Below are 144179 nucleotides of genomic sequence, written 5' to 3'. Positions count from 1 at the left end.
ATTATTTCCTAGATGTCCTCAAGTGACATAGAGAGCATGACAGTTCCATGAAGAAAGCATGTTCTTCAGGGAGAGAGTCTCTTGAAAATAAAACAAAGAAGACACATACGCAAAGGAAAATCCTGTAAATTCTGTGAGCACCACCGAGTTAGGACTGTGGAGCAATATACAGTGTACAGCTCTGTGAAGCATCAACCCTGAGGCTCACCTCTTATGTTGAGGGCAACCATCAGGAATGTCAGGTAGGGTTTTTGTTCTGCCTGATGGGACAAAGAGAATTAAAGAAACATTGAGAATTTGGCCCAATTTATGTTAAAATTTTAACAGAGCAGAATAATGTGCAGATATATACATTAATGCATTATTCTTAAAAAATTATCTCAAAATAATGGTTCCTTAGACTTAATCCAGACTGTAATACAGCACCTGCTGTCATTAATCAGTTCTGCTATTTAAAGAGCTGACACTGGGAATGACCTTGAATAGGTCACAGTTCCCCAGACTGGTATTTTATGGCACAGGCCTAATGATTCACTTTAATATTTTTAAATTAATTCTCACTTCCCCCCCCCTCTGATTCAGTTTTCCACTTTCTGGTAACTGTCTTAGACTTTTATCTCAATCAATAATGTTGTGTGTAGTCAGAGTACCTGGCAGATGACAACATCTCTGTTATTTAAGGAGGTCTCTTATAACATGGGACCATCTACTTAGGGTAGTTAAAAAAAAAAAAAAAAAAAAAAAAAAAGCTTTTACTTTATAATATACTGCAGATGCAGATGAAAAGTGAAACAAAGAAATAAATAACCAGCTATAGGAATATTTTTTTCTCTTCCTGTCACAGAGCAATCTAAACTTCAGAATTTATTCTAGAAATATCCTAGCCTCTTAGAGGAAAATTATGCATGAAATAATGCAATTAAAACTGAAATAAAAGATTTAAATGCAGCCTCTAGAGGCACTGAATGGCACCACACTGTCTCACTCTTTACTGCCTTTTAAAGTGAATGCTCAATTTATAGGAAAACGTTTCCAGTCCTGTCTCTTAGAATCCTCTGGTTTTGATGGTACTAATCATAATTCAGTTTCCCTATGTCATGGGGACATATCAACATTTCCTTCATGGTCCAAAATGAACAAACAGCTCCATGACCAAGCACAATTTGATTATTTAGTGCAAGGAGGAGTGTCCTAAGTCTTGATCTCTTTTTCAGAAGATATTCTCATATACTTCCTGAAACTCTCAGTTAATACTTTGGCCATTGGCAGCCTTGGGAATGACATCTGAAAGATCATTGATGTTATTACTATGAAGTGAGTGATCTTTGGGACACTGTCTTGATTACTACTATAAATTACGTGTCCCTAATACTAACAATAAGAATGATGAAAAAGACATGACACACACATTTGCAGTGATGTAACAACTTGCAAAGAGCCTAAACTTGGGTCTAGGCTTTGGTTTTGTTTGGGTTTTTTTGGTTTTGTTTTTTTCTCTTCCTTCAGTAATTTACTGGAGTTTTGATGACAGACATATAAGAAATATCAGCAATATAAATGAACATATTTTTTCTGGATTCTCTGCCCCAAACCAATGACTTCACAACTGGCCTAATTCAGGAAGGAAAATTCCTGGTGAAAGAGGAAGGGGTTAGGCCAATTTTTAGTTCACAGAACTTAATGAATATGTTATATATATCTACTGGCATACGAGGATTGTAAATAACTTCGCTAAAGTCTCTCTGACTGTAGTAAACTATATTGAATAATCACAGAAATTGATTTTCTCAGCAAGAACAGAGATCCATCTATGGAAACCTCTCTCTAACTGTGAGCAATGAAAGCATATTGTGACATCAGAATAACTTTAGACTAAATGTAGAAAAATGCATCTGCATTTCAGAAAACACTACTTAAGAGGATCATGGATATGTCTGATTGCTAACTTGAGTAGCTGAAGTACCACAGACAAACACTGAGATTTGTTGCCTGAGATCAATACTGTGGTGCAGAGCTTGTAAGAAGCAATCCCATTAAATCTATTTTTTGAAAACAAGCAAGCCATAAAGACCCACTAGCTTGTTACATGGAAGCTCTAATATAAGTGCCATGAACACAGTCGACATTTGAAGTAGATGCAAAGTTACATTTTTGCCAGTTTTCAGGAGATATGAGTGATATATTATTACCTGAAGACTTGACACCAAGGATACACTGATCAGGGCACCCTGCAAACATGGTCACACCTAGCAAGTCCTCACTGGCCACATCCAGCAGTTTCTATTTGCGTGACCTCTCAGTGATCCAGAAACCTTTTTGGTTATGTTCCCATTCGGTGGGGTAGTAGATCACTGTTGGCAGCAACAGTTCACTGGAATTTTGATCAGGTTACAGTACTGTAATACTTGAATACCATCATTTGACTGTTTTAAGTTGTATAACCTTCCAAAATGTTAATTTATGCAAACAAATTATAGAAGCAATATCTCACATTGCAAGAAAACTAAACTGGCTTCCCCTTCATCATACAAACAGGAACATGTTTGTCAAGTGTTGTTTTGACTAACCCTCAAGAAAAAGAACAGATTTTTAAATTATTAATTTTTTAATTATTTTTTAAACTCTGTCTAGAAGGGGGCAAATTATTTAATGTTGCAAATGTTCCAAATGTTTACTTTGTTTAATTATTAAACATCATTGTTTACACTGCTGCTAAATTAGTATTTTAGGATAGAAATTTTTATACAATCCTTGAAGTAAGACTGTCAATGCCATGATTATAGTCTTTTAGGCCTAAAAGTGCAGCCAATCATATTAGCATATCATCCAACATGCTAGTTAATATGTTCTTAGTAACATATTTGAAAATATTATAGAGGCCATACACACAGCAGTTAACATCCAAGAAGTCTAGTCTTTAACTCCTGCATGTATCATAACCCTTATTTGCTTGACATTTTCCAGACCTGTTAGTAGCATAATACCTAATAACATTTTTCTCACTGTGAAAAAAGCCCCATAAAACAGCAGGTCTCCAACGGTGAGAGAACAGAAGATGTGAAAGGACAGCATTAGATACAGGTTGCTTCACAACCTGTACAGAATTTACTCCTAACCCAAAGCTAATGGAAAAACATCAGTAGTGCTAAAACATAACTAGATCCTGTAGAATAGAGAGTACAAAGCAGACCAGACATGATGATCCCTTTTACAGAGTTGACATGACAAAAGGTATTAACCAGAATATAAACTTAATCTGAATGCCAGATGTAACAAAACAGACAGGAGCAATGTGCCCTGCTTGTAGACATGGTTGTAGACAGAAACTCAGAAGGTATTAACAAAAACCATTGTGACTGGAAACATTTGTAGGAAAAAACCCAATAGAAATGTCTGTGACTACAGACTTCAGAACAACCCATTAGAAACCTGTGTACTAGATAACCATTACTGGCATGTGACTTTCACCCCTTACTGGCCCATAAGGGCTGACGTGCTAGTATTAGCCAATATGCTAATAAGATTCTGAATCATTACAGAAATGTGCAGATTTGTTGTAGAAGCGAGTGCTACTGACAGAACATAATTATGAAAAAACTGATTTGTAGGGGATGGACTGCTCTATATAGGTAAGTAAGTAGTGCCAGCAATAAGATGTTTTGTAGATCACAGAATCATAGAATCATAGAATTGGCTGGGTTGGAAGGGACCTCAGAGATCATCAAGTCCAACCCTTGATACACTACTGTTGCAGTTACTAGACCATGGCACTGAGTGCCACATCCAGTCTCTTTTTAAATATCTCCAGGTATGGAGAATTCACTACTTTCTGGGGCAGCACATTCCAATGCTTGATCACCCTCTCGGTAAAGAAATTCTTTCTAATGTCCAACCTAAACCTCCCCTGGCACAACTTAAGACCGTGTCCTCTTGTCTTGCTGAGAGTTGCTTGGGAAAAGAGGCCAACCCCCACCTGGCTACAACCTCCTTTCAGGGAGTTGTAGAGAGTGATGAGGTCTCCCCTGAGCCTCCTCTTCTTCAGGCTGAACAGCCCCAGCTCCCTCAGCCTCTCCTCATAGGATCTGTGCTTGAGTCCTTTCACCAGCCTAGTTGCCCTCCTTTGGATGCTTTGTCAAAAAGCGTATATATAAATACCAAAACCCGCCACAGTCTTTGATGGTAGATTTTGAGGGTGTCTAAAGAAATGGGATGTTTTACAGTGACTCATGTAATAAAAATTAATCAGAGTATGCCAGATGCAGAACTGGTGCAGTACATATTTCTGTATGGTGGTAGAACTACTGCTTGCCTTTGATCTACACTGAAAATAAAGATCTAACCTGCCAGACAGGAATAATGGAGAAGGCAGGAGAATCCTACAGGGTTACACCACTAGTTTAATGAAGAGGCTTCTTCTCCTTAGCCTTAGGCTTTTGTCCTAAGTGACAAAAAATCAAGGTCCATAAATGTGTGGGAATTTTATGTGCCACAAGGAAGAAAAAGTCTATGGTATATATAGTATGGTATATATAGTACTGGTACTATTTGCTACTAACTATAGTCTTTTTAATTCCTGGCTTTGGGATTTACATCTGAAACTTAAGCACTGTACCATTTTCTTTCTCTTATTATAATTCCTATAATTGTTACTATTACTACTACTACTGCAACCTTCCACAACAACCTCACATAGCCGAACTCTTTTTGCAAAAGCAGGTGCTTGGCAGCTATCAGCATACTGCAGTTCTTCCTGACATGCAAAATCCCAGGCAGCATTTAGGGAACTTTGAGAGAGGCTACAGAGATGAAAAGCACTCTGCCACCCTAATCTTTAAATTTTCCATGTTTTAAATTAGAATTTCTAGTACTTAATATGTCTCAGGTGTTTTGCAGTAGCTGAGCAACAGCTGCTTAGAAGCACTCAATATTTTCCATTGTTTTGGCTGGACAGAGCTGTGAAATCACCCTGCTGTTTCATATTCTCTCAGAGCATGCATTATGAAAATCCAGGAGACTATCTAGCTTGGATTTTTCATTTTGGTCTGCTGGGATCTCTTTTGTGTGGAGTTACCCTGGGATTTAGAATAAGGGGAGTTTAAAATTTATAATTATTTGTGTCTCATGTTTTCTTTTCCAAAAATGAATTTTCACTCTCCTTTTAATAGCTTAAAAGTATGAATCATTTTCCCGCTCATTATCAAACTCTTCTTCCACATAAATTTCTAACTGCAAGTGCAACTGTGACATAATTTATGTAATATTAAAAAAAAAGCCTTTATATTTCCTGCTCTCATCTCACTATTTAATATGAATGTGGGATTAGTTTCTTTATAAGACATGCAAGTCTGCCCTTTCAAAGCAATTATTTTATGAGGTATTTCAAAGTTTGCTTTGTTTTTATGTAATACTGACAAGTATCAGGCTCTGTGTGTCTGAGCAGAAGTTCTCAAACTTTATCAGCCACACAGTAGGTGTGTTTGCATGTCTTTAATAACAGCTTCCATATTGATACTACCATGACGTTAGTAGCTGATCAAGTTGTATCCTGTTTTGAGTTTGCAGAGAATGGAGAGGAAAAAAGCAGAGAAATAAAATAAGAGAAAGGAGTGAATTACACTAGATGAAAGGATTCACGAAGGCATCAAAGTCTGCTGGGAATCAGTCAGGATCATACTCTCTCTTGACAAAATTAGAGTTGGAAGGTGAATTAACAGGCAGGAATTAGAATCTGAGTGTAAAAAGATTATATGAAAAACATTAATACAGAAATTACACTCATACTGGTACCAAGAAGCTTGGATGAATGCACACCTGATGTATCCAGATCGTACTTTAGGAACTCAGTCTCTGTGAGATATGCTATCAGTTTTCTTTTTATATTTAAACTAAAAGAAATAAAAAAATAAAAATAATAATTGTTCTTTGAGCCAGTGTATAATATAAATATTTTGAAATTGTGTATACATGTGATTTCAAAATCTTACCTTGCATTTCTGTTGAATTCAGATCTATCTATTGAGTCAGCAGCTACTACTTGTTTCCTTCATTTATCTGTCATGTTCCCTTGGTCCATCCAAAAACTATGTAACAATTAAACCATAGACTTTTAAATCCATTTACTTGAACAGTACTGATTTTTTTCCTTTCTTAGACTCAAAAGAAAACTCAAATATTAAAGGAAAATAATTACAAAGTCTGATAAAAAATGTCAGGTGAATTTCAAAGATGGTGTGCAACTTGCAAGACATATATGATCATACAAAAGTCCATCTTTTTTCAGTAGCTTGTCTACAGCAATGCCTGGGAGTTGCTGTATAAAGAGGAATACTAGAAATAAGGCAAATGCAAAGGTTTGAGTTTCTTCTTTCATGATTTAACTCCCTGGCTTCCTGCTATAGTATAGGGACTTTCTGAGCTACAGATTGATGTGGGATAATCAAGCTATATGATATATTTACCCTCTTCTAATTTATCTTATGTCTTTTTTTTTTAGCTTATGCAACATCCTGTGGCAATGCATTTCACAATATCACTGTGCATCATGTGGAAAGTACCTCATTTTTTGGCCTTTGATTTTGTATATTTTGTTATGTGCCTTGTAGTGCTTGTGTAATAAGAAATAATTATGCACCATTAATAATCACCTTTTTCCCTTAAAAACACCTTTTCCACAAATTGGATATTTAAAGCGTCTTTATCGTATGTAGCCTATAGCTGTATATTCATACCTCTGCATTATTTTTAACTCTGTCATGAAATGTGTATATCTCAGTGTCTGAACAGTATACAGACCAGAGGTGACCCTAGCACCGTGATACATAGCTCTCTCTGAAATTTTTTCCTAGTAATTCCTATAATTTAATTTGTCTTCTAGGCTACAGCTGAATACAGAATTGATATTCTCAAAGGACAGTCACCATTTCTTTCTTGTTAGAAATAATTTGCAAATAACGGCATATTTTCTCATCTCATTATTCTTCTTTGAGGAAAATAGTGTCCCATTAAGAGCAAATTCTCCTGTGAAAAACAAATTAAATTACTTATATTTAAATCTTTGTGCATGGAAATATTTTCATTCATTTTGGTATTCCTATACTTTGAAGAACTGGAATACCTATGCAGTAAGATATCCGTAGTTGGTATTGTGATTTACTTCATAGTCAAAGGACTTGGAATGTTCCAAGTGGGCAAATTCTTGCACATACAAATAGTTATCAACCACTTCCAGACAGCAGTGAGATCCAGTTTTTGCCACTTGCATAAACAGTTGACAAGAAAATTGAAAGAATAATTCAGAATATGATAGATACAATACTGTGAAAAATAGACATTCCCATTTAATCTGAGTTCCCACATAGCACAGCTCATTATATTTCATCCTGTGAGTCTCTATGGATTTATTTTAGAAAGAAAAATATCTACAGGTAACTTCACCACTTTCCTAGTGGTTACACCTGCTAAAAAACTGCATGTGATTTTTCGTTGTGTTCATCTTCTGGAGTTATAATAATTCTGATCTATCTCTGACAGATTCATGAGTTGCCTTTTAGCAAATATCTACCAAAGTATCTCAAACACTGCACAGCATAGAAAATAAGTGCTATTCGGATAATTACAACCAGACATTATTTGTTTTCCCTTGGAAGGATTACTTGTCCGGTTACTACTTTCAAACATGTTGCATTAGATATTATGGGATCATGTGGAGCTAGCAACTATATATTACAAAAGCCTTTAGAAATCAGCACAGATTTCAGAGTACAGCTTCACAGGAAATAGCTGTAAGTATGTCTAGAGGAAGAAAAGGGACCAAAACCTATTCCAAATATAGGTAGCTTTTTTCCTAGCAGAATTTACAAAAGCACCTTTATTTCACTGACCCTGACTCATTTATGAAAATCTGTAAACATCCCTAGGCTTTCTTCTGCATTACACCTGCAAATACTTTGTCCAACAACAGTGACTCTGAAATTATTTCTTTTTAAGAAGTTTTCATCAGTATCATATTTTTTTTATGCTCTCACAGACAGACCAGGTAGAGGACAGCAAGTGGAATACAAAATGACTTGTGGGTGGCTGAAAGGAAGTGACAGACAAACATCCTCAGGCACTCTTCTCAGAGGTGTTTTTCATTTAGCACATGTTGAAATAACCTAGATTGGAAAATTCCAAATGTAAACTCAAAATTCTTTTCTTTCAGAAAAATAATAAATCTATAAAATAATCAAGGAATTGGTAGCAGGAAAATAAATGTGTTCTGTGCAAACTGGAGAACTGCTTACAAATGAACACAACTATTAGACTCTTCAGGGCTTAGGGGTGGGGCATTATTACAACTTTCACTGTTGCTTGGGATAGAAAATGTGAAGAAGAGGTGACTTGGTGGTATGAAAATAAGGTGTATGAACACTTTTATGAAGACTGTCTTATCTGATCCTCAGATGACCTGATAAGTAAGAAGGGAAAATAAAACACACGTTCTGGGTGCAATATCCAACAGATACTAATTGCCAGAGACACAAATTTACACTACATCAGTACTGGCTGTACCAGTGGCAGTAAAAGAGCTATCACAGCACTGGGACATTCTTTTCCCAAAGCTCCGAGTTCCATTGTAGCTGTCCCAAATGTGAAAAAATTTTATGGGCACATACCAAATTCAAGAGGAGTTTCTGGTTCAAAGACAGATTTTGCAGTCAGCACTAAGCTCTGTGAGGAAAAGCTTTCTTTCCTAGAGTGAAATATAATCATTACAAGATAGCTGCCAGATTGGAAAATCCAACATGTATAATTCCAAAATAAATCATTAGATATGGGCATGGTTCAAGGAGTCTTAATGAACAGCTCAACATGGTGTATCTGGTCATTCACTGTTGGGGCACTGAGCCTCTGCACCTTAGAGATGCTCCCAGTTTTCCATTTTCCTAAAGCCTTGACAGAGACACAGTGAGCCCTGAGCATCCTTGAAACTTCTTTGCCACAGAGCAGCACTCCAGAAGCAGAGAAGCTTAACACTGCTGGGGGATGGCTGTGTGCCCAGTAGACAGAGATATTGAAATACAGATTCCTCAGCAGCTTATTAGCAGAGCATTTACAGTTTATCTGTTTGTTTCTAATATTAATTTGCAAAAGATAATACATCCCCATGAAACCTCCTTAAATTTTATTGAATTGCCACTCTCCAATAAAATTGCTTTTTGTAGCAAACATTCCTGTGCAGCCTTATTTCTGGGGCAATAAAAAAAATCAGAAATTAAAAATCAGCACCTAGTTGGCAGCAGCTCCCCATGCTCATGCCCAGAAGTGATAAAACACGTAGAAGTCCAATTCCACTGAAACCTAACAAGCAGAAGAAATTATTTTTTAAATTGATTTTAGGGTTTTTAGACATCAAAAGCTTTTGAAAACTTCACTCTTGGTCTTTGGCCAGACTGCAGAAATTTTCTTGCTGAGGAAGTAGTCAGAGGCTGAGAGTCACAGTCTAATGTTGAGCATGATGCTCAGGTACTCTGCAGAGCTCACCATGTGGGTGAAAAGAAACCTTTTAATTTACAAGTTAAGCTGAAATTAAGTCTCAGAAGTTATTTCCTTCTGCTTTTGAAGGACTTCTATTATAATGTTCTGCTGCTTCTCCATATATTTTTCAAAATAAAATTTTGTTTCCCTCTTTACCTTTTATCTCTGTAACCAAAGAAGTTGTTTTGCAATGACTTCTAAGCAAGACAACATACTGCCACTAATATGTCCTTACACACAGAAAATTGCCAGACACCTAAGCTAGCTCCCAGGGTGGCAGGGCCTATGCACTGTGTGTGGCAGACTCGGACATTTTTACTCTTTTTCTGAGGAAATGGTTTCTTTCAGTCATTATGATAAAGAAAGTAGGAAAACAGAAGACCACAACTTTGTTGCTTTTTCTGTTATTTTCCCTTACTTTTCGCTAAATTCAGTATCTCAGGCACAGAGTGATTAATGAGAACTGGTGACCTTATTGTCATTTTGAAGATTATTTAAGTACATGGTTTAGCAAAGGGCACTCATTTGCTGTTATATGCCATAAAAGGTCTGTTTCTGTTGCATGACACTGGCTGACACCTTTTCTTTTTAAAGGTGGATACAGCTCTGACCCAAATGCCTAGGTCCCACTAGAAGTCCTTGAAGTTCCCATGCTTCTCAGTACAGAGGAGTTTTTTGTTAAACCTAATTATGTTGTTTCATTGCACTGTTCTAACATCCAGGAATCTCAGCCACAAAAGAAATGCAGTGCATCAGCCATACAGGTGCCCAGAATCCAGAATTTGCCACCTTGGGCTTCTTCTCTGTCCCTTCCACCAGTCTAATGCTGCCTCCATTGTTGCATTAATACTCATGTTTGTTGTCTGGATGTGCTGGCTTTCTGTGGAACAGTGTGTAGCACTCCGTGCCAGAAGAAATTTCATTGCTCAGTGTCTCAGTTGTCTCTAAATTAGAAGGCAACAACACTTCCCTTAGAAGTAGTCTGAGTGAATCTTAATGTAGTCGATACATTCATAGCTGTGAGTCAGCTAACAACTGTGGAAATGTAAGGAAAAGCAATATCTAATAATGAATAAGATGTTCAATCAAAACATTACCACAATGAAGGCATCCTAGAGGGCATTTCTATTTAAAAGAGATGAGAGACATACAGGATATGTTGGACATGTTCCCTCACCTATTTGTACAAAGCATTTAAAGTAACATCATCACTGTGTTTGGTAATATAGGAATTGGATTGCCACCAAGCTATCTAGAGTACCTGCCTAAACCAGCATCCTCAGACATATGCTGAAGTAGAGCTATAGCTCCACACAAGCATATGTTCAAAATGAACAGGTGTATCTACTCTTACACCTTGGATAACAGCTCCAAGCAGCTGAAGATTATTTTTCATTTTAGACACTGTTTTTAGCAGTGTAGTTTTCTTCTCAGTTTTAGTACATACAATTTCATCTATGTACTTATAGATTAGGAAATAAGGATAAATCAGAGGAAACATAGGGACAGAGAGCACTTGGGAGTGGCTATCTTGTGTATCACAATTTTTCAGTTACCTCATGAGACAACAGCATATTTTGGCAAGTCAGGTTCACTCAAAGCACCTCATGTGTACTCCTGACCTCAGAGCTAGGCTTTCTATAGGGGAAGCCTTTTTCTTCGCAGTTTAATAAATACATATGTATAGTCATGTAACAGTTTTTGACAGGTTAATATACACCAAGCTTATTTCCTTTATTTTTTTTTTTTAACGATTATTGCTAGTGTTCTTTCCTGGGAAAATAAAATAAAACTCTTGTGAAATAAGCATTCTCTTAAAGTGTAAGCCATTTAGAAACTAAATGTCCAGGTTATATTCTATATTATGAACCTTAAAAGGTATCCTCTTGCAGCCCTAATCTAGATGTCATCTTATTGAGATGATAGTCTTTATTATATTGAAAGAACATGGAAAAAGAATCATATCATATTCTAAGAGAATCAGATCTCCCAAGTGCAATGCTGAAAAAAGATTAAGTAACACTACAGGGTTTTTTAACGGGGTTTGTTTTTTTTTTTCCTTCTCTATTCAAGAAGATGAATTAATCATTTGTGCCTGATGAACACTATCGAAGATTTATATAGCCAAAATCCAAACCTCAACATTCATAGATCTTTAAACACCACTGTACTTAGATGTTTACACATTAAATGGATTTTGGCCATAGATCTGTGGCCAAATGCCCTATTTGATAATGCTACCCAATGCCTCAACACAACTGATCATGATAATTATGTGTTTACATAATTCATTGCAGTAATACATATGGAGGCAAATGAGCAAAATCTACACTAATAGGAAGAGGAAATAGTATCAAAACTAATTGTGCGGTTAGGCAAACATGGAAGAGAGCTACTACTGTTGCATATGCCATAAATTCCATTTAAATAAAACTTAACAATGCTCATTTTCCTGCCTGCATTTTGATTGCCATTACTTGTGGGGTTAACATATGTTACAATCATGCAAACGTTCAAAGTTAAAAATAAGTTTTAACACATCATTCCTTAGAGAAGCCAGAAAAACAGTATTTTAATAATTTTAATAATTTACTTAATATTTTATTATTTTAATCAGGCAATGGGAACAACCAGTTTGCTGAGTTGCTTTTTAAGGTCCGTTTCTGAGACAGGATTTCTTTCTTCTGAGAGAAGGAAAAAAGTTAATTTTATAAGTCCAACAAGGTCTGTCTGGAAAAGCTAGCATTGCAACACAGAAAATATGAATATGACCATGACAGCTGGATCTTAGTAGTCAAACCAGAATGACCATTCTCTGGTACAACATGTAGAGGCATCTTTACTCAGTATAAAGGCACTTAAAATTCAGAAAACATGAAGGAGATGGTACTTTTTTGAGATATGAGCATCTGCAGGCAAATAATACAGATCTCTGAAGGTAAGTGTATTACATCTATTCTTTTAAAATAACTGAGCACATTTCATTATCTTTTTTAACAGCTGGCAAATATGGTACTGCATTTTATGAAAGAGCACTATATTTTTTCTGTCCCTCCTGGATTTTTCTACTGGCAGCTGGTATCAGACAGGGCTTTCCCCAGTGAAGGGATGAACAAACATGTCCTCTGTGTTGTGCGCAAGCCAGCTTTCCTCGGGGAGCATTTTGCACTTTTGGTATTGTTGAGAAACAGCCCTTTCCTCTCTGCCCATGCAACCAATGACAACACCCAGAAAATTCTTGCTTTTATTGTGCTATTTATTTTTATAAGCTAATAAATCATTGTGTGACATAAAATATGCATTCTCTTTTTTTGGTAGATATTACATGTGTTGTTGTTTGCCACTGTCCTCATCTCCTGTGTGTTGGTGTGCTGTGTGTTTTTCCACAAGTTATGAGTTGAGAACTGCTGCCCCAAGAATTGTAATGGAAAAGGGCTTCCTGCAACAGACAGTAAATCACTACTTTGATACAGGGCTGTATTTTGTTCAGAAAGAGGTTTCTGACTTCACAGACACAAATTCTTAGTGGCATTCCTTGCTGTGTATAACAAACTGGATGCAAGATTGTAGCAAAAGCATGATTTTTTTGAGGCTGATTTCTTTCTGGACTGTTGTATGCATGTACATAAGGCAAGCTCTAGCTTGAAGTTCAGTTTGCACACACAAATTTCAGAGGACTGTGGAGGAAAGAGTATAGTGCACTCATCAAATAGCCTTGATGAGAATCCAAATCTGACTATGCTGAGGTGAGCTAATAGTTTGGTAAAGTCTTTGAAAGCTCGGGCTGTTAGATCTTGCTATTGTAATGCTTGCGTTAGATCTCAATTGTATTGCTTCCTAAGTGCAGCAAGGAATCTTGAACATTTTGTTTATTTTTCTATCAGCTTACATCTTTCACACAGGAGAAGAATAACTTGAACAAAAATGTGTATTTGATGATGTCTCTAGTAACAGTGCAAACCCAGCTGGTAAGAGGGTCAGGTATTCTGATGCTGGGCCAGGACCTGTGCCCCAGTGGTGTGGTCACTTTGCCTGTGAAACTTGAGTGTAATTAAAAAGAAACAGATGCAATACTGTCTAGAGTGAACACAAGGAAAGTTAAGGAGATGGGACTTTAGTCCATAGATCTTTGTAAGGAAAGGTAAAATGGACATGGCATTATCTTCTCTTGTAGGTGTTCCCCATAGAATAACAGAATATTTTGGGTTTGAAGGGTCCTTAAAAGGTCACCTAGTCCAGCATCTCTGCAATGACAAGGGACATCTTCAACTAGATCAGGTTTGTCATAGCTCTGTACAACCTGACTTTGAGTGCTTCCAGGGATGGGGCACCTGTCACTCTGGGCAAACTGTTACAGTGTTTCACCCCCCTCATTGTAGTATTTTTTTTTCTTTTATCTAGTCTGAATCTACCCTCTTTTATTTTAAAACTTTTATCCCTTGCACTGTCACTACAGACCCTACTAGAGAGTTTGTTCCCATTTTTTATAAGCTTCCTTTAAGTATTGAAAGCCTGCAATAACATGTCCCAGGAGCCTTTGCTTCTTCAGGATGAACAATCCCATTTCTATCAGCCTGTCTTCATAGGACAGGTGTTCCATCCCTCTGATGTTTTTTGTAAAAATGACAGGTTCTACTGCCAAGACTACATTGAAAAAAATATCTTTTATACTAACAAACTGTGAGCATAGAAGCAAGCATTTTCTTGAGCAAAAAATGCATGGTTTTTCCCAAGTGAGCCTTTGGAGCCGCTGGAGGTGAATTAAAAAATAATTCATCTCAAACCTTCAGGAGGTGAAAGCAAAAGCAACTGGGCTACTAAGTGAAGGTGAAAGCCCCTGCAGCTCAGGTGTGACTGAAGATAGATATCAGTTCAGAAGTGAGTATGCAAAATGGCCAAATTTCCAGGCTTACTCTCTGCTATGTCCTGCAGGATGCAAAACCTGTCCACTAAGAAACAGCTTGGAAAAGCAGATCTTGACCAGGCTTTCTCATACCAGCAGTCTGATTCAGTATTTACACTGAAGAAACAATCCTGTAAATTGCTTCCTCTGTTAAGTAGCCTTTAGGTGGTTGGCCCAGCATCCTGACCCAAAGAAATGAAAAAAAAAAAAAGTAAAGATTTGTAGATAAGTTCAAATCAGCAGAGAAAGAAAAAACAATTTTTACTACTACAGGGCTCAGTGAAGCAAAAATCCCAACGAACAGCCCCTTCAAAATAGCTAACTACTATAGCATGATTTTCATCAAGTGATCACATCATGTTGATTAATCACTGCAGGAAATGAGTATCTCAATTCAAGTTTCATACAGACCAGCAAAAGGGTGCAAGGAAGTCTGTGCTGCATATTGCTACTATACCTTTCAAGTTCTTACAGCCCTCAAGAGAAATGAGGCATTCATAATGTGAGGGGGAAATAAAAATCATAGAGAGTGTCATAAATCTAAAGGACTAAGTTGTGGAAATCACATCTTTAAACTGACACAGGTGTGATTAACTGGCAATGGCTTTTACAGTTAGAAAAGTTTTTGGATATAGCTATTTGCCCAGAGAAAGCTTCTGGTGGGGAAAAAAAAAAAACCCAACCCAAACCAAAACAACAAAAAAAAACCAAAATCCAAGCACAAGTATTTAATTAGATCCTTGTCTGGGGGCTTGTGGGATGGAGTGTGTTAAAAGACAACTTTTCACCTCAAGAAGCATGGTTTTGAATCTGCTCTGATCAGAGAGACCTAACTTTCCAGTAGACATTGGCTCACATTGTTTTTATAATACTTCTCATGGGATTCAGCAGTCTCTTTTCAGCAGAGCACTGGAATAAATCATTGCTCATGTCTGTGCTCTACTTGCTCTGTTGCCTTTGTAATTTAGACAACCTCTGTGTATCTAAAAGAATGGTCCCCACCTCCCCATATTCAAATACTACCTTGCCAGTCAGAGTTAAAAGGATATATGCATAATTATGTGTGCATGTAAAATTAAAGAAAACAAAGGTAATTATTGTTGATACTGATGTGGCATGAATCATAATTAACTTAAATGCTGTGGAATTACTGCTACTTACTCAGGATGTAGGAATAATGCTACAAATCAAAATAATAGCATCCTTCATCCATTTTGCATTTGCTTTCCCCACAGGAGACTGTACAAAGTGAAAAGTAATCATGGTACTGTCTCAAGAAATGTAACCTTCCACCAAGGAATACGTTTATTGCTGCAAAGCAAAGATCTAGGTCTAAACAAACAAACCTCCAGAGTCAGACCAGGATGGCTGTGCCTGCACAACCAAATGGCACAGGCTGGGGAACACTACTGGGCATGAAACACAGCTGTACAGCTTATAAAACTGCTAGAGCAATCCCTTGCAAAATTTTACCCTACATAAAATACTACACATTTCCAGTCAACATGCCCCATGAATTATGTCTTTACTGTAGTTTTGTTTCTTTCTTTGCATTCATGCATGCTAGAGTTCACAAGAATACATGTGAATAAGCAACCACAGAGCAGCCAATGCAAAGGAAGTTTACACAATGTAATGCCATTTACAGATAATAGAATTGGCCAGATAATTCCAGATGATATAATACTGTTCTATTACAGAGAATAAGAGTCCAGAACTTTTGGTTTTATCCAATGGGATCCATCCATAACCAGTTTTCATTTAGAACAATTAATAAACCGTTGCACTACAGTGAAGCATCTGCTGCCCAGTCCACAGAAACTCCACTTAAAAAGAAACAATAAAAAAATCATAACAAATTTCATACAAACATGCCAACAAATCTTTGAGTATAAGGAAAAGTTTGGATTGATTTGGGTTTTACAAATGTGAAAAATCTCTGTGGTAAGGAAAAAAAAAGCATATAGCAGCTTATTGATAACAAAGACCATTTAAAACCTACTTGTATAAATTGTTCAAGCATCTTAATCTGGGACATCAATAATATTCCTTAAAGTAACAATGATCTCAGTAAGCTTTCCTAATAATAACAACGCAAGAAAATATCAGTCTGGGAAGGCAGCATGAATGATCCAGCTTGAACCCTATTTAAAGACATAGCCAGAACTACAAGTAGGGATTATTTTAAATTTACGCTGCCATTTCATCTGCTGCAATTTTCATCTTTTGATCAGATGAAAGAAAATTACAAGACGAAATCATATATATATATTAAACCCCTTAGATTTTAAAAGCATCCTTCTCATAATCCTTCAGCCACACATTCTTGTTCTCTTGTATAAATTATTTATTTGTACACATGCTTTTCATATTGCAGAACTATAATTTCAATGCTTCTTTGGTATTCATGACTGTATAGTTTTGCATTTTAACTGAAATATCCTCAGAAATGTATTTTGGTGCTAATATCTGATGCTTTTTCTGAAGGATAGCTGTGTAAGCAAAGAGTGAGTGGCAGGGAAAAGAACTGCAATGGATCAGAAATTCAGGTCACATTAGCATAGCTATATAGAATATGAACTCATTGAACAACACAACAGCAAAATGGTCATCACCCCACCAAGCTCTCTCTTTTTTTTTGGAACTTCTTGGTAGTGCAAGAGATTATGAGAGACTTCAAATTAAAAAAAAAACAAAAAAACAAAACAAAACAAAACAAACAAAAAAAAAAAAAACAAAAAAACAAAAAAACAAAAAAACAACACAAAACAAAACCAAAAAACAACACACCAAAAAATCCAGACTGTCAGTGTTAGAGAAGTGCCACAGCTCAGGTTTACCAAGCTGTTCATCAGGCTCTCAAATACCTCCGTAACCAGACCATAAAATGGATCAAATGCTAGTGGTACTGTCAAGAGATGTAGCTGGAAAAAAGATAAAAAGGACCAAAGTGCACAGAAGCTGAAGGAATCTTAAGAAAAATTGATACTAAAAGATAAGGTAGTGAGGGAGATCTTGCTGTTTCCTTCACATACAGTACCCTAAAATCAAGAGATCTTTTAAGCAGGAAAAAAATCCAAACCAAAACTGAAAAAAAACCATGAAGAGCATCTCATCAGCCACAGAACAGACTTGAGGTTTCTGATAATGGTCCTACTGATCATCATGGCAAGCATGAAATCTAAGTTTGCAGAAGATAATTAACAGCCACATAGTGGCATAAACCAATGTCACACAGATAGAATTTTGCATGAAGAGCAACATGCCAGCTATAGTAACACGTACAGAGAAAGTATAACTGGTCTCTTGATATTGCCCATGGGCAAGAACTCAAAAGCCTGTAGCAAAACATGTAATTGCCAAACATCAGTCAGATGTTTGTCAGTCAAGATGTCAAGTCAGATTTACCAAAAGCTACCCCATTAGGGTGAAATTACAGTGAAAAACTGTATTTGTAAAACATTTGATTTATCAAGAGTGCTGTAAATGGTGGTATTCTGATCCTTAGCTTTTAAACAACAGAACTGTTTCAATTTACATTCCTATATGAAGATGTAAATATATTTACACTTAAATATATGTTTACATATATATATATATATTATATTTGGCATCATCTCATCCACAAGCTTCTTCAAAATGAATTAACTTTAGTAGATGGTTGTAAGCAGAAATACCACCAGACCTCAAGGTATTTGTCTACAAGGGATGGAGGGATCAACATTTTACTCTTAAACACTGCAAAATTGTTTGTTTAACAGCTCACAGGGGAAGAATTTGATCAGAGTTGAAAACCAGCAAGGAAAGTATGAGCCACCTATTCCCTTTCCAGACTGTTTTACCTATACAGAATCTGTCAGAATATGTAAATAAAATGAGACAGGCTCCAAGGAACTGTCAGCTGGCTGAGCCATTCTTCGTTCTGCCCAAGTTCTGCTGCTGTCCCTACATGTAAGCCTGCTACATGTAAGTACAGTGGGACACTGCCCCAAGCACGCTACTAGATTGAGCTACAGAGATACAGCACATCATGCTGAAAAAAACAGCTTTTTCCTCTTTTTTCTCCCAAACAATGAAAAGCTTTATCTTTAAAAGTTGAAAATTAGAACCGGTTTGCTGATGATAAGCTCTGGCTTTTGTTGAGCAAACCTTAAGCCACAAGTTCCTGTATTTTTTTCCAGACATGACCTCTGGAGAGTTGTGCTGTTCTTGCTTCTGCAGCAATCACTGTTCCTGCTGCTAGTGTTATTCCCACTGCTTCAGCATTTTGCAAAATGCCATTTTTCTGGACCTGGCTGAAATCCAATAGCTGATGTCTCACACAGAGACTTGCTACATTCGGTGCTGCTACTAAAAGGGTCTTATGCCCTATTTAGAGGCTTCAGTTTCCATGTGTTGAATTACACTTCTCTCACTCAAATGTGAATGGAAAATATCTGCTACAATTAAGAAAATCATCCTTGGGGAGCTATTACATGGGATACCAAAAAAAAATTCCAATTTAATTTTTTTTTTACATGCTGTTCCTCTTTTTCACCTGTTTTGGCACTAGGTTTTTGCAAGCCATTGATTGAGACCTAAAGACTTTATCTTTCTTTAACATTTCTTCATTTCTTCTCTTTTAGTAACTAAGGAGCTTGCACTGTGCTCAGAGTTAGGCCACAGTAAAGCCTCATTTAATGCTGGTCTTTTTAAGCAGCCTCCTGGTATTTCTGGTGGACAAAGCTGCCTTGGAAAAGGCATAGCTGTGTGACCTGTGCAGAATTATTCACTGTTCACTGCAATGTGCACTGCATAGTAATTCTCATAAAATAAGTTGGTCAAGTGTGCACACAGTTAATGAACACAGTACATTTTTCCAGTGACTGTATTTTCTTGGAAGATTTTCTCCAGTCAAAAAGGCGGTGTGTGCATTTCAGGGCATCTCTGGTATACTGCAGTAGTTTTGTATTGCTGTGAATTAATGGATGGATTATTAATCTCTTGGGTCCCACAATGAACCACTCTACAACAGAATACAATATGACATAAATCTCATTGAGAAACTGAATATTGATGAATTTGAGAGTACGTGTGATGCACTGACTTGATAATGGAAAGAATATAAATTCTTTCTCTCCTGCTGTGTGTGGGTATTCGTTTTAGTGAAGTCCAAGGTTCTACCACTTATTCAACTTCCCTAAATATGGTGTATCTCTTCCAGTACAGAATTCAAGCTCCAGTCCAGTTGATGGCAAATTATCAGTCATTTAGGGTAGCAGCAATGCATTTTCCCCTCTTCTATAGTTCTATTTCTGTAAAACACCTAACAGTATTCAAAATATAATAGTACAACTTTTCACTTTTCCAATCCAAAACCTACAATAACAAGGCAATAAATTTAACAAAGCTAAAGCTTTCAAAAGATACAAGTTAATATCCACTCATATCATTAAAATGAGCCCATGGGCAGTGAAAAAAAAAAAAATAGTACACTCACTGAATTAATAACCAGCCCCACAAAGGACTGCATATTTTATGAGCTGCAGATGTGCATTTATACTTTAAACATACTCACATTAAAGTCCAAAATGGTTTGTCATATATTTGCTGTGTTTTCATGACAAAAACAGCTCTACAGAAAAGCAGAACAACTTCTTTAAAAGCAATTATAAATTTCATCTTCATATACATTTTATATGATTCTGTACATGCAAAATACTGCTTTAATTCCAATATCTGTATCTTTAACCAGATGTGTAATCCATTCAGATAAGCACAGAATGGAAAGCTTAATCTTAAGTGTTTTTAAAAAGATCACTGCAGAAAAATTCTACTCTGATAATATATATAAAAGCTGGGCATAACTTTTAGATGGTGTTGAGACTAGCAGAAGTATAGAAAACGTTTCAGATGCAGTTTAGTTCTTAGATGATTGTCTTAACTTTGAACAGAGTTCTCAAAATAGTGTCCAAATCCACAGTATTGTTGAACAAATTTTGATTTATTGAAAGTAAACATTTACATTGGCTACAATGTTATAACTGTTACAAAGCTGGATAAAAGAGGCTTAAATAGCAATAGAAAGCAAGTGCAGTAAAAAGTGAATAGAGAAAATATTTGGCCTTAGTGATATTCTGGCAGTATTTACATTATATACATTTTGTTAAATATTTGTAGTAACTCTAAGGCACCATAGGCTAAAGAGCAGGCTGCAGTACTATTTTGTGCACAGAATTTATAAATTTATTCAGACAAAAAAAGGCTGTAGAGTTAAAAGAAGCATAGGCATATTTTATGTTTACATAAAGGAGTGGCTGCTTCTTAAAATTCAAAGATACAATACATACGGGGTAAACTAACAACAAAAAATAATTATTTGTAGAACATGAAATTATACTGAATGTGTATAAGGACTATTTTTACCGACTTGCTGGTAAATGCTTAATGTAATTATTCTTCAACAGATCTTTCACACGCTAAATACGCTAATCTAAAAACTACTTGAACTCTTTTTTTTAAATTTTTTTTTCCTTACAAAAGTCTTATATCTAGTATGTATACAAAATCCCAATGCAAAGTGTAATGGGTAATTATTTACATCATAGTAATTCTGCGGTGGACTGAAACTTAGCAGGAGCACGCAATCAAAATACTACTAAACAGCAGCTCAAGGTGTTTTATCCCCCCAGCTCTTGTTGGTGGCAGATGCTCCAGCTGGCACACAGTGGTATGAAACTGCCACCCCAGGAAGGACAGAGGAGGTCAGCGCTTTCAGACCTGGCATTTCCAAACCAACTCCAGAAATTCAAAATACTGGTGAAATCCTTGGGCATTTTATATGACAACATGCACACAGAACACCGCTCTGCTTTGGGTAGATCTTCTTGGTTTTGTTTATCCCCTTTTGAAGCACAGATGTCCCTTCTCTCCTGAGCACTTTGAGGAATAAATTTGAATAAAATCACAGCCCTGGGTGTCTAGATTCAAGATCCCCTCTGAGTAACTTTCAGTGCTACACATAGCTTAACTGCTCTCCAAACAGCAGACCTTGCTCAGTTCAGTGAACAGGCTCGTCTTTCACCTTGAGGTAGTGTTTGTAATGAAGAAATTGCGTGGGACACCTTGGTTTGGCAAATAAAGCACTGCAGGCCCCTGCGCTCCCAGAGAGGAGCAGCCAGCAGAACGCTGCGGCCCTGGCAGAGGGCAGAGGGGCCGGCTCTGGCAAAGCCAGGCCCTGTCTGCCAGGGCCCTTCCAGCATTTTATCCCCCTGGCCACCACAGCTCCTGTCCCACCACCACACAGCCATGGAGAAGCTGAGGCTAGGCCAGGCCACTCATGGGTGTCTGTACACAGACCCCATCGCGGGGGCCTTCGCTTCAGTGGCTTCTGAAAAGCCCTTACCATGAGGGCGGGTGACCAAGTACAAAGCTCGCCCACGTTTGTCCCAGCGACTGACCCTCAGCACCTCACCACAATGCAGGGCCAGGCCCCAAGTCGATCTGTTGTGAAAATGCTAAGATCACAGAGTGTTTTGCTGTCATAGCATCCCCTCCCTGTCAGTCATGGTTTGTACTCTTTGTACGACATAGATTTCCGATAGCCAAGAAGGAATCTATCTAAATTAATATAATGATTAAGTTACTGGAGACATGTTTTCTATTTGGGTTTTTTTGTTGTTTTTGTTTATTTTTGTTTGGTTTTTTGTTTGTTTTGTTTTTGTTTGTTTTTTAGTTCTCCTTCTTTTATGGTGATGAATGACAAATCTCTTAATTCATTTGTCCCTTTCTGGTTTGGATGTTTTTGGGGTTTTTTTTTGCACTTCATACTCATCTACACCAGAAATATGCTAATGGCTTCCACAGCAGTGGTTTATAAGCAAAGTATAATTGATCTAAGCACAAACTCTTCATTTGGAGTGATTTTATATTTGTATTAACAAAAGTATAATCTTAGCATTATTCATCAGATGCATTTTTAGTATCAACAGCTATAATATTGAAATGACACAGCATTGAACAGTTTTTCATGGGCTTCAGAGAAAAAATACAAGCATAAACAATTCTGGTGTTGACTACTCCCTGCAAAATATTAAGCAGAATATTACACAAACTGGCCATTTAATGATAAATAACATAGAGCCAAAGACTCAGATTATCAAAATTGTAGCATTGCTGAAGAAAACAGAGCTATCTTGATTCATACTATAGAAGATAAGTTAAATTGTTTAACCCCTTGAATGCTAAATATCTCCTGAATTGCAAGAAATAGCATCTTTTTGGATTCATTTTTCAATGCTTGAAGTATACATATGGCAATTTATAATTGGGGTGCAAAAATAAGGTATTAACATAATTTCTCTTTCAAACTTTTTGAGGGTTTGTAATTTGTTCTTGGATGTAGGAAGAAATTCGAAAGTTCTTTCCCAAGAATTTCCTTGGTTGCTCTATACTGGATATGGTCACAGCTAAGTAGCCATGGCTTCTCGAAGATTTCTACCAAGAGTAGAAGAGTAGTACCAAGAGAGATAGTAGAGCCTGGGATTCTGTTTTCTTTGATTAAAAGCTATCTGTGAAAAACTTACATCTTTACAGCATGAGTTATAAAGATTGCTCTATCACAAATATAGATGCATGATGTAAGTAAGGGAAATGCAAAGGCTTTGAGGATAACACAGGGTTCTTGTTTTTTAATTTTTCATTCCCTGGAATCTATGTGAATATAAGTATTTGGAAGAATTTGGCAATTTACAGCTTCTGCCCTTTGATAAAAACACAAGGGAAAACTCCTTCAAAGAAAATCTCATCCTCAGACTTTTTCATTCCAGTTTTGGTGATAAAGTCTTAATTTTAACTTTTACATTTTCTACAGAAAAAATATTTATTTTTGAGTAACCTCCACCTTTCCCCTCAATTTTAAAAATTATGAGAACCGATACTTTGTTAAATGATCTGAAGATTCATGTTCACCTGCAAGTAACACCTTATAAGAAGTTTATCATTACTATATTGGCTAAAGAAAAATGTGACTGAGTTAATGCTTAGCAAGTGATTTTTATTTTTTTTAAATTTAATTGTTGTTTGTGTGTGACACTGGGCTTGTGTCCTTGCACTGTTCCCTAGAGCTGACACCTTCTCAGGTGGCCCAACTGCCCTGGGCATGGTGCTGCCCTAGGCTGTGTTTCGCTGCACTTCAGCTTTGTTCTCTTGGTCCTTTTTCCTATCGTGCACACAGCTGCCAGTGCCACCTGTTAATAATTCAGTGGCTCCTCATTCCTTTTCCTTTTCCTACCAGCAAAGTGCTCGTTCCTTCAGAACTACCTCTCCCTGAAAGGTTTTGCACTCTTACACTGTTTAGTAATGCCTGTGGTCATCATACTCTGCCTTTTACTATTGGCCACCCTCCTTCTCTCCCATGTGTAGGCCACCTGTCCTGAAGTGAGCACCTTACGGCACACTCCCATATATCTCAAAGCCCTGCTTTCCTCCTTTCTGTCTCTTCCTTCTGCAAACCCTACAACCCCCTGAGCAGTCTTAAATTTTGACAGAGAGGTATTTTCCCTCCACTTTCCAGTGGAGGATAGTACTCAAGATGTTACCACATATGGCCAGTATGATGACCCCACTGTGCAAACCAAGGCTGACTTGCTGCCATATATACGTTCCACATTTCTCCCTTCAAGGGATTCATCTGTGACCCTGCTGCAGCTTGAGGTGACAGAGAAGATGACTTATTACTTGGCTTCTCCAGTCATCTTCTTTTTCTCTTAGTTTTTTGAGGATGCCTCCCAGAGCTGGTGGACTATCATCCCAGAAAGTCAATATAAGATATTGTGATTCTGCCTCCTAATTTATTTTTGTTAATCAAAACATAATGATTCAGACACATATGGCAGTACAAATTACAGCAAAAAGGTCATTCTAGGGTTTCAGCTTCACTTCTGAATTATGCTGACTTTGTGCAGTTACACAATATAGAGGCAGTCCTTACATAGACTGACAAATTTCAGGGATCTCCTTCGCTTCAAGAAGTTAAGCTCTGTGTAAGCACAGAAGATAACAATTAATAATTCTTAAGCTAAAGGGTCCACCAAGTGGGGCTGAAAATCAACAGAAATTCAACAGCAAAACAGGGACTGGCAAACAGCATTTGCTTTACATGTCTAGATGTGAACCCAGCAAAACTGAAGACTGCAGCAAATAAGTCTGAAAAGTTAAAATATGTTTCCAAATATGTGCACCTAGGCCCAATAACACTATTTTTCTTGTAGGGCACGTCAGCTGCAGTAAGTAGGAGGGCAGTGAGTGCTAGCTGGAACTAGAAAGAAGGAATCAATCCTTACAGTGTATGTAATGCAGTTAATAGAAACAAATGTGACTGTGTTATGTTGTGCCATTATTTGGTAGTTCAGTATCTTTTATTATTTTATTATGAAAATAACATAAGAGGACTGTCTATTTTTGCTTTCTGAGGTGGCTTGCAATAGTTGCACAGATGGGTGAGTTGTACTGCTTTCTATATTCAAGGGTGTGATCAATGCTTCAGGACAGCTACTGTATGGGACACATCAGGATATGGATACGGGCCCTACCTGTGCTGCCATCATGCTCACTAGGAGAAAACCAGTTTTTAATGTAAAGGACTGAGATTTGAATTGTTTTGCTTTCCCTTGGGAATAAACCAATAAAAATATTTCACCCAGAGGAAATCAGTAAAATTTTGCATTTGTTTGCATTTTTAGTAAATGTGAAAGTCTTAATTCAGCATGTACTTTTAGCCACAGTGTACTTTTAGCACTATGTTTAGCCGCAGAGCAGTTTCACTGAAGCTAAGATGAAAACACTAAAGAACTTTGTCGATCTAAAATCTGATATATAAAAAACAAATCTGTGCAAAGGAGGTAAACAGCTTCAGGATTTCCAGATGTTTGCTGGATTTATATAATTAGAAAATGGAAAAGAGCTGCCGAATGGGTAAGAGAGTTTTTCAGTGAAAATGAAAAAACTAAACAGACACCTTCACATTTCTTACTTTTTGCTTTGTTTCACTCAATAAATAAAAAAATATTGTTGTTTTAAGCTTTGAATCTAAATTCTAGCTGCATTTATATAAAACAAGTTGAATCAAAGATAGCTGCAGGTAACCAATCTCTTTAATTTGACATGTTCCAGACAACCTTTTATTGTGTTTAAATATGAGAATATGTTACTTATTGCAAAGTATCCTGCAAAATACAGGTGCTTTGCTATAAACTCTTCTCTCTTGCTCTCTCTCAGTAATTCTAAATTTAAAATACCAGTATATAGTACTAAAACATCCAACTGAAGTTTAATATAAAAATATCAGCACAAACCTCCTTTTTAAAGTCTGTTTAGTGTGAGCAACCCAAATGCCTGTTGAATTATTATTATTTGTAGTATATTAATAGACTGTGCACCCCTAGTGTTGCTAATTCATACCATCTCAGGTATTTTGATGAGATAAGAAATACTAAGTAAGAAAACAGTCAGTATTCAAAGGGTTAATTTGCTTAGAATCATAATAATAATAAATTAAATTTTTGCATCTTCTTCAGTTCAAAATCCAGCTTTGAAACTGAGGAAGGCTGCCAAATTACATCAATTAAATAAGAGTGGTCCTTCTAACCAGTAGCAGTTTGATTGCCAATGACTCGAAGAATCTCTTTATGAATACTTGGTTCCTGTGTATTTATACTTGTATCACCCACTTGACCATCTTCATAACTGAAAAAAAAAAAAAAAAGTACAGAAAATAAAATCAAAGTATTGTTTTATTAATCTATCAAAAAGCCATCCCAAACTTTGCTTCATTCAATAATCAAGGGTGCTTATCCAGCATGTTAACATGTATCTATTAAAATGCTTTGCTGCACATGCCCATTATATCCAGATCCTAATCTCTACAGAGTGAAAGGTGTTAAGGCTGCCATTGTCACTGAAACCCTGAGGCTGAATAAGCCACTAGGACCCAAAAAGGACAAGACATAGGTGAGAAAGGAAATGCTCACATTAGAGACCAGAGGCCTTAAATGAATTCCTCAGATTTAAAACTTACAGCCAAATAGAAATGGTATTTTATGATAAATGGATAGACTATGTGTGACATGATCTTACGCTATAGACTGGGAAAACTCAGTAACTATTCATAAACATATTCTATAACAAAACATCTACTAAACCTTTGTTGCTAGCTTATCCATACATTTCCTAACAAAAGTACGTGCAGATAAAGATAAAAAAGTTATTCTGAAAAGAATTCACAATAAATGTCTTTTACTATTTCCATTAGAGCTAACAGAGGTAGAATGGGCAAAGAGGTCTAGGATGACCACAGGTTGAATGTTTAAAAAAGTTCTCTACTCACACAAAGAAAAATCTTGTACACACGTGATCTGTATTTGGAACTACCCATATCTCTCCATGTTTGTGCAGATCAGATGAGGTTATCACTATCAGGGAAAGAATAAATTTCATAGTGATGAAAACATGCCTGAAATATGTAGTGCTTTAATGATTTTTATTTTTTATATACTCTAAATAGTATTCTGGGAATGTTTAGTTTTCCACTGCATATCTGTGATGTGGTGTAGACTCTGCATTGGCTGCTACTATTAGCAGGGAGATGAACTTGATTTTTGTTTCCAAAATGTGTTATATTTTCCAGAAAACACAGATGCTTGGTGTATGGGAGCCAATTGTTCACTGGAATGAAAAATGAAAAAGTATATTTATCAAAAACAGATTTTAAATGGCCATAGGGATGTTAAGGAGGATCTGAGTCAAATGATCAGCCTAAGGAACAGAGAGAAATGGCTGAGGCAAAATATGACATTTAAGGCAAAGCCTGAAATTGAGATTTGACAACTATAGTATTTGCAATACTACCAAATATTTTAAAGAATTAAGCATAGCAATTATGACTCAAGGGCTTCATAAGGCTTGCCAAAACCTGCTCAGTGTTTAAAAAACAGAAATGTTTTTGATTTCAGGTCATTTATCAGAAGAATGAGGACAACACAGGAAATATACCTTTTTACTCTACTGCTTGGTAGAAACTATACCATCAATCTGTATTTGAAAGGATTTTTATTAATGAACTTAAACAGCATCCTCCTGGACAAGCTGTCCAACTGTAGTACGAGCAGGTTCATGGTGTGCTGAGTGAAGAACTGAGTAAGGACACAGCTCAAATAGTTGTAGTGAATAAGGATATATCTAACTTGTGACTGTCACCAAGGGTCTTCCTTAGGGAACAATACTGCATCAGTTCCTGTTCAATGTATTCATAAGGACTATCTGGATGAAGTCGAACACATGATTTGAAAGTCTATTGATGATACCAAACTGGGAGGTGCTGTTGACCCTCTTTAAGGGAAAGGAGGCCTTGTACAGGGATCTAGATAAGTTGGAGCATTGGGCTATGATTAATGGGATAAAATTTCAAAAGTCAAGATGTCAGATTCTGCACCTTGGATATATTAATGCTGAGTACAAGTATAAAGTGAGAGAGGAATAGCTTGAGATCAGCCCTGCAGAAAGGGATGGGAGTGCTTGTTGGCAGCAATAGGCTCAAAAGGAGCCAGCAGCATGCTCTGGCAGCCATGACGGCAAAACCCATCAAACAGCATGAGCAGCCAGTCAAAAGAGGTGATTACCTCACAGTACTCAGCAAAAGTGTGGCCTCACCTTGAACACTGTGTGCAGTTCTGAGCCTTCCAATTTAAGAAAGATGTGAAGATCTTTGAATGTGTCCAGAGGAGGGTAACACAGCCAGTGTAAGGGAAGGAGGAATGTGCAGTGACCAGCTGAGGATTCTGGGCTTGTCTAGTTTGGAGGGAAAGAAGCTGGAGGGGCAACCTCATGTCTCTTTATAGCCTCCTGAGGAAGGGAGGTGGAGGGGGAGGTGCTGATCTCTTCTCCCTGATATCCAGTGATAGGACATGTGGAAATGGTTCAAAGTTGTGATGGGGGAACTCTGAACTCAACAACAGGAAATTTTTCTTTATCCAGAGGGTGGTTAAACAGTGGAAAAGGCTTCCTAGAGAGGTGGCGGATGCCCCACACTTCTTAGTGTCTAAGAAGCATTTGGACAATGCCCATAACAATATGCTTTAACTTTTCATCAGCTCTGAACTGCTCAGACTGTTGGACTAGATGATCACTGTAGTTCCCTTCCAACTGAAATAGTCTATCCCATTCCATCCTTATGCTACCATGAACAAACGCATATTAAATTTTTATACAGTTACTTCCATGAATAGTACTTTTTAACAAACATTTATCTCTTGCAATTAATTATTGAAATAATGTATTTTTCATTGTATTAACTTTTAATTATAGAAATACATAAATGCTCCAAATGATGGGCAAACTGAGAATAAACATAATTTCTTTTTGTTTGGTCAATGAAACTAATGACTAATTCCTGGTATAATTCTTATTCAAATTTCTTAATTTTCTGTTCTCAAAACCTGCTGAGGATTCATTAGGTATTGAGAGAATAGCCAAATCTTTCAAGATTGACTATGTTAATTGGCACTGGATTTTAACTTCACAAAATTTCTGAAGCAGGCAGAAAATGGACTCGTTCCCAAATGACCAGGCAGTATATTTGCCTGAACAGTGAAAAATTATTTGGAAATTAAATAAAAAAGCTGGTTTTCTGGACTTCAATGTGTGTAACACAGTTGTCAAGAGCATGCAAGAAATTGATGTTTCAAATAAAGGCTATAACTTGGGTTATCCTGATTGCTTAGGAATACAATCACATTCAAAAGACAGATCAGATGATCAGTTGCTGTGCACATATGATTACTTCATGAAAATTCAGATTGTATTGGAGGTTTTGTTCAAAGAGAGAAACATTCTGAACTGAAGTATAAAGGTCAGTTGTTAATTAGTACTCATATACCTGACAGAAGTCTCTTACCTAAAAAAAATGCAATATTGAAACTAAAGATTTCATTGATTTGCATTCAGTAACACCATGTCCATGCCTCACCATTTCAAGGACTTTCAGCTTACCTTCACATAAGGCTATGCATTTTAAGTTACGGCTTTGCAAAAACTGTGACTGTTGTCCTTTCTTCTGTGACTGAGATATAAAAACATGAGGAAACTTAATTAGTTCAGCAAGACAAAGTGACTGAAAAAAGTAACAAAGGAGTGGGCTGCTATTTTCAGTGGTTTATTAATGAACAAAGATAAAGGCAGTCTTTCTAAAACATCTCTATTGTATTTCTAAATGTAATAAAAATTCAAATAGGGCATTTTTATTATTTTTTAGATTATTGTAGGTGGGATTTGAACTCCTTTATCCAGAGAGAAAAGTTCTTAATTATTACAGAATAAATAATATTACAAGAAATATCTGAGTGCCAGTGGCCAAGAAATTACATTTCTGAGGGTTTCTGTTACATACCAATCTCTCTCCACAGCCAGGCTATTCTGTAGTTTCTGTGTGTTAACTATGAAGACAGATGTATGATTTCTTTCTCAAAATTCTGGCCTACGTGAATGGTATGAGTTTGCTTTGAATAAAGCAGAACTGAAATAGTTTAATATATAAACCCATGAAAAAATTTACTTGCTATAAATTAAATGCTACTAATTTTTTAGCAATAACCACTCTCACTTACTTTTGTATCACTCCTTTGCAAGTCCACAACACAGAAACCAAGAGCTTGCTAAGGATCATAATGCAATCTTTATCTCATTTTTACTGTCTTCCTAATTGCTTCTGCTTAGAAGGCCATAAGACTGGCACTATTCTCTGGAAATTGTGACTAAAAGAAAGTTGGGCTGTATGTGATGTTTGTAGTCTCCTAAGTTGTGGCTTCATTCAATAAAATAAAACAAAACTGCTAGCTTTCACAAAGGGAATATTACCTTCTTTTCATTACTGAGTTCTCAAGCATTAAACCTCAAATCACCCAGAGATGGCTGAGGTACTGTACCTGTGATGTATTACTGCCCTTACTGCCTGAAGCTGGTTCATCTTTAGCTGACACCTTCTGCTGCTTCTTGTTCATCCCTAGGAATAATAAATAAAGTAAAATAACCTGACATATAAATACTGAAAACAAGCAGTTAAATATTGAGAATAAATCAGTTATCACAGGGGCGGGAATCACAGTTCTTTGCACAGTTCTCAATTTAATCCTGCAAATTACCAGTACATTTGCATATATTGCAAAGGCAATCAAGTTAGCATTAAGTAGATCCAAAAGTATATAAAAATGATCTTAAATGCCACTGATTTCAGCTCAGGAACGCTCTTAGTTGATTGTTAAACAAACCTGCATGTCAGCATGTCTTGAGTCTAAGTGACTCAACTAACTGACCATTCAGGCTGGAGTAACACCATCTTATTTACTGTGGATAAGACAGCAAAATCACAAAATAACTTTAGATGTTAATCTTTAACACTTTATTAAGACTTATTAAAAGTCCAATTAATTTTAGGAGTAGTTAATTTATTTAAAGTTGTCAAGTCTACCCTGGTTTAATTAACTTATCTACATATAAAAGCATTGATTTGTCAGCCACATTGCATCAACTTTCCATTTAAAGACATACATTTGTGTGTTAGATCTCCTTTATGTTCCTCATGTTGATTTATATGAAATTCCTGTACTGTATGCTACTAGAGACTTTCTTGCATTTCCAGCATACCACACTTCTTGGCAAACACAGACTGAGTTATGGGGAAGTTTAACTCTGAAGGAACAGGGAGTTTAGGACTCCTCTGTGTATTGTATTGGCATCAAGTATTACACAGTTCATGGGCACACAGGCCTCCTTGCTGGATCAAAGGGATCAGAAAAAATAGAGAGATGAGAATAAATGCATTGAAGCTGACAAAGTGTTGTCCAAAAAGAAGATGATATTTTTAGATAATGATACGGCGAGCTACACTTTTGGTGAGTCCCAAAAAGCTTTCATACTTATGTAGTCTCTGAAAAGCTAAAAGTGCACCTAAAAATTATTGATACTGAAATTTAGTAAATAGTAGTAAAAATTAAACCACAGGTCTAACAGTTGTAAAAATAAACCACATTTTTAAAATCCACTGTAACATTACCTAAAAATACTGAAAATCAGACTAAAACTCTCAGAATTATCTACAGACCCACAAACAGTCAACTATAACAGCACTTTCAGATATGAGGAAATGGTAAATACAACATACCTAAAGGTAAAGTCACCATGTTTTAAATTCTCTAAAATTTCTTATTATACACATTGCTATATCTTGCTTCTATGATGCTGCCATTTATGACTTAATTCTTGCATAGAAATCTGCATGACTCACTTTTGGATTTACTAGTGGGACAAAATATGTTCCTTTCCCTTGTCATGATAAAATAAACACACTGTCACGTACTTTCTATGTAATTCTGACATGGTGATACTTGGAAACACTGTGAAATATACACAGTTGAACTTGTCTATTGATTAATATTTGTTTTGTCAGATCAGATCATAAAAGTCCATGAATCCACAGACATTATTACAAAGACTCAGGCAGATATTGTCAAAAAAATCACAATGACAAAGCTGGATTTCTACTGCATAATCAAGACCTGCTCCACTATACACATCATTCAGTATTAGCTACTATTTCCTTCAAGCACAGTTTCAAGATACTCAGCACCTTCAAAAATGAGGACAGGTATTTAATAAGGGAATTTAGATTTTATCTTATTTTTAATAAATTAAATCTTGCTCAAAAAGATAAAACTTAACACTGTTGTAAACAGTGAAGCTGGAAAGAATAGCAGCAAATGAAGATACCTCTATATTTTACCAATGTTAGAGTAACTTATAAATATCACCTGAGTAACCAAATGATATGCTTGACAATGGACTAAGGTAGATTCCACTTCCAAACATTGCACCATGGAGCTGAAAAAGAGCAGAGTGATTGTTTAACATTAGTTTGGTTATCTGGACAAAACATTACATTGTCTCTGAAATGTGCGAGAGCTCTCACAGAAATTTTTAGACATGCTTTTGCTCCTCCAGATCCAACAATGCTGTATAGCATCCTTGGTGAATAGATATTTTTTTTCCTGGTTGGTTGGCACTGGAGAAAATAGAATGAACCTGGGCTCTGGATATGCCTGAGGTGTATGAGAGATCTAAAAATGATGACTTGTGTAAAATAGGACTTTATTGCTTCTTCATATTCCCAGTATCTCAATCCTCAACAAAAAAATAATTTTGATGGTCATATCATGCCTTCTTAAAAGTCATCCAAAGATACTAATAAAACCACCCAAACGACTAGAGAAGCAAGATCTGTATTTCCTTTTATTCAGTGTCCTCTGTACTTTGATCCCTGGTCATTACCTTGGGATGCTCTTCCAAAGTATTTTGGACTCAGCTCTGAGGAAGACCTGTGAAAACCATGATGCTATAATACTCTGACCCAGAGCTCTCTAGTCCCTCTGGTAACACCTTGGTTGCTGTGCAGTAGTGGTCTCCTGATGATTTAATTTGAGAAAATGAACTGCTGTTTGCAGTAGCTCCCTCCTGTCCAGTACACTCATATTTCCATTTCCAAGGAAATCAGAGCAGAAGAGAAGATGCTGCAAACTCAGATGCTCTAAATTTATTATGGTCTTGGATCCTACAACATGGAGATAGTTTAGGTAGCTCTACACTTTAATTCCAAGACTGCTTTTAAGCAACACTGAGATAAACCTCTTGGAGGTGCTGCTCTGCAAAGTAAAACTGAAACACTGATTTCAGCAATGGGATTTTCTAGCTATTTTAGCAGACATATTATTTAATTTTAATTATAGCAGAAAAGTACCTTTTCCAGGAAACAAGAGGGTATCTGAAATCCTTTTCCACCCGTATGACTGCCAAAACTACACCCCACTGATAACTTGCCTAAGCTAGTATGTAATCAAGCATGCACAGGTTATCTAAAGTCTATTTAGTCTGCTATTTACCTGCAGCCTCGTATTTGAAGCAACAACTAAGCCGTTTCTCAGGATGGAATGCCAATTTTCAATGTGTGAACCACTGAAAAAATGAAAGTGTTTTAAAAACCACAGCGTAAAATGCAAAATGAAATCAGTAGTCTTTTAAAACAACAAATTCACATCTGTAAACCTCAAACATAAAGCACAAAGAAAGAGCATGATAGTTTTATTACCTTCTGAATAATATGGATGTATGTACTTACTGAAAAGCAAAGGTACTTCCATAGAGATTTTTAGCAGCTCGGAAATTGGATTCTTTGGCTGGTGGACTGCTGAGAAGCAGGAACTGGTGGGGAGTGTGCATAAACTTCAGTTGCTGTAAAATATAACAGTGCACAAATGAAAAGAAGTGATTAATACAAAAGGATTGTATCTCCATAATGATGATTGTTCAGATACCATGCTGTTTCACACAATACATGACTGCACCTAAATAACTACATGAACTAAGTTGAAGTTGGTATCATTACCATAGTTTTTACCTGAAATCAACCAGTAAAAATGTTTTTCAGTTTCTGAAACATATGAAAGTTTCTAAGCCAGATTTCAGACTAAATATGGCTCTAGAAAAATAATTAATTTAAATAGTTTCCTAATGCTATTCTGATCAGAGATGGCTTTGAATTAAGGTTCAGATTTGAAAGGCTGCAGATTACTGTGACCTTAATCAGAGGATCAGAGGCACACATACTCAGAAATTAATCTCAGCACCATCTCTCTAAAAAGAGCTATACTTTTTAAGGTGTACTCATATGCAGGTCTCTGTACATAATAATGTTGGTGTGCACTGCTTTCTGTACAAATCAATACCATTTTACATGGTAACAAAACAAATAATGAAGTTATTCTCACCCAATCTCAAATGACTACAAGGTAGACACTTGCACTTGAACTACCCTACTCAAATTGTCTTTTTCTGAGCATTATACCTTGCATCTGTGCTAGATATTCACAACATGATTCTAAGAGTCATGACCTGAAACCCTCTATTTTTCTCCTTTGCCTATTAATAGAATCCATGTGGTTAGTTTGAATATAGACACCTACATTTGGACAGGAAACTCCATCTAGAATACTAATATGAGCAACAAGAAATGAGAAAATAACAAAGAACCCACACTTACCCTATTCACTGGTAGCTTCACAATATGTGATCTATTACTAGAAATAACCCTAAAATTAGAAACAGTTAGACGTATTAGACATAGAAACCAAACAAGAGTCTTCTTTTAAAAAATGTGTTATGAATGACCACCACAAAGCACACAGCTGCAGGCCTTTGAACCTGTTAGATGGAAGCAGAACAAACCTTGAATAGAAATTGCGATCAGAGGCTATACAAATAATCTGGAGTCTTTCAAGTGGTTTCAGTTGGCCCAGATGAGGTCCAGAAACACTCCAGAAACACCTGCATTTGTAAATGTCAACCTTGATGTTACTTCTTACAGTAAGCTTATACCAAATTATACTGGTGATTATTCATTAAACCTGGTGCTTCAATAATTATAATCTTATGTGAGTCAATTTTATACCATTGTAGAAGAGGATGTGCAAGAGGGTCTTGTTTATCCATCTGCTTCTTTATTTCCAAGTAAGGTGCCTAGAAAAGAGTAATTATGTTCTTTATTTGTAGCTGAAATCATAAGGTTAATTTTATATGTTACATTGCCCATGACTTCATCTATTAAAACAAATGCATGGGACGTATTATTAGGCTTAAATCACAGTTTTACTGATGCATAGTATTGCAGAGTTGTAAATGTGTTTTGACAACAACAAGAATTAAGATAGTAATTATTTTCTGTGGAGTAAAATAATAAGCATATAATTAGCATAAAAATGACTATATTCTATCTAACATAAGTTATCTGAGGGATAACAGCAATAGATGTCTATTTTTTGATTAAGAAAGTAGACTAGAACTTCAAAGAATTAAGCATCTCAAAGAACCCCAAAAGAATGCCCTTCATTTAAAAGAAATATTTTGTAGTATAAACTAGTAAAGTAAAATGCTGTATATGCATACAATCCCTTTGAAAACCTTTCTTGATTTCAATCACAGTGCAAAGCATCCCTTTAAAACTCTCCAATCCAATTATTATTTTAACATTTAAAAAATCAAAATGGTATTATTTACTTTGTAAGAGATGTTATATTAGGTAACATAAACAACCGATTTTTAAAAATTTTTACAAGACATTACATTAAGTAAAAAAAATATGTGAATACTTATTTTTAGTTTATACTCCTCATTCTTCGTTCCAGAATCATGAATTACCTAACAAATACATATAGATTTCTAAACTGCTATGAGGTTACATATATATAGCAGTTGGAAAGCAAGGTTCATGGGAAATATTTCAATAATCAATTATAATCAGTGGGGCAGTCTGGGAAAGGAGGTGTAACAATAAACATGACTATCAGATTCTGTACCACGGTGAATATGAAGAAATTATATGGTAATAATTTCAAAAGACCCAACCTTCCAAGTTGCCAAGCATAAATAGCTGATGAAGTGTTTTGCTATAACAGAAATAAATCTATCATTCAGAACACTGCCACAAAATCAACTTCTTTTGCTTTGAAAATAGAAGATGTAGTTTGCCATTGATATTTCCAGAAATGTAGTAGTTGGTAATTATCTCATTACAATATCCTATTCTGCTCTTATTATCTCCTATTTAAAATTCAAAAGATCTGAGTTCTACTTCACCAGTTTTATTTGACTACCATTATGGACAGTATTTATTTTTTTTCATATATATTTTAATATTATTAGAGTTCTGTAGGAGAGACCTGATACTTCTTCAGTCATCACTGGCAAGCCATATAAACATCTTCCTAGTCCTAAAAATAGTGATCAAGTTAGGTAAAGATTTTTAAGCTCACCTGTGTCATCTCTCTAATAGAAGTGATACTGTCCAGTGCTTTCATGACTCGGTCATAATTCTTCTTCTGTTGTATCATAAAATAAGTAAATAAATTGAAAGAGTATTAGTCTTTGGCTCTACAAAAACAGAATTTTTTGAGTGTGTATAAAACCAAGGCTAGAACAAATGTTCAGCAAGAAATCCTTTCAAACATTTCTAATCAATAGCTTCCTTCCACCTCACATATAGACTGTCTCCAGTGTCCCCAAAAATTCCTTGCTAAAATACTAACATAGGTTTTCTTTGAATTTCACTGGAATCTCCAACACACTGAAGAAATATAGCTCACTTTTAAAAGAAATATTCATAAGTAAACACAGGTTATGCAGTTGTTTGTGTATATATGGAAAACTTGTCTTAAGCTGAATAATATAGTGACTAAATATATTTTAAACTAATAGCATTTATTTATAATTTATAAACAGATGTGTTTACTTTGCTAACCATTCTATAAAACAACAAAGGTCCTTCAGCTATCCCTCTGCTTCACTATGCTAGGTAACTGTTCATTACCAGATGGCTCCACGTTTTCTGAGTGGATAAGCTAACAGTACATGCTTTGCCAGCTCTACATGTCATGTCACTTTTAGGAGCTTCACTGTTCACATCTTTGGGTTTTGTCAAATTCTACCCAAGGGCTTTCAGCTTGCCCATGGTGGGAAGAAGTTAGGAGGAAATGGTGTGGGCCCTGGTGTGACATTCTTTCATATTGCCTCATCTGCTTTCAAATCCTGCCTTGCCTTGCCACCAGACTAGCTGTCTCCTCAGCACCCTCTTCCAAGACCTCCTGGCAAATCTGTCTTCCCATATGCTCCAGAACACTGTTAAATGGCCATTGTTCAGAAAAAGTGAAATGCATCCCAATGCAGGACATTCACAGTTCTTGTTTATGGCCTTGGGGATGGGGCTCAGGTGAGATGAATTAATTCAGGACTTCTGGAGGACTTCCCTGAAAGGCAGTACATGCAGCCTGAAGGGTGAGCCACACAAATACAGTTCTTAACTTAAAGACTGATGCTTGTACAGAACTCAGCTATTATGTCAACATTAAATAAAATTCATTTAAGTATGTAACTGTTTGCAAAGAGAATATAAGATGGCAGCATTAATAATTTTAAGAATAAAAAGATGGACTAGTAATCCCCTAGTTTACCTCACAATCCTACATCTCCCAAAGATCATTTTTCTCTGCGTCCAATGTCTACACTGAGAAAATTACACTAGAATATAGAATTTTGCACTTAGAATTTTTACCCTAAAATAATTTCTTGGGTTCAACATAACTTTGAGTGCAACTTATGGTTTATACCCAAACAACTTCTCAAAGACAATTTAAAAAGCTACAGAGTTCTGAAAATAGTCACAGGCTTGTGCTATATTCTGGAGCTGTATCTCTCATAGTAAAAGAGACTCTTTCAGAGGAGACCTTTGAAATCTCATGCATGACTAAAACCAAGATATGACACAATGCAAGATAACTACTCACCCTGGGGTTAAAGGCCAGCATCTGAGGATCATTAGGATCAACTACAGAAGGATATGGCTCAAAAATGACAACTTTCCTAGGTGACTCTAATGCAGAACGACACATGGATACTAACAGGTCAACCACCTAGGGATAAAGAGAAATATGAATTCAGTTTATGTACTTCCTTATTGGATCTTCCAGTCTGTTGTTTGGTGTTTCTCTTTTGTTTTGGATTTTTTGGGGGTTTGTTTGTTTGTTTGTGTGGGGGTTTTTTCTTGGGTTTTTTTTTGGAGAGGTGTTGTTTGGCTGGGGATTTTTTTACACCTTATACTAATGCCGTATTTCATTTTTACCTTTATTATCCAAACCATGTTACTCATAATGAAATGAAGTCGTGCTGGATTTGTGTATCTCTGTAAAGTAGATGCGAGTGAAAAGTTGCTCAAAACCAAGGAAGGGTTTGTTAATCAGAACTACTGCCTGCTGTTCGCCTGAAGACTACAATCATAAAAATACTTATAAATATTGCTTCTTGTATTGCTCACAAAGGGAGATCCTCCTTCTTCCATCCTGTCATACAAAATTACAATACATCTTTGAATACCTATGATTTCCAAGACTTCACTGTAAGATCATGGGTGTAATATGTACGTACACAAACATGTATTCTCTTATGTGCAGAAGGGCACAAGTGCAGCTTAGCAACAAAGTTATACATAATTATTTCAAAGCTCATAATTAAGAGGTTAAAAATAGAATACAGAGAACATGCAGCTTTCTGGCAGCTGTGAAACCTAAATCCAGCTCATAATGAAATTCAAAATTTGCCATATAAAAATGTAGCTGCAAATTAGCTAATTTCCCTTTGGTTTTTTTTTTTCTGTGCCTTCTTAAAACACTACTTTATGAACACAGACTTTTCTATTAAAGGAAGGAAATTATGAGATGAGTTGTACTTAGTAGATATCCCTGCTTCCTCCCACAACCCCACATCTCACAGCTCAAGAAGTCTATAAGTTTTTATAAGTCTGTCACTGCATCTGATCATGTAGAGCAAAAGGAAAAAAATTCTACTGAGAAGCAGAAGGAAAATAAGAATCATGATTAAATGGAAAATGAATTGTATTGTGGTGAGTCATACTGTTGCCATTATCCTTGTCTGCTCCTGTAGCATGAATGTACAATTTTATCCATCAGTTTAAAAATAGTCTGTTAGTTCCAGTTATTAAATATCTCACATATACATATATAAATGAAGTTATTTAAATAATGATTCCTTCCTCCATGGTACTCATTACTTTCCAGTTCATAGTACCTGTTAGTGTAATACATGTTTCAAAATAGAGCATCTGCATTAGTATTTGCAAAGGACATCAGGTGTCTTCCTCTGCAGCCAGCTCAGGCATCAGGCCTGCAGCTGTGTAAATATCTTACTATGGAATGAAGCTGATTATCTTAGTTTCCAGTTGCAAAAGACTAGTAGGGAAGAGTCGTTTGAGTCCTAAGATCTCTTAATTCAGCGACTCAAAGTTGCAATTCTTTACAATTTATACAATAGCATTTTGTCTTAAAATTGGCACAGTTCTTAGAGTCCTATCCTTAATCCTTTCTTTAAAGCAGCTGTTGACTCCTATATGGTGTCTAATGCTCTGACATGGGGGAAAATGTGCATACACAACCTCCCCCAGTTTTTTCTGAGATCATTGTTTTGCAGAACTATTCAACACTGTTAGGCAAGTCTATTACAAACATTATAATATAAACTTCCATATGTGTTCCTTGGTAACAGGAAGCATTGGAATCTGGCAAATGTCTTTACAGCTTGGTCTGAACTCTTCCTCCTTAACAGTAGGTCCTCAAGTACATAAGCAAGGATTAAAATATTTTCAAGAAGTACGAGATTACACTTGCTGGTGACAACTTCCTTTAAGCACATCAGTTTTTCAGACAATGATCTCTCTCTCCAGGGGAGAGAGACTCTCCAGGGAGTCAGGCATTTAGCTTTCAGACATTTTGACAACATGACTAAAATAAGACAAGGTGAGTTTAGGCTTGAGAGTTTTTGAAAGTACAATCATAGTTACTAAGGAGGAACTGGGAGTGACAAAGTAGGGGTGTTAGGTAACTAGGTGGAAGCACAGGAGAGAAAAAACCCAGAATGTGATTTCTAATAATAGGAACCTGTATTTAAGTTCCTTCACTACTTTTTTTTTTTTTTTTTTTTTTTTTGAAGAAATTCATCTGGCCAAATGTAGATTCACAATGAGAACACCCATCTCTTACTAGTCATCCTACATTCTCTTTATAATCAATGGAGAAAATAACAACTGTGTTGATGGTTTGTGCTGTGATTCACACTATCCTAAACCAATGTTAAAAATAGCTCAGATGAATCAAACCCATGAAGTGCTGAGTTCTTCCTGCAAATAGGAATGGGAACTCAACTAGATAAGATGTAGTAAAGTGGGTACAATGCTAACATTAGAGGGAAACTGAGAAAAATATAATTCTAAAAATAACAGTAAGAACTTCAACAGGTATGTCAATGAGAAAAGGAAGGTAAAAGTGTACTCTCACTAATGAATAAGGCTGTCAAACTAGTACAATAGATGAGGAGAAGGCTGAGACACTCAACAACATTTTTGCCTCAGTCTTCACTGTCAATCTCTCTTCCCACTCCTCTTAAGTGGATGGACTACAAGACAGGGACTGGGAAGCAAAATCTCTCCCACTGTAAGAGAAAATTAGGTGCAATGACACAAGGAAACTGAACATCAAGAACATCATGGGACCTTAGGAGATGCATCCCAGAGTCTTAAAGGATTTGGCTGATGTAGCTGTTTAACAACTCTCCATGGCATTTTAAAAATTGTGGCACTCAGGTGAAATCCCCTGTGAGAGGAAAAATGGGAACACTGCACCCATTTTTAAAAAGGGTAGAAAGGACCCTAGGAACTACCAACCTATCAGCCTCACCTCTGTGCCTAGACAGATCATGGAACAGAACCTACTAGAAGCTATGCTAAGGGACATGGAGGACAGGGGGCATGGAGATGATTCAAGACAGCCAGCATGGCTGCACCAAGGGCAAATCCTGCCTGACCAAACTAGTGGCTTTCAATGGTGAACTGACTACATCAGTGGGTAAGGGAAGACCTATGGATGCCATCTATTTGGATTTCTGTGAGGCCTCTGATATGATCCCCCACATAAGTCTTACCTCTGAATTGGAGAGATAAGGATTCAATGGGTGGACTGTACAGTGGATGAGAAATTGGTTGGATGGTCACATGGCTCAATGTTCAGATGAAGATGGGGGGTACGTAATGTGGATACATTGAAAATAGAACAATTGCCTCTTGAACCAGCAAAAGCCTGGCTCCCCCCCCAGTTTCTGTTTACACTATTTAAAATGTATCAAGGCAAACCTCATCAACAGACCCACCTCCTTTGTCAGGACTAAAAAGATAAAATGCTCATGACTCCTGATAAGCTGCCAGACTAGTAATGCAAATTGGTAGCAGATACAAGAATTCCAGGAAAACCTGAATATAAAAGGAAGACCTGCATTTACCAATCTGCAACCTCTGGCAGAAATTGATGAGAAGAAGAAACTTTTTACTATAAAAATTCAGAGGGAAAATGGTGAAAATCAGAAGCGAACAGAAGCCAATGACAGGAAGCAGCATCAAGTTGCCGCAGAGAGCACCTGCACTGGTGACTTCAAAGTGACAGTGATCCCGGTGGTGAGGAGCTGATTTTCTTTGAAGGGTGAAAAGAACGCTAATTTGTCCTCTTTCTTTCCTTAATAGCCCTTTCCCTGGGGTCATTAATTTGTTTGAAAACCTGTTTTCTCTGCATTTCTCTTCCACTATTAACTCCTTCCTAAGACTCCTTTCAATGTGGTGTCATTTTCCCCGAAATAAATGGTTGTAATTTTTTCAAGCCGTAAAGCTGGTTACCTTTGCAATTTGTAGGACAGATATGTGCAGTGCTTAATATTTCCTCACAAACAAAATATAAAATATTAATTGTTATGGACCGTGAAACTGGTGGTAAGTGGTAGATCTCAGACATCCATACTGGGACCAATATGGCTTAGCATCTTCACCAATGACATACATAGTGGAATTGACTACACCCTCAGCAAGTCTGTAAATGACACGAGGCTGAGGGATGCAGCTGGAATGCATGAGGGACAAGATGCCATCCAGAGTGACCTGGAGAAGCTTGAGAAATGGACCTATGTGAACCTTATGAACTTCAACAAGGTCAAGTGCAAGGTCCAGGGCAACCCCTGATATCAATACAGCCTGGGGGATGGAGGGGTTGAAAGCAGCCCTCTTGAGAAGGATTTGGGGGTAGATGAAAAGCTGTCCACATGCACTCACAGACCTAAAACCCAAATGTATTCTTGGCTGTATTAAGGCCAACCAAGCTTGAGGGAGGTGATTCTTCCCCTCTGCTCCACTCTGATGAGACCCCACCTGGAGTACTGTGCTCAGCTGTGGAGCCCTTGGCACAGGAAAGATTTACATCTGTTGGAGTGGGTCTGGAGTAGGGCCCAGAAGGATAAAAATAATCAGGGGGATAGAACACCTCTCCTATGAAGACAGGCTAAGAGAGCTGGGGTTTTTCAGCCTGGAGAAGATAAAACTGTGGGGAGATATTATAATGGCTATTCAATACTCAAAGGGGGCTTATAAAAAGATAAGGACAAGCATTTTAGTAGGGTCTGTAATGATAGGACACAGAGGAGGATAGGAGTAACATTTTTAATCTAAAAGAGGGTAAACTCAGACTAAAAAAAATTTATAGAAAAAAAATTTAAAATAAGCAGGGTGAAACACTGGAACAGGCTGCCTAGAGGGGTAGTAGTACCATTCCCAGAACATTCAAGGTCAGGCTACACAGGGCTCTATGAATTGAAGATGTCCTTTGTCATTGCAGAGTGGTTGGACTAGATGACCTTTGAAGGACTTTTACTACCCAAAATATTCTGTGATTCTAAATGTACATATAATGTAGCATGTAAGTGCCTGAAATAGAAAATTAAAACTCTAGCTCCCCAGAAACACATAGCTGAGACCTTCAGCTGACTTCAGGCTGAGGAACATGTGGGGTTTTACCAGCACATCTTTCTATTTCTTACAAGCAATCTTGTAAGGGCTACTTAAAGTATAGCCATTATATTATATTATAGAATATTATAATTATAGCCACTTATAGCCATCTAACAGTCTTCAGATATCAAAAGAGATGATGTTCAGATCCCGCATATCCTCAAGTGAAGAAGATGGTGTACACTGCTGCAAGTGTGTTCCTTTGAGTATATGACCATAAGTGGTATTCAGGCACTCAGATGAATGGTTTATTTCCAGTGGCTAGACTTACCAGTGCTAGTTAAAGTCAGCAAGATGGAATGTTACCTCTTACAAAAGAACCATGTTACTACACAAATGCACAAACCATGACATATGCTTAGGAAATCTGAGAAGAATGCACTTCCTTTTTAAGATGGGCAGACTTTTAACTCATGAACTTAAAAGGATTTTTTAACTTTTGAATTTACTGTAATCTAAGGTTAAATGGTGATTTGGAAATGTCGTTTAAAATATTTTGGTTTAATGCACATGCAAAATTATGAAATGAAACAATGATGTGCATGTAACTACAATAATAAAAACTGAATTTAAGAAAGCAAGAATATATTAAATTCCTGATCCTTGAGAGGGAAAAAAAATACCACAATGTAGAAACATCAGTAATGACTTTGGCACTCTTATTTCATGATCAAAACAACAGATGCTCAGCAGATCGCTGCATCTCAACACCATGAACAGGAAGTAGTTTATTAATTGCATGAGAGTAGCATTGGCTCACTAGGTGAAAATAAATGGGAATTATCTACAAATGACAATGGTTGCCTTTATTAACAACCCAGGTGACCTAACTGAGTACAATTGAACATGAAAACAGGGTTACTCTAATTAAATGAAAACAAAACAATAGAAGCACCTCATTAGTACCACTTGAAAATTACATGCAGAAAACAGTGTTTTTACAGCTATAAGAACGGTCAAATGGATAATACTTACCAAACAGAACTCACACAGGGAATACAAGTCAAAATAAATACTAGAAGAGACCAAGAAGACTGAGCATACTAAAAATCAGAGATGTAATAAGCATTAGATAACTCTACCTGAGCCCCAGTTGCAATTTCATCAGCAGCTTCATTCATCACTCCTAGTGTTTGGAACGCGAATACACAGAGCTCCCGTTCACAAACAGTGGGCTACACAGAGAAAAAAAAGTCAATTATAATTTTGTTCTGGTTTTAGGTTTTTGGTTCATCACATAGTACCTACAACAAAAGCCAAACACATTTTATGTTAAATTTCTTTCAGATAGTAGCTGCAAGATTATTTTCTAATTATGAATACTTTTAAATTACTGAGGAAGGTACATTAGAGAAGCATTTTAGTAATCTGAAGAAAAATTATGAAGAGCTCCAAAACACGTAAGGGTTTTTAAAAGAAATCCAAAGATATTTCAAAATAAAATTAATAGGTATAGTGCCCAATTGTCCTTAACACTAGTCTATCAGACTCTGAAAACTCTGTACATGGTTAAAATTAATAGAGAAAAAGCCTAGAGACTAATAGAGGTAGACTGCCTACATAAATGCATGTTTTTTCTTCACAGCTTGCTATTGTGCTGTGGAGAACACATATTAGCTACCTCCAATTTAATCTTAGGCTAATTAAATTTTTTTTCAAACTTTAAGAAAAGGAATTATATTATTATAGAATAATAAGAAAAGGTAACATTTTATTTTAATAAATAGCAGTGCTTCTACACTTTTCAGATATAAAAAACCCAAAAACCAAAAAACCCCCAACAACAATACCAACAAAATAATAACAACAAAAAATAGTAAAAACCCGTGATGTCAAACCAGGTTTTTCTATATTTTTCAAAAATTCACAATGCCATCTCAATGATCAAATAAAAAACTTATTTCAACTGTGAACTGAGAGAGAATTGAGCATTCTGCCTTCATAAAACAAAGCAGAAACAAAAAGAATAAAGCTTTAAGAAAAAAGAAGAGGCATGACTTCCCAGGCTTCCTAATTGGTTAGAACACTACAGCAACTCCATGCTTATTTCCTGGAAGGTAATTAGAAGATCCTTTTTAAAGGATCAGGTAATGAATCACAGCATGAATTGTAATAGGGATTCAAAACAAATGAACTGTTAAATGAAATACATAGAAACAGAAAATAAACCTTCCTTAAAATAGGCCACAAAAAATGTAACTTTTATTACAATGTTGAAAACAATCAGAAGTACTTTTTGAATGCTATTCCTTTGAATCCATATTATTAAATCCTAGCTCACTGAAAGTTAAAATTATATTTGGTAGGCACTATTGAACTTTTTTAACCTAAAGTTCAGAGTCTAGATACCATGATAATCACTAAAGCATTTGTAGCAGTACATTCTGAAGTTCAATCCAAAGTCTCCAGAAGTACTTGCAGAAATGAAAAAAAATAAATGAGCAAACAAAGAAAACATAAAATTTAGTTCAGTTCTGTTTCAGGGATAATAATAAGCATACTGCTCTAGTTGCAGGGACTTGATTCATAGCCCTTAAAATATGCATTTGCTGAGTTTCAAAGATTCAAGATTTCAGTAAACATCTGAAATCTACTGCACTGGCATACTTTCACATCAGTTTACAAGAGTTATCACCTTTCAAGTCTGATAGTGTTACCCACTGGATTTATTTTATCTATGTATCTATGTTACATTGTATTAGGCAGTAGGCAAAGCCTAACATGACCCAATTTGCTGTGTCGTGGCATGCTAGGCAAAAAGTATTTATTAATGTCATGATTTTTAGGTTTTCCACATTTAGAAGGCGGTTACATAATTTTCTTAGATGGTGAAGAATAGTGACATTACCACCTCGACTATCATAGCTAACAGTATACATAGACTTGCTTTTACTTCAAAGCAAGGAATTGCTCTGGAATAGCAGAGCAATCTCAATTTAGCCATGCTTGCCATGAAAAAAAGCATTAAGAAAATACTTATTTCTGCAATTTTTTTTACAACCTTAACAAAATTATCCTGAGACTTAGAGGACAAAGAGAACACTGGATTTCTCATCTTTGCTCTTCCCTCTCATCCTGGCCCTGTGTTATGATGTCAGAAATGTCTGAGCACCTCAAAGAGGGTAGTTGGGAAAACGGTCATTTAATTTATATTTAACATTTGAAAATACTTTCTTCTCTCAGATGGACACTGGATGTAATATATTAAATCCAGAGAACTGTAGACATGAGGAGAGGCAAGCTGGCAATATTTCAGCTCTGAAGAGGCACTGACATTAATGTTAGGGTCTACGGAAGTCTTCAAATTTTATGTATTTAATGAACATTTATGCCTACTGAATATTTTGGTTGTGCAGTCTAATGGTGAAAATAACCCAAATCCTATAGGTATAAGTACACTTCAATAGCCTGCCCTCATTTATCCACCTTGGATGCCTTCTAACCCAAATTACAGCCATTTTAAGAGTACTTTGGATCCTGTTTCTGAAATTTGTCCCAATTTAAACAGATGCTTTTACCTGAAATTTCCCATTGGAAATTTCATTGGTGGTTGGTATGGCCATTAGCTGGGTTCAACCATTTGAACTCCTTTTAGTCCCTCCAAAATGAAGACTGTCTTGTGACGAAGCAAAAATTTGGAAGGTTTTTGCTTGTCAAACAATGGTGATTTATCTATTCAGTGCCACATTTCTATCTTTTGGGTTTGTGCACAATTATACACAATGGAAACAATGAAAATATAGGAACACTAAGTTAATAAATCAGCTCTAGAAGACAGAGCTTAAAGATCACACGTTTTATGGGAAAACTGGGATTCAAGACTGCTTTTACACTGTGACTAATATTTTGTATACTGCCAGTGTGTTTCCCTTTATGGTGTCAACTTGCCTCTTCTCTTGCAAGAGGACTTTGTATCACAAAGATGAGAAATGTCCCTAGCCAGAGTAAAAATTAACATCTTTATAAAAACTCTATTGTTCCAATGCAATTTTGGGCCGCTGTTATTTTGGTTAAAATACATGTAATGATCCACAAGCTGAACTTTTTAAGATTTTTTTGTGTACATATATGAAAATAGAGAAATGTTCTTTCCGATGCAGATACATATCCAGAAAGGTACAAAATATCTATCTTCTATCAGATTACTAAGTTCTACTGTTTTTAAACGAAAACCACAAAACACAATATATGACAAGGCTTATATATGTAACTGTACATTTTTTTAATGTAAATCTGATCTTAGGTGCACATAGAACTTAACAGATTACAACCATCATCTTGAAGGAACACAGAGCTGACTAGCTGGGCAACTTTGCTTTTCACTACCTGAATATGGCAGTTCTAACCCCTGTTCAACAACAGTAGCTGCTAGAAATCTCACATGTACTGTATTTTTCACTATAAAGGAGAAAAATTAACAAAAAGACATTGACTTGCACAAAACTATTACCTTAGTGAAGATCGTGGTTGCTAAAGACTATTTAGAAGGATAATTATTCCAGTGAGGAAAAAAAGGAAGAAAATAAGAGCTGTGCAGTTAATCTGAGATTGCAAATGCTTGGAAGCAGAAGGCACTGACAGAAGCAGAAATAATTCTTTTATCTTTTGAGGTTTCAAAACCTCTTTTGAGGTTCTGACTTTTCCTTCAGCCACTCACAAACTTTGCATGCTCACTAGCACTCAACTGCTACTGTGATGAAAAAGGGCTCAATCAGAGTTTTCTCATGTTATAAATGCGAGTTTTACTTCTTACAGCAGTGACTTGCCAAGGGAGGTTTAAGTTGAGTATTAGGAAGCACTTCCTCACAGAAAGGGTGATCAGACATTCGAACGGACTGCCCATGGAAGTGGTGGAATCACCGTCGCTGGAGGTGTTTAAGGAAAAGCTGGACGTGGCACTTAGTGCCATGGTCTAGCTGATGTGGTGGTGTTAGGTCACAGGATGGTCTTGATGATCTCAGAGGTACTTTCCAGCTTCAGTAATTCTGTGATTCTTGACTGTGTGCACAGCCAAAAGGCAAACCATTAAAATGGTATGACATATTCTGGTTCCTGGACTTCCCAACTATTTAATCTAGACATTCCTTCAATTTGAAAAATCTGAAACTTCCATAGTTCAGAAGAGCAATGTGTCACCCTTTCTGACATCATGAGGACTGTCACAAAGACACTAATGAGGCTGCAACATGACTGATACATCTAAAAAGTCTTGATCTAAGAAAAGAAATTTAGGGAGAGCTCATAGTCTGACTTACAGCAACTGAAAAATGGCAAAGGTGAAGCCATTAGTGACCATCTCACTTCTAATAAAAACACCATTCTGTTTCCCTTTTTGAACTATGGTAACTGTTAGGTTTCCCACAGGAAGAACTTGTATCTTTCTCTTCATTACCCTCACCAGAAGAATAAGGATATAATACAGCAGCAAGAATACTGAAAATGTGAAATTCACTAAGGCCAAGATTTCATCCATAATAAATAACTCATAAGAGAGTTCTTTGAGATGAACAATGTTTAAATACATAATCTGACTACTATAAGAACAGATATATCAGAATTATCAAAGTATTCCAATTTTAAAAGCTATATACAAACAACAGTTATTTCAAATAATTTTTACAATATTTTACCTTTCACATATATTATGGGCAAAATTTTAAACGGTACAGATGTCAGTATTAGAGTACAAATTTCAAAGAAACTAGCCTCAATTATTATTTTTTGCTGAGCTTTTTAGTATTTCCTGCTTTGTTCCAGCTTTCAGCACAAGATGGCACTCTAAAGAGACTTCTTGACTGAAAATATTGATACAGAGCAGGTTTATCACCTTGTTGAATATATTCCAAGATTTTTTTTCCTGCTTTGGCCTGTTTCATAGGTCTTTAAAATCCATCCATTTATGCTGTTTTACCAATGGCTTTAGTATTTGTAAATAAGGAATTTGGGAAGGCATAGACAGTATGACAGGCATTAGTCACATAAAGTATACTATGTAAAAGCTGAATGTGATCACAGAACTACCTAAGTCCCCTGAAGGGACTTCTGGAGGTTGTTTGGTCAAACACTTCCACTAAGGCAGGCTCTTCCAGAGCCAGTTACCTAGGGCCATGTCCAGATGTTTTTTCTATGTCTCCAGAGCCTCTCTGGGCAAACTGATCTGATGCTCAGTCATACCCAGAAAGGTGCAAAAGCTAGAAAAGTGTTTCCTGATGTTACAATGAAACCTTCTGTGTTTCAGTTTGTGCCCATTGCACCTTGCCACTGGGTGCTTTTGAAAAGAGCCTGGCTCCATCCTCTTTGCATGTTCCCTTTTTACAGATTTATAGATACTAATAAGAATACATCTAAGACTTCTCTTTTCAGTACTGAACAGTCTAAACATTCTCAGCCTTTACTCTTGCATGCAATGCTTCACTTAAGATGCTAAATCATCTTAGTGGCCTTTTGCTAGACTCTCTCCAGTAGCTCCATCTCTCTCATTCATGGGGGAACCCAGAACTGGACACAGTAGTCCACGTGTGGGCCTCACCAGTGCTGGGTAGAGGGGAAGGATCACCTCCCTCCATCTGACAACAATTCTGTTATTTAATGCAGTCTAGGGTATTATTAACCTTCCTTATTGCAAGAGCACATTGCTGGCTCATGTTCAGACTGGTGTTCACTAGGACTCCCAGGTACTTTTCTACCCAGCTGTTTTACAGCTGGGTAACTCTCAACATATATAGGTCCCTAAGGTTTTTCCTCCCTACATACAGGACTTTACACTTCTCCTTGTTGATTTGCATGAGACCCCTGTCAAGCCCTTTCTCCAGCCTGTCAAGGTCCCACTGGCAATCCACCACTCTGGAGTATCATTCACTTTTTCCAGTCTTGTATTTTCTGCAGACTCACTGAGGGCACCCTCTGCTCCATCACCCAGATAATTAATGAAGATATTAAACCAGACCAGACCCCTGGAGTATACCACTGGTTACTGGACGGACCCCAACTAGACTTTGTATCATTGATCACCATTCTCTGGGTCTGTCCATTCAGCAAGTTTTTAGTCTACCAATCTTCTCATTCAGCCAATGCATCAACAACTTGTCTATGAAGTTCTTACAAGAGACAGTGTCAAAGGCCAGATAGATAATAACTGCTTTCTCCTCATCCACCAGACAAGCAATTTCATCACAGATGTTCATCAAGTTGGTCAAGTATGATCTGTGATTGGTGAAGGCACAAGGAGTACTCCTGATGATTTCCTTGTCCTTAATGCACCTAGAAGTGCTTAGCTGCTCCACTACCTTACCAGGGATTGAGGTAAAGATAATGAGCCTGTAATTCTCTGAGTCCTCCCTTTCTTGTCCTTCTTGAAACAGGGTTGATATTTGCTTTCCTTTCTTTCCTTTTATTGCACTACTTTTAATCAGATCCTTAAATAACCACTTTTGTTGATGACTCATTGTCTCATTATATTTAAATGTCTGTAATAAAAGTACATACTGAATTCTTAAAACAAGATATCTCTCTACTATCATAGTAGAAAAACTGTTGCATTATTAAAATGCAACTTAGTCCTTCCCTATAATATTTCATATGGCATTAAAAAGACTTAAGAGCATTATAATACAGAACCAAATACTGGTAAAGTTTCATTTGTACATTATTGTATCTGCTTTGGAAAACACACTTTTTATCTAGATAGACTAAATCTTATAATTGAAAAGCACCTTTGGAGGTCTGTTAGCACTTTTTTTCTCTCACGCAGAAGTAACTCTATCTAAATTTCAGATAAGCTAAAATTAGCTTTCTCTAAAGCTTTATCAAACACTGGAACATGTGGTCAGAGAGGCTGTGCAGTTTTCATTCTTGAAGACTTTCGAAAACTAATGACTGACAGTGGATGAAACAAGCTTCAGTTTCAGAGGCCAGACACTTGTCCCATGGGAGAGTACCTCAGTACTCCAGAATGGGCTTTCTGGAAGTCATTCAAATTTCTGAAGTTTACTAATTCGTTTTAGTCTGATATAGTAATTTCAAAGAAATCAGGATAATCTATTTACCTATTTTAACAACACATGTGACTGATAGTTTGAAAATGTCAGAAAAAAGCATTTCAAAATATGTCTTTGAAACAATTCAAGCCTCGATACTAATTACAAACAAATAATAGTCCAGGCTTCACTCATCTAAACAACCTCTCTGCGGAGAACAAATTCAAAGCCAGTAACACAAGGCTAGTAATTCAAATGAGGAGACATTTGCTGTTTTCAGCAGGCTTACCAGGTCTCCCTTCTCTGTCTCTCCTCCAGACAAAACCTGTGTCTGGCCTTGTACTTCCCACTGTTTTTCAAACCTGAGTAAAGAGCTACTTCAGAAGAGACTGATGACAAAGCTCCTGAGATGTGAAGTACAGGTCACCTTGAAGGAAGATGTGTTGCAGTTCTTGCATGAATCAAGGGAGCTGTTTGGATGTAAAGACTGCAACCCCAGCCCTCACTAATGATGTCAAAACTGTTTCTTAATACTTCTATGAAGGGTGAAATATTTAGGATTCCAAGGAATAACCACAGGAAATACTATGGTCTATGTTATGCAAAAAGTTAAACAATACTTTTTTTCATAGGATGCATGTATTCATTGATTTTTTTCCTGTGCTTTGCAGAAAGACTGCAAATTGTGCCATGCAGTGATTTAATGCAATTTCAGCTTTTTTTTAAATTTTCTATATAAGTGTGTATCTGCAAAACCACAATTTAGCATTTAAAACTTTCAGTGCTCTGTAAAAAAATCATTATATCTCAATGTATTCTTGAAACAAATACTAAAGAAGCATACTATGATGAGAAATTACATTCATCCTTATCTCACATAAGGTATAAATATTTATAGGAAAGCATTGCTGATTTTACTACTTCTTTTTTTGAAAGTGGAATGCCACAACAGACCATGGACCTTTATAAAGAAGAGTGTAACAGCTTTATCATGTGTTAAAGTACTTTTTAAGACTCACTTCCATTCAGGGGAACCTTCATTCTCTCCCTTCACGGTAATACACCTGCAGTTCCTTGTGAGAGTATTAGGATTGTAAGTATTTTGAAGTCATTCCAACTACATAATGCATTTCTATCTACTCCCACACTAGTGGAATACACACAGGAGCTGTATCTGCAGGTCTGGTCTTCTGTATTTCAGAGAATTTTCAGAGTTCAAAAGAAAAATGGTTATTCTGAAAGATCCATACTTTGCTAACTTTGTCCTTATTTTTCAGGAAGCCACTAAGTTAGCTTCTTTATTTATCCTCAAAAAGTGAGTAAGGTGGCCTAGCAACCAGATTCCTATGTATAACAGGATCCTTGAAAAAGACAGCTCTGCTGGATTAAAAATTGGTTAGATGGCCAGGTCCAAAGAGTTGTGCTGTATGGAGTTAAATCCAGTTGGCAGCTGGTCACAAGAGCTGGGGCTGCTCCTGTTTAACATCTTTATTGATGATTTGGATAAGGGGATAGAATGCACCCTCAGTAAGTTTGCAGACTACACTAAGTTGATCTGCCTTAGGGTGGGGAGGCTCTGCGGAGGGATCCAGACAGGCTCAATTGGTGGGCTGAGACAATTGCATGAGTTTAAGTAATGCCCCAAATGTTGAGTCCTGCCCTTCAGCCACAACGAACCCCAGCAGCACTACAGGTTTAGAGAGGAGTGTCTGGAGAGCTGCCCAGCAGAGAGGGACCTGGGGGTGTTGATTCACAGCTGGCTAAACATGAGCCAGAAGTATGTACAGGTGGCCAAGAGGGCCAACATCATCCTGGCCTGCATCTGGAAGAGTGTGACCAGCAGGACCAGGGAGGTGATCCTGCCCCTATACTCAGCCCTGAGTATTGTGTGCAGCTTTGGGCACTGCAGTATAAGAAGGACAGTGTGTGGGAGAGGGTGCAGAGAAGGGCAACTAGGCTGATTAGGGGTGTGGAGAACAGGCTGATTAGGGGTCTGGAGAACAGGCCTTATAAGGACAGTCTGAAGGATCTGGGGCTGTTCAGCTTGGAGAAGAGAAGCCTGAGAGATGACCTACTTGCTCTCTACAACTACCAGGAATGAGGTTGTAGTAAGACAGATGTTGGCCTCTTCTCCCTAGTGACCAGTGATAGGACAAGAGGTAATGGGTTCAAGCTCCACCAGGGAAGGTTCAGGTTGGATATTTCTTCAGAGAAAGAGTGGTTAAACTTCCTGCCCAGGGAAGTGGTGGAGGCACTATCCCTGGAGGTGTTCAAAAGATGGGTAGATAAGGTGCTACAGTGGATAGTTTAGTGGTTAGGTGTTGGGAGGTGGTTAGGGAGGATGATTGAACTTGATTATCTTGGAGGTCTTTTCCAATCTTGATGATTCTATGATTCCATGATTTGCATTATTAGATTAGTACAACAGGCTCCCAAGCAAGACAGGTGTGCAATGTTAAAAGAATAAAGCCAAACATTTGGAATTATATTAGATAGTTATTTTGCAATAACAATGTTATTTTGCAGATACAACGATGTATCTGCATGTGGAACTAGTGTCTAAATTAAGCTATAAAAACAGATACATCTTGTTGTCATCAATTTGCTCTTATGTCATGGGAAAAAAGATGTCAAAATTTTAAGAAACCAAAGTAAATGAAAATAGATATAAAAACCAGAACACCCTCAAGAAAAAGTTATTTAGGAAAAAGAAACTTAATACCAAGAAGATCTGTGCTGAGATAGATGGATTGAAAGATACTTTATAACTAAGATAAAATCTTTGCCTGTAGAGCAAATATACAGAAAGCAGAAAGTTTATCATCCTGTTTCATTTGGTATATTCAGCTGTCCTGAAGATGAGCTATTTGAACTATGCAAGTCATTAATAACCAGCACAAAAAAAATTACACTGAAGTATGATGGTTTACAGTATAAGAATAGTGTACTTATTGTGTGATAACAATTGCCTAATTTTTCAAAATGCACTTCAAGAAAATTAATTAAACTACACTCTAGTTTAGGAAACGTGTCAGGCTGATGCGCAGAAGGATTACGGAATCAACTCATTACAAAGAGAGTGGTGAACCACCCAGAGATATTTAGTCTGTGGCATCTCTTGCAATACAACCGACTACAGATAGAGCCTAAGTAATGTCTTTGATATATGGACATCTGTACAAAATGTGATCTAGACACAGAATCTAAAATATAAGAAGATCTTAGCAATGCTCTGATCATTATGAAAGCTGGGGGATTAACATTTATATCAAAAGTGTGAACATTCTAAAGCTCTTTGTGAAGGCCTGGGATACAATATATGGGATACATTAAATGACATAAAGCTATACTGCATGTACCCTTGACAGAAGATAAAGGCCCATGCGCTCCGCTTAATAAAGTACTGTATTTCTGAGATCAGCTGTTGCAGTGGCATTAAACATAAAGTGCTCTTTCAGTTGTGCCATTCTTTATTCTCTTTATATACATTATGTATTATGTGTAAATATATGCATGCTTTTGTGTTTGTGCAGCTGAAGCATGTAAATAAACTCTAAAACTGACTGTGTTAGGCTGCCTCTGCCAGAGCTCTCACTAAAGTGAAGCATATATTTCCTTAAGACCCTTTGGCAAGCTCAATTCAGACTGAGATCCTTTCTCACCTTTTACGGAACTGCAAACTCACTAATGGCTTTATATTGCTTATTGAGTCATTCAAGCAGACACAGAGCACACTAGATTTCTTCCCACTATCTCCTTCTCCCTGGGTTATTTAAGGACATTCTTTGTTTTTGCGAAGCCATTTTGCTAAGCTAAGTTATGCAGCTTGCAAAGGCACTGGTGAATATACGTTTAGTGGCAAACAGGCTATCACATTCCTCTGTTTTGAAGTGCTGAAAAATTCTCAAAGAGATAGCTAAAATGGCACCCCTTTAAGTTGAAGACAGAGAAAATTAATTCTGAGGGCTTTTAATCTCTCAGGTGAGAAAGCAAAAAGTGTTATGATTTTTTTTATTTAGAGCAGATGACCCTCTATTCTGTTTTATTTTAACAGTTCATCACTGACCTGGAATAAATGCTACTGTTTGCTTTGTCCTAGTGGCAATAAATAAACCCCAAAATTTAAATAATTATAGTATCTAAACTCAACTCACTATCCAAACCTTACTCACTTTGTCTTATCTCATATTGTAATAGGTAATATGCATAGCAATGTGTTCAAATATGAACAAGAAGGATCTGATGCCTTTTTATACTAGCTCAGTCAGGGTATTTGGTTGTGGACAAGTCTGGCAGAAAACTATCTTGTTAAAAGGCAGATATGAGTTCAAAGAGGCAAAAAAATACATGATAGGGTTTTCAAATATACAGAGGTTTAACCATGACTTAAATGGGTGTTAACTGAATATGTAGATGTTTTTGCCAATCCTATTTGCATACCCTGCCTGCAGTCAGAATGCCTGATGGTGCCACCACTGAATGTCACAGGGGATGATGTTCAGATGACTTCTGTTACCATGTAAGAAATAACTTTCCTGAATTTAGTCTCATTGAACTATCATAGATTATCTCTGCTACATACATGTAGTTGCTTGTTACACTGTGGAAAAACTGTCAGGTGTCAGGCCATTCACACACAGGTAATAAGCAGTTTTCCATGGATTTAATCTCTTAAGGTTACTCAGGTTTCCACAGGATCCAGAATACATGAAACATAAAGTATTCTAAACTGCAAGATCATTCATCAAGGTAAGAATTTTACTCTTCAAATATATTCTTTCACAAGGCTGCACTTACCCAGTAGCTCCAGGCAGAGCATGTCTCTTGTGACCAGTTCTACTCTTTTTTGCTATATGCATTCACAAACAGCATGAAAAGTTACAATGTTCAGCATTCAAAATTCCTGGTTTCAATTATACAGGAATGAAAGGATGGAAGAACCGGCTAGACTTTGGGCATACTGAAATATAACAGTGCCCCTGCCACTGCTTGTTCTGACACTTCAAGGTGTCAGCTCCTTGTACTGCCTTTTTTGTCACGTTATGGAGGACACCTTATTTCAGTGCTCCATGAGCAAAAGAGCTTCAGGGAAACATCAGAAGAACTTCATGGCCTTGTGTCATTAACAAGCTATTGCTTGACAAGAGCTCAAGGACTGTGCTGACACTAAGCTTTTAAAAGAGTGCCGGAAGGAAAATCACTGGGAAATCACTGTAATGGATACCTCTATGGTATCCAGCAGCACAATTATGTTCAGTGAAGTACACCTCCCCTTTACACTTCTACATTATACACTGTCATCTCCCTGGATTCCATCTCCCTTGCTTTTAAACATTTTTTTCCAATTATACATCAAAATCTAGAGAATATTAATTACATTTTTGCATCTTAAAAGGATATTAGGATTAAGCACAAGTGAAGTAATTATATAGTTTTAGAACAGGCTTTTATGGTCCACTGCTATTTAGAGTATTTTAAAAAGCACTCTCTACCACAGCAAACACACCACTTACCCGCAGCATAGGGCCATTCTGGAACACGTGGGGCTCGTCACAGACTACGCAGTATTCATTCAATACTGGTATCCGCTGCTCAGCAAATTCAATAGTCTGAGAACAATTAAAATGAGAATAACAACATCTGCTTAAAAATTATTAACAGTCAGCTCATGCTCCAGAGTATTTCATAAATGGGTAAGATATGACATCCTACCTGCACAAGAAAGCCACGATCTCGCACCGGAATGCATTTTGCACCATAATTTTGCTGCAAGGAAAAAGTTGACGCAACCTTAGTGTTGATAGACTGATTAGAAGGAAACAGTAAAACGTTTGGAATTTTTGCATACAAATATGTTAATTTAACAATATTTGCATTTAAAAAGATTTCTCATTTGCATAGAGCAGCCATTACAAATAAAAATTACACTTTACTGCTTCCTAAGTGTGGGACAGATTTTTTTCCACTTCTTTTAGTTCTTAAATCTGATCGGGTTTTGTACCTCAGCACCCCCAAACCTTTAATCTCAAATGGAAACACTAGCATCTTCACTCCATTCAAATAACCTAGCATTTGGGAACATTAAATTTAATTGTGTATTGTCTATGCAAACACGGGCTATCTGCTTAGGCTTGAAACACTAAAGTAACACTCAGAAAGGCTAAAAATCTTTTTCTTTTGTATTTACCAAGTTCTGACTTCTCAAGTGCCATGCTAACAGATCTCTGTGCTCAGATCCCTCTCAAATCCTTTCTGCCTTTTTCTTTCAATACACAGAAATATAAATTAGAAAGAACTTCTATTACATAGGTCACTAAGGTACAAAGTTCCCTCTAAGCTGAATTCTACTTCAATCAAACTTTGTTTTGAATAAGTCAGTTCAACTCCTTTTAGTTTTGTTTTCTTTTATTTATAGGCCTATTTCCTTTAATTTCTCTAACTGCTTATTTGGGAAACCTTTCCCTTTTTTCTCCTGGGAAAGAAACCTAATTGTATCATTATATGAGACTCTCAACACGTTAGCTAAGAAATGAAGAGAAGTTAGGGTCCCAGTTTATCACTGCTGCATTCTACTGACTTCAAATTGAAGTTAGGCTCTCAGTCTGCTCATATACCTGGTGCCTGCATGTAAAATGCTAAATGGACTGCTGACACTTTTCTGCTGACATCAGTCAAACCACATCTGACCATGCATGTGTTGATTCCCCTCAAAGTAAATGCATTCTAATAATAATTTATTGGTAGTTTTTATAGACTGCCAAGTAGGGCTTGTGTTTCCTCTGCATCAGCTGATAACATCAGTAATTAAACCATTTAGCCTACTCTTCTTTATCTTATCAAAATCAATGCGACATTTCCTATTAATGTAAGGACAGAAAAGTCTTGCTATGTTAAGACATCTTCTGCTGGTTCAGGAAAAAGGCATCTTGAAACTGTCACAAGTAAAAAGTCTGTTGGCTCACCTTAAATTAATATTGCTGTGCACATTACAGTAACCAATGACACTGCATGCATATAAATTATTTCATGCTAGCACATCAATGCTTTTAGATCCAATGAGTGTAGCTCACAGCTTACTAATTTACATAGAAATAGCACACTCAATGTAATTTAATTATTCAGAATGCACTGTTTTGAGTGTCAGTATGGCACTTCAAGAAAGAATCAGTTTTTCTTGCTAAGATCAATATGCCATCAGGCTAAGGGAGTGGAGAGGACAACCTCCTAAGTGCCTCTCCAAATTTAATACAAAAAAATGCACAGATGCCTCAAAAAAGTGCAAGCAGATCCATTCTTTCCTTTACAGGACAAAAGGCAGAGACTTCATTTTAAGCTCTCTTTCTTAAATTTAGGAATGTGTGCTACCCTTTGTTTTGCCAATCACTTATGTCTCTGTGAAAAGAGAGGAGTGCAGTGTGGACACCTGATTCTTTCCCCAATCTCCATCTGCCACCAGCATGCTTGAAGGTTAAAAATTTCACAAAACACAAGAGGTGAACTGAATCATAAATGCATTCCTTCCACTACAGTGATGATCACAGATGCACAGAACAGAAGGAGGGGTGACTTGGCACTCAAACAAGCCAAAGAATGGCTACTTCTTCCATGAAGCAAATAGTCAAATGGAAAAAAGACCTGTGTGAATTTTACAGAATGGAAGTGCATGCTCTCCCTTCTTCCTGCAGCAAGAAAGAAGCCAAAAAAGAAGTGCATGGCTGAACTTCTCCTGGCCAGCAGCTGTGCATTGAGGTATATTCAATATGACATGGAAAATCTCTGTGCTGACCCAAGCAGATTATATTTTTGTAACTTAAATACATGTTCATAAACAGTTTTTTAAATACTCCTTAGAAAGCTAACTCCATTGGTCTTGTTTTCTAATATATTCAAATATATCTAAAATTTTAACTAACATATGGCCCAAGTATTAATGCCTGTGCATAACAAGCATTGCAGCATGTTTGGAAATTAATAGGAGGAAAACAAGTAGAATTAAAGATTTACTACGCACAGCAGCTTGTGAAGGTGATGATGAAGATGGTGTTAAGATACCAATAAGCCCTGAGGTAAGAGAGAGCCTCCTGCTCTCTGCTATGGTGGACTCCTTGAAAGGCTCCATTTTAGATGACTTAGGGGCATTGGAGTAAGCCTTGCTGAGTAACTTGTGATTCTTCAATCCATCCAACTCTTCCATTCTAAGATTACTGGAGTAGGACCTGCTTAAAAGTTTGTGGGGCTTCAAGGTGCTGTGCTCACATCGAGGATCCCCAGAGCACGACCTGCTTAACAGCTTATGGGGCTTTAAAGTGATGCTCTCCTCCTGCTTGACAGCTGCAGAGCAAGAACGGTTCAACAGTTTGTGCGACTTAACAGCCATTGTCTGTTCAGCCCTAGGGTCACTCGACAATGAGCGGCCAAAGGTTCTGTGAGATTTTGGGGCACACATATCCTCTGTCTTCACTGTGCTAGAGCAAGTCCTTCTCAGTAGCTTCTGCGTTTTGGAGATGCCATCGTGTTCTGACTTTAGTTTTGATTTGTTCTTACCACAGCCAGGTGGAGGATAACTTGGCGACCTTAAAAATTAAGAAGAAGACAACGTTGGAGAGTAACGAAAATCTAGTGCAAATCAAGAAATACCAGATAGATTTAAAATTTTGTGTCACCAGTCTTTATATAGTTCACTAGTGTTAAATTACAGACCAACATTAAAGAAATATGCTGCTGTATGTACGACTAAATTTTCAATTCTAAATAGACATTTTACTCTTATTTATGCACAAGCTCTTATATCAAAAAGACAATTAACTGCATAAATTAGAGCTATATCCATACAACTCTTTGTAATGGTCTTTATTGCCTCTAACAAACCATTTTTTCAGGAAATTATCTTTGAAGTGAAAACCACATATTTTATGTGAGATTTTAACACATTCTCCTTACTGAAATCTATGTAATCATCATGGCATGATACCACCAAAGTTTCTATCTTCTGGAAACAGCATAGCAAATTCTGTGTCCAGATATAGTGGAAGATATAATGAGCAGTGAAACTACCAGGCAGTAAACCAAATTTAATTCACTTGAACATAATTTTTTAAAACTTTATAATAATTTGGGTGCTTTGTGGAAGACAATTTGATGGTCTTTTAGACAAATTTTAGCTCTGTAACACTAGAAATGAGAATGTGAGGAACCTAAATTATGTAAGCAGGAAGTAAAGAAGTAAAGCTTTTTAATGAAATATTCACATGAACTGTCAAATTTTTATAAAGTTCAGACTCACCTGTCCTTGCAAACCAAGAACATGTAACAGGTACGCTGAATCCCGTTTCTGTGATTTATAAGCAACCCAGCCTTTGGAGTATTTTTTGGGCTGGGACTGAACAGTGAAGTGAAACCCAAGGGGAGAGGCTGGCAAGTTTCCCCACCCCATGAGCAAGTGACAGCAGAAGATGCATGTGGAGGCTGCTGACTCACAGCTGCAGTTGGCTCACTACCACCCTCCTGCAGACAGGAGGTAGGAATGGCATTCTGGGGAGAGAGGGTGTCCCTGCTTTGGGGTTGAACTGACATTGGCCAGGCACTGCAGCAGCAGCTAAATCAAGAGGAGGAGGACTGGGCTGGCTTCTTTTTGCCTTTTCCAAATAAAACCAAACCTCAAGCTACAGCCTGTGCCAGGCAATGCTGCGTGTCATGGTAGGGAACGGGTAAACTTGCTACTTAAAACACCACTTTCTTCTCCTGCCTTTGAAAAGACAAATAATCTTTTGTTTTATTTGACATTCTTCCCTTCTTCAATGACAGGGATCACTGTAGTCCCTCTCTTTTCTAAACATGGGATTTCGAAAGGAAAAATTAATTAAAAAGGCGGAATGTTCAAAGACACATCCAATTCACATTTACAGAGGGAGTGATCCATCAACTCTTAATAGATGGGAAAACATGCTAGAGTAAATAGTCACATTCCTGAAAAAGGTAAAATCAGAGCCTGATTTTACATACAATTAACAGTATAAGTAACTAGCAGAAGTTATAATGTATTCAAATGAACTATTCAAAAATTGCTTATTTAGTAATGCCTTTTTTTTTTTTTTTTTTTTTTAATTCTGTGCTTGTTTGCATTTCAGAAATGATGGAAGATTAATGCATTCCATGGAGATGGGTGGGTGCTCAGCAGCTTCAAATATCAGTCTTCCATTAATGACTATTCTAGTTTGAAAAAATTAGTAATATAGACAACTGTGGATGGAACAGCTAGACAGCCACACTATACAACATATATATATATATACACATTTTATACAACCTATTATTTGTATATATTGTTTATATTTATATTCTTCCTATTCAAGTATAAGTCAAATGCTAACAACCTATAAAGATCCAAACACAGGAAGTTAAATAATATAAAATTAATTATTTCCAGTTCTGGATGAAAATTTGCTATTTCAGAGAACAGAGCAGTGAAATGTTCTGCCTTCAAATAGTCTTAGAAGCTGCAATAGTACCTAGTTCACTTTTGATGTCATGCAAGATAAGGACTGTAAACCCATGAGGTAAGATATAAATAGAGCACTTCTCTGTGGAGGAAAGTCAGCATTTCACCTTGTGAAGTCTGCTCTGGATTTTGAACAGGATATAGTGTTAACAGCTAATTTTCCTTGCTATTACCTGCGCAGTGTAGAAAAGATGTGCAGAGGAGATTTCACCTTTTTGTCAGACACCTTCTTATTGTGCGTACAATTAGATTTCTCTTTGCAGTTCTTCCACTGTTGTGTAACAAATGTCTGCATAATTCTGCAAATTAAGAAAGAAAAGATTTTTTTATCCTAGCCAAGACATATTTTAATCCTATGGTCTCTCTGTTCACCACAGAGGCATCATGATGTGACATTCTCACTTTACAGATAGATGTTTTCTGTCATATATGTGGACTGATGATCAGGTGTCTCAGCACCTCAAAAATGATTTATTTTTAATAAAATTAATTTGCACAGCATTCTTATTTTTATGGCCTGTGTAAACAACACTGCAAGATTTATGCAGATATGGCTTTCATGGAGATATACAGACAAATGGATTCAAAGGCATCCCTTCCAACTACAGGCATCTAACTCTCCAGTGACTACAGAGGTTTGCTATGGCATCTACAATGCTCAAGTAGGAAGACGTTCTCCTAAGACACAAACAGGAAGGTACAGGTGTCAAAGACTACACTACCCAAAGAGGGTTTACAGAGAAGACAGAGGCAGGCACTTCCCAGAGATGGACAGCAAATGACAGCAGTCACAAGGTGTAGCAAAGAAAGTTAAAAAGCATAAAGGCTATGAAAAGAAGACATCCATAAGAAAAATGGCTACGTACTATAGGTTACTCTCAAAGGTTGAAAATTGCACGTGTCAGCTGCCTAAGACCTGGAGTGAAATAATCTGTCTTCTGAAGTTAGTGTTACTTGTAGCAGAAGGCTACATTAGGTGATGTCCAGCAGTTCTAAGTCAAGCTGATCTGTGACTCTAATTGTTGCAGTCTTTCAGCAATAAAGTCAAAGTGGAAGTTGTTATGGACTTGATAAAAAATTAAGTGCATCTTCAAAGATGAATACCCCATTGCTACAGCCATGAGTGGACACGGGTTTCATAAGTATTCTGCTCAGTTGTGATTTATGCAGCTATGTCCCTGAAAATGTCTTATGGGAACTTTTAATAATTTTCTTGTGCACAAATCAGAGACAGTGTAAGCACTGAAATGTTTTGAATATGCCCATGTCTCGGGGGGCTTTTATTTTTTTCTTCCAAGTCATGAACCATAGCAATTTTAGTGATGTTGCTTTGTTTTTAGTATTATAAAAATGCTGAGCTCAATGTCTTTAAACAGTAAACAGTAAAATACTATTTTTTTCTTAAGGGATTCTTAATATTGTAAGATTATAATAAGATATTAAAATAGATCTTAATATTGTAAGATTGATCTTGGTCAGATATTAAAGCCTATCTTCCTGTAATTTTATGACACAAGCACAGGTGAAAAGATGACTCATCTAAATTTTATTAAACTTAGTTGTACCATGAACACATGAAACTGCTAGTTTTTTCACCAGTTTTTCCTTCTTGTCCTCAAAATATGGACGGCCAAATTTCTGTGGTACATCCTAGAGATCACCATAAAAGCATACCTTTCTTAGGCTGTGGATAATACTCAAGAAAGATTCTTACTCCATAAGCTTCCCCACATAAGCAGAAAAATGAAATTGAACACTCCTACCTACAGTCTTCTGAGTTGTTTCAGCTTACTAGCTAACTTGCAGGAAAGTGACAGAAAATCCTGGCAGGAAGCAAATATCAGGTTCTCAACAACTGTCAGAACTGAACTTAGGAATGTAAATCATGTTATTTTTAATTTAAAGTTCAAAACATTTTGATAGAACCAACCAGACAGTCTGTGAATTTTATGCTACTAGTCATGGTCCAGGAACTAAAAAGAGTTTATACTTTTCTAGACTTACTTTTTCAGTTGATGTCCCAGCCCAAATCTTTCCTTTGTAGAGATCTGAAATACATCCACAGTTGGCACTATGGAAAAAGGAGATACTGTTGGTATTTGAATTTAAAGCAATAATCATGCACCCACGAGCATTTAAGTCATATTTAATTATCCTCTCCCTTTAAGATAGACAATGCCATTGAAACAGTGGTGAAAGTGGATGTGCCATCTTAGCATATGAAGAAGTGAATTGCCCTTTTTGGAATATTAACCAATATAAAATGCAATTTTATGAATTTTAGAAGTATTTTGGAAATCTAAATCTCCCCAGAGTATCTCTTCTCACTAATTTTAATTAAAAAAACATGGTTTTTTTTTTATATTATGCAAATAATAGTGAGCAGCGTCAGATTAAGTGTATCTGGACTGGCAATTTATCTTGTCTAATCTCTTAAAGTTTTTTTCCACGTAAATAGTCTTTACTAAAGTTCCTATGATTGTGGAATAAACCCAGAGTTAATTAGTATGTCAGTTTTCTTTCTGAGGGAGTTTTAATGCAAGATTCATAGCCAACATATAAGTGCCTGACATATTAATTCCAGTGGTGAAGGATTACCCTGAATTTTCCTAAAGACCCATCCTCACATTGATATACCCACATACTTCTGCCAGCAAACTGAAAGTGCGAAGGGTGAAGAATAGAAATCAGCTTCTGGTATTACTAAAATCGTCTCATAATGTTTACTAGATAGAAGTGACAGATGGAATCCAGCACTTGTGGAGAGAGCCTCAGGTCCTCAAGGAAGGACAACAACCAACACATATTATAAGCATGAAGAGACTTTATGCTTTCTGTTACATAAGGTGGTAAGGATTACAGAAAAAAAGGAATGAAAAGAAAAAAATCTGGGGTTTGCTCTAATTTTATTAGAAAAAGTAAGTCAGTAAAACATATTTTTGGGTCACCCGAAGAGGGAGATTTTATTCAGAATGTCAAAGTTTATCTTTTCATTTCACTTTAATAAATTAAATTTTAAAATATAATATAATATATCTAACCTGGCCAACCAATTTCATTCAGTTTGAAAGTAGATACCTGTAGATCCCCCTTCCCTAGTGTTATTATTCAAATATAATCTCACCTTTTAAAGTCAAACTGATGATTTTTTCAAAATATCTGGTTGATTTGACTAGTGATAACAATGCTTTCATATTGTCAAACTTAGGACATATGGTATGGGGCATTATTTTCAATGAGAACCATCATACCTAGACTGAAAATCTTAAAATCTGACATTTAAACTAGAGAAGACAGCACAGTACCTCCAAAGGCCAATTCAGGCTCATCTAAGATAGGTTTCTATTGTATGTGGGAGAAACTGCCCACAAGTACAATAATGAGACAAGCTATTAACTAGAAGAATGACTACCCAAAATCAGGATATTACATAGCTACAATGTGGTATGAATTCCCTTTGTGTTTTGTGCTTTGTGAATATGTGCTCTTGCGTATACTGCATTTCTTCTTCTTTTATCAATCAACAAAAGGTTGAGAAAAAGATGTACCATAATGTTTTGACTCAGTAGTCTCAAAACAGGCATTTAAGAGGGGAGATTTATTCATAGAGAAACAGACTTGGTAACACAAAAGACGGTGGATCTCATTGTTCTTTCCTAGCAAATAACAACAGAGGGCTGCAACAGCAGCTGACCTCATAAAACCTGTATCAGTAATGCACTTGTTTCTGGCCCTGATCTTGCCTTTCTTGGTACTCAGGCACTCCCAAAATCAGTCACCTGCAGGACTGGGAACTGTGTTCCTGTTTGAACCTTTTCAATGATGCAGAAGGTGTCTTCTTGTAACTTTTAATTCCGCTAAATAATTTCTTACTGCATACTCATCTTCACGCTTCACTTTATCTGCTGCACTTTTTATTTTATAAATTACATTTTGATAGAAATATTGTCAGTGCTAACACTGCTGCCTGTTATGACAAATAGGTAATTTAAGAACTGTATATTTAGAAAAAAGACTGAAGCTATAAAATACAGACATAAAGACCAAAGTCAAGCAAGAAAAAAAAAAAAAAAAGAAAAGAAAAAGAAAGAAAAAGAAGGTTGGTGTAATTAAACGCTTATAATGCTTTGAATAAACAGAATACTGCTTCAGTATATCTTTAAAATAGCTTATAGTTTATATATGCATCAGCAAGCAGCATAGTCTATAAAAATAGCTCACTGGGACAGTTTTTGCTAAATATATTATGACTGGAAATGTCTAATCATTTTCCAGCATCAGAATTCTCCTGCAGATACAAGTCTGAACTGACATCTTGCACTGGCGGCCCCCAAAGCTGGCCATTATGATCCAAAATGAAACTTAGTTCTGACTTTCCACTGCAAAAATGTATCTGTAGTTGACTTGAATATGAATGTCTTCAAATCTTCAAAATTAGTTGATTTGTCAGTAGTTTGACCATTTTCATTTTCATGAAGAAGCTTTACCTACATAAATCATTCAAATCCCAGGGCTCAATCTTCTAGAAATCAGAAGCTAAAAGGATATAACTATGGCTTGATTCTTCAACTGTGTGTGAAAAAAGGCATTATTAATGTGCTGCAGAGGTCTGTGTGAGTATTCCTTATCAGGGACATCTCATCTGTGCAGATGATCCCCAGTTTCCAAATTCAGGAAATTACATACTAGAAACTGGAGAATTTTATTCCATAACCCTAGCCCCTAAGGTAAGCAGTGCATTTGAAAAGACATCAGGAAAACAAATTCCAAAAATCAACACAGGAAAGTTTAAATTAGATACCCATGCCATTACTGATGGCCATAGATGAGTATCTATCAACTAGGACATAGCTCAGACAAAGACATCATACAAGGCACATGAAGAAGACACATATGACTAACCTGGACCATTTAAGTACTGTGTAAGTGAACAGTGCAATCGCACTATTATAGGCTCTGTACGAATTACATCCCAAGCCACAGCAATCTCTTCCTAGTTCAAGAGGAAAAGAAAACAACAGACAACATTAGCCATCATGAGGAACTACTGCCTTTTCAGTCTGCCTTAGGTTTTTTATAAGCACCATTCATCCATTTATACAGTTACAGAATATCTAACTCAATTTTAAACTTGAGACGTAGGACAAACTCCTGCCTGTTGATGCCCCTAAGAATGGTGTTTATAGTGCAGGAAGACATATCTTCCCATCTACCAAAAGCTTCTCTGCTTCAAAGCTAAGAAGCAAAGGAGCAAATAAAAAATGTAAAGGTAATTCATGCCTTAACATAGTGCAAAGGGAATTTCTGCTCCTTAAGAATTATTAAAATAATTCAAAGTACAATATTTCTTTTTTATTATTATTTTAGACGATCCCAAGAACAACTATCTCATGTGCTGTTCTGACCTGAGAATATGATGTATCTCTGCAGAAGGTAAGGATGACCTTAAATCACTGATTTTTATTCAATAGCTAAAGGACAGGAAGTTACTGCACAGATGTGGTAGGAAAGTTAATGGCAGTATAAGTGTTACAGAAGTCATGCTGCCAGTTGACAGCACCACTGTCCTGTGTCTCCTTTGCTACTCAAGCCTTTCCCTAATTAGCTGCAGATGCTGAGAAGCACACGGGAGAGGTCCAGCCAAGGTCTTCTTCCCTCCGGGACTCTATGAAGTGTTTTCACCTAACTAATGTCTAGGATAGCAAAAAAAAAAAAAAAAAAAAAAAAAAAAAAAAAAAAAAAAAAAAAATTTCATTTATAGCAGTTAAAACATTTACCATTCACAAACCATATTTGAAAAGAAATTTTAAAAAAAGTAAAAAAAAGCCTACAAAGCACTTAAACAATATGATCATAAATGGAAAAGGAACTCTTCCCACTGAGTAGAAACCAATAAAATGACAGTCAACTGTGAAGATCAAGTCTCTGAAAAAGGAAAGTCTTAGTAGCTGTCTAGAGAGCCTGGTGTGTAGAAGAATTGGATGGGTATTAATGTTCATTGTATAATTCTGTGGCTAGATTACTTACATCAAGAAAGCTAACATCAATATGCAGATCAATATCTACATCATCAATGGCTCCATATTCCCTGAAAGGAAAGAATTACATTACATTAGGGCTCTTTAAGATATTCCTCAGCCCAGGAATACTTACTACAGGACAGATTTTATAAGGATAATCTTGTCTGTAAAATCTGAATTGTTATAAAATACATATTTACATAGATCAGATCAATATTCCCAGTGGGTGACTGCTGCACGTTAACTTTTTTTCACTGGATCTTGCTTAAACAGGATAAAACTTTTTCTACTAATTCTCTCAAATTCTCTCTCCATTGCTTCCATGTATTTCTGTCTCATATATTGAACAAATAAATCAAGAAAACAGTAATGGTCACATACGTCTCCTATTCATGACAAAAGAAAACCACAGCCAATTTTCAAAGTATTTCAGTTTAATAGCCAGTAACCTAAGGACAGACTTGAGATAAATCATGGAAGACAAATGCATCGCAGCCTAGAGGGAGGCATATAATGCCTGTGGGATTGCTTCACATATTCAGGCATTTGTTTGTAAAAACATAAAAGATTGTCCTGTAATGTGCTTAAGGCAATAGCTGCCTTGTTTTATCTGTTATGTGTAGTAATGTTAGAATCCCCAAGGTTCAGCTTTACCTTGTGATCACAGGTGTTTCACTGCCAACTTAAAAGCTACATTTAATGTGTGACTCTGACTCATTCTGATTGCTCTCCACCAACCTATTTGAAGACTTCTGGAAAATAGGGCTAGAAGATATTAATTTATACATCTAAATAAAAAATTGCTTTCCTGTTCATATGAATTACTTAAGTGGACAATAATGCAAAAGTGCAACCACTGATTTTTTCATTGATTAGCTTCTACTCATTAGGGTTTATTTCTTCACACTGCATTTACATGCTTCTTCTCACAGAGACTGCCTCATGTACCAAATAAACTATTCTAAGTCAGTGCACAGTAGCAGTTGAGAAAAAATTAGCTGAAAGGGTAGTTTTGAAATATAAAAATATTTTCGTGGATAAAACAAGTGGCCACTCAGCTGATGGTAAGACCCAGCCTCGCGTGGGAAACGCCTTCACGTCTTGTGAAGTTGGTAGACGGAAGACATTTGGTGGAAGGAAGCCACCTCAGTCAGAGGGAGGAGAGGAGGGAAACTGAATGCAGCAGCATACTGTAAATATGCCTAATAAAGTAGACAAGCATAGGCATCAACAACTTATACAATGCATTTCCAGTGAGTTATATTTTGTTTGTAAGCAGAAGTGCAATCTAAATCTCAATCTGAGAAAGAAAACAAAAAGGCTACAGCTTGTTTAGACAACTAGAAGTCTAGGCAGATAAACCCTTGACTTCAGGACGCCATTCTTCTTTCCAGGGTCGTGCCATACCCCCATTGACCTTGGTGGACCTCAGAAAAACAATTTTAAGTCAAAGCTCGGTTTTGTTTGCCTCTCCTTTTACACTCTCTTCCTTCAAATCCACAAGCACCCTTGCATTAAGCAAGAACAGGAAACAACATGCCAGGCTCCTGCTATAGAAGAGGGCAGGGGAAGAGAGCTGCAAGCAGAAGGTATGCTTTAAGCCAAAGAATGGGTGGGACTGAAAAGATGTGGAGAGCAATGGGAACTGGGAATGCTTAGCAATTACATCTCTAAACCAAACTGCTTCTAAAACCACTGGAAGCCACAACATCACCCTCAGCATGTTTGCTGACAACATCAAGATATCAACTTGTGTCAACTGCGTGGTGCAGTCAACACAATGAAGGACATCCAGAGATATGGGTGAGAGGAAAGTTTGTGCAAAATGCATTAAGTTCAACAAGGCCAAGTACAAGGTCCCAACCATGGGTCAGAACAAACCCAAGCACAAATACAAACTGAGCAGAGAATGGACTGATAACAGTACTGAGGAGAAGGACTTGGGGGTGTTGGTAGATAAGAAGTTCAACGTGAGCTGCCAATGTGCACACTGCAGCCCAGAAAGCCAACCACGTCCTGCACTGCATCAAAAAAAGTGTGGCCAGCAGGTCAAGGGAGCTGATTCTCCCCCTCTACTCCACTCTTGTGAGACCCCACCCAGAGTACTGTGTCCAGTTCTGGAGCCCCCAACACAAGAAAGACATGGACCTGCTTGAGCAAGTACAGTCTCTAGACAGAGACTTTTCAGAAGGACATGTGACAGGACAAGGGTCAGAAATTTCAAGCTGGCAGAGGGTATATTTAGATTAGATTTGTAGGAAGAAATTCTTTCCTGTGAGGGTGCCAAGACACTGAAATAGTAAAGGTTTCACAGTACAGAAAAATTAGTGACATACCTGAGAGATACTGCATTAGGTCCATAGATCTCTCTCACTGCTATCAAATCAGCCTCCAGCTGTGGGTGCTTGTGAAGTTCTCCATCATAGCTAACCTACCAAGAAAAAAAAATCCTACAAGTTCTTATTCATTTAATTATTGGAACCTGACCTAGGCTTGCTAGTACCCCCTTCACAACTATGCTGCATGAAGATTCCTTAATCCATGCTCAGAAAAGGTATGTTGATAAGCTGAAACAATGAGGTGGTCTAGCTCTGTTAAGCAATGAGATTTGCAAAGCAGACACTTGTGCATCAAAATTATTTTAGAATTCCACTTCTGTTTGCGGGGAGAGAAGCTGAAAAAGACACCCCCCTCTGTCGTGTCTTGTTCTGTGGTCATTTCTGGGGCATTTGTACATTTTAAAACTATTAAGTAGGAGAAGAACCAGATCTCCCCTGTCATATCATCTCAGTCCTACCACAAAAGGAGAAAAGTTTACTCCCAGAATACCTTAAAGTCAACAAAAGAAGCATGAAATTATTCCATTTATCAAGTGTCTCAGCCTCTCAATTTCATTTTCAGTCTAGTAATTCACTGTATTACACCCACCAGTGACATGATATTAGATGAAAAAAAAAAAAATTAACAAACACTTTTTCAGTTTAAGTATTTTACCAAAGAAGGTGTAAAGAAACATGTATTTAAACATTGAGCCATTTTTAAAAAACTCTACACAACAAATGGAAACACTTATGTTACTGCTCTTACTGTAAAGCAAAACTTGTAAGCTGCTTTGGCTGACTGTACAAAGTCAAAATAATTAATATTGTCCTGTCATCTATAAGGTCCATCTCTTTATCATAGAATCATAGAATGGTTGGAGTTGGAATGGACCTTAAAAATCAAAAAGTTCCACCTTTCACTAGATCAGGTTGCTTGAGGATTGCAACAATCTATTTACAGTCTATTACTACCTCCTTGTTAAGCCTTATGTTCCTGCCTATGTGAACCTAACTCTCTTCACAACAATTAGAATGACAGCAATTCCAGCAAAATTGATGCATCCCCTAGATTTTGACAGATTCAGAAATGTGAGCAGGATTTGGCTTGTACCTCTGAAAAATTCAGAGAGCAATGCTCAAGAGTGTTAATTTATCCCTTTAGATGTCTATGAATTCTTTAAAGATGCATAAATAATTGCTGTTCTGCTTCCAGAGAGAGCACAGCAAGCATTTCACTAATCATAGCTGTGGTGAACCTGCCACCTTTGCTGGTCTGAAATTACATTTTAAAATCCGTCTTATATATCAATAATAGAAAAATCCAAAAGAAACACTATGCAGAACACGGAATTGCTCAACATAACCCTCCAGTCTGTTTTCTAATGGTAAGAGGTTAAGAACACAAAAAGGAAGCAACACAGTCTTCTGGCAAATTATAGCATAACAGTGTGTCATTTTCCATTCCTGAGATAGTATCATAGACATGCTGATGTACACAGAGAGACTGCCAGAGTTTTCTATACCTCCTTTTGCATGTATGTCCTATAACTGTCCTATAACCATAGAAAGAGAAAGCCAAAGGTAGTAGTATTACTAGTAGTATTACTGTTTCTATCTACTGTACTCATTTGCAACTGTAGAAGACAAAGCAAGAATTAACAAAGAGTTTCAGAGGAAGTTAGTACAAAACCTAAAATATCTGATAACTTCATTGTGTTTAAAGGGTTTGTGTTTAGAAAATCTCAGTCTTTAATCTGAGACCTGATTCATATTATTTTGTTCCACGTAATGACAAAAGGTTGCATTTTTAAAGGAGATTAAGTGATTTACAAACCTAAATCCCATTGAAAATCAATAGGACTTAGGCTATTGAGTCACTTAACTACTTTAAAGTATTTATCCTTTAAAACCTTAGGAAGGATTACAGTCAGGTGCCTAGGAAGTGAATACAGATATTTAATTTATGACCAAAAGGTCACATCTTGTTTTCACTGCCCACCAAATGCCATTTCCCATTGTCCATGGTTCTTGTTTCATCACAAACTTCTCTCTTGTCTTCACCAACTGTAACTAGTTAGAAATGTTAAGAGTTATCCCTGACCTCCACCTTTTACAACTGTATTGCATAAAATTACACCAGCAACTAGTCCCTATAGCTGTTCAAATCACTATTTTAGTCCCTTGTCTCTGGGGAAGCAGAATGCATTTGCTTTTTGAGTATTCTATACTTAAGACATTCACAGCCATCTGATTTACTTTTTTTTTTATTGTTGATTTTAGTGCTTTGTATACAAATTAGAATTCCTTCAACTAAATGTATTACCTTAAAAATTCACAATGCAACTTAAAGTAATTTGCACTTTAAATACAGGGCAACTAAATTTTTAGCAGTATTGCCTATTACACAGATCTTTTACACCTTGCAAACTGGCGTACTGCGCTATTCATATCTCAAAGACAGCGTTAATATTTGTTCATTCATTTGGGCACTGGCAGACATCCTTTACCAAATATTTCAGCATTTGTTCAAGAAATAATCACTTCAAGACCCTTGCTGCCTTTTCTTTCTCCTTGAGGTTACTGCCCTCTCTGTAGAGCTAGGAAAAGAAGCCAGTACACAAACTCAACACTACAGGCCAAAATCGGAATATATTTTTCCTCTCATGCATCTCTCTTTGTGCTGAAGTATGTGTAGACAGCCCTCTCCAACACTCTGAGGGTGTAGGAGTTGGCAGCTGAAGGGAGGCAATTCCTGCAATCATTTCTGAACTGAACATAACTCAATATCCCATGTCAGTTTTTTCTGACACTAGGAATACATTGCTTCAGTTCCAGTTTCAGTATCACTTTTAATAGCTTTTTAGGGGAGAGCTTTTTATTTTAAGAGTAAAGCACTTCAACATGTAATTTGGGTCCAACGTCCACCATGCTGTTGGCTCTGCCAGGTCAGAAGCTTAGTGATGTTCGTCATCAGCAACTCATGCTCTCTGCTCTGACCCAGTCAGTGGGCTCACTCCTGCAGCCTCAGCTCTGCCACTCAGGGTACAGATGACCTCAGCATTAAGTCTAAAACAGTGACAGATTTCATAAATGGCAACCTTAATTTATTAAAATGTTCATCAAAGTAAACAGCTATAGTAACTTAAGTGAGGAACGACTCCTTTTGAGCAACAGGCTAGAAAGATAAAAAAAATATCTGATTAAAGAGACTAGCAGTGTGAGCAACTTCATTGACATTGCAAAAGGAAAAGAGATTAAGAGATTTTGTTTCCCAATACATAACAGAATGTAAGAATAACTAATTCTGCTGAGGAAACAAGGAAAGAAACAGAACAGTATATTCATCTAAAAATATGCAGCATTTTCCAAGGTGAATGCAAATGTGGAGTTCAGAAAAAGAATGGACTATTACCTAGACCAAAACTGTTTTGTAATAACCATTTTTACCATTAAATTACAGTGCTCTTGACTTTGCAGAATGGCAATCATCCAGATGGAAGACGATTTGGATACAGCCTGACTTTCCATTTGTATCAATAATGGAATAAACATTAAAGAGTGAGTATCTATTTCCTGGAAGTAAGTAACAGACTTCTGTTTTCATATGCTCTAAAGAGTGCTTGCTTTTTATATGTCTAAAGCTTTGGAAATGTAAGCTAACTAAGCTTATTTTAAATTTTATACATTTATTCAGTATAACATATTCAATAAATCTGCTATAAATTGCAATGTATACAGAGATGTGACATTATACTAGATGATGATTAAACATGAAAATTACTATTATCATAAGAAAAAGACGCTTTCAAATATTCATTTACTGAAACTTGTGCAAAAATTTCCTCCATTACCTGTCCTCCATAATAAAATTCTTCAGAATCATTATCCCCTTCAGAGTCTTCTTCAACTGTGCTGTTGTGCCGTGACTCCTTTGTGGAAAAAGAAAGTTAACAATGCCACAACTGATATGCTTAATTATGAATTACACATTGCAAATAAACTTGCAGCACACTTTACTGAAAGTTCTAGTATAATTTTTTCCATAAGAGTACTAAGGACCTTTTCCAAGAATAATGGAATAACAGATAAATCAAGCATCTAGTAACTGGATACTTAAAACCACCCTGAACATATGCTGAAGGAATACTACTTTATCTGGCTACAAACACAGTGTGGTACTTAAGGAACAGGGGAATTCAGTAGTCTACATAGGGATACTTCATCATGTGCTTTGGGTAAACAAAGCATAATTTACCCACCAAGAGATGTTCTGGACACAATTTATTTGGTGTTTCAATGACTTAATAAAGTTTTTCATTTACTTTATTGCGGTTGATAAATTCTAATAGATTAATTAAATAATTCAAGTATGAGTGTGGGATGTCTGAAGTTCCTTTGAGTGAGATACAGATACATTGCTGCTTAATTATTATTTTTAACAAAAGTATCAGCTGGTTGCCAGAAAGGTTCAGACTTAGTTCTGTCACTTTGAAAATTAATAATTAGAAAGTAACATGCTTACTCTCAAGTAAAACTTACTCTAAATAGGCTGGTCTGTGAATAAATGCACTCAAGTAAATAGAACTCATATTGGTACAGAATGCAACTCAGCATGACCTTATGTGCTGTAAACTGCTTCTCAGAAGAAAATATTGCTTGAAGATAATAATTCTTGATTGCCACAGTCCATGCGTTATTTCTAGGCCCTATGCTGACAAGGATGCCCTAAAGATCACATGTTATAATCATATTTCTTCACTTCAACCTGAGCCTGATGTACTTACTGCTTATTTTGTATTTATTTTCAGAAAGGAGCTGCCATAATGGAATAGAAATCAGATATATGAATCAAAGAATACAAGCTACCCCTGAATCCCATATATTCATAATTGTCAAATATAAACTTATCACCTGTATTTATGGTCATACATTCTAATTCCATTTCCTCACCTTTGCCTTTAAATTCCTGCTCTGTTCAGTGTATGCATACAAAAACCAGAAACTTTATTTCAGCCAATTTCATGGAAATTTTTCTATGGCAAAGCATAAAAATAATTTCTGTTTCTACTTCACTGAAAAGAAACAAAGTGACTTCAGTTTTCTTCATTTTATAATAACCTTAGCTCCAGGGGAAGTCTGTGTTAAAACAGACCTCAGCAGAATAAAAATGCAGCACAAACCAAAGAGAAATTAAACTCTCAAATAGTGACAAATGCATTCTATGCTAACTGAATTCCTAACTGACTGTCTAGTCAACAGAAATGGTCAGTGTTCAAGATATTTTTCTAAAGCTTGGCTTTAGTTTTCTGGGGTTCTTCCCCACCATCCTTACCTTCATATTTAAGTACCTCATTCAGTGAAGCCAAAATAAAAGCTCAAACTCTGTCCAATAAAAGCCAACTGCATCTCAGGCTTTTGATGAAATGGGTAAATTATCGTGGCACTTGATTTTTTTAAATGCTTACTGAGCACTGAAACAATGATGAGACAACACTAACAAAATACTTTCAGTGCATCTTTTTACATCAAATCAAGCTTCATCTACTGAAAAAACTCAACCATATGAATTAGTATATCTGGGCATATCTTCTCTGTCTATGATCAATCAGAGATCAGATCTTGCTCAGCAACCACTCTTACCAAAGGAAATCTTTAAGTCAAGCATCTGAATTCCTAATATAATGATCAATTTCTTGAATGAGGTACAAGCCTATATAGAACTTTCTTTGAGCTCACTTGAGTACTTTCTTTGAGTCTGCAAAGCCCTGAAGACTTCACATTAGTGCCACTTCTTTCTGAATTAATGCCTCAGTGAGACTGGTCAGAAACCCGTGCCAGAAGTACAACACAAATACAACCATGACTGGAAGGCTCCAGATGCTGCTCATGGTGCAGAGAGTCATGCAAAGGGATGTGGTTCTGCATGTGAGGCTAAAATAAAAGGCAACAGCATTATGATCTACTTCTCTAGAAAATCTGTGTTTTGAGGGTAGACAGAGTCTATACCATTGCTGAACAAAAATTGAAATAAATATCAGAAATGTTTTCCTAGGATGAGAGTATCTCTATTTCACCTAAGTGAAAAATAAAAAATAAAAAATAAAAAAAGAAGAAAGCTTGTGAAAGCACACATTTGATAGAAAACCTATTTTAAATATTCATATTTTATTACTTTATGTTGTTTTGTAAAATAACCTGTTAAAATATGCATGCAAGAAATACATACCTCTCCATTCTCTCTTTGTAATTTTGATTTAATGGATAAGCAATAGTTGACATCACTGGTTTTTCTTAATTCTTAAAAGAAAATGGAAAATAAGGAACATCTGTGAAAAATGTGACTTAATTTTTCATATGTAGACTTGAAATACTTAAGCAGCAGCCACAGAGAAAAAAAGCAACAAAAACTTATAGATATGAAAAACATCAAACAGTTAAAAATACAAGAGTTTAAAATTAAGAAGCCCCTGCATGTCAGATTTATCTGGCCCATGTAAGAGATTTGTTTCTCCCAATCTGTGACTTAGAATTTTTTGTCTTTCATTAGTTTTTTATATTTTGTGTAAAGAAGGAAAAGCCAAAACCCCTATTCAAACTAAATCAGATCATCTAAATGAAGCATACTTTTTTATTCTATTTTACATGACAGGCTTTACTTCTTTTTAAGTTACAGAAATATTTGCAAGTAAAATTTATCTTGAACTTCTGAATATAATGGCCATTTATTTGTTTGGATGCCACTGCACCAAATTCAGTAAAATTATTCTTGATTTCCATCAGTATAAAAGACATCACAGTCTGAAGATCACACTGGTTTTCACTGGAATTCAAAGTAATTCTGTGTTATACATAAAAAGCCCTAAAGCATTGTAATAGTAATAAAAAGACTGCAAAGTCAAGTGTTCCTCTCTGAAGAACTGCCAGAATTAAGACTGCTTTATGCAGTTTCTGATGCAGACTAAAATCATCAGGGAATTTGGCAGCAAAAGTCTAAAAAGTCACCGTGGTGTACACACAAATCTTGATTACATGTTGTATAAATGTGTCTGTATGTCTAAAAAGCACACCCTTCCATGTATCAAATCCTTTTTGAAAGTACAGAAATAATTCCAAGTGAGAGGTTCCCAAAATCACTGGGAAAAAAAAATTCCTACTGTCTAATTTAGTGAAACAGTTGAGCCATTTTGTCTGAGATTTCCAGAAATAATTCACCAGAGGCAATGGTAGTTATAGACTGTTTCATCCCTAGTGGTGAAGATTTAGTGAAGTTTGAAGTAATAATCACAAAAACTTATAATTGAAAAGTATTAAGCAACTCTAACGGTCTTCAAGAATTGCTTTAGCACAGACTTCAGCACATTCAAAGTATAAAATATATTCTGCCAAAGGATCATGGGCATCCCCTAAAGAAATATTTGAATGTCTCCTATTCAGAAATGTAGGACAATTTACTACAGTATATCTGCGAGAAAATAGCACACTGTACAGCTGCACACATAAACATAACTCCCTTTAAGTGTAGACAACATCTCGTATTTCTTACAAAATATGTGCTTGATCAAACAGCCAGGACATAACATTACCTGTAGCAATTTGGTGGAAAATCACTGGAATGGGATCTGTTGTAACTAATACATCTTCATCATTATCAGAACTGGAAACATAAGTGTTATCTACAAAAGAAAAACACCATCGATGGTGAAGTCTAATTGTGCTCTGCCAACCCCTTCCAAAACTGCCCATCCCACCCCTCATGCCATAAGTAAGCATGCACAAGATTGTTAGGGGAGCTGCCCCAGATTGTTAGGGGAGCTCAGAACTATCATTTTCCTGGTGTGTTGATTTGGTTTTTTTCCCTCTTGATTGTTAACAAAAATACCAAAAGGACAGAAGATTTGGAGCCAAATTTTATACAAGCATACTGGAATACCCTGGAATCTGATGTCATGGCTTTCATGAACCATAGCAAGGACTGTTTGCTATGAACCAACCCACAAGGATTCTGGCGAGGCTGACCTAACCTCTTTGACAATATAGACTTCTATGACTTTTTGCTATGCCTGACACTAAAACTCAAGCTAGATCTGCTGTGCAGAGTGAAGGCTGAATCCAGAGCTTGGTGTCAAAAGCCATTATGCAAAATACCTGTGCTTCATTTTGCCTAGTCATATAAAGGTTGTTTGAAGTATTTGCTAATCAGTGAATAACCTTTCTTGTGCCTGATTCAGAAAAAAAAAAAAATTCTCCCACACAACAAAAATCTTAGGTATGGATATGAATACAGAAAGTCTCTCCTAAATTCCATTACAAAATGTAGACATTAGGCTTAGGAGGCTGTGTGGTGGTTTTTTGTTTGTTTTCTTTTTTTTTTTTTTTCCTTTGCAAATGAAAGTTTAGAAACAACAAACAAGGAGCAGCAAATTTTTATGTAGAATCTGCATACATCTGTTTTGCATAAATTGCTGAACTGCCTATGAACGTAATAACATTTTTGTTTTTTACTGATCTGGGCTGAACCGAATCTGATGCTCTAGAGCAGAGAGGATGACGATTAAGATAATTACAGATAACGACACAAATAAAAGAACTGAGACAAAGACTTGATATTTCATCATTCCGAACACTCTGGCCCCACATCAGCAAAGTGCATGAACTCACACATAATTGCAAGCAGCCTCCTGAAATATCAAAGCCTTTGACCACACTGCTTCCAGTGACATGTTAAAGATGTTGATATTAACTGAGCAGTAAATTCAGTAATGCTATCCTTTGTATTACAGAGGTCCTTAGCAGCCTGTATCAGGATGAAGATCTGGTGCTGTGACTCCTTTCTCACACAGGTGTGACATGCTGCCTTCGCAGACACACAGATGAGCACATGGGGCTATCCCAACCTGCTGCCTGTGAAGAAGCCTTCTTGCCATATACACATGCATCTTCAGAGTCTGACACTATCCCACACCTTTGTTTACTTTCATTGCTGCACTGTCCCATGAGATCAGTTCCCTGGGCTCAGCTCTGAATACTTACACTGCTTGCAGACAATGGCTGCAGGATGCTGACACCACTCTTCCCTGGAGCTCTGCACTACAGCTGGCACAGCAGCCTGCTTCAGCTCAGTCTGTGTCTGCCTGGCTACACACTTGGCATGTGTTTTACAGCCATAGTATTGTGCAAATAAAATGGGGCTCCTCCAAACACCTGCCAGCCTTTCTTCCTTTTCCACCTTTGTCTATTAGCAGGACAGGTTCAGGGCAGCTTCATCTCACCCTCTCAGTGAACACATGCCTTGCCTCTATTTGCATGATCTACATTGCTGTCATCATTTCAGTGTCCACTGTGCTGGGTGGCTCTGGACATAGGTAACACAGGCCCATTGGTTTCCCAGGTTTGGGACTGTAATTTAGGGCTGCAGAGTCTAATGAGCTGGAATAACAGAGGCCACCCATTGGGCTCTAAATACAACAAACATCTATAGATGGAAGAAACGAAATCCATGCTCTAGAACTTACTGCTGTATGAAAAAGTAGGAAAAAAACAGTATGTGTTGTACAGAACATACAACTACCAAGTTATACATATATGGGAAAAAAACCTGCTTAGTTACAGGTTTTATAGATTTTAATTATATTTTTATGTTCATTGTCATTTTTCTTTGGCATCTGGATAATACAAGTTTCACTTGTATTTGTTTTCATTTTCCATTTTGCAGGCATTAAGATTTTTTTTCTTTCCTTCCATCAGTCTAATGGAACTTGAAACTGAGATACTGTTGGTTTGTTTTTTTTTTTATCTGCTTTCTTCAGTTTCCAGTTTCTAATACACTACAAACACGAATACATCTCCTCTAAAGTGAAGGATCTAAGTGCCTGGACCCAGTGGAGGGATGCAGCAAACTACTTGCTGCCAAACTGGTTCACTCCATCTCTGCTGCAACCTAGCTAAGTGTAAGAAAAGGATGTTTCTGTTAACACATGTGTAACCCACAAATCACTGGGATAAAGGACTACAGAAGTTCTACAAGGCTACAACAGCCAACACATATCAGTCAAAACATATATTTATTATCAAAATGCTTGTTGCTCTAATAGGTCTAACAGGAGTCATGACCTATTCATATTAATGGTACTTTAGTCTACTCATTGATGTCATATTCTGTAACTGCTCCTTAAGAGCTTTATTTTTTTTGCAGTTGTGTCAATGTTACAAGAAAATAGTTACACAGATACTCTGATGGAATTGCTATTACGTGCATCTAAAACCTTTAGTGATATTTTAACAATTTCAGTGATGTATCTGTAACTGTGAGACAGTCCTGTCTAAACACTCTTCCTATTAAGTTCTTCAGTGTGCCTTTGTGAGCATATTTTTAGCTTTCACTCATAATTATGAAACTCTCACACACCTTCCATTACTGAACGTTGTCATGTCATATTATGGGTACGATTTAATGCTCAACTGTTCATAATCTTCTGATTCCTTATGAACTAATTCAGCAATAGCTACACAGTCCTGTCAGTGTCAAAGTGGCAATGCTGCATACATAACAGCAATGCAGGGATCTATAGAATATGCAGTACTCGAAGCTCTTTCTATAGGATCTAAAATTTACTTGTGGTAGTATGACTTTCAGTGATGAATGATCGTCACTCATATAGTAAGTTAATCTCTTCCATTTTCACATATTTGTTACGTGCATCAGCAATTTATCTGATGATCAACTCTGACAGCATTCTCTTGGATTTCCAGATTAGATTCACTGGGTATTATATACTCTTCCTCTCCAGAGGGTACAACTCTGATATGGCTTACACTTACAGACTTAAACCTTGATGTTTAAAGATTTATCCTGTGAGAAACTTAGTTTGCTGCACACATGCTGCTCTGAACTCTATCAGCTAGCAGCAATACTCGAGGATCATCTTCCAGCTATGAAGGACATCAGCACAGAGCTTCAAAAACTTGACATCATTGCACCCTGACGTGTCCCTGAAATGTCTCTTACAATATATGTCAGAGAAGAAATAGACACAGTCATCAGTAATGCTAAAAGTTTTAGGAAAAAGAGGAGACAAAGAATCTGGCTCACCAAATCAAAATTTTTAGGGCACAAACTATAGAGTGGCAGTCATTGCCATTCCTAACACACTAAACACCTCTTCATCACAGAGCAAACATAGATCCCACAAAAGCTTAAGTTATGAACAAAATCAGCTCTTCCAAAGCTTTACTTGAGAAGTAAACGTGCAGCTGGTTTACGACTTTCTCACCAAATTAGCTATAGTGTAAAATGTGCAATTTCTATCTGGCTTTAAATTAAGGGGGTGATGGCTGAGAATATTAATTAGGATTTCAAGCCACAAAGTCAGCCAGGCTTGCAGAGCATCAGGGAATGCTGCATATAGCACCTCTAGGGGAAATTTGAGGTCAGACTAGGAGATGAGATCCCATGTACTGTGGGAGTTCACTGTAGAGAGACATTGTCAACCAGGTGCTTTGAGTTGCCAAAGAGTGGGTGTGAGTCCACCTGTGCCTGATTAGGACAGGCCCCTATTGGGCATGAGCAAGACCAGGGGGCCAATAAAGGTGGGACACACACCCACAGAAGGAACCTCAGCTCACTCTGGTGCGAGGCATGGAGAGGCCAGCAGCTCGTCGAGCCTCTGGAGCAAGAAAGGCTCTTCCCGCCACACTTCTACCCTGGAAGCGCTGTGTGGTGGCTGGAGTCCTGGAAGAGACCAGCAGCTCGTCGAGCTTCAGGAGCAAGAATGGCTCCTCCCGCTACAGTTCACTGTTCCTGGTTCAGTGCTCCAACTTGTCATTTAGTTAGGGGTTTCCAGAGATGAAGTTCTGTGCACCTTCAAAATAGCTTAATCTTTCAAATTAATAAATCCATTACTACTGTTTCAGAAAATAAAATATTAAAAACATATGATGAAGTGGGTTTATTTCAACTATTTTTTCCTCAAATCAATTGATCACTGGTATGACCCTATATTTTACAAATATCAGTTGCTCCTCTTATCACATATTGAATAGATTACCATTAGTAGAAGTTTCCCTCCATTTGGTATTGGTAAAAAAAAACCCTCATTAAGGTTGTTAGCATTCTTCCACAAAATTGATTATACTCAGCAGCACTGCTGCTGCTGATTTCTCTCTATATCTTCTTCACTCTGGTGATTTGAACAGACATATTCTACTGCTTATCAGTGAAGAAAGTTTCACTTCTTTAAAGATTCCAAAAGAAAGAATAGGTATTTCTTTCAGAACTATTAAAGAGATGTGATAGATAAAGATCAAAAAAGGCCAAAGGTTTTCATATCATTCACAGTATTTATACAATTAAATACTCCCAGGTGCAAAATACAACATGTTTGCTGTCCAACAGTACTGCCATGCACCTTTAATTGCAAAGCCCCTGACTGCCCTCATCCCTGCTTCCATCTTCTGCCTCTCCTAACTTCTGTGCTACCTGAAGTACTTATGCAGTCTCTTAGTGAAGAAAGTTGGGGAAATAAGCTAGATGAAAATCAGCTTTTGGTCTTGCCTGCTTGTATTCCATATGAAAAATTCCCCTTGTCTAGGTTGGCCACCACATTGCACAAATGGTTTTGCCAACCTAGCTCAAAGTATGAAAGGGAGGCAGGACTGAGCAGCTGGAACAGCTTTGCAGGCTTAAGTTACCAAAGACATACCCGTAGACAAACATTTGGCTCCAACTTACCCTGAGCAGCTCTAATGAACAGTCCACAAGTCTAATTTGAAAAACCTGAGTAGCCTCATACAGAAGTGCTTTGCTGGCCCCAATCCAGAATGCTTAGCCTCTTGAAAGATCACACTTTATCATGCCAAAGAGAAGTTGGGTGCTTTCTTACTCCTATCACTGTTTGCTGGAGACACAAAAAGCATGACAAAGGTCTGCTCTGTGTAAACTTGTAAACCAGGTTTTCTCACCCTAGCCCAGCTGATAAATGCCACCTGGAAAGGAGGAATTACTTTGAAAATAATCCAACTAATAGAAAATGATTACCACAAGGAAGCACCTGGAAGATATCAAGACCCTTTCAGATATTCTCATCCAAATACTGCAAATTGAAGTAACATGCATACATGTGTCATGGACATGAATGTTGTACTGTACCTGGGTAATCCTCAGAGACATGCACTGAATAGGATACACTGCAAAAAGAAAATAAAAAAAGAATCAATACAATTAACAATAATATCAGCAGCTAGTTAAACATTTTTTCTCTGCTCTTGTATTATTTTCTGTTTATTTATAGGTTTTTGGCAGTTTCCAGGACAGAAGGTAACAGCTATTTTTTGATGGCTTTTGAAGTTTTCAGCTGAAAAAAAAACCCCGTCATGCCCATTTTGAAAGCTTATTTTGCTAAGATGGCATATCCTGATGTCAACCGTCTTAAAAAGAATTTCAAGACTGTGTTATACTCACTTCAGAGTAAAACTTTACAGTATCCATACTTATGCTTTTTTTAAAAGTTTCTCCTTGAACATCAAAAGCAGAAAAACCCAGTTTGCCCAGTATCTGCTTCCTGGGGTTGACTCAAGATTCAACAGGAAGATTTTTCACTGTCTGGGGCACTTCCTGCTATTCTCTGCAAAGGCTCTGCATGTCTTGGGCTCCTTCATCTCATCAAAACTCCACATTTATAAGAGCTGTGGTAAGCTCTTTTTCAAGCCAGGTTCCAATCAAATCTGAAAAAACCACAGCGGCAAAAAAGGGTAGCTTTACTGCATGGATTACTTGAATCTGTTTTATCAAAATCCCTCCATAAAAACACACCATCCTGGTCCTCCCGCTCATCCCATGTTAGCTTTTCCTACCACTCAGTGAGACCTTCACTAAATTCACTGCTGACCACAGGCCAAAGGGGTATGATGATCTGCTCAGTTATCTAGTTACCCAAAAAATCCTTCTGATTTTTCATATAGTTAATGTCTGTCTTAACTTCACATTTAAAATATTCAACTCTGCAACACGCTTAGAGTTTTCTGTTGTGTAACTGATTTTCTTTCCACTTCTCAACCCTATAAATTTCATGTGTCACCTGTACGTGTCAGTGATCTTTTAAAATTATATTAATGCAATTCCCATATAGACTATAAAATAAAACCATGTAGGATTGTTAGGATTTGAGGAGGCCCAGGCTCATTTCATGGTATTGATATAAGGGCTTAGAGAGAGGGTCTTTAGGACACTGAGGGATCCATGGAGGCAGAAGAGAGAGGGGTCAGCATTCGCCCCCATTTCCTCCTGCCATATTCTCTAAAAGAGAGCAGCACAGGAAGCCCAACCTCCTTCCTGCTCCCTTCTGCCTTGCTTCCTCTCTGTGCTCACTTGGAGAGAGGCTCCCGCTTTTCCATAATCTCACTGCATGCATGCTCTGCAGAATCCAGATCTACTGGGTGCTGGGAAGAGCAATGGACCCCTCTCTTGACTCAGCTCTGTGCAGGGGACCCTCAGACATCTATCTCTGTGATCATCAATATAGGGCTTTTTACATACCTGTATATATTGTTCCTCATTCCATGTCTTACTGTCTCACCCATTTCAGCAAATCTGTTCAGTTTCAATTTCCAACTTTTTAGTCTCTCTTCCCTCTTGTCCTTTGCTCTTCCTTGGTAGGGCAGAGGAAGGTAACAGAGAACAATGTTGTCCTCTGGTATTCAGTTCGCCCTCACCCCTAAACCAAGACAATTATTTTTTCTTTTCTCTCTCAAGGACTTCATTAAATGAGCTCCACTTTAACAATCCTAAGACTGTAGGATGGAATCAATACAAAAAAAGTAGGTCCCCCCCTTTTTTTTTTCTTCCATATGTCAATCTGTTACCACACAGCTCTGCCACCTGTTTCTGCACATCATTTATTTTAGTATAATCCATTTTATGTATTGTTTGAGTAAGAGCCAAAGATATCTGCTGCTTCAACAGCTGCAAATGTTCACATATATTGAAGCAGGAAGGGTGTTTATTACAGCTGACAACAGATTTAGCCACACAACTCTTGATAGCCTCAGTCAAGACAGAATTAAATACCATCATGGTGTAAAATCAGCATTTTGTGATTTTTCTTTTTTAATTATTTTTCAGACATTGGGAATAGGCAGCATTTGTGTCCCCTAATCTTGAGGGGCAGCCTTTTCTCTAATGGCTGAGGTATTGAAATCTAATCAATCTCTTCTCGCAGGAGAGACCAGCTCCAGTGTAGTGTAATCCACATTGCAAAAGGGAATCAAAGTGGAAAGGGTTGGCAAGGGGCTTTTTTTGGAGCTTTTCAAAGATGGAAAAGTGGCTAGCCTGTACCGGGGACCAGAGGCTTGTGGGATGATTCTCACAACTGGAGTGCTGCAATTGAAGGTGTTGGGGTGCCCCTCCATGTTAGGGATACGTATGAACTTCTTGAACTTAATGATGGTGAAGTCAATGTTGACTTTTAATGGGTAAGAATCAAGGCAAATGCCAACAAGACAGAAATCATGGAGGGAGTTTGATATAGAATGACCTAGCAGGATGAGGAGACAGATTAAATATTCTATTAGCAGCTGGGAGAGGTATCCAAGTTGCTAGATTTTGTCGTCTTCCCAGATGTCTGCTGGAAATACAACACAGTAAACAGGGAACAATCCCTGAGGTTCCTGGAGTGTGTGAAAGATAACTTTACCTGACACAGCTGGTGAGAGAGCCAACCAGGGAAATAGCCCTGCTGGACCTGCTGCTTGTTAACAGAGATGGTCTTGTTGGGGATGTAAAGGCTGGTTCTGTCTTGAGCAGAGTGATCATGAAATTACAGAGTACTTGGTTCTTGGAGAAGCAAGGAGGGCAATCAGCAGAACTGCTACCTTGGACTTCCAAACTTCCAGAGGGCAGATTTTAGACCATTTTATAACATGGTTTGAGAGTACCCCTTGGGAGACAGTGCTGAAGGGCAAAGGAGCCCAGGAAGGATGGTCATACTTCAAGGAGTAAATCCTAAAGGGACAGGAGTAAGCCGTTCCCATGTCCTGAAAGATGAGACAATGGGGAAAAAGACCCACCTGTCTAACAGAGATCTTTGGCTGGGACTCAGAAACAAAAGGGAAGTTTATGGCCTTTGGAAAGGAGACAGGCAACTTATGAGGATTACAAAGACATTGTGATAGGGAGACAATTAGAAGATCCAAAGCCCAAGCAGAACACAAGTTGGCCACTGCAGTGAAAGATAACAGAAATATTTCTATAAATATATTAACAAAAGCAGGGCTAGGGAGAAACATTTATTGAATGCAGGGGGAAATATAATGACCAAGGATGAGGAAAATGCTGAGGTACTTAACACCTTCTTTGCCTCAGCCTTTAACAGTAAGATCATTTATTACTTGGGTACCCAGCCCCCTGTGCTGGAAGAAAGGGAAGACTTCCATAATCCAAGAATTAATGGTTAGTGACATGCTACATTTAGATACATGTATGTCTCTGGGGCTGGATGGGTTACACCTTAGAGTGCTGAGGCAGCTAGCAGATTTTCCCACCAAGCCACTCTTCATCATTTATTCTGTCCTGGATATCAAGTCCTGGCATCATTTATCAAGTCCTGGCAAACCTGTGAGGTCACAGTGGACTGGATGTTGGCAAATAGGAACTCATCTTCAAGGAAGGGTGGAATGAGAATCCATGGAACTACAGATGTTTCAGTCTGACCTTGGTGCCAGGGAAGGGTATGGCACAGATAATCTTGAGTATTATCACATGATACATGCAAGGCAACTGGGTCATCAGGCTCAATCAGCATGGGTTCATGAAAGAAAGGTCCTGCTTGACAAACCTGATCTCCTGCAATAAGGTGACACACCTATTGGATGAGGGCAAGGCTGCCCTGTAATCTATTTGGACTTCAGTAAAGCATTCAATACTGTTTCCCATGATATCCTTGAGAAGAAAAAAATGGCTGCCCAAGCCTTGAACAGGCATATGCTTTAAAATGGTGCTGTACCCCATGGTTCAGTACTAGAGCCACTCCTGTTCAATATCTTTATTAATGAACCTGATGAGGGGATAGAGTTCACTGTCAGTAAGTTTGCAAATGACACCAAGTTGGGTGCACGTATTGATCTGCCTGAGGGCAGAAAGTCTGGAGACGGGACAGACTAGATCACTGGGCAGGGGATAATTGTATCAGCTTCTGCAGAGTCCTAAAATTGAACAAATAGCAGACAAAGAAGACATTGTGCTTGGGTAGGGTCCTCATTTGATAAGTCACCTGGACACTTCTTTTGCAAGGGGAACACAAATTCAGTGGCAATCCTGATAGGCAGGACACTGTCCTTATTTGATAAGGAATAGTGGTCAGCAAGTAGGATCCTGCAGAGGCAGAGCACCTTCTTGTGAAAATTCTGTGTAAGGCTACTGAGCAGGGCACATGCACAGAAATAAGGAGTCATTGCTTGGTCAACCTGATTGGGGGAGTGTCAAGTAACCACCTAGATCCCCACGCTCCACCAGGTCATTTCCAGAACATTCCCAAATCCAACACTGAGTCTGTGCAAAGTAGGCCAAGATTCACTCAGGAGAGGCAGGGCCCTAGAGGCACAAAAGAGGCAGATTCAGGATGCTGGCAGCACACACTTGCCATCCAAGGACTACAGCGTCATGCTAAGATAATAACTGGATTCAAAGATGGTCATATCTTTTCTATGCCCTCTTTCTTCATCTCTTCTCTCTCTCTGTCTCTCTTCTCTCTCTCTTTAACTTTATTCTTGGCACATAATGGTAACATAACTTCTATTTTTTTCAAATTCTGTTGGTTGTAACCTATTGCCTTGAGACTAATATTGTTGTTTATTTCGGACAAGCTTTATAATCTTTCCCAACTTTAAGTAAAGTTTTGTCAAACCTCCTGGTTAATGATCTTATTCATAGAGTACAGCACAGAGAATTCAAAAGGTTAACGTTGTCTAATGGGCTGTTAAGACATTAATTATGACAGGGTTAACCCTGCCCCAGGGGCAGTTAGGAAAGGTTACCTCAATGAGAGGGACAGGTTTGAGCGGACGACTGCATCTAACTGTACCTTGGCTCTTCTCTGTGAAGGTGTCTAGTCTGAATCTCCCTGTGTTGCCCACCAGGTGGAAAATGGCAGTTTCAACAAGTGTAGATTCCTGCACTGTTGCTACAACAACCCCATGCAATGCTACAGGCCTGGGGAAGAGTGGCTGGGAAGTTGTCCAAAGGAAAGTTGACAGCTGTCTGAAAATGATCCAACTGCGTGCCCAGGTGCCCAGGAAGGCCAGTGGCATCCTGGCATGTACCAGAAAGTGTGGCCAGCAGGAGAAGGGAAGTGATCATATCCCTGTACTTGGTATTGGTGAGGTCACGCCTTGAATATGGTGTTCAGTTCAGAGACTCCCACTACAAGAAGGACATTGAGGGAGTATACCCAGATGCGAGCAATAAAGATGGTGAAAGGTGTGGAGTACAAGGGGCTGAGGGCACTGTTGTTCTTTAGTCTGAAAAATAGGAGGTGGAGGGAAGATCTTATTGCTCTCTACAACCACCATCTACTAAGATGAATCATGGAATCAAAGAATCACAGAATGGTTTGCATCAGAAGGAACCTTAAACATCATCTATTTCCAACCCCCCTGCATAGGCAGGGACACATTCCACTAGGTTGCTCAAAGCCATATCCAACCTGACCTTCAACATTTCCAGTGAGGAGGCAGCTACAACTTCCCTGGGTAACCTGTGCCAGTGTCAAAGGAAAGAATTTTTTCCTTATGCCTAATCTAAATCACCCCTCTTCAAGTTCTAAACCATAGCCTTTCGTCCTCTCACTACACACTGTAGAATCCCCAAAAGAACATTTGTCTCAACCCAGCCACCCTGACAAAGTGGACACTGTGCTCGGGTGGAGGCCTCATTCGATAGCCATCTGGACTCTGTTCTCTCAAGGACAGACCCTCATTTGGGTGACCACCCTTATAAACAGGGCCCTATTCTCACAGGAGCTCACAGAAGCCTCCTTTAGTGGCCATCCCAATAAGCTGAACACTGGTCTGGCAAGGGGAGCTCTATTTGATGGCCACCCTGACAGGCAGGACACTGTCCTTATCCGATAAGGGACAGGGGCAGGTGAGCTGTACCCTGCGGAGGCAGAGTGACATCTGGTGTGTGCCCCAGGTAAAGCCACTGGAGAGGGCACATGCACAGAAATGATGGTTATTGCTGTGCCATCCCATCTGGAGGGGTCCAAGTGAACACCTGGCTGTGCAAGATATGTCAAAGCCCCCCTGAAATGGTGGGGTCAGGAGGGATAAAAGAGGAACACTCGAAATGCTGGATGCATGCCTGCTAATTTTCTACTGAGACCATCACTGGATCCAAGGGTGGTGATATCTTCTCTATCTCTTCATCTTCGTCTTTACCTTTACCTTTACCTTTACCTCTCTCTCTCTCTCTGTTTCTAACCTTATCTCTCTACATGAGGGTAACATAGTTTCCAACTTTGTTAAAGTTTTACTAGCTGTTGCTTTGTTTTATTAGTTGTTACCTGTTCTTTTGACACTTTCCTTAGGTTTTGCTAAATTGTAATCTATTGCTTCAAAAGTACCATCCTTCATAATTCTGCTGGTTGTAATCTCACATGCTTTATAATCTTACTTATAGGTAAAGTTGTGGTTTTATACAATCCTCCTGGGTAATACTCTTACTCCTGAGTACTGTGCATAGAATTCCCAAACTTAATCTCACCAAATGGGTTGTTAGATTAATTAGAGGAGGAGAAGGATTGAGCCCAGCCACACCCAGGCTCCTCTCTGAGGGAGTTTAGAAAGCAAAGGGATCCAGTCAGAATCTCTCTGGGTCAACCCCCACCTGGGGAACCCTATCTGTGTCTGCTCTGTGGGACATAGACACATGCCCATTCTGTGGGATGTGATACTTTGTTTGGCCCCCACATCTGGGGAGCCATGCTCACTTAGTGAGACATAACAGTGCCATACCCACCTCATGGGGCGTGACACACTCCAATGCAAAAAGCCCTACCCCAGATTTCCTGGAGGACCCCTTCAGATACTGGAAAGCTGCTACAAGATCACCTCAGAGCCTCCTATTCTTTACAACCCCAACTTCCTTACCCTATCCTCAGAGGGGTCTCAGAGGGGGAGACCAGAGCAGAGGGGGAGAATTACCTCCCTTGACCGTGTGTCCACACTTCTTTTGATGCAGCCCAGGATACAGCTGGCTTGGGCCACAAGTGCACATTGATGGCTCATGTTAAGCTTCTGGTCCACTATCACCCCCCAGTATTTATCCTCAGAGCTGTCCTCAACCTCTTCTCCTCCCAGCCTGTAGATTTGTGCATGGGATTGCTCACTCTAGGTGCAGAACCTTGCACTTGGCCTTATTGAATTTCATGCAGTTTGCACAAGCCTACTTCACAAGCCTGTCAAAGTCCTTCTGGATGGCATCCCTTCCCTCCACCATGATGACTTCACCACATAGTTTGGTGTCGTTGCTAATGGTGCACCTGATTCCACTGTCCACAGCACTGTCACAGCCTTCAGGAGCATTTGTTCCATGGTCTTGCCAGGCACAGAGGGAAGACTGACTGGCCTGTAGTTCCCTGGGTCTTCCTTTTTTTCCCATTCTTAAAACTGTGGGTTGTTTCAAGTCATACTGCCACGACTTTTCAGATATGATGAACAGTGGCTTTGCAAATCCAAGAGAAAAGAAAGGTAAATCTCAAGTAAAGTAAAATTATTCTGTGATCCCAGTAACAAAACTTCTCTCAAGTAAAACATTTGTCACCAAAATCTAATGTCACTGTATTTCAAAGAATTAATGGCAAATGTATCTGTCAAACCAAAATTAAATAGTATGTTGGAAAGAGTAATGATGAGCCTGAGCTGCTACTTCGGACAAAGGCATTTAAAGGAGATGTTAACCAAATATTAAAGAACAAAATGCCTGAACATGAGATATTTAGTTCCAATTCAAATAAACCGGTAGTTTCTATTAGGAACACTAATGACTAAATTTAGGAACTGAACAAACTTAGTTTAACCTTCATGTCAGCAGAGCAGAGCAGAGTTATTATGCTATACATGTTTAATCTGAAACTCTTTACATTATTAGCTCCACTGCCATTCATCCCCTTCCCTCTCCAAGAAAAAAGGGGGGATGGAGAGAGTGTCTAATTGTCTTCTTTCCATCTAAATCCGTATCTTCAGTACATCTTGGGAACTTTGTGCTGTCCTCTCCTCAGTGTCCCCATATCAGTCTCATGTCTCCCACATATATTTAAACAGATCTGGGGACAACAAGTAGCTTGTTTGAGCCCCCAGAGAGAGGCATTAGTGCTTTGCTTGGACTTACATTAGTTATGTGCAGGCTATAGAATGAGAAAGTGGAAATAGAACTAATGAACAGAATCAAGCTTGGGTTTTCTGTCCCAGCCTGCCCCTGTGATTGTCATATAGGATCACACTTTGGCACATCTTTCAGCATTTGGAATAAACTGCTTCCTACTGACTGTGCAGCTCATTTATCAAAAAAAAAAAGATATACAAGCCTAACAAAGGTCTCTTAAGAGGCTCCTTTTCTGCTGCCACCCAAGCATTTTCCTTCTGACTTCAATGAGATTTAGAGCCAAGACAGAAACACAGGACTGTGATGGCTTACAGCATCTTAAAGAGCAGAGACTTCAGTGAAGATGCAGATGTTCAATGACACTCGGTATTAAAGCCTCTCAGAGCCAAAGAAAGCCTTTACTGAGGCAGCTTTCTCATTCAAGTACTCAGAAATGTAAGTGGAATTAATTTAGGCCTAGACTCCACGTAGAAGTAAAATATGATTATTCTAGAGAGGGATGTGATTTTTCCTTCTGGCAATGCAATTCTTCTGAAGAAACCCTATTGCAGTTACATTGCTGTAAATGCACTTTATATTTATATAAATGCAGCTTAAAGCACTATAATTTATTTCCATTCCCATAAACACATTTTAACCAGCCAACTACTATCCTTACTTGTTCAGTTATATTGCTTTTGCTACACTAACACAGTTAAACTCTTGGGTGTAAATGAAGTCTCAATTATGGTGTTATTTCTGTTTAATTCAGCTTAGACCCTCTGCAGAAGGCAAACTGCAGTGCATTTGTTTCTTGACCCTTAAGCAAAGAAAAAACTTAATACTAAAACTGGCCTAGTAATTTTTTTGTTATTTAACAGAATAGAGGACCATATGAGAAATTAATGACCTGCCATATCTCACTGCTTATGAGATTTTAATGTTAACTTCTTATTGCTTGGAAAAAAATACTAACATGTAGATCCACAGCTTTAGGTTAGTCACAGTTCTCACAGTGTATTTCTTGCAAGCATTTTCCAATAAGGAGCCATATCAGTTCCTTCTTCTTCCTTCTATATTGCCAAGGTCCATTTGTATTTGAGAACTAGATATTCATCAACTAGATGGGGATTCAGAACAGAATTGATATTTTTCAGACTACTCTGTCCCAGTCTGAAACACAACAAGCAGATTCACCTGCATTTGACATCACTAGAAATTCTCAAAGACAGTTAAAAACGAGTTAAAGAGTCCAAACTGATTATACTACCAGGCAAAGTATTACTCCAAAATTGAAGCTTTGGAGCGAAGATAAAATCCATCAACACTGAAAAAGTCAGCAATGTAAAAGTGGATGTGACAAAGCATATCCATAAAAAAGAAAAGAATCAGCTTCACTTCTTTACATTAATTTTTAAGAGTATTTCCTGTGAAGTTTTAACCTACCATGGTACAAACTCAAAGATCAGATCTGTATCTGAAGTCACAACACTGAAACATTCGACTTCCCATAAAATTCATGTCATCTCAACTCTATGCCACCTGTAGTTTCTTTCAAAGAAAGAAGTCCTTTAAGCTGAATTTCCAACTGTTTTGCATAGCAGGAACAGCATGAAGCATCTGGCACAAATCTAAGATTTATGCCTCTGGAATGGTTATGACAATTCAACCAGCTTTGTCCCATGGCAATACCTGACTTACTAACTTATTAAGTGTGGAAATTGTGATCTAGTTTCTATTCCTGTTTTAGCTGTCTTTATTAGAGTCAGAGCTCCATGTGCTAGTGTTATAGCTTACAAACTTGCTGAAGAAACTTAACAAGATTTTTTGTCATGTGGAATCTTATGGTAGTCTAATGTCAGTCTCTAACAAGATACAAGAGCAAACAGGACTTTCTTAATCCTAATGCAACTGGAGCTACAGAAATCACAAGAGATTATTCTTTCATTTATGGTATCCAAAATCCCAGATCCAACTCATGAATGAAGTAATGCTATCAGTTAACAGGATGCACAAAACTTTATACCTGCCAAAAATACTATGACTCAGGAAAGTAAGCTATGGACAAGCATGTAGGATTAAATGCTGGTGTTTTATTGAATACATACCAGGGTCAACTTGTGAACAAGTTGGTGAGATGAAGAAAATAACAGAGTAATAATTTAGTCCATGAAGAGTCCTTCAGCAGGCCCACGAGGTGCTGGAGGTGTTCAGCCTGAAGAAGAGGAGGCTCAGAGGAGACCTCATCACTCTCTACAACTCCCTGAAAGGAGGTTGGAGCCAGGGGAGGGTTTGTCTCTTTTTCCCAGGCAACTCTCATCAAGACAAGAGGGCACGGTCTCAAGTTGTGCCAGAGGAGGTTTAGGTTGGACATTAGAAAGAATTTCTTTACCGAGAGGGTGATCAGACATTGGAATGGGCTGCCCAGGGAAGTAGTGAATTCTCCATCCCTGGAGATATTTAAAAAGAGACTGGATGTGGCACTCAGTGCCATGGTCTAGTAACTGCAGCGGTAGTGGATCAAGGGTTGGACTTGATGATCTCTGAGGTCCCTTCCAACCCACCCACTTCCATGATTCTATGATTCTATATTCTTTGACTTCTGACCAGCCTTTTTTTCAAATAAATGAAATTTTTTTCAAAAAGGATTCCACCGTGAACATAGGCCATTCTAATTTCTAGTAGCTGATCTGAGTCCATTTTGAAACCTAGCAGCTTTCATACAATACAAGGTGGAAATTATGATTTTCAGAAGATGTGCTCTGGGATCTCATCCAAATAAAATTTTCACATTGCATTCCTTCAATATCTGACCTTTGAATAAACGCCTTGAGTATCAGTAGAAGATGAGCATATTTAAGGATTGGTCAGCTGAAAGCAATTTAAAAAATTACAAACAATTAGTACTTTTTTCCTTAAAGATAAGACAATGGAACTTAATGTAAACTCTACTTTTAGTGTTGAACTGTAACAACCATGAGTGAATGATAAATGTTAGACTTTTCATAGTTTATGAAGAAGCGAGTTATAAAATGCTTCATCACTTTGTATGTATGAATACTGTGCTATGTAACATGTCATTATTACCTTCCAATAGTGCTCTTTAAAAAAAAGGAAATGTAATTATACTACAGGAAAATAACCTGGTTCTTCCTCTCTGAAGCTTTTGAAAAATTCCATTCCACCTGGCCCACCTGCTAAAGCTCATATTCAGAAATATATGCAAAACTATGGAAGCATTCTGAATTTTCTTATCTGATGAATTTTCTACTAACTGCTATTATTCACACAGTCTTTAGTAAAAAATGTGGAGACTTAAAAAATGTAGCTATAAATGTACATTTATAGTAACATAATGCACATTTTATTGTACTGCAAACCATATTAAGTAGTGAAGCTAATATTGTTAGGCAGTACAAGTCAGCAAGTACGGCACTCCATTCATTCATGATACCTTTACAGTTCAGTCTCAGTAATGTGACAAAAACAGAAAGGGAGCTGAAAAAAGTTCCAGCTGAGTAAAACACTAGCCACAAAGTGATGTGTCTCTTCTAACAGACAGAGAAATGAGCAGAGGTTAGAATCACACAACTAAGGAATACAGAAGAAAGCACCTCACATGACATGGTTCTGAGAAGAAAAGTTTGCATAAGGCCTTTTAAAATGCAAAAAAATATGCAGGGTTTTTGTTCTTTCACACTATGAAATAACTGGTGAAGCCCAGGACTTCTGCTTTTTTTTTAAGCAGTGAAATAAAAACTGACATCAACAAATAAAATAACAATTACTGAAAAACAACCTTATTGTCTTCCAAAAAGAGGATTAGAAATCATCATAAATAAGACAAAATTTAAAAGTATGTGGATCTAAGTTTTCATGCACATATTAGTACAGCAATAGATAAAGAGACAGTCAATCAAGGGTAGCAAGAATAATCTCACTCATTTTCTTTTCTGTTATAGAATTTAGAACTTGAAATAAGTCCCACTGTCAAAGTCAAAGGGGAACTTCAGTACTTGACAAACAAGTACTTAATTGCCTAGATGAAAATTTCATCATGTATTCCAAAGGGTGCAAATTTTGGTGAGAACTTTTTTTTTTTTTTTTTTTTTTTTTAAACTATATATTTTCAGCTTGTTATACAACAGGACTGTGAACCATTTCACATCCAAGTTATTTTCTGGATTCCTGATTATGACAAGTTTAATGGATTTCTAAACAGCTTTTGAAGTACCCTTTAAAATGTTTTGAATGTGCATGCCTGTATCACAGCAATTTGTTTTCAGACATACAAGATACCATAAATCTCCTTCTGAAACACATTGCTTCAATGATTTTCCCTTGTGATCTGGCAATTGATGACCTAGCATCAGTCACAGCTATTTTTTGCTGCTGGATAGAGCCAGGTGCTTGTAAAGAATCAAAATCTGTACACACTCCCCTTTCACCAAGCACCAGAAATCCCCATGGTGTACCAGCAATTACACAGAAAAGAACAAGTGAGTCTGAGTGAGTAATCTTTTCCACTGGATGTAGGAAAATGTGCATCCGTGACAACATGAAAAGTACCAGGCATATCTACTGATGACAAATTAGAACCATTCCAAAGAGTGATAAGCAGTGCTAAAGCATTAAAAATGGCATGACTTTGTTTCTTGGCATAACATGGAGGAACAAAGTTATTACATGATTGCATCTTGCCACCTAAGGATAACTATGCTACTGGTCCTTTAATGCAACCATAGTGTAACTGAATCAAATGGTAAACTCTATTCATAAAGCCCTGCCTGAATTAGCATGTTACTCAAATAAAGGGGATACAGAAGACTGTAGCTCCAACAGTCTCCTTTTTCAAAACACACAATAAAAAAAGATGTGGCAACTTCTAGTAAATGCACAGAAGTCTACAAGATTAATCATCACTCCAATAAGCACGAGGGCACTCCTAAAAATAAAAATAGCACTTACAAAATAAGCAAATTGAGGACACTCGGGGAGGAGGGAGAGGGAAGTGTGTGTTGTATGTCACTCTAGAAAGAGATACATCAAATTATGGCTACATGTGCAAAGCCAAGTTGTCCACTGAGAGAATATAGCAGAATCAGATCATTTCACCCAGAACTACAAAAGTACAAAAGCTGCTTCTTCTTGCAGTCATCCTATCTGACCAGGTCCAGCTCCCTCCCTTCAATGCAGATACTCTTTAAACCTCTCTTCTATGTTCTTCCTTCTCTCCAGTGATTCCACTAGTTCTTAATTCTCCTTCCATCCTCTTCATGAGCTCTTAAAACAATTTCAGTCTTCCCAGGTTACAGAGCACAAAAACTCAGGACAGTAACCTCTTGACGCAGCTCAGCTGCAGCCAGAGCAGCATATATAATCACAGCCTTCGGGCACCTTATTTGCAGGGATTTGCATCATTTTTTCTTTTTTCCCATTAAGGAAGATTTTAATCCCTATCCTTTTGGAGCATTGCTGTCAGAGGCAACCATAATATGCTTTTTTGGAGCAATTTAAGTTATCTCTACGCCATAAGATTGTTTTGATCCACACTGTTCCTACTGGAAGGCCGTTCTGATAGTCTTGTGGCTGTACCTCTAGTAACTCAGTTTTCAACACAGATGAACAGAGCCCCCTTGTGCTACCCCTTTATGAAGTATCTGTGCTGCAATCCTTATGAACACATGGTCCCGAGGTAGAGGCACACTGCAAACCAGGTACAGTGCTCCAGGAAGCAGAAGAGAGTGTCTTGTCATAGGAAGATTTACTTAATCATTTTAGCAAAAATTTTCAGCACCATATAAATCCCTGGAGACATACACAGTTTAACTTCATGATGTCCCTAGCAAGTGGAATCGTTCCTTTCTATTATATGCAGTGTTCAGCAATGGAGAAAAGTTCTAGGCATCCCATCCTAGGCCAGTCTACACATATATTAATTAGTTGGCATATTGCTTATTTATCTAATGAAGAGTGTGCAACAGCCACTGTTGTGTGAGAAAAAATAACAAATTCAAATACTCTTTCCCTTCAGTTCCTTGAGATATGTCAGAGAATTCAAACTTTTCCCTTCCTTCCCATACTCCTCTCCATAAAGTTTCAATATTTCTTGGTATAGCTGAAAGACTGTATTTATGGACTAAACCTATTTTTTTCTTTAAGTTCCCTACATATAGCTTCCATTATAAGCAGTGCAAACTCAATATATAATTTCCATATACAGAATTTGAATACTGGTGTATAGCTTTCAGGAATATTCTAAACTAAAATGTGTTACATACAAATTCAACATAACAAAATCTCATAGACAAGACTTTTAATAGATGCCACCTATGAACTTGCCCCGTACAGTTTATTCATGTTGATATAACACATGCACATAATTCAGGACCATTGTCATACCTACATCTATTGACTATATGCACACACTGTCTCCGGTCAAGTTAGTAAGGCAGTGTCCAGTACCTCTGAAAAATGTTAGATTATGATGCAACATGGAGCTCTATCCTCCACATTTTAATACAATAATTCCCAACTCATCTGCCACACAGATGCAAGGACTGCCTGCACATCTGAGGAGTTACTTCTTCCTGTATATTACTAACATGGTCAAAACCACCCCATTTTTCTATGGTTAGAGACACAGAAGGAGATGCTTTATACCCAGCTGCAATGCCAAGAGGCTTTGCCTCCCCTGCCCACAAGACCCAAGAATTACAGTGGTGGATGGGACAACATGAAACATGAGAGTGTGTCAGACTCTCACACCTGGAACCCCAGTGGGATACCTGTGGCATATCTGCCACTACACCATAGTCATGAACAAACAGCAAACAGTACTCACAAACAGCAAATAAAATGGAAAATTCACTACGAGGTGACAAGAAGAAAAGATGATCTTTTTCTTTTTTTTCAGATATGATAGTTTCAGTCTGAGGGCACAGGTGCGCTTCAAATACAGAACAAAGTCCTGAGTGTCCTTAGCATTAGAAAGATGTCAGCAAATAGGAAGGAGTACAGGAATCATCAAGAAATAATCACCAATCTGTCAGAACAGAGCATCAAGTGAAAAAATTTATAGGGGTTCAGACATCGAGGTACACACAGTATTGCAAATCAATGAACAGGAGTGGTAGGAAATGGGATGACTGCTGAGACAGATTTTTCGGAGTGCAAACATGAGGATGGTTATCATATTCACTCAATGGCCCGAGGGAAAATGGCAAGCCGTATTGAAATTAGAGGAAAAAGTATAACTTGCCTGAAAATCAGAAATGGATAGCCCCATTAAACAGTGAATTGGTCTCTGAGGAAGGGTTAGAGGCCTAATCACATGGCTGTTCAAAGTCAGGATGGAAAAGGACTGGAAAATGAAAAAAAATTGCATAGGCTGGGTTACTAACAAATCTATTTCCCATTGCTAGTTTCAGTGAGATATCAATGAGTAAAAGATTACTTGCCTTTCTCACTGGTACCTTGAAGAACAAAGTTGTAGGTTGATTATGACATTGATGACTCTCGATGTGACACATGGGGAAAAAGAAAACCAAGCATACTCTAGTACTATATTTCAGTGGTATGCAGAAAAATAGCAGCAGAGAATTTCAGTTCAAGCTCCTTTTATGCATTTGAAGTCGCAGCACCAGCTAGCACCCAAAACAGTACTTTTAGCAACTTTTTATGAATTTTAGCTGTTTCTAAATATCACACACTGTGATTTCTTCATGACAGAATGCAATAGAAAGCCTATTGCACTGCACTATTTATTTATTTATTTAAGGAATGTTTAATAACAGTCCATCTGATAAGGAACAATTTCTACCTACATGGGCTGTTCCTGGGGTGAAGAATGCTTCTAGATACATGACTGCTCCCAGAGCATTAATTTCGTTCTATCCCCAAACACCACCAGACTATAGTCTGGCAGACCTTGCTACAGAAAATGATAAGCAAACTATCGAAAAACTTACAAAAGATAAATTTAGTAACTTACCCCAACATGTAGTTAGATTTTGAGTATCATTTTAATTTGCAAAGATGCAATTAAAAAAGTCCCTCCACTACTCTTAATTAAATCCCTGTCTTCTCAGAAAACTAATTACATGTCAGATGAAGTGCTGGTTTAGGAAGTCTCCATATTCCTGCAAATACAGAGATAATTCTATTCCCAGGTCTGTTACAGTGACTTGCTATATGCCTCCCAGCAAGAAACAATGCACACATTTTCAAAAACTGAACTGTAATTACACAGCTTTCTAGACACTGGTTTGCCTTTCATGCATGCTGAACCTCTACATCTCCAACAGAAAACAGTGGAACCATCAAGCAGTTTTGAAAAATAAGGCCTTATAGTCCAGATTTTAAAGATAGGCAACAAAAGTTGTGCAGAAATTGCAGTTAAACACCTAAAATGCTCATATTCCCTTAAAATCCCATCAGTACATATTCACCATTTTAGATAATTCCTTGTAGTCACAAAGGTATAGGAATGTCCATTTTACTGTGGATTTCTATATTAATTTAGGTATCTTAAAAGGGATTCAGCTGATTCAGCTACTTAATCAACTTTTTTTTTCAAAAGGCCATCATGTAAATACCTTTGAGAAAAGGGTAAAATAAGACCCATGTTAAGGTATTCAAAATTGTTACATACTTTTCAAAATACATGATGATATCCTGGCCTCATTAAATTCATTAGGCAAAATTCATTGACTTTAAAAATAGTGAAGCTTTACCCTTTCCTCAGCCTTTTCACCAGCAAATCTGCAATAAAAGAATGTCAGAGATCATGTGCTTCCCTTCAACCCTTCCTTACTTTTTGGTCTGTCTGTTAAGTTTAATACACTTGGCCACCAAAATGATCACCAAAATGTGGAAAGCATCCTGAAGATGGGAAATGACCTGTAACTACTGTAATCAGACATACTGTGATTAAGTATTTCCAGTTATCTAGAGAATGAAAGTTGACATGGCCAGAAAAGTTCAATTTTTTCCTAGTATGAGATTAAAACTAGTGTTTATCTAACGCAGAGCTCTTAATCTGTAGATCTCCTCAGAGCCTTTATTAAAACACAGCTATGAAGACTATCATAAAAAAGAATGAGATGGTATAAAGAAAACAAAACGAATTAACCTACAGAATGAAAAAAAAAACAACAAAAAACTATCACACACCAAAGGATCAAAGAACAACTCATTCTTTCTTGATATCTCACTAACACCACATGCACTTGCAGTGACTTGAAGAGTTCAGCCAGAAGCACTCCAGACTGCAGTCAAAGCATCAATGGAAGGAGTTATGCAGCTGCAAGCACTAATCAGTCTGTTTACTGAGGCCATTGTACAAAGGAACTTAAAGGTGGAAATTAAAAAACCTGATTCAGAAATCTATATCATAAAATGTGGGCCAGTTTTACCAAGATCCAAACTGTCTTCTCAGGCACATAAGGATGCATAAAACATACACAGCACCGAGTAACTGAACTGCAAAGATCAAAGTTAAGAGAGACAAAATAACACAAATATAAACACTTGGGAAGACTTCTTTTTTTAGTTTGAGGGTTGAAGTCTTGCATTCTTGAGGGAGGAGACTTCACAAAGTAAAACTCTCATGGTACACTGTGCCATTTGGTACATTGCGTTTTAGTCTCTTCAAAAAAATTCCCCAGAAAAACGTAACAGCAGACATGGATCAAACTGCTCACTTGCTTACACAACTCTCTATCATCAGAGGCATCAGTGATGTCAGTAGACACCCCTTTTTTTTTTCACAGCCCTCTTGGGTGCTACGAGGCCACTGCAGAAGGCTGCTCTTCCAGGAGTTCAGTGGTAGAGTGATTATAGTTCACTCTGTTTTGAAAGGTCTCTCATTTTCCATCATCTGATAGCATCATTAAGCCCCAAAGAAGTAAGATCATTGTTCAAGATTACTGCCTGGGGAGAAATGTAACAGTAAAGCCACATCGCCTATTTGCACCAGAGAAATTAAAAGGAAAAAGAGCAGTCTCTTTTTACACCAGGACACATATAGTAGAGGGCTTGACAAATATAGCAAGATTTTTTACTGCTTAAGAAAATACTTATAATGATAAATTAAGGCACAGAAATTATTACTGTGGGAGAGTTCATTATGTATTAATCAAAACACATTTGAAAAGATTCATCATATTTTTAGATTGTTCTAAACTGTGTGTGACCTCACCTCACAAGGACCCGGACACCTCTCAGGGCATGCTGTGCTCTTAGCATCTACCTGTGGGAGCAGAGAATGCTTAATACTTTGCAGAATAGGGCTCTCAATGCTCAAAGGAAAATATGCCTTACCTTTAACCACCCAGTCAAATCAATCAGCTTTAATGAACAACATTTAAAAAGAATGAGGTTAGTGACAAAAGCAAATAAATGTCCAGCCTAAAAAACCCCAAACAAAACCCCAAGCCAAAAAGCCCAACACCATACAGCAACTTAGCACTAGCTATTTCATGTCCCAAGTTAGTCAGCAGTAAATTTCTGGTTGAATTAAAACAAACATAAATAAGCTTCTCTTCCCCACCCCTCCCAGTTTCTGTACTTGGTGGAACACCAGAGTACATACCTACTGTGCTTGCTCACAGCTGCATTCTCTCTGTGCCTCAGCGGTTGTGTAAAGACCATCAAAAGTTCTGGGGCAAAATCTTGGTGGGAAATCCCCTAACAGCTCTCCTGCTTTGTAGATGGGAAACAAATACTCAGCAATGACACTGACCTGTTTCAGCTCACACAGTCAGTGGCACTTCCCTGTCACAGTGTCAGTGGCACAGTCAGGAGACCTTCCCTGTTACAGGTACCAGCTGGAAGATCACTCCTTCTCATGTGAAGTCCTTCAGTGCTGACAAAACCATGGGATTAACCATGAGTCTTTCACATTGACTGACTCTTGCCAAACACAGGTGGTTCTGATCCCAGTGCAAGGTCTAGAGTGGACTGAGGTTTTGCAACATTTTTGTCAAGTATTCTGATGTATATAATCAAAATGTTACATATAATACCTGCCTAAATGAGCTAGGTATATCCAACCCTGAACATGTACAATGACATTCCAGCTAATACAGACAATACAGCCTTGCTCCTCTGCAGAGTGCAAAACCCTTCCACTACCTCTTTTGAAGCAAAAAAGTAGAAAGGCCTACATGCAAGTAACTGCTATAGATAGTCAATAAAATTAAGAATTTGAGTTTTTGAGTTTCACTTTTGGAACACCCACTGTACATTTTTTACCTGACTTCCAGCAAACTCTGTCACAGCAGTTAACTATTCTATTACTATTGCTTCCCAATAGTAGAGCAAAGGGATTTTAATGACCTCATTTTTGCTAAAATGTGAATAAACAGAATTAGATGAGTAGTAAATAGTTTAATTTTTAAAAAGTTTAAAATTTGTACTAACATTATGCCCTTCAATTAGTATAAGAAGTAATTGGAACAAGAAACAATTCCACTGGCAATAAGAGGTACAGCTATACCTCTTAAAATTAGCACAATCTATTTATAAAATACTTGATTGAGGATGACCATACTTTGACAGTCCAACCAAAAGGACTTATCCCGTCACTGTCAAAAGCTTTTACAGCAGAAACAAAACCAATACATAGATCCAGGTGTAGCATTAACACATGAAATTGGAGACCAAAATCAGAAGAAAAATCATACAGTTAAGTGACAACAATTTACTCTGCCTATATATTTCCTTCTGTTTAAAAAAAAAAAACCAAATCAAAACATTCTTTGCAACATGGATCATATTGAAATATGAGAAAAAAACACCTTCTCTGATATATTTTACTAATGAATCCCAGCTTTAAAGAGAAATTACAGTAATTCAAATTTAATCTTTTAAACAATTTGGCTCTTAAAAAAATTATTTTCTGTGAATTCACCATCTCATTCAACATAATGAACTTAGCATTATGCATCCTACAACTATCTAACATCAAAACCACTTGCGTCCCAAAATGATAATTAGAAAGAAATTAAATTACAGAGAAATAACTACATTTTGTTTAGTTGGTTTGTTTTAAAAAATCTGTTCTACGTGCAGAACACCACGTAACTACTGAGTAACTGTGAAATGAAGAAAATTTCACTGGATGTACTATCTTAACTTTATTAGATCAGGAGAGGAACGGAATGCAATAGCATACTGTAAATATGCCTAATAAAGTAGACAAGCATAGGCATCAACAACTTATACAATGCATTTCCAGTGAGTTATATTTTGTTTGTAAGCAGAAGTGCAATCTAAATCTCAATCTGAGAAAGAAAACAAAAAGGCTACAGCTTGTTTAGACAACTAGAAGTCTAGGCAGATAAACCCTTGACTTCAGGACGCCATTCTTCTTTCCAGGGTCGTGCCATACCCCCATTGACCTTGGTGGACCTCAGAAAAACAATTTTAAGTCAAAGCTCGGTTTTGTTTGCCTCTCCTTTTACACTCTCTTCCTTCAAATCCACAAGCACCCTTGCATTAAGCAAGAACAGGAAACAACATGCCAGGCTCCTGCTATAGAAGAGGGCAGGGGAAGAGAGCTGCAAGCAGAAGGTATGCTTTAAGCCAAAGAATGGGTGGGACTGAAAAGATGTGGAGAGCAATGGGAACTGGGAATGCTTAGCAATTACATCTCTAAACCAAACTGCTTCTAAAACCACTGGAAGCCACAACATCACCCTCAGCATGTTTGCTGACAACATCAAGATATCAACTTGTGTCAACTGCGTGGTGCAGTCAACACAATGAAGGACATCCAGAGATATGGGTGAGAGGAAAGTTTGTGCAAAATGCATTAAGTTCAACAAGGCCAAGTGCAAGGTCCCAACCATGGGTCAGAACAAACCCAAGCACAAATACAAACTGAGCAGAGAATGGACTGATAACAGTACTGAGGAGAAGGACTTGAGGGTGTTGGTAGATAAGAAGTTCAACGTGAGCTGCCAGTGTGCACACTGCAGCCCCGAAAGCCAACCACGTCCTGCACTGCATCAAAAAAAGTGTGGCCAGCAGGTCAAGGGAGCTGATTCTCCCCCTCTACTCCACTCTTGTGAGACCCCACCCAGAGTACTGTGTCCAGTTCTGGAGCCCCCAACACAAGAAAGACATGGACCTGCTTGAGCAAGTACAGAGCAGGGCCACAAAGATGAGGAGAAGGCTGGAACACCTCTCCTGTGACAGCAGGCTGAGAGAGATGGAGTTGTTCAATCTGAAGAAGCGAAGGCTCTGGGGAGATCTTACTTATATCAGTCTTCCTGTACCAGAATGGGGCCTACAGGAAAGCTAGGGAGGGACTTTTCAAAGGGGCATATCGTGACAGGATGAGATGTAACCATTTCAAGCTGACAGAGAGTAGATTTATGTTAAACATTAGGAAGAAATTCTTTCCTATAATGGTGGTAAGACACTGGCACAGGTTTACCAGCAAAGTCATGGATGTCCCATACCTGGAAGTGTTCAGAGCCATGTTGGCTGAGGCTGATAGAAACGTGGTCTAGTGGGAAGTGTCCCTTCCTGTGGCAGGGAGATTGGAATTATATGATCGTTAAGGCTGATTGCAATCCAAACCTTTCTGTGATTCTATAAATTTATAACAACCATTTCCATAAGGAAAAACTGCTTCTGTGCATTTACAAAGTTTCAGAGAGGACCAGGTGAGGAGAGGTTTCAGTGAGTGAACATCCAGTATGAGAGATCATAGAATCATAGAATCATAGAATTAGCCAGGTTGGAAGGGACCTCAGAGATCATCTAGTCCAACCCTTGACCCACCGGAGCAGTTGCTAGACCATGGCACTGAGTGCCACATCCAGTCTTTTTTTAAATGTCTCCAGGGACGGAGAATCTACCACCTCACCGGGCGGTCCATTCCATAGCCTGATCACCCGCTCCGTGAAGAAATTCTTTCTAATATCTAACCTAAACCTCCCCTGGCACAACTTAAGACTGTGTCCTCTTGTCTTGTTGAAGGTCATCTGTGAAAAGAGTCCAGTTCCCACCTCGCTACAGCCTCCTTTCAGGTAGTTGTAGACAGCAATGAGGTCTCCCCTGAGCCTCCTCTTCTTCAGGCTGAACAGCCCCAGCTCTCTCAGCCTCTCTTCATAGGGCCTGTGCTCGAGTCCCTTCACCAGCCTGGTTGCCCTCCTTTGGACCTGTTCCAGGACCTCTACATCCTTCTTAAACTGAGGGGCCCAGAACTGGACACAGTACTCGAGGTGTGGCCTCACCAGTGCTGAGTACAGGGGCAGAATCACCTCCCTGGACCTGCTGGTGACGCTGTTTCTGATACAGGCCAGGATGCCATTGACCTTCTTGGCTACCTGGGCACACTGCTGGCTCATGTTCAGTTTCTTGTCGATGCAGACTCCCAAGTCCCTTTCTGCCTGGCTGCTCTCCAGCCACTCTGTGCCCAGCCTGTAGCGCTGCATGGGGTTGTTGTGGCCAAAGTGCAGGACCCGGCACTTGGCCATGTTGAACCTCATCCCGTTGGAATCGGCCCAGCTCTCTAGTCTGTCCAGGTCCCTCTGCAGAGCCCTCCTGCCTTCGAGTTGGTCCACACTTCCTCCCAGCTTGGTGTCATCTGCGAATTTGCTGATGATGGACTCAATCCTTTCGTCTAAGTCGTCGATAAAGATATTAAACAGAACTGGGCCCAACACTGATCCCTGGGGGACACCACTAGTGACCGGCCGCCAACTGGATGCAGCCCCGTTCACCACCACTCTCTGGGCCCGGCCCTCCAGCCAGTTCCTAACCCAGCACAGGGTGCTCCTGTCCAAGCCACGGGCTGACAGCTTTTTCAGGAGAATGCTATGGGGGACGGTGTCAAAGGCTTTGCTGAAATCCAGGTAGACCACATCCACCGCCTTCCCCTCATCCACCAGACGGGTCACCTGATCATAAAAGGAGATCAGGTTGGTCAGGCAGGACCTGCCCTTCCTAAACCCGTGCTGGCTGGGTCTGATCCCTTGCCCATCCTGCAGGTGCTGTGTGATTGCACTGAGGATGATCTGCTCCATAACCCTGCCAGGCACTGAGGTCAGGCTGACGGGCCTGTAGTTTCCCGGGTCCTCCTTCCGGCCCTTTTTGTGGATTGGCGTGACATTCGCCAACTTCCAATCGTCTGGGATGTCCCCCGTGAGCCAGGACTGTTGGTAGATGATAGAGAGAGGCTCGGCGAGCTCTTCTGCCAGCTCCCTCATCACTCTTGGGTGGATCCCATCCGGTCCCATAGACTTGTGGGGGTCCAAGCAGCTCAAGAGGTCACTGACTGTGTCCTTCAATATTACAGGGGGGCTGTTTAGATTTTTATCACCTTCTATAGGCTACAGAAGCCTGCTGTCAACAGGATAACCTGTCTTTCTGTTGAAAACTGAGGTAAAGAAGGTGTTAAATACCTCAGCCTTTTCCTCATCTTTGATAACTATATTCCCACCCATGTCCAGTACAGAATGAATGTTTTCCTTGCCTCTTCTTTTGCTATTGATGTATCTATAGAAGCATTTCTTATTGTCCTTCACAGAGGTAGCAAGATTCAGTTCATGTTGTGCTTTTGTCTCTCTGATTTTCTTTCTACATGACCTGACTATATTCCTAAATTCCTCTTGAGAAGTTAGCCCTTTTTTCCATAATTGATAGGCCCTCTTCTTAATCCTAATTTCTTTCAGAGTCTCCCAGTTCAGCCAGACTGGTTGCCTTCCCCGCCGGCTCGCCTTCCGGGACTCTGGGACAGCCTGTTCCTGTGCCTTCAGAATATGCTCTTTGAAGTATGTCCATCCCTCCTGGACCCCTCTGTTTTCAAGGGCTGTTTCCCAGGGTATACTCTGAACTAGTCTTTTGAATAGTCCAAAATCTGCTCTCCGGAAGTCCAACACAGAGGTTTTACTGACAACCCTCCTTGTATCCCTGAGTATTGAAAACTCTATTATTTCATGGTCACTAAGTCCCAGTCGTCCATCAACCACCACATCTCCCACCAGCCCCTCTCTGTTTGTGAAAAGAAGGTCAAGTGGGGCTCCGTCCCTGGTGGGCTCATTTACTAGTTGGAGCAGGAAATTGTCTTCAATACACTCTAGGAATCTCCTAGACTGCCTCCTCTCTGCAGTGTGGAGTTCCCAGCAGATGTCTGGCAAGTTGAAGTCACCTACGAGAATAAGGGATGATGATTTTGAAACATCCTCCAGTTGCTTGTAGAATATTTCGTCGACCTCATCATCCTGATTGGGCGGTCTGTAACAGACTCCCATCACGATATCGGCCTTGATGACCTTCCCACTGATTCTAACCCACAGGCATTCTGCCCTATTATTGGTGGTCTCAACTTCTACAGTGTTGAGAGATTCTCTAACATATAGGGCTACCCCTCCACCTCTCCCACCCTGCCTGTCCCTTCTGAAGAGCCTGTATCCACCCATGGCAGCACTCCAGTCATGGGAGTCATCCCACCACGTTTCTGTGATAGCGACTACATCATAGCTTTCCTGCCGCACGATGGCTTCCAGCTCCTCCTGTTTGTTGCCCATGCTGCGTGCATTGGTATACATGCACTTCAGCTAGGCTGCTGATTTGTCATTTATCTCGGGTAGTCCACCTTTAGGTTCCTCTCTGGAGAGCTCAGTTTCAACCCTCTCCCCCTTCAAACCTAGTTTAAAGCCCTCCTTATCAGCCCCTTCAACCTATGACCTAGAGTCCTTTTCCCCCTACTAGTTAGATGAAGTCCATCAGATCTAATGACACAAGGCAGTTTGGGATTTGCCCCATGGTCGAAGAACCCAAAGTTCCGCCGGTGGCACCAGTCCCTTAGCCACCTATTAATGAGATGGGTTTTCCTAGTCCTCTCCTCATTCAAGCCTTCTACTGCAGGAACTGAGGCGAAGACTACCTGTGCTCCTGACCCATCGACTAACTGACCCAGGGCCTTGAAGTCCTTTTTAATCCCTCTTGTACTTCTTCCAATAATGTCGTCACTGCCAGCCTGAACTACCAACAGTGGGTAATAGTCCGAGGACTGAATTAGCTGAGGGAGTCTCTTACTAATATCCCTCACCCGGGAGCCAGGAAGGCAGCAGACCTCTCTATGGGATGGGTCAGGTCGACATATAGGGCCCTCAGTTCCCCTCAGAAGAGAGTCACCAACTACGACTACCCTTCTTCTTTTCTTTGTAGGTGAAGTTTTAATCCGTCTGCTAGACAGGGGGTGAACGGGAGGCCTTATGGACAGATCGTCCTCTTGTCTGTCCTCTTCTTGATTCTCTGAGTCCAGGGCCTCATATCTGTTCTCTGTGGGCACCTGGGGGAGTAGTGGGGGTTGGGAGAGAATTCTTTTGCCTTTTCGGTGGGGGACCTGTTTCCATTCTCCCCTATCCACCTGGTCTGCATCAGCATCAGCTGCCTGATAGGAGGAGGGGATGTGAGATGCAAGTGAACTGGGTGCTTTATGATCTATTATGCAATCCAGTTGCATAGGAGGAGTATAAATGATAATTCACCCCAATCAGTTTGCACTCAAATCATACTTAATTTAAATAAACAGACACAAGGGTTCAAGGAGTTAATCTCTGCGTAAGTACAAATGAAAGTAATGTAAGTCTGGTTATTAATAGACAGATTCGGAAATGGCCTGATGAGTCTGTAAAACTCATCAGCTGAGAGACATCTCCACAGCTTTCACATACGATAGGCACTTGTGCCAACAAGGTCTACAGATGAAGCCACTGGGGCAGCATGCAGCTCTCTGGAGCTGACGGTGGGAAGCACAGAATAGCTGTAATGGAAGCAGGGTCATTCTACACTTCACTTAGGTTGCTGGTTAGGGGATAAACTTCACACCCTGTTGCCAGTGAAGGAATGTCAATATCCTGGTCCAAGCATGGGAGCCCCAAGGGAGCCCTGGGAAGTTATCAGCTCCATGGGCTGGAGTCGACACCCAACAAAGGGAGTCGATGGGAGAGGTTCTCTGCAGCATCTTGAAAACTGAGGGGTTACTGCCAGGGAACATGGGACGCTTGATGAAGTTCCTGGGAAGTGCACTTGTGAACCAGCCAAGAATTATGATGGGAAGGAATAAAAATGGGCAAAGGTGGTATGGGGGTGGGGAACAACAATGGAAAACAGAAGGACAGGGGGAACCTGCCAACAGGTCAGCATGCCATACCCTGTTCTGGCTACGAATGTGCTGGCCTCACAAGAACACTAAGAGAGACTAGCTGGTGAGCAGGCTAGGAGGCTTGGGGGGCATATATTTTATATATATATTTTATATATATATATATATATATGAATATTTTGCCCACTCACTACTAGCTGGATTTAGGGACATGAAGGTATAGCAGCCTCACCTCTGGAACGCTATGAGGGTCAGCTGCTTCTGGCAGACAGCATTTTTTATGCTAATAAAAATCACAATAAAAATGGCATAAATAATTGTCAACTCCTCAGTTGATATCCAAATAGAAAGAACTATATAACCACTAAAGTATAGATAATGATATCCTAACTGTAATGCTCACAGTTCAGAAACATCAAAAAATGAGCTATCATGGAACAATACAGAAAGCTATCCAGATGTTCTACCTGTACAAATTTGATACCTGAGAGTGAATACTAGCAAAAGTAACAAAAAGTTTAATAATTATTTAGTAACAGTAGTAAACAATTGACATTTCTATGGGGAAAACTATTAACTCAAAATCTACACCGGCATGCCAGAAAAAATGTTTGGGGTGATAAATATTGGTTTTTGGCTGTGGGTTTGCAGATTTACATTCAGCTAAGCCATTAGTGGCTTTGAACAGCTGACACTGGTAAAGCATGTTCCAGTAAAAACAAATGAGGATGAGGTCTGACCTTTGCACCTGGTAACCAATGAACTCCATTACATGGCTTTGAGCTTCATGCTTCCTCTTCCCCTCTGTAAAATGCTTTTAAAATTACAGATGAAAAGCCTATATTTATCATGCATTATATTGAAGTTTTATACTCAAAACCAAGATACAAAGTAAAAGTATATTACATTCCAAATGCTCAGACGGTAAAGAGCATCCCTTCCCCCATCCCAGCTGATAATTTTCCCAAAAGAGGCCAGATCACAAATCAGTTCTTACATTTCACCTGTGACAGGAAACTTCTTAAAAACTGTTTGCAAAACTGTGATATGTGAAAGCATCCACCCCCAAAGCAACTAGTACCCCTGGTTGCATCTGACAAAGCTGAAGCCAAGCTGAAAAGCAAGCCCTGTCCTAGAGACCCACCACACCACTGTGGGGTAGGCTGGGACAGTGCCTGCAGAAGGGCCTGGGATAATCAGTCTCTGCTGGACCTGCCCGTTCTTCCAGATACAGACTTGGATAGCCCAGCAGCTTGGCACAGCCCTTGTGTCAGCCATATCACAAAACTGCCAAAGAGGGAGCTGTATCTCAGCTGCTTGCACATTCCAGGCAGCTCATGTTGGTCACTTCTTTTGTGACTAACCCAGGGTTCCAAAGAAAAGAAGATCTGGGTAAGGGAATGCAAGCAGAATCAGACCTTTTGACTTGTAAATCAATTGACACACCGTTTGTCTGAAGATCAATGTTTCTCTAATGTCTGTTGCAAAGTAAAAATATCTTGATGACTCATTTTCCACACTAAAGAACATCTGTGAGTGGGAGAACAGAGTTAAAGCAATTCTATTTTTTTCCTCCTGTCACTATTGTAGCAGCTCTAAACTCCAGCTTGATACTGAAATTAACCACTTGCAAGATATTTCCAGCAAGTGAACTGAACATCACTGTTTTGTTATCTCTTTTGCCATAATTTTTAAGCCAAATGCATATTTTACTCAAATAATTTCAGCACTGCTATGCTTATCCTTAGAATATGACCTTCCAAACACAGAGGCAGAAGTGGAGTTTCTCTTGCATAAACTACTCAAATGGATGGTGTGTTACTTGCAAAAACTTCATCGTTGTTACTACTGTGAGTCCACTCACATTTAGGATCAGAAACCAACTTAATTTAATGAGGATGTATTTATCCCTCAGAATTAAACAACAGCCTCTCAGAATAAGGAGTGCCTCAGAAAACCTTTGCAACAAACTGGAGTCTGAAACTCTAGTGAGCTTGGCAAAGGTTTTCACCTGCACCAGTGTCCATCCCCTTGCTACGGTATGCTTCAAGTGGAAATAATACATAACCCCCTTTGTTCCAAATGGGGAAAGGCATGGGATTCTGACAACTAGCATCACAACAAGTAAATGATCCCAGCATCCTCCTAGGGAAGAAACAATTATCATACATAGAAGCGGGGCAGAAAACATCCCACAGGTTCTGAGCCAGTATGCCCAAAAAAGAAACAGCAGGAAGTGTGGGAAGATTCATCAGAAAAGGAGATTTCCTCACCTCCTCCTCCATCCCCTGAGAAAGCTGACTCATGGTTTCTCAGCAGCACAGGCTCTGACTCTTTCCCAGCAATGGCAAAGCATCCATCCTGGCGCAACTCTCCAGTGAGTTGAAAAAGGATGACAAAAAAAGAGCTTTTTTGAAAGGTAGGGGGAGGAGTTTCAAGGGGGATCAGAAAGCTCCCATCAGATGGTAAGAAAGACTAGCCACCTCTTGCCCTCCAGTATCCTACCCTGCTCCCATATACTTCCAGCATCCCTCCAGCAGAGATATCTCTGGCAGAATTCAAAGTGGCAGGCTGCATCCCATGCTCTGAGCATCCATTCTGCCCTCACCCAAAAGTGCCTCCTTGCCTGCATGCAGAGAAGAGCACAAGACTAGACTAGGGAAAAGCCAGTACACTTTGTTCCTCGCTGCCATGGAAGTAGCAAGCATTAAAAAGAATAAATTATTTTGTGTGGAGAAGGAGATGGAAAGGATCTTTCTGTACAAGAGGCCATCCAATTGCAGGTTACTGAAACAGGTTCTTTGCTTTGTATGTAAACATAAATCAGGCATTGCCTTGTTCCTAATAGGGAAGCTATTTATGCTTATTTTCAGTGAAATATGAATTAATATCTATCAATTTGAACTCAAGTGTCTCTTGTTATTTTGAGACAATTTTTTCTAATGCTTTCTGTGTTGCTAAAGCAACTTTATAGGGCTGTCTGTGACGATTCAGTAATTCCTTTGTTGTTTATTTATTCAGGTTTAAACATTACACAGGGCCAGGCCTACAGTCTGTTAAAGCCATCACAACTGCAGGTGTTCAGTTAAACATGTCTAATAACAAATATTTGACATGGTTCATAGATCTCTGAGATATTACAATCTTGCAGACTGACTTTGATTTTACATTTATAAGGGGAAAGGATCAACATGTACTCATACAAAAAGGTTAGGTGCTTTCAGACAGCTGAAAAAGTTCACAAGCAACCACAGGTATACCCAAAAGAGAAGTGCCTTCAGAGAGCATTTGTGCGAGCAGTCCTAAGGATACAGACAGAATAATCAGTCTCCTATGCATATGAACCACACAACCCAGCAGCTCCTCATCTGACAGTAGATCTGTCAGATGCCTTTTCACACTCTTCATCTCTCAAGTGAGTACCAAATATACATATACATATTTATTTCTTAGATTTACAAACATGAGAATAATCCTGGCACTTCATACTGATCACAAACCCAAAGGTGGGTAATGCCAAATGGATTTACTAATATTTGTGGAACATGATGAAGACAAAAAGAAAGAAACAACAGAAGCATAAGTGCTCCTATATGGCAAAATAGTGCATCAGAACTAATCAGGCATTAAGGATTTCTCTTCACTGCATTTTCAAGGCAATTGTGATTTTCTTGAAACTGCTGGCAGTCAAAGCACTGGCAGCTGTCATATGAAAATGGTTACTTCTCTTCTTTTCACAACTGAAACCTTGGCAAATGCATGTGCTAAGCCAAGAAAATCTAGTATGAATTGGTGTTCTCTGTTGACCTGTGAAGAAATTACCCTTAGTGTATCTCCAGGATTAAGGATATAGCCACAATAGAGTACATTAACCACGTAAGTCTACAGTTATAAACATAGGCCATATGCTGTCCATATCTGTCTGAGTCTGTAGTACAGAAATACTAGGGAAACACAGATCATCTGCCAATAAAAGGAGACGTACTTTTAGAAGATCTGTATACCTTCAGACAGCTCAAGTTTCACCAGACCTAAGATCTATGAGGGCTTACCAAATCTCTCCTTAGTTGAGAACATCCAAAGTAGTATATCACTGAAGAACACAAGATTTGTCCCTTGGGGCTTAAATATTCTTCTGTATTTAAAGTTATTGTATTATACTTTATTTCTTTTAAGCATGAGTCAGAACAGAACCATCAGGCAAAATATGAAACATCTGTAAATTCTTTTCTCAGAGTCTGTTCACACCCTATATCCTAACACAAGCAAGAATGTAGAAAGGTTTGTTTCACTTTCCCCCATTTTCAAACTGATCTAGATGGCAATCTTTTATTTTCAGCAATAGCTTGTTACCTCCTTTGCAGAGAGATAAACTTTTCACCCTTGGCAATTCATTGAGATATGGTGAGGTCAGAACTCTGGCAGAAATATCTTTGTTGATATGTATTTCACAATGATCAATAAAAGAAACAGAAAGGAAAGAAAAGGCATTGGAATAAAAACAGAACACAATGGCAAGCATGGCACAAAATCCTGTAGGGGCCTTGGTGATTATTTTTAGGATTAAAAGTTAAAAAAAACCAACAACAAACACTTGTGTCTCTCCGCCAGTACAAAACAGTTTGTTTAGTGCAACAGAAAGGTGGGTAAGAATTCCAGTTGAGCTCTGCCTGGGTGACCTGAGATCTCTGCCGCCCTCAGTCAGCAGAGAGATGAATAATCCACATCCCCAGATAATTTAATCCTCAGGAATAAGCAGCCTGAAAATGCAGTATTCATATCCCATGAAAACTTGCTTCCCTATCATATAAAAAAACAACAATAAATTTAGGACTTTAGAAAGTGTACATTACTATATTTTCAGCATACCAATAAAATCTGGTGCCCTTAATTTGGCAGTCCCTAAAATCTGAATTTCAAATACAAAATAATACTAGGAAAGCTTTGTTGCCCATAAAAAAAGAAGTCTGCAAATCTTGTGTATAGCTAAGATTTCCAAAGCATGGTTTAAATAGTTTATGTTTTTAATAATGAAGTGCAAACTTATTTGTGAAAGAAATTATTAAAATTTCTTTCACTGAGGATTCCAAAACTTCAATTACATTGCTATAAAACTACCCAACAGTAACAACAGTAACAGCAGTGACAACTTTTGTCTCTCTTTGCTCTTTTCTTCTCATCACCTATTGATGGACAAACTTCATTTCATTCTAATATGTGAGGCCGTCAAAGACTCCATTCCCTTACTCCCCTGAGATTCTCTCCTCCTTCCTATTTCCTCCTGCATCTTCATATCAGTTTCTCCTCTCTAGGTCTGCATAGAGCTCTAAAAGGACTATACTTCATTATGCTAAATGGAATGGGTTTAGAATTCCTCATCATTTATTCAACCACTGAAAATTATGTCTCCATTAAACTGAAAAATTCCAAGTGAATCATATGCTTTCTACAGATGAGTTATCAATCAAAACTGTAAACATCTTTCAACTGAAATATTTTTATATGGCTGAAGTGCATACTGGAAACTGTAGCTGAGGAACTTCATGTCCTCTGTGACCTGAACAGAGTAAGCATCCTGTACAAAACACAGTGTTAGACCCTCTTGCACATGATCCATCACCCCAGGCAAATAACTAGCCAACTAATAACACATTTCATTGTAAATAGATAATAGAAGGAATTCCAGAGGGAAAATAGGAGTAGCAGCCTGCCTCATAGGAGCCAAAGTGCAAAATGTCTTGGGACAAAGTGAGAAATTTAAACTTTGCTGCAACAAGCTGCCAGGTAAGGAAAGCACAACTGGAGCAGAAATGGGCTAAAAGTCATCAGGAACAGTGAAATTAATTTGTTTTGCAATTTATCTGCCACTAGCACAATAAGGAAGACAATAAATAATATTAGATCAGTATTTAAGTTGAGCTGTTTAAAATTTATTATACAAAATCACTTTAATTGAGCTTAATTATTAACATCTTAAATTAATTATTGGTACAACATTAACTTAGACAAGAGTGGGGCTCCCTGTCTCTTACACAGATGTCTTACAAGAGTGCAACAAAGCTGACACACTCATTCAGTCACAGTCACATGCTACAAAAACACACAAATACACAGCAAAACTGGAGCAAAGCTAATGGATTTTCATATGAGGTCCTCCGTATAAGTAGGGAGTCCATACCAGACTTTGCAAAAACATAATACATAAAGATGACATGGCTTTTCTGATTTTATTTTAAGTTCACCAACATATGTTGGACAGATGACTGACCTAGACCTTCTAATATTTCTCCATTGTGCTAGGACAGGTGACCTGATGGTGATATCTAAGAACACAACATTGAGTTCCTATGCTCTGGTAGGAGACACCATGATGAGCTTTTCAGCAACTCCAGCAGATAACCACTGAGAAATCCTCACCACAGTAACTAATACCATGATAAACAGTGAATAGTTTTCAGTTAATATTTCTGTACCATAAAAACTGCTACACAACAGTGACAAGCTCTCCCTAAGTTTTCAGCTGCTGCCAATGACCGAGAAAGAAGGTATATGGCAAAGCAAATCTTACACAAGTTGTCAGGGAGGCCAAGTACCACTCCATTCTCTCAGTTTATTCAGTCTTTCTAAAACTTATCCCAGCACCACTTCCATGAGGGACTTTTTAGAGTCTCAGTGGGAGAGAAAAACTTCAGCTGAAAATTGCCCTTCACAATTAAAATGCTCCCTGGGCTATAATTCCAATTATTACAGAGTATTTACTCAAAAGCACTAAAGGGGATGAGATGCATAAGCCTCATTAGAGAATGCACAGACTTCTATATTAAATTAATATTTTAACTCTTTTCTCCATTAGTATTAGGACACAGAATTAAAAATTCCCATGTATGTGTCAGCAGTAATAAATAATAAAAAATATGAGTAATGCTGTGCAACCAGGGGAAACTCTACAACCTCAGGGTATATAAGGTGTATATATTATTTCCCTAAGACTTGTCACATAGGCTACATTGGTCAAGTACGGAAATAAAACATAAAACCCAAATCCCACTTTCCCCATAATAATTAAATTATAATATTAGTGCAAAGCTATTAAGGAAAGTTAATATTATCATCCTAGAGTTCCAAACTACTGTTTCACATTGCCTACTTACAAATACACTAAAATGGATCCCAGCTAAATTATTGTTTTTGTTGCTTTGAAGTCTGTTCATCAGCCTAACCCCTAACTTCACATGCATTATTAAAATATCTCTCTTACTCCATCTTTCTACATATGGAAATTTATTACTGACAAAACACAAACACAATTATATACTGTGTCAACAATGCTAAATTATCTTCATTACATAGCGAGGCAGAAACAAAAGTTACTGCACTGCATCATTTGACATGACATGTCAGGCTAAATGGTCCCACTTCCATAGCCTAGAAATCATGGATTTCAAAGACAAGAGTACCTATTGATTTAATACACAAATCTGAAAGGCTTAAAAAAAACAAGAGGTTTGTAATTCCTTTCTTTCTTTCTTTTTTATGTTTAAATAATATACTCTTCCACCAACAGGAACAGAAGCATCTGTTCCTGGTAAGTACCTAAACTAAGTGGAATATATCTGTGTCTATGTTCAGAAACCCTACAAAATGTGAAGGCATGAATTCAGAAATGAAGGCACGCCCTTGCACAAAGACATACACACATTAAAGGAATCTTGGCTGAGGGCCCAGTCTGCAGCTCATACACCGCTGTGGCTCTAGTGAAGCACACAGAACCAGCTTATGCCAGTCTCTTAATATCCAGAGTCAAAGTTGGTGACCTGTAAATATAAATCCAAGTATAGCTTTATCATGCATAGTGTATCAGGTACAAAATAAGCATCAATGAAAAAAAAAAATTAGTGGTGCAGCTTTTCTTTTTTAGACTCAGGGGAAACAAAAGTACTAGACTATGTCTATATGCCATGAACTGAGAGTCTTCAAAAAGGTCAGAAAGCCAACTATGGGAATTATAAAATTCTAATCTACATTTGCACTTACTTTAATTTCATCCTAACATTTCCATTTTTATAAGAAATGACAGCCATCACCTTAATCACTAGGATACATTTTCCAGCTACAATATTTATAAGCAGATCCCAGTGAAATGTATGCTTGCATTAAAGTACTGAGAAAACCTCTTCACAGATTCTTCCTTCAGCCTCTGCTACATGTGAATCTACCACTTATTCAACTGTATAGTAATTTCCCTGCCCATTCAGAGGGCTTGGAACTGGATGACCTTTAAGGTCCCTTCCAACTAAAACCATTCTATGATTCCATCATTCTAAAGAAGTTGCTACAATGGAAATACAACCAGGTCCAGCAAATGAGACTGGTAGATAATACCAGGGAACACCAAGTTCCTTCATTTAAACTACTGTCTACTACAAAGAACAGACGGTATGAGAGAAAATGCAAACATTCCCTTTAATGAGATGCCAGATTAATAACTTCCACTTTTTAAATGGCTGAAATCTTTTGCAGCTAAGCAGAATAAATGAAATGCAACCATGAGCAAGAAGCCTGCAGTTACAAACCTCTGATTTAGAAGTCTTTTTCTCTTAACCATATGTACTTGTCAAAGGTGCAGTTAATAAACACTTCCTACCAATTTAACACAAATATTTTGCAGCCTGAAATGAGATGTCATATCCCTGATTCTTCACAGTAAATCCCAAACTGAATGATGAGGTAGAGGAATCCAGTTGTGGAGGACAAAAAAAAAAAAAAAAAAAAAATGTTGAGCGTGACTTGTATCTGACAAATTCCAAAATGACAAGCAACTAATATAAATTAAAACATTTATGTAAAAACAAGCTTGAGTCCTGGTTCAAAACCTACACTTAGTTTGCATATGGGAAAGGTTTCTAATAAAAACAAACTGTCTTTCAACATCATTAATTTACCTTATATGGAGATTTATACATATACCAAATGGATTACCACAAAAGGATTGGCCAGAAATAGACTGGATTCAATGCCACAGAACCTATTCTGTCTTATATTCAAAGCTCCCACCAGGCCTCTCACCAGAGTACTTCATATTCAGGAGGTCCATCTCATTCTCAGCAGTTTTATTAGGCAGGTAAACCTGGCAAGTATGTCTAACACTTGCCCACTCCTTTTCCAGTTGCTCTGTCTTCCTGTGGGAGGATGTGGCTGCCTAGTTATCACAATTACCTGCATTAGCAGATACAAATAGTTGGAAGTCATAATGCCATCACTGCTGCCCTACAGTGATTAATATTAAGGCTAAGGAAATTTACTCATAGCTAATTCTCTGTCTGCCAGTTATAACCAGAGCCTAGTGGGAGCAGAACTGTTCCCGAATGCTAAACTGGTCTGTGTGCAGCAAGGATGCTTCTGCTTCTTTCACTGCAGCAAGACAGTGAGAGACTATCTCAATGTGCTCTCTGCATAAAAACAGGGGTCTAAAGCAGCAAATGTTGCATCACCTCTTCTTGGACATCTGACAACTATTGATTCATAAGGAAAAAACCACCAGAGTAATTAAGAGCTAGTAAGCAATGAGTAATGGTCACTTCATGGTTACTGCAATGGCTACTTTAACGAAATGGCTTTTCATTTTTCAATGAAAAAGGTGTTATGTTTGAGAATAAGTAATTTCCACAATAACAAAAAAAGAGTCCAGGCTCTGATACGGCCTCCTACCATCTCTGGGGAGCTGAGGGGAAAGACACATGGACCAAAGTACCAAGGCAAAGACAGGTTGAGAGGTAGGGCAATGCTGGCAGGCAAGACAAGCCTTAAGTTTCAGGGTGAATTGAGCTTTGGGAAGGTGGTTTACATAGGGGAGAGCCAGCATAGAAGATCCTGACACAGGGCCACAGGATGTTTCAGAGCAGCAAAGAAATAAGACAGTCAACCTCTGTGCATAATACACATTAAATTAAGCAAAAACGGAGGCAAGAAACCTGTGCTTAACCTACCCTTCTGTTTCCTTTACCTCTGACAGCTACTTGTTAAAGTGTAAACCCACCCCTAAAGGTGGAGCTCTGGAAAAAAATGGTGATGAGCAGTGTAGAGCCTACAGCACCATCAGCATCAGCACTGACACCTGTAGACTAGGTGATACCAAGCCTAGAAGGATAAAAACAGAGTGCCAATGCTCAAGGAACATGAGGGAACACGTAGAGAGGGAAAAAAAAAAATCAGTGCTGTACTCTACAAAACCAAAAGAAATGTGGAAGCTAAAATTACACAACCCAAATTCTGTGTCTGACCATACAGAGAGAGGCAGAGGTAACAGCAGTCCTGCAGCTTTACTTGTTGTATCCTTTCATCAGACTCCCTGCTATGGTTTAGCCTTTTCTCACTGACACTCCCACCACTTAGCTTTTGGAGTAGGACCCACACAGGAGACAAAGCCAGTAGGTCTGACCTGCTTCAAAAAAGACTCTACTGATATCAGTAAAGTGCACAGCCCAAAAAACCTGCTTTGTTTCTCTGAAAGATTGGGATCTAGATAGGGAGACCTATCAGATGTTGCTCAGACAATGTTGCTTTTCAAAAACACCCTGAGTGAACAGGCAGACTTGTATATGAAAGCCATGAGCAAAACCATGAAGATGTCACTTCATGGGAAGTGCTCAAATGTTTAAAGTGAATTAATTGGCAAAAATAGTTTTTGGTCAGGTAAATAAACCCTCTTAAGAATAACATGCAGAATGTTATCTTAACCCGACATAATTTCCCTGAACCTGGAAGAGTGTTCCTGGTGTCTCACTTTACCAAATCCTTTTGTTTCATGTAGATTTAGTGGCTGCACCTATATGAAATATGAGGTAAGTAAATTAAAACAATCTTGGGAGCGGTTACAAATATTTGTTTAACATACTTGAATTACATTTTGAATGGTTTTATAGATTTTATGCAATTCAGGTAGGTAGGAATTGTTACAATTGAGGATCAACGTGTTTTACTGTCTGAGATGTGGGAAGGAAAGCATATAAGAAGATTTAAAGAAAATTAGTTTCTTCTGTTATTTTTGGTTGGTTATAATTCCATCAAGCTTTCTTAATTTCAAAGGAAATTGTTCACAATTTAAATGTCATTAGTTAGGGAAGAAAAGGATTTGCTATGAAATAATTAGCAACTCCCTTCCTGTAGGGAGAAAAATTCCCATAAATGCCAGTATAAGTGCAGATTGGCACACAGCCTCTTATTTTATGTGCTAGGTATTTCATTCATTATCAGTATGAAAGTACAGTACTGTACTGCTTTTGTCTGAGATAGTTTTCTTCACAGTAGCTTGTATAATGCTATCTGAGACCAAAACAGTGTTGATAACATAGGTATAAATCAGTTACTGCTGAGTAGTGCTTATACAGCACCATAGCCATTTCTGTTTCTCTCTGATGGAAGCCCTCACACCTGTCTTTCCACTTCCATTTCCAAAGTATGTATGTCTTTCTATGTGCCCTTTCTACCAGTACCTAGCTGTCTTCAGCTCCCTATTCTCCCCCCAGTTTCTCCACCACTGTCTCCTCGTTACCCCTTCCCTATACCTGATCTGGCTCTGACTGTATGGTAAGGCAGCTCCAGCTCACCCAACTGAGGACCAGTTTTTTTCTATCTAGACTGAGCTGTGGTCCCAAGTTGTATTTCCAACCTGCATAGCTACTGAAAAGCATGAAGCTGGGCATGGAGCACTGAAAGCATTATTCCTGAGATGTCCCAAAGTATTCCAGAGAACCAGTGACACCCCGATTATCACTAAACCTTTGCATTTCTAGACTTCATAATGAAGAGATAACAGAATTCACTGACTTGCAAGACATGCACCAAAGCTACACCAGGGCAATACTTGCATGCTCATTTTTTTTTTAAATTGACCTAACAGTATTTCTCATTGTCAAGATCCACAGATGTCTGTGCTGATGCAACCATATGTCACCTTCTCCTATGCCATTAAGTAACACCTCAAATGTGATTTCAAATGTCTGAATGCCTTCATACATTATGGATGCTCAGGTTCATAAAATCATGACTGGATTACATTGTTACATCAATGCAGTAGACACTTGGGGAAAATAATCTAACCCAGACTTCCTCGTCTATCACCTCTAACCTTTTTTTAAAAAATACCATCTAAGAATGCATGAGAACAGAAACTGGTTATAAAACGTTGCACCAAGACAGCTTGAGGCTAAGTTGTAGGAATAAGATGTATTTATGTGGGCATCAGAATACACTGTGTTAATCAGTGGGGGGGGGGGGGGGGGGGGGGGAATCTGTTATTTATCTTTACTGAAGAAATATATTCTAGATGTCAAAGGCTTGATGCATCATCCTTCACAATTCAGTGGCTCCCAAGTATCACGCAGACAATATACTGGAGCTGCAACTGCTGTTTCACTCAAAACACCACAGTAAGGCGAGAATCTCACAACTGCTTTGTATTAAAAGATGGATTTGGAGAAAAATCTATTGAAAAATACATGAAACTATGTCAACTGACATCAGATAAGTTTCACTTCACAAAAGGAACTCATTAGCTGACCCGGGAGACAGCAGATTGAATGCTCATTAAGAAGTCTTTTGACATCTCCATTCCTAACTAGCCATGTCCCCTATGCATTTACCTTTCTGCTCTGCAGCCTGCATCCAAGCTACTAGTGTCCTAGCTGTCTTAACACAATTAGTCACAAGCATACAAAAGAATTTAGGACTGTGAGACCAAATTGTAGAAACACTCACAGCTAAATATGAGAAGTTCATGAGAAAGGGCCTGGATAATGCAGAGGTTTTAAGAAACATTGAGGCTGTTTTCAGGCCAGAGCAGCCCAGATGGGGGTTGGATGTGCTGCAGTGTCTCACTGTTGATATCCTGATATCTCTACCCCTGAGCCTAAAGTAGGATCATATGCTACCAAAGGCAAGGGTACAAAACATTTGCCATATTTTGGAACAAAAACAGCTGGTGTAGGTAGCTAATCCTTCACGACTCTGGACAGTAAGACAAGTACCTAAATTTCCTGAGACTGCATGTCCCAACACAAACCTGGCAGCTTTTCCTACTGGGCACCTCAGGACATTCCCTTTGTAAAGCCTCTCCTTGGCAGCCTGCCAGTCCTGCCAGGAGCTGGGTCTCCACACCAGCAGCTCCAAAGAGCAGGAAGCCAGATGCAGGCCAGTATGCCTGGTGAGACAAATAAATTTCATTCCACAGATACTTGGAGAAGGGTTCAAAGGCAAACATGTAAGTTTCTCTGGCAAAAAACACCTCACTGTCGTCTTAGTAGAACACTGGCACTTGCTCGGCATGTTTTTCCATCTGCATTTCAAAAAGAAAATTCAGTTCTTTGGGATTTTGTTGTAAAAGACCAATGTTTTTACCATGCTGTCTCTCAACACACCTCTGCAGGGTCATTTGCCATTTTCCCAGAGTAACTGTGAAATAGCTGGCCATGAAATTATGAAAGCTGAGAGTTCAATGACTCACCTCTCCAATATCAAACACAAATATGTGCTTGCATCATGAAAATAATAAAAATGGCATGTTACATGTTAGAGGATCCTGGTGGAAAACCCAGGCAAAGTAGGATGCCCCACAAGTTTAATTAATGTATTGCCCCTCTAGCAGTTGTCTTTTTTTCAAAATACATACTATTCATGACCTTTCTATGTGAGATGGTCAAGGTTAAGAGAAATAATACTAACAAGGGAATCAATGAGTACCTAAAGCCCCTGTCAATAAATAAATATTACCCCAAACTTCAAAAAGTTTTTAGCTGGATAGACGGCCAGGCAGATAGAAAGGTTTAAGTTCCTCAAGTGTTAATAAACCCATTATCATTGCTTCAGTCTTATACATACAACTGCAGCTACAGTTACTAATACAGCAAAAAGGTCAAAGCAATTTGAACTACAAATGTAATTCTTTAAAAATTAAATTTGGCCAAACATTAAATATTTGCCGCAATCATGTGAATATTCTCTAACTGAAATAAATGGAATTATAAAGGCAGTTTTGACCAACTGACTTCAAAATACAAATGATCTATGTAGGAAAATACCAACATCACTCAACCTACTGAGCCTTCACCTCACAATTCAAGGATTTTTCAGTAGAGTATACTACCTAGTTAATCATATGCATACCACAATCATTAGACATTGAAATCACTGAAGTTTGAGAGCTGTAAAGGATTCTCACTCAGCAGCAGCTAATGTCCCAATTAATATACTGCCATTGCAGATCCATGGGCAGCATCCAACAATGAACTTCAACATACAAGGAGCAGAACAGCTCAGCTGTTTTACCTAGCAAGGCCTTGAATGCATAGCATTCAGGTACATAAATTATTTTCTAAAAAATTATTTGGAAATCATAGACTCACGGAATACACTCATAGTTCTTTAAAGGTCATCTTGTCCAATCCCCCTGCAGTGAGCAGAGACACCCTCAACTAGATCAGGTTGCTCAGAGCCCCACCGAGTCTGACCTTCAATATCTCTAGGGATGGGTTCTCCACCACCTCTCTGGGCAAGCTGTTTCAGTGTTGCATCACCCTCATAATAAAGAACTTCCTAAGGTCCTTTTTTCCACTCTTTTTAAAAATGGATGTAATGTTGGCTTTTTTTCAATCACCAGGGACTAAGGTGTGGTATTACTCATCCTTGGTCTTTCAGATTAAAATGAAACAGAATCTGGCATTGTATCTCTGAAGGAAATAAAACTACCATAATAGTAGAGTTAGAAAAAACAAAACTACCAACACTAAGACACCTCTTTTCAGCCTCCTATCAGGTTTATTCATTATCATTAAAGACAAATTATAAACAACTGAGATAAATAATAAAAGATAATGAGAAGACAAGTATTTACATTGTTATTATTGTCTTTTAAAGTATGATAATTGTAGATGAAAATAGATGGCTATAAATAACACTGACCTCACTGTTTAACACACAATCTCTTTAATAAGACACCTTTCCACACACCAGAGGCAGAGCTTCCCTTTGCAGTGATGTAAGTCAGAGCTGAACACTGATCTGTGCCCTTTCTTTCCACTATTCCCTACAGAATTCTCTTCTATAGTCCCTTCATGCAACAGCAGCAGCAAAAAAAAAAGAAAACAGCAAACCTCTTCCTGTGACAAGGCTCCACCAGGTTTGGTCATGCATTAGTGCTCTCCTGAGCAGCACTGCAGAATGTCTGCTGCCCACCTGGCCATGGTGGCGACTTACCAAGAAACTGAGGAGAAAAACGTATTTGCATGCATATTTTAAAAATGCACACATATTTGAATAAGAAAAATAAAAATAATTTTAAAATTTCTTACTATGGAGAGCTCAGATGAGGTCAGAGCTATAAAGCCTCTGAGGCAGAAGAAAGGACGAGAATGCTGAAGAGAGCTGACAGCAGTTGACTAAAATCAACGTGCACTAGTGTGTTGGATATGGTCTGGAGCAGTTGCATATACTGCAGCTTTGTGATGGCTACATTATTATATGAAGTTAGCACTGGGAAAAATATACTCTCTGTTTAGCTCCTTTCCAGGAGAAAACATTTTGTGCATTGACTGAAGGACTCTGAACCCTCAGGGAACCAAAGGCAATGAGAAAGGTCTGTGATCCATCTTCAGTGCTATTTTTCCAAATTTCACAGACCCTTACATTTGCCTGATGAGCATTTTGCTTGCAACAAATGTTCCCTTCCTCCCCACCCCACACATAATTTTATTGAAGTAGTTAACTATTTATTTTACTTGACCTGACTCCCAGGGACTGGTCCTTCAGACCTATGCTACCTGCTAGCCTGCCAGAAATCCCACCTGTCCTTAAATGGGAGGAGAGCAGTTCCTGGGAAGTTAGTGCTCCTGTGGCAGGCTGACACACTCTGCCCCACATTGGTGGTGGGCAGAGTGCTGCCCTGCTGTGCTGTGCAGTTCCATGACACCTGAAGCAGGTCTCCATCCTACTCTGAAATATCCCCAGTCAAAGATGGTCACTTCAAAGAACCACAGAATCATCAGAGCTGGAAAGGACCTGTAGAGATCACCAAGCCCAACACTCCCCCTAAAGCAGGATCACCTGGAGCACATTACACAGGAATTCATCCAGGTGGGATTTTGATATCTCCAGAGAAGGGAACTCCACAACCTGCCTGGGCAGCCTATTCCAGCTCCTTGTCACCTTCACAATAAAAAAAGATCTTTCTTGTATTTAAATGGAGCTTCTGATGTTCCAGCTTGTGCCTGTTGTCCCTCAATCCTGTCACTGGGCACTACTGAGAAGAGTTCAGCTTCATCTTCCTTGCACCCACCCTTTAGATACTCGTAAGAAGGTGCCCCTCAGTCTTCTCATCTCCAGGCTTAATAGTCCCAGTGCTACATAGACTCAAATGTTGAAGAGCAGCCTTCAGGGAGTGTTTTTGCACAAGACTTTCACCCTTCCTCTATTTAAAGGACTGTGGAGGGCGCAACCCATGGACTGTTCTTACAGCTGTACCTGCTGGCACAAGATTTTCACAGCTGTACGGATGCTGTGTACTGAGGGGACAGTTCACTCATTCTGTGCCAACAAGACTGGTATTCTGAACAACAGGCAAATCTGGTTTAAAACTCGGCCCTTAAAAGAACACCTCACACAGCTCACACCAGTGAACCTCCACCAACAGGTCTGCAACAGGATGCATCTTTCATCTCCCACTCACATTATTACAACTCAAACCAGAGTCAACCAAGCAAAATCTCAAACAGCATCAGAGAAGACACAGAGCCACCCCCAACCAGTTAAATTACTGGACAAAGAGAACATTGCAATGATCCCCAAAGTCAATACTGAACACCCTGAAGTGCAAAATTAATAGCACTATGCACCTAATGAAATGTGTACTGTTATGGACAGAAAAGTTTTCTGTATTTGGGAGAACAGAATTAAAAGATAATTACTGTAGTGAGATCCACAAAGGTCCATAAAGCCTGCTTTTTAAAGAGAAAGTGGCCTGTAAAATGAAGAATGGGAAATGGAATAAAGCAACATCTATTTTTAAATTTGCTTTCCAGTTCTATTTAAAATATTTTTTATAATGCAGAAAAGCATACAACTTTGACTAGTTGAAGCTAAAATACATTTTTACACCTGCACAGCATCTACAATGAAAGATCTGAAATACATACTATTTCCAAACATCACTATTTACTCTTAGTTAGGCACAACAGGAATTTCAAAAGCAACCCAGTTGATAAAGATTTTAAACCTGAATCAGATAAAAACTCAGGCTGCAGCTGCAATTATTTCAGCAGTGATTTTTTTCTAGCCACCCACATATTAGATAGCAAAAAAGAGAATAATGAACAGCAACAAATATATGACAGCTCTGTTTAACAGTTTGAGTACTATTGTTATTCTGATGAAGCTTCCCAAGAAGCAAAACAAGCATTTCAGGATATATTTACACAATGTCAAGAGAACTGGGAGGTATATGCTCTAAAGCTGCTTCATGTTGTTAACCTGAATAGCACAGTTATTTAATACTAACTATTTCATGTTTACCCACTTTAACAATATGAATATAAACAGATAATTTTTGTCAGAATAAATCAGTATACAGTGCACCTCTGGAAAACAAAGGGCCAAAAAAAAGACAGGTGGAAAATTACAAGCTGGAAAGGACTGGAAAGTCACTTGCAGGGATCCAGTGTTCTCAGCATGGCTGAAATGGAAAAAGCATGGTCAGGGTTGGTGTACAACTTTCTCTGACTCCTGTAGATTGAAGTCATCAGTATCTCTCAAGAGGCAGTGCAAAAGTGGTCTTTTCTGGAGGACAAGACCTTGCTTGTGCCAGAGGGATCCTGTAGGAACACCTATGTTGCACACAGACAGACAAGTGTGAAGCTCACACCAGCATTGAAAATTAAAAAAGGGATCACTGTGGTATCATGGGGTTGCTTCAAATGCAAACCTGAGTCCTCAGTGACACATGGCTGAGAATGCCCGTTTGCTATGCAGAAATATTTCTCAAGTCTCTATCATATCAAGCATCTCTGCTTGATTTTGGTGCAGTCCTTCACCCTTCGAGCCATTTACAAAGAACAGAACACAGTTTATGTCTTGCTTTATAAGTTTCCATGAAACTTGTACTTACCTGTCACCTAAAATGAAAACAAAAATGTTGTGTAATTTCACTTTGGTATATAACTAATCACGAATATATTAAACTGTTTTTTTAATAAGTCAATGAAGATAACACATGGCATTTATATTTAGCTTTGCTCTATTTAAACTTCCTTAACAAGATGAATGCAATTATAGACAGACCTTAGCACTATAAATTGGAACAACTTTACTGAGCTCCATGGTAATTTCCCAACTTAAATTAGCTGTAATTATGACAGTAATGTTTCATCCCATAAAGCACAACAGAGAAATAACTTGGGCTAAAATACACATAGGAATATGTTGTAAACAGTTTTTTGACCTTTTGTTTATTAATCCCTGTAATCTGCCATGATTTGCTTAGCACTTGAGTCAAAAGGTCTGCAACTGTTACACAGACTGAAACATGCTGGAAACATTCTTCACAAATTGCCACACCACGCAAGACTTGTAACCTTTCACTATAGCCCTTCAGTCACAGACTTGACCCACAGAGGTGTTGGCTGATGATGAGGTACTAATAGGGGAAATGAAGAAGGACTTTGCAACCAGAGTAGAAGTGGGGTTTTTTGGCCGTGACAATCTTTTTGCGTCCTCCATGAGCTAAATCAACAGCTTTTGTAACTTCTGTCCTGACTCATGTAATTGCAACTCCTGTTCGTTTCACAGACAGCAAATACATAACCCTTATTAGTACACTGGGATCTCAGCATCTCCCACTCATCTCTGCCTGCTTTCAAGCCATACAGTGCTAGATGTAAAAGGTATTTATTTACACTCCACATCTCAGAGTGTTTGTTACCCTTGGCAAAGGTCGGATTTTAGCTGAACTACAGGATGTAGGGAAAAAAAAAAATCTTACCAGTAAAACAAAACTTCAGGTATAGGAGGAGCCTGGAATCTCTCTCCACTCATCTGCTCCATGTAGTATGGCTCACAGGGAGATTACATTTCATTAACTTCACTATATATAGCTAAAACCAAGTAAAACTTGATTTTTCTTATGATTTGTCATTTTAAATAAGAATACTAAACTAAAGAAATAAAAGCAGCCAAAAATCTCACTGTCCTTAGATTGTCAAGCAAAACACCTTAAAAAGAAGTGAACTGGTGTCTGTTAACCCCATGCAATTTTACTTCAGTAATGAAGGTAGAACAGCTTAAATAAAACTGAAATATGAAGTAAAATCCATGCACAGCTAAGACTGGCACAGGGAACATAGAAAAAGAAGGACAGTATGAGTGCACACTAGGTCTAATAAAGGCACAGAAGCTTGCATCTTTGGTGGGCTGATTATACTATCTCTTTACTTCATACTCTAGAGACCAGTACTAAAGTAATTTAAAACTTAACTGGCCTAAGTTAAAAAAAATGGTGTATTCCAGGAGATTCTTGCAGATTACGTTCCTCATGTTGCCACCTAAACATACCTGTTTCACAGTTCTTGTCATTCAGTGATAAAACATGTCCTTCTTTAACGTACAAGCACAAAAAATCCTCCAACTACTGAGACATCATGCTAGGCCTAAGAGCTCTTAAGCTACAGGAAACTGTAAAATCTGTAAAGCAAAATAATTCTCTAACATTATACCTTTTCAAAATAAACAATTAATAGGCTAAGTTTTCAACAGTAACTCTATTAAACTACAATCATGTACAAAAGATTTCATGTAATATTTAAAGAACCATATTAAACCAGGAGATTAATTTATATAATCCTTTATCTATAAGGAAAGACTCTTGATAGGCCCCATAACTGCCACACTAAAACAATATATGTTTTCCAGAAGCTTTTAATACTCAAAGATGATTTGTTCTGGTCTGAAATGCAGGATTTTAGATGCTAAGGCTAAAAAGACAGAGGAAAAAAAGCACAGCTTTGACAACTGGCTTGCTTTTTCTCTTTTCCCTTCCCTTCCCTTCCCTTCCCTTCCCTTTTTCCTTTCCTTTCCTTTCCTTTCCTTTCCTTTTGTTCCTCCACAGACCCCCTGACCGTGCACTCTGCAAAACCAGTGACTTGATAATGCATGAAAGCAAACTTTTTTCCCTCTGATACATTGCAGCTCTCTCACCATCCAGGAAGGTACTCAAAAATCAGTATACATCGACAAAGATGGCAGAAAACAGAACTCTGGTCTTTACAACTCCCCTCTGGGTGAAAAAAAAAAAAATGTCGCCTACATTGCTGTTCACCAGGAATAGTCCGGGCCAAGTAAAAAATTCAGCCTTATTGCTGTGGACCCAAGTGAGCCCCATCACACCAAGTCAAATTACTCTGGATTTATTCAGCTATAATTGAGATCAAGCAGTGGACTAACAGCAAGTACTCTTATGAAAATGAAGCGCTTCCTGTTTGAACACCTTTATCAACCCCGCATCCTAATCGTCAGATCTAATTATTTTCAGTTTTTGCTGTATATATGGTTATTACAGGGTGCGAACTCTCCATCAAAGATTGATTTTTCAACATTAAGGAAAATTAATATTCCAAAAACGGCAATAACAAACAAAACAAAGAAAAAACCAACCAAACAAAAAGCCATACCCAAACAAACCAGATCAATTCTACTACTTGCAGAAAAAGATAATAATGACCTGGAATGAAGAAGCAGCTAATGACCTGGCATGCTATGTCTGACACACAGGCTATTTTTTCTTGAAGGCAAATGCTATCTGTCACCAACTAATTATTGAGAAGAAATGTGACAGTTGAGCAGTACAAAGTTACCATGCCTTCTAGCTGCGATTTTAAAAAATGAAAAATTGTTATCTACAAACTTAAAACAAGATTTAAGGATGGCAACCTGCAATACATGAGATGAAATGCCAAATGTTTCAAAGTTGGAAGGGAACTTATTCTTTAATTATATACTTTTTTCTACAAATATCAGCATTCCTTGCACTCTCTTTTGGCAAACGGTACATTCAATTACACAGGAGACATGCTGCTGCTCCTTTTATTTCTGAACAATGCCTGAAGGCTGGAAGGAAATGGCCAGAGGGTTTGCTAGTTTCTTTGAGCTTCCTCTTTGCTCTCAGTTCATTGCTCCAGACAGCCTTTTGCTGAGAACTAAAGAAGTCTCCCTCAGAAGAAATTATTTAACTCAGTCCTAATTGCCAGGACACTCCATGGTCTTCTAGGACAACCAGGAGAAACCAAAACCTTCTACAGGGCTCAGGCAGGAATTCTGCCTTCAAGCAAGCTACAGAAAGATGGTCACCCTCCAACCCTTTTCCACCCGGTATCTTACTTAAGCACTTGCAAGCCCATGATTTACTCCCAATGGATTAGATAATGCCCAAAGCAGGTATGATGGTGCTTAGCCCTCTAGGGAAACACAATGCCTGACATAAAGCTCCCTGGAGATAATGGCTCCTCCCCAGGAGAAGTCTGACTCATAAAAGCAACAACCGTTCCCAGTCCTTAAGCAAGGATCTTTCCTGCCCTTCCTCCCATAGAAACAGGCTGGATGAAATCTTGTATGAGCACACAGAAGGCTGTCAAGGGACAAAGATATTATTTCTGTACCTTTTTTAGTCCCTCTTCTTTCCATTAGATTTTGTAGCTACTGCTGCACAGGACAGAACCTTATCCTTATTAGTCAGTTTTATGCTGTTAAAAGGGTTCCTTTTCCCCAGTTGAGGCAAATTCAATGAAAATATCTGTAAAACTCTTCACCCTCCTGTAGCAAAGAGAACACTAATTTGAAGATCTGTCCTCTTATGTGGGATTTAGTTAATTTTAAGGCAGATTTACACAGTAGACTTTTTCTAGACTTTCTCACATTTCATCCCTTTCTTAGTTTTAATTGTAACTAAACTGAACTCTCCCCGCAGTTTAAAATTTACTTTCCTTCCAGATGCTGAAGCCTATTAAAATAGATATTTTGACTCTGGTGACTAGGCTCTAAATCAAATGAGAATTCATACCCTGCACAGTAAGTAATCCAGGGAAAAAATATGCCAACAGGTATCTTCAGCTCTTTATTTATAAGCGATGAAAAATAGGGGAAATTATTAGAGACTAACATGAGAAAAAATGAAATGGCATTAGTTTCAATACAGAGAAAAGTGATCTAAATTAAATTAATCAGGGTGAGCTCAGCTTTTCAATTTTTTTGTCATACTAAATTCACACTTTAACAATGACAGCCTACAGGCTTATTTTTAGGTACTTAATATGTAACAAGATGTGGTGAAAGCAGGGAAAGGAGAAGTTACTGAAAACATTTTCTGTGAAGACAGCCATTCAGAGACTCTTCCCAACTCTGTGCAGGTGAACCATTCAAAGAACAGTGCATATATTTGTATGACACTAACACCTGCATAAAGATTGTGATGCTTTTTAGAAGTGTTAAGCAATGCACAGTAATACTGAGACCACTATGTGATGTGGGAGTTCAGCACTTCTGAAAACTAGGCCATTCATTCCAGTGCCTAAAACCACATTTTTCTCACTGAAAGGCAGACATTCATAATTTGATTGTATCATTCTTAATATAAGTATGCAGCTGAAAGAGAACAGCCACACAGCTCACCAGACCAGTAAGAAATCTTCACAAGACCATAATCTCCCTAAAGTGTGTGATTTTTACAAGATTCAGTGATGGGGACTGTGTTAATTTCAAACTGTGCTAATTTCCTAACAGCAAGGTAAGAAGGGTTTGTCAGACACAAGACCATCCAAAAAAGTTAGCTCAGTAAAACCATGAGTATAATGGTGTTGGTTTCACTTTTTACAAATCCTCAACACTGCAATTAATGACTTCTTTACTACACTGTTTCACTAAATCTCTTTATAGGATGAACCATTTATTAAATCACACCTACTGAATTTCGTGTAATATCTTTCAAAAAACTATCTATAGAAATGTATGGGTAGGTTTAACGTACAACATTAGAAGGTGGTATAAAGTCAGAATAGGTACATTAGCAGTAGTTCATAAAATGGAAAATGCTTGTCATAAAGAGAGATTTTAAAACTGAAACCTAATTAATGCCTGACACAAAGCTGCTTTTTACAAGTACCTATGGCTGTATTCATCTTTATTTCAACTACAGAATGTTTAATGAAGAAATGGGTGCATTAAGAAAAGTGTGGCCAGTAGGTAGAGGGAGGTTATCTTTCCCATTTACTCTGCCTTGGTGAGGCAACAGTTGTAGTACTGTGTCCAGTTCTGGGCCCCCCAATTCACAAAGAGCAGAGAACTACTAGAGAGAATACAGCACAGAGCCACTAAAATTATAATGGGACTGGAACATCTACAATACCATGAAAGGCTGAGAGACCTGGGTCTGTTTAGCCTGGAGGAGACTGATGGGGGATTTCATCAATGCTTATAAATATCAGCCTGACCTCAATACTGAGAACAATTATGGAGAGGTTCATCTTGAGTGCAATCACATGGCAAGGGTATCAGGCCCTGTCAGCATGGGTTCAGGAAAAGCAGGCTCTGCTTGACCAACTTGAACTCTTTCTATGACTAGGTGACTTGCCCAGTGGATGAGGGAAAGGCTGTGGATGTTGTCTACCTGGACTTTAATATAAAGCCTATGACAGTATCTCCCTGGCTGGAAAGCTGCCTGGCAGCAAAGGACCTAGGCATATGACACCCAGATGAACATAAACAAGCAGTACGCCCAGGTGGCCAAGAAGGCCAGTGACATCCTGGCCTTTATCAAGAATAGTGTGGCCAGCAAAAGGGAAGTGACATGCTCCTGTACTTGGCACTGGTAAGGCCACATCACAAGTGCCGTGTTCAGTTCTGGACCCCTCACTACAAGAAGGACACTGAGTTGTTGGAGCAAGTTCAGAGAAAGGCAACCAAGCTGGTGGAGGGTCTGGAGAACAAGTCCTGTGAGGAGAAGCTTAGGCAAAGAGGATTGTTTAGTTTGGAGAAGAGGCTGAGGCCTTAATGCTCTCTACAACTACCTGAAAAGATGTTGTAGTGACTTGGGTGTTGGCCTCTTTTCTCAAGTGAATAATGATAGGACTAGCGAAAATGGCCTGAAGTTGTGCCACAGGAGGTTTAGACTAGATATTAGGAAGAATTTCTTTGCTGAAAGAATAGTCAGGCACTGGAATGATCTGCCCAGGGAAGTGGTGGAGTCACCATCTCTGGTGGTGTTCAAAAACTGTAGATGTGGCACTTCAGCACACGCTTTAGTGGGCTTTAATGTTTTTTTTCTAAGTTGATGGCTGGACTCTGTGATCTCAGAGTTTTTTTCCAACTGTGACAATTCTGTGATTCTGTTATCTAAAGACAGGTGTCAGGAGGATGGGACAAGATTCTTCTCAGTCACTAACTGGAACACAGGAGGTTCATGCTAAACATAAGGAAAAGCTTCTTTACTATGTTTGGAGACATTCAAAACCTGTCTGAACAGGTTCCTGTGTGATCTGCTCTAGATGACTCTGCTCTAGCAGAAAGGTTGGACTAGATGATTTTCAGAAGTCCCTTCCAACTCCTAACATTCTGTGATTTTGTGAAATGGAAATCACAACACTTGCCAGGTTATATCTAAAACCACATTCCTGTCTTGTATCTCAGGAAATGGTCCAGTCTTGGTAAAAATGTTAAACAATATTTGATAGTAAACTTAAGATTGAAAGACAATGTACAATCTACCAGGTATTTCGAAAAAGCAATAAACAGATGTCTAAATACAACCTGTGTGTCTAGTTCTTACTCCTTTCTTACTGTACTAGAGATTGATTTTATGAATGTAATTACATACTTAATAATGTGAACACAAAGCATAGCACAGCCATCAGCAACAGAAGATTAAATGTACTTGCACTTGCCCCTTGTACACCCTGTATAAACCAGATTCCAGCTAAACTAAAACCACTCAGAGCAATGAATTCTGTAAAAGTCATAAAGTCATCTTCTTGTCTTCTTAAGTCAAACTTGAATGGACACGTTCATGTTATGTAGTGCACCACTGGTTCAAAAAGGAATAGTCCAACCTTCTTTATCCAAACCTTGCAAAGCCAGTAAATACACTGCCATGCAGTGACACTCTGCAGAGGAGCTGGGTTAAAACTAACCTAACCTAACCAAAAAAAAAAAAAAAGGCTGGTCTTAAACTAAATAATTTTGGAAAGGAAAGAGAAAACATGAAAATATTCAGAGAAGTGTTTCAATTTGATATTTTCTGATGGACAGAATTTTATGTTTCAGTTTGAAAATGTTTCAGTTCTCTTTCTCTTTTAAAGGTATAACATATATAAATTGAATATAAATTTTAAGACAAAAACCACACATAAATTAGCCTAAAACATTCACATAAGTAGTAAGAGGGCATACCACTAAAGAGAAAAAAAAAAGTTATCTGTATTTATTTATCATCAAGTGGTTCAAACACCTGGTGGACATAATATGGACTTTTGTCTCTAGCAACAGTACACCACAAGCAACTTAATTACTCTTTCAGTAGCAGAGATCTCCAGCTGTGAAATATTCACTGCTATAGAAAAGTGGGAACCAACTGACCAGTTTACATGAGGATTTCTGGTACTACAATATTAAACACTGAGTATAAACTCTTGAATAGAAAATAAAAAGCCAAATACTCAAAATCAAAACAGCCTAGGTTAGCAGTTCATTATTAATTTAAGCAAAATCAATTCCTTCAGACCAAAATTCAACTTTCCTTGCCTCTTCAGAATTACCATTGTTATAGTCATTGTGCTGAAGGAAAGCAGAATGCAAGAGTCTGCCGTGCAAATAGGAAATGGGAATTTTGTTGACAAAATTAATCAGTGTGTTCAGTTTTTACAGGTCTTATCTAGTTTCCTTACAATATGCTGCAGTATTAGAGGTCTTACCATGCACAACCTTATTGTCATTGGCCCTCACTGCCAATGAGACTTAAGTATATATTTGAATGACTAGGGATTTCAGGATTGATATCATGTCCTTGTTTAGCCTCATGGAAAAAAACAAACAAACAAACCCATAAAAAAAAAAAATAAAAAACACCAAAACAAAAGACAACCCCACAACAAAATAACAGGGGTCAGAAAACCACTAAAATAAGGAAATAGCTTTTTTTCAGGATAACCAAGCACTGCTTCTATGTAAACCATGTCAAACTATATTCAAAGTAAAAACAACTCGAGGGCATCATGCATTTTTATTTTAAAGATGACATATCAGCCATCCTCTTCACTCTGCATGGTTTCTGGGGGACCAATGTTTCATATGGAGGCAGAAAATAGGAAAAATGCAGACAGATTCTTCTAAAAGAAAGGAGAACTCAACATATCCTTTTCAGATCCTGCAATAAAAAGCATTAAAAAAAAAAATTCCATCCAATTCTGATATTTTGCTAGATGTAGTAAGACTAAATCTTGCACAGTCACAGTACCCAAACGAGCACCTTATTTTATAAGGAATCTGTCACCCAACTTACTGCTTTCTGAAAATGAAATCGAAAATCTTTTGAACGGCAAACAATCTGCCCCATATTTAGTGCCTACAATATGCACAAAGATGTGCTTTCATTAAAGTAAAGGAAGTAACTCTGTAATGTCAAACAATTCTAAGACATGTGAACACAGTGCATTTAAAAAAAAAAAAAAAAAAAAAAAAGGAACAGCAAAATACAGTTCAAAACTACATAAAGGACTACCTATAATTGACACAGTACAAATATGTTTGTACTTAGAGAGTTTCTTTCCTTTTAACTTTTCAAGAAAAATCCTGCAAACGCAGAATCTCGTTGAAGAGCATTTACGTCTATCCAGTGATCATTTACACATATATTATTTACACAGTATAACAGCTTAATATCACCTAAAGGTCAATTCTTGAAACATGTCTAAATAAAGCATAAAAAAATACTAGTTCTCAGTTGGTTTTCCCAGAACCTCTGTACTTGAACAAAAGCTAAGTCATGCCCTCAGGGTTTGGTTCAGTGCTTCTCAATAAATGTGCTCCAGTGCAGGCATATCTATTTGGATTAGCTGCAGCATTGTTATGTACTACCCCAATATTTGGATAGTCTTAATGTAGGAAGAGGCTGTGCAATCAGTCCAAGCAACATGGAAAAATGGGATAAAGTCGCAGAAGCTGTCCCCAAGAAAAAAAAATCTCACACAGATAAGCTTAGCAGTTTATAGCACAAAGACAAAAAAAAATTAGGTCCTCATCATAACTTAAATAATACTGGTACACTGACTTCCATGGCTAGAGTGCTCAAGTAATGTAATCCTTCTTACACATCATTTCTACTCCTACCCATTTCAGTCTATTTCCTGGTTTGAACACCCGTCCAGTGAACATATACCCCTCTGTCCATTACTCAGAAGCTTGTGTTCCTGCCAGTTCAAAAAACAAAGTGACCAGGCTTAATAGCTGAAAGAACTGGACAAGGTGCGTCAGCTGATACTCAAGTCTATATTCATGAACTAATAGAGATTTTGTCACTTACAGACAATTCCTGAGCACAATAGTCAAAAAACAGGGTCACTGCTCAGGAGTTCCACAGCTGCAGCAGTGGCAGCAAGAAAAAAATCATATTCAAATACAAGAAAAATATTCTTGGATAGCCTTGTGCTCTCTTAAACTGATACCATGTACAACACACTGTTGTTGAACCTGTAATAACTTATCTTCAATGTGAGAAACCAAAGTTTGGCTTTTCATCAAGGCTTACTGTTTGCGTGTTACATACTTCACAAGAGAGATTACTACTGTAACCCTGCCACAAAGCACACCCTGTACACTAAGAATACTTTAACAAGTCTTTCTAAATCACAACACAAACAAGCAGAGGACACAATGTCCTTATCTAGAAGGATGGTTTTTTAAATGTCCTTAAAATGTGAAAAGAAAGCAAAGTAAAATTTCAGTATGCTCCAAGTAACAACACACTTTCACCAATTTCTGTAAGCATAATGTTTGTTTGTCAATTCAGATTAAATCTTCAAGGTTCTGAAATTGGCTTCCAGTTAGTGGTTTACTGATCAAATGCTGCCACCAGTTAAAATTCAAGGCTGTGGATTGTAAACCCATCTACCATCTCTCCATATAGAAGTGATAAAACTTTGTTTCAACATTTATAAACAAGTTTGTTTACCATTAGTTATGCCCTTGGGCTTTTTACTTTATTCAGCTTGGAAAATAGAAACAATAGACAGGTTCCACTTCCTGGTTTCTTGCTGCAATGTTAGCTTTAAAAAACAGTGCACAGTAGCTTTCTAATTCAAAAATTTTAATTACATGATAAATAATGTTTGTTAGATAATTTTTATAGCATCAAGCCTTTCAAATTTGTCTTTTACAACAAAACCAAAACATAACATACACTAAAACCCTAAATGAAAGACTATATACTACAAGCAACCCAAAAATACAACAGCTCTCAGCTACTTGGTGAACTATTCTACTCCAATGAAAATGAAGTTGCATTTTCTTCTAGTAGGCAGGGACAGGGTAGAGAAGTGGGAAAGAATTCTTCTGAGCAATCTCACAGCCTGGGTACCATCTGGCCCTGCATCCAGGCCCCGAAGCATGCACAGAGGAGACCCAATGACTGTGGGAGCACTGCCTGCACTGAGAGGTTCAGTATTCTACCCTGACAAAAGAAAAACAACTGATGAAGATATCAGATAAACTGAGAAAAAATTAAAATAGAAAAGATAAATGCAAGACTTCTTGTCAAGTCTAATAAAATCAAGCTAAAAGATAGGAGAATGATGTAGAATACACTGTTAACATACCATTAAATAAGAGGTAACTAAGAGTCAGGGAAACAAAAAGGCTGTGTGTTCAAGGTTTTACATATATTTCCTTTTGAAAACAGACAAACAAAACAAATGTTGAGACATAATTGAAAATGTGTACATACACAATCCAGTTATAACCAAAAACTCAGAACCACTTCTAAGTAATATTCAAGCTTACATGCAATAAAAGACATATTTTGGGACCTTATAAGCTATACTGACATTTCACTTAATGTCTCAGAAATATGATTTCATCAATTGATGACAGTGTTGCATCTCTAATGGCACTAAATATGGCTCTCATTCAAGAGAACAAGGTGCTGACGTGAAACATAGACTACTTGTTATTAAAATCATAACTTTTCCCATTTTTTTAATTTTAACTTTATACCATATGTTGAGGACTTTGCTGTGTTTCTGGTAAGTTTACATAAAGAAGAAATTCTACATATATTTAATTTTACATATAGATATACATATTCTACAAATATGCATCTACATAAATTTAAAAAGACAACAGAGAAGCTCCACAGAGCAGCACTCAGAGGAATGAGCCTCCTACAACAAGGATCACGTTTCGAATCACCTCTCTCGACACCCCCTCTTCCTCGTTTTACATTTGCACCAAGGTAGATGATTTATTGATCCTCCTTGTAAAAGGAAACAAAAAAAACCTGCCACGGTATCGAACAGATGCACCTCACTGCCAGCAGGAAATGAAGGGAGTCACCACTGTGAAGGGGAAAAAAAAAAAAAAAAAAAAAAAAAAAGTACCTTTTGGAGCCTCCAATATAGGTGAAGGTAAAGGTAGAGTCTGAATACCTGAAATCTGAAAAACGAAGAGCTGCATTACTACAACTTGCCTCTATTTTGGCTGAAATAACCGAGATTTTACATACCAGCATTAAGCTACCGACACGGGATGACAGAGGGGGAATCGGGGTGAATCAGAGGAAATGCAGCATCTTCCCCCAGCCTCTCGCAACAAGTGCCGGTGCTATGGCAACGGCAGGGATTTCCATTGTCAGAAAAGGCAACAGGCAGCCACAAGCCGGGCTCCTGCGACGGCTCATGACGGCCGGCACCGCCAGGAAAGCGACGAAATCCTGAGCGGCAGGTTGGGGTGAGCGTTTGCACGGAAAGCGAGGAACGAACACTGCTAGCCGTGACGCCGGACCTGAAGCCGGCGGGCGGGAGATGATGAAGGCAGGCATCGTGGATGGCCGGAGGCCGGCACTCCGGTAGTAAGCCCCGTGACCCCGCCGGAGCTAAAAATCACCAGGGCTGTGCTCAGCCGGGCGCTCCCCCATCAGCTGCGGGCTGCGCTAGGCAGCCGGGGGCACGCACACCACACACTCGCCCCCAGCCGCCACGCTTTGCGTGTGGCCACTGCCTTGCTCCCCGAGTCAGGATGCCCCTTTCCTCCTCAACACCTCCCCCCGCGCTTTCCCCGCCAGCGCCTGCTCTCATCTGCCCTCACATGCCCTCCCTCGGAAGGAGAGAAGAAAGAGGATGAAGAGGGCCGAGGACTGGCACACACGGATCGGCGGCAGACCCCTGTGCCGCAAAAGGTGCGAAGGGCACGGGCACAGCCCGTGCAGCCGCACCGCGGAGGGAGAGGGGTCTGGGGTGGCGGCGGCAGCGGCAGCCTCCGCGCCGCCAACCTGGCGCCCGGGAGAGAAACTCACCTGCAAACAGGCAGTCCTTCTCCGCCTTGCACTTTTGGATCACAACGTCAATATCCTTCTGAATCCTCTCTTGTCTTGAACACATCCCCATGGAATAAATCCCAGGGGAAAAAAAATACAGCCTTTATTTCCACCCCACCCCACCTCCCGTGCTGCCAGTTTTTAATAATATTCAGTCCGAATGACGGACACTGGGGCTGGCGAGCAGGACTCTCCCCACGCCCCGGAGGGATCCGCTTGGCCGGCTGGAGGACGGAGGAGGAAGGTGGCGGGGTCCGATGTTGCATGCCCAGATGTGCACGCCCAGATGTGCCCCCGCTGCCGTCGAACGGCGATTTCCTCACAATAGATCCAGCGGAGGGTGGAGGCTACGACGACAGGGATCCCCCCCCCCGCCCCCCACGCCTTCTGGTTTTTTGGGGGTTGGTTGGCTGCTTCGGTCTTTTTTTTTTTTTTTTTTTTTTTTTTTTTTTTTTTTTTTTTTTTTTTTGGAGGAGGAGGAGGAGTAGGAGGAGGGGAGGGGAGGGGAGGGGAAAAAAAAACCAAAAATGGAGGGGGGGCTAAGCCACCCCGACCTCTCACATCCCTGCCCCTCCCGTCAGAAGCCGCGATCGCCGCGCAGCAGCAACGCGGAGAGCTGGCGGCGACGGCGCCCGCACTCAGTCCCTGGCGGCGCAGCGGGGCCGGCGCTGCTGCAGCGACGCCGAGCCGCAGACCCTCCCCTCGCTCCCGGCCCGGCACGTACGGCCCCCGCCAGCTCCCCCGGCGGAGGCGGCGCGGGGGCAAGAAGAGGCGGATGCACACCGCCGTGCGGTCGCCCCGGGGCTGGCGGGCTCGATGGCTTCGGCCACGCCGCCGGCCCTCGCCTCGTCCTCCCCGCCCTGGCCCTGGCCATAAGTTGCCGCCTCCTCCCGAACCGAAGAGAAATGCAAATGGCAAGTGATCGGGCGGCGGGGTGGCTCCCAGGCCAGCACCAAGGAGGAAGCGGGCAGCGCCACGCAAGGCCTCCGGCGGCGACGGGACAGAGGGCTGAGGCGAGGGAATAGGGTCGTTTCGCCCTTTCTCCCAGGGAAAGGCCGTTTCGGGGCGCCCTTCCCGGGCACGGCGGGACGCGCCGCCCTCCGCTGGCAGCCTCCCTTCGGCGATGCGGGTCTCCCCGCCGCCGGCCCTCTTCCGCCGGGCTCCGCGCTCTCCGCCCCCGCGGCGGCTGCGCTCCTGCCTGGTACCGCTGGCGTGACCGGCGGGAGGTTCCGCGGGTATTGGTGTTTTGGCAGGAAAAGCTTTCCCCGAGCCGGAAGATCTGGCAGCCCAGCCTTAGCGGAGTGCTTATCACCTGCCTGCCTCCGTCCGACCGACGGAGGTGCGTGCCTGTGGCAACGAATAAAAAGAGAACGTGTTTATTAACCCCCCTCTGACCACCGTGAGTTTTTAAATCGTGCTCTTCTCCCCTCAGCCTCTGGCAACGCTGCTTCTCAGGGCTTCGGGCTGTCGGTGCAGTGCCTAGCGCTCAGCTCTAACCCCGGCGAGAGGATTTATGCGCCAATGCAGTACAAGTCATAACTAACATAACTTGGAAGGAATGGTCAGGTCTGCAAAACCAAGTATTTTTCATCAATCTGCAAAGTGAATAATTAGCAAGAAAGGGTGTGAACATAGCGGAAACTGATTTGTTGTTTCTTTGTTGTTTTTTTTTAATGAAGATTATGTACAGAATACAGTTCATAGGTATTCACCCAGCTCTAAACAGCTCCCATGGATTATTCATTACTCAGCTAGGTCGCTGCAGTGTTTTTTCATTAAGCAAGTCTGTATTATACATGTATTGTTTTTAGACACATGACAAAAGCACTGATTATTCTTTGTATTTGCTCTTAACTGGGCATAGCTAAAAAGTGATTAAAAAACAAAATTTACATTCTCATCTTGACAAGATTTGTGTCTGAAGGACAGAACAGAAACCAAATTACGAGGAAAGGCAGGTATTGTTTCAAGAGAACAAAAATCCATCATGTGGTGGGGTTGTCTGCCTCCAAGAAAACAGTTTGTCTTAAGGGAGAGTTCCAGATGACTTTTCAATACAGTTCACTGAATTCTCTTCCACTGCAGCAAGACTTCCAAGGCAGGATGCAGAACTTGTCACTGTAGGCAGAAATAGAGTGTAACATACTTAGACACTGTCATTCTGTATGGTTATGCCAGCTTGGTCAGTGAGTGATGCATTTTTAGAGGCTTTTTTCCCTAGAAATTTTAGGACACCAGCAGCCATGTTTGCTGCCTTCTCCATTATCTCAGTTAGAAGACATAATCAGAACTTGATCTAATCCGGTGGGGTTTTGGTCATGAACCGTGTAGAGAAAGGGTTCTGTTGTCCCTTCCACATGCATCAGGAACAGGGGAGGTTATTAGATAGTTACAGTATATTTATGCTGACAGTTTTGCTCACAGTTTATTCTTACCACAGGGTTCTTCTCAGTGTCATATCAACTAAGACAAGTCTTGACTGGCTTTTTAAGCCTCCAACTGTTTTAATAGGTTTGGTAACAGTGAACTGAAGTCACCCACAAGGAAACACCATTGTCTTCAAGAAAACTAACATGGCTGGCATCTGGTTTCACAGCATCAGTTGAATACAACAAGAAGTCTGGAAATATGGTTGGTTAAAAATTGCATATATTGTTATGTATTGCAAGAGGCTCTTAAATTTCTAGGTTCGTAGCCAATTTGGCACATGATTTACCTGATGACTCCTGTACAGCAGGAAAGGCTGATTTCAGTGAGGAAAGGCTGGACTGTATATTGAGGCCATGCTATTGATAAAAATACTGAAAATGGAAGTGTTAGAAAATAAAAGTGAATCTTCCAGAGTTGATCCCTATATTTGTAAAAATTGGCAAACTGCTGACATCCAGGGTCAATGCAACAGTATCTTGTTCGCTTGCCTGTAAAGATACACATTATACCACCCTCTTGAAAAAAACTTTCCGAAGAGCTTTATAAGTAATTTAATGAATGATAGGGCAGTTGGTCTCGAAAGTAATGGTTTTGGCTCAAGGGAATTCAATTTGTGTCTTTCCAACTGCTCTCCTAGTTTTGAAAATTGGCTGCTGTCATTTCTAGATCTGTCTGAAATTCAGCTCAGCTCATTTAGGTTATACTGAGGTGATTATTGCAATTAAGTAAAAAAAAAAAAAAAAAGTAACTTTTATTCTTGTATTGCTGGAAAACTAGAACATTAACAGAGGTGTAAATAAGGTAAAAAACCAAGTTTAAATCCATGGAGATACATGTTTATAAAATCTATGAGAAAAGATTGGCTCAAAATGTAATGTAATCATAAAAATACTTCATATAAAGGGAGAGAAACAAACCACTGAGTGTCTTTCAATTATGTGTGAGCAGTGACTGAGGAAGTTATTGAGGAAATGCACAGGTCAGCCAATTTCTGCTCATAGATTAGTTCTCCCTCCTTTTGACTAAGCAGTTTTCGGTTTATGCCAGAAACGACCCCTTTTCACCTATTAGTAAAGCTGTTCAAAATATTTCAGTAAATATCAGGACACCCTGTTCTGTCCCTGAGTATCTTATTTATATATTTTCCTAAGTGTGTTCCTGTTACATATAAACACAAACTACAACTCTTAAGAAAAATAAACACATGCAGACTTGCCATTGTAAGGAACTCAAGGCAATGTGATACGGCATCTGTTCAGTATTTCTAATATGGAACAGTACTCAAAAGGGCAGAGATAAGGGAAAGAACCCAGAACTCCCCAAAACATAAAACTGCCATCAGCCTTCCAAAACAGTAACAAAAAAACTGTCTCCACTTGTATATGCTTCAGACAAAACTCTAGTAAAAAAATAACAAAACCTCTGCTTTTACGCCACTTTCAAGGACTGTTTGCCAGTCAGCGATAGAGTGAAGCTCACTGATGTCTAGACAGTAAGATCTCAGAAGTGGAACATTTAAAGGATCAATATCATTCCACTTCTACAGCAAAACCACAGTGCTACCCACCCAGTAAGAGTGTTCAAAATGAGAGTAGTTTCTAAATGACACTGTCTGAAAAGACAGGCACAAAGTTGTGAGAGATGTAGGAGCAATGCTTAGCTGTTCTCACCAACTGAGAAGTGACACAAAGCAAAAAAAAAACAACAAACCCTATCTTTAAGCTGTAGGATCATTTTCACGAGAACTCTACTACTAGCACTTGCAGTCTAATATTATAATGTAATATTCAAGTAAATACTCTGTGTTTGTAGTTAATTTTCTATACCCTTGTTCAGTTTTAGGCAGATGCCAAGTCTCCTGTCTTCTACACCAATGCTCTCAGTTGTCGATCCAAGTAGTCATTGCCAGTCTA

The 144179-nt window shown here is 38.5% G+C and overlaps 1 protein-coding gene across 2 annotated transcripts; it reads right to left on the bottom strand.

Annotated features, from left to right (window-relative positions):
- Nucleotides 1–25933: 25933 nt before the first annotated feature.
- PARP8 (poly(ADP-ribose) polymerase family member 8) lies at nucleotides 25934–140149 on the bottom strand. 2 transcript variants are annotated; one of them, XM_030467241.1, is made up of 26 exons: nucleotides 139816–140149; nucleotides 138902–138956; nucleotides 82898–82935; nucleotides 77337–77426; nucleotides 75980–76050; nucleotides 73605–73682; nucleotides 69769–69863; nucleotides 67440–67500; nucleotides 66315–66405; nucleotides 63417–63483; nucleotides 61586–61711; nucleotides 58926–59487; nucleotides 56627–56680; nucleotides 56428–56523; nucleotides 44021–44113; nucleotides 37834–37959; nucleotides 36307–36372; nucleotides 34947–35014; nucleotides 34539–34587; nucleotides 33618–33730; nucleotides 33382–33454; nucleotides 32257–32326; nucleotides 30376–30452; nucleotides 29444–29513; nucleotides 26784–26868; nucleotides 25934–26143 (listed from the first exon to the last, which is right to left on the bottom strand). In XM_030467241.1, exons 1-26 carry the CDS (start codon nucleotides 139904–139906, stop codon nucleotides 26041–26043), a joined length of 2568 nt encoding a protein of 855 aa, XP_030323101.1. In that variant the 5' UTR covers nucleotides 139907–140149; the 3' UTR covers nucleotides 25934–26040. The 2 variants fall into 2 exon arrangements, with proteins under 2 accessions (XP_030323101.1, XP_030323102.1); XM_030467242.1 differs by lacking the exon at nucleotides 37834–37959.
- Nucleotides 140150–144179: the final 4030 nt, after the last annotated feature.

The sequence above is a fragment of the Calypte anna genome, chromosome Z, assembly GCF_003957555.1.
Source record: "Calypte anna isolate BGI_N300 chromosome Z, bCalAnn1_v1.p, whole genome shotgun sequence".
Taxonomy (NCBI): domain Eukaryota; kingdom Metazoa; phylum Chordata; class Aves; order Apodiformes; family Trochilidae; genus Calypte; species Calypte anna.
The sequence above is the reverse complement of the archived record's forward strand: the minus strand, read 5'-3'. Positions and strand labels throughout refer to the sequence as shown.

What these genes read in the sequence shown, in the direction of transcription:
- PARP8 (XM_030467241.1), bottom strand. Translation starts at nt 139,906, where the DNA reads ATGGGGATGTGTTCAAGACAAGAGAGGATTCAGAAGGATATTGACGTT. An exon ending in TATATTGGAGGCTCCAAAAG is followed by an intron (nt 82,936 to 138,901) that starts GTACTTTTTTTT and finishes TTCTTTTTGCAG; the next exon opens with TGTATCCTATTCAGTGCATG. An exon ending in GGAAGTACCTTTGCTTTTCA is followed by an intron (nt 33,455 to 33,617) that starts GTAAGTACATAC and finishes TCATTTTTTCAG; the next exon opens with TGGTTCACACATTGAAAATT.